Source organism: Dromiciops gliroides, chromosome 1 (genome assembly GCF_019393635.1).
Source record: "Dromiciops gliroides isolate mDroGli1 chromosome 1, mDroGli1.pri, whole genome shotgun sequence".
Taxonomy (NCBI): Eukaryota; Metazoa; Chordata; class Mammalia; order Microbiotheria; family Microbiotheriidae; genus Dromiciops; species Dromiciops gliroides.
Window position 1 is genome coordinate 597,502,546 of NC_057861.1, and position 130,136 is coordinate 597,632,681.

General features: G+C 39.6%; 4 protein-coding genes across 8 annotated transcripts; 3 read left to right on the forward strand and 1 right to left on the reverse strand.

The window, feature by feature from the left end:
- Positions 1 to 913: 913 nt before the first annotated feature.
- Positions 914 to 25,289, reverse strand: PALB2 (partner and localizer of BRCA2). 5 transcript variants are annotated; one of them, XM_043979824.1, is made up of 13 exons: positions 25,106 to 25,289; positions 24,167 to 24,226; positions 23,930 to 24,020; positions 21,629 to 23,176; positions 19,246 to 20,027; positions 16,777 to 16,860; positions 13,214 to 13,375; positions 12,418 to 12,503; positions 11,558 to 11,719; positions 10,480 to 10,596; positions 5,338 to 5,425; positions 3,689 to 3,837; positions 914 to 1,436 (listed from the first exon to the last, which is right to left on the reverse strand). In XM_043979824.1, exons 1-13 carry the CDS (start codon positions 25,151 to 25,153, stop codon positions 1,226 to 1,228), a joined length of 3,588 nt encoding a protein of 1,195 aa, XP_043835759.1. In that variant the 5' UTR covers positions 25,154 to 25,289; the 3' UTR covers positions 914 to 1,225. The 5 variants fall into 5 exon arrangements, with proteins under 5 accessions (XP_043835759.1, XP_043835757.1, XP_043835760.1 ...); XM_043979822.1 differs by having other exon boundaries at positions 5,338 to 5,458; XM_043979825.1 differs by lacking the exon at positions 25,106 to 25,289 and having other exon boundaries at positions 5,338 to 5,458; positions 21,707 to 23,176; positions 24,167 to 24,440.
- A 102-nt stretch (positions 25,290 to 25,391) lies between these two features.
- DCTN5 (dynactin subunit 5) lies at positions 25,392 to 57,974 on the forward strand. Its single transcript, XM_043975559.1, has 8 exons — positions 25,392 to 25,533; positions 28,702 to 28,770; positions 31,146 to 31,264; positions 43,334 to 43,445; positions 46,623 to 46,725; positions 50,000 to 50,091; positions 57,177 to 57,253; positions 57,593 to 57,974. The coding sequence occupies exons 1-7, from the start codon at positions 25,486 to 25,488 to the stop codon at positions 57,207 to 57,209; spliced, it is 576 nt and encodes a 191-aa protein (XP_043831494.1). The 5' UTR covers positions 25,392 to 25,485; the 3' UTR covers positions 57,210 to 57,253; positions 57,593 to 57,974.
- Positions 57,975 to 61,535: 3,561 nt separating this feature from the next.
- On the forward strand, positions 61,536 to 62,964 carry LOC122736988 (60S ribosomal protein L3-like). The gene has a single exon (XM_043979383.1). The coding sequence runs from the start codon at positions 61,551 to 61,553 to the stop codon at positions 62,892 to 62,894; it is 1,344 nt and encodes a 447-aa protein (XP_043835318.1). The 5' UTR covers positions 61,536 to 61,550; the 3' UTR covers positions 62,895 to 62,964.
- Positions 62,965 to 125,093: 62,129 nt separating this feature from the next.
- On the forward strand, positions 125,094 to 127,042 carry LOC122735746 (ras-related protein Rap-2c-like). The gene is made up of 2 exons (XM_043977494.1): positions 125,094 to 125,159; positions 125,463 to 127,042. Exon 2 carries the CDS (start codon positions 125,484 to 125,486, stop codon positions 126,141 to 126,143), a length of 660 nt encoding a protein of 219 aa, XP_043833429.1. The 5' UTR covers positions 125,094 to 125,159; positions 125,463 to 125,483; the 3' UTR covers positions 126,144 to 127,042.
- The last annotated feature ends 3,094 nt before the right edge of the window (positions 127,043 to 130,136 follow it).

Consider the following 130,136-nt stretch of genomic DNA (forward strand, 5'->3'; position numbering starts at 1 on the left):
AGGCCTCAGACACCTGACACTTACTAGCTGTATGACCTTGGGCAAGTCACTTAACCCTTATTGCCCCACCAAAAAAAAAAAAAAGAAAGAAATACAAATGAATCAGACTAGCAAAGAGGACAAAAAAAGAAAATAACAAATACATCTCCTAATTAAACTGTGCATATTCTTTGACTCAACTAGGCCCTTACCTCAAAGAGATCAAAGAAAGAGGAAAAGGACCTGATGTGTGAAAATATAGCAGCTCTTTTTGTTGTAGCCAAAGATTAGAAACAAAGAAACCATCCTACTATGGAATGGCTAAACAAAATTATGGTATATGAAAGTAATGGAATATTGCTTTGCCCTAAGAAACAACAACAAAGACAGTTTTAGAAGAAATTGGGAAAACTTCTATGAACTAATGTAGACTGAAGTGAATAGAACTAGGAGAAAAATTTATACAATGATAACATTATAGAGAAAAAGATCTGAAAGACTTTAGAACTCTGATTATTAATGCAATGATAAACCAAACTCACCTCCTGCCAAAGAAGTGATGAACTTAAAAACAGAGATATGTAATTTGGGGCATGATGAATGTGGCTATTTGTACTGCTGGACTATGCATGTTTAAGATAAGAGTTTTATTTTCAGAGGTTTGGGTTTCTATTGGGGTTTTGTTCAATTATGGGGAGGGAGGTGGATAGGAGGAGATAAAAAGTATTTAGCTGAAAATCACCATAATACAATGAGGTAACCAAAAATTACTATCAAGTATTAGAAATCACTGATTCCAGAGACTATATAAAAATTCCCTTTCCCTAGAATTCCTAAAATTGATTATGATAGGTAAATGGGGAAAAATTCTTTTCCAAGCAGAATCTTACAAAATTAAAATTTATTAGTATTTCAAGTTTAAGTTAGCAGCTAGATTGTCCTTTTTCAGTGCAAATATTGAAGCGAAAAAAATATCAACCAAATTATAAAATTAAAAAAAACACTCACCACAGTTTTAATGAAACATTCAAAGTCAGCATACTCTCCAGAACCAAAAATAAACATCTTAATGAACAAAATTCAAATAAAACCACCTCAGTTTTTTGAGTGGGAGAATTTATCAGGCAGAAAATACTTGATTTGCTTCAAAATGACGACAATCACTTTTCTTTTGAGTTACAATCTCAGAGATGTTGAAGAAACTCATGTATGTCCATGAATCCATTTGCTTTCTTCTTGGCCTAACTCACATGTAGCTGTACACAAACACGCTTCCATTTTTCTGTCCAGCTAGTAGACAAGAATCTGTACCCGACCATTTGACAAAAGACCAATTTCCATCAGAATTGGGCAGAAGCAAAGCTGTGCAATGTCCTAGAAACAAGTCCCAAACAGCTATTGTTCCAGAAGTTAGTACAGCTGCTGCTAAATTATCCTTCACCTCGCCATCCAGAAACCTAATAATACCAAGCACAGAAAACAAAATATAACTTCTGCATTTAAATTATATTAACACAACTCAAAAAGTACTTCCCTTTCAAGTGGGCAAAAACACAGTATGTCTCAATGCTGATCTAGTGTCCAAAGTATATATTTATCTCTAAATGAGTGTGATGAAAGATTTGTTGTGACAATTAGCCAATACACTTGGACGCATCCATATATTTATGTTACAACTCATTATCTTCTGCTAATTTGCAAAGTGGATTACAACCTCACTGACTTTTAGTTTCTTCATCTACAAAATTGCCTCAGTTGGACCAGATCCTACCTTCTTAAAATGTGGGTCACAACCTCATATGGGGTCATGTAACTGAACATGGGGGTTGTGAAAAATTTGGCAACAGTAAAAGATTATGTATACCTAGTTTATATACCTATATACCCAGAGTTGCATAAAAAATTCTCAGGCGAAAAGAGGTCTCGTGTAGAAAAAGTTTAATAAAGTAGTATGCCAAAGTAAGAAAACGGGTGAATATGGAGTCAGAGGATCTAGCTAGAATATCAACTCAGCTGCTTACTATCTGTGAGACCTTGCATAAGTCAATTCCATTAGATTGCAAGCTCCTTGAGGGCAAGGATTATCTATTGCCACTTTTTGTGTCTCTAGTGCTTAGCACAGGGCCTAGCACATATAGGCACTTAACAAATGCTTATTGATTGACTTTGGTTCTTCTGGCCTCAGTCTCCCTATCTGTAAAATAAGAAGATTAGACTTGATTTTCTCTAAGCTCCATTTCAGACAATCTATGATATTATAGTTTCTTCAATTTCCTGATTAGGATAGTGCAAGGACAAAGAAGAAATCTAGAACATACTTATATGTATTGAGCATTATAAAAAAAAAATTTGCCATCTCAACTGTAAGGATTTAATACCATATTAATGAATAAGGATAACATGATTGCATTTCACTGCTAAATTTTCAGCTGTGGTTGTTAGAGAAATTTCATTCTAAAAACAACAGCCTTCAGAGAGGATTTGATTACCATAAGAATAAAAACTGACGTATTACAAATAAGTACTATCCACCCCAAGAAATCCTGTGAAGTATCATCATTAATGGTATGGTGCCAGTACTTAAATATTTCCTAAAATAATATCAGAGAAACAATTCAGACTATGATCAAGAGACCATGAACTGAGGATGATCATAGGTCAATGATTTCAAAGCAAAGATGTCTACATAAATTATTACAAAATAAACTAAAACACTTTACCACATAAAACCTCTTTAAATGGAGAATTGTTGTTGTTGCTAGATAAAACACAAATATTTAGTTTTTAGTAGGAAAGTATGCAACTTTCAAGTATGTGATGGTAGTATTTTTTAAGTATTTTTTAAGTTTTCTTTAGGGAAATATAGAATAGGGAGTAGAAGAGATACATATGAGTTTAAAGGAAAATGATGAAATTGGCTCACACACAAAAAGCAAACTGTACTACTCTAAACCCAATGAAACCACATGGGAATAGCATCAAAACATAGGGATCTTAGAGTTTAATTCACAAATCTGCCATATTTCTACCTGTTGTTTCTATGACACTCTCATTGTGGACTATTATGCATAAGAAGAATTAACGGACAATACAGATATCATTTAGACTCCGGTTTCTTAAACATTCTCCACTCTCAACCCATTTTTGTCTGAGAAATTTTTACATGACCCTGGCTAACCAGGTATATAAAATAGGTATACATAACCTTTTATTATTGCCAAACTTTTTGTGACACCCACATTCAGTTACTTGACTCCATATGGGGTCATGACCCAGTTTAAGATGGTAGGAACTAGACTAGTAATGAAAGAAAATTACTTGCCTTCTGGCAGCTAGGTGATATGATAAATAATAAATAAATAATTATGTGGTTAAAAAATATACTGGATAATACAGATATCGGTTATACTAGTGATTTAAAAAAACATACAACCTTGTCTTTTGGCAGCTCCTCATCTGTCAAATGGTGATAATAATAGCACCTACCTTCCAGGGTTATTTTTGCAGATAAAATGAAATATTTTTAAAGTGTTCTGAAAGCTTTAAAGCACTCTACAAAGTCTGATATTATCATTATTGTGCTACTACTGCTTCTTCACATGTAGGAATTTAATGGTCACCTTGCTTCTTCCCCCACTACCTGACCTTTTGGAGATAGAATTATTTCTAAGAAATATAAGATTTTACATAGTACCCTCTGTACACTTGCCTTCCAGTATGGCCTTGGGGAAGTGAATAGGGCCTTACATCAACACTTAGGGCCGTTTTAGGATTAATTGCAATCAAACGAAATATAGGACTTCCCATTGATTCAATTTCTTTGCCATGTGGATGACTTAAAACAACAAACAGGAGCCCCTAATTTGGAAGGAAAAATAGATTGTTAATGAAACCATTAAGAAAGTTTTTATTTTTAAAAATAATTTAGTGAGAATGAAATAAAATTGATGCTGGGTTATTTCATAAAATGTTAATGATGAGAACTTGGATACCAGTATCTGAGATTTAACCACTGATTTAACTTTTTTTCCAAGTAGGAATAGATCAATCCACTGTCGATCTGGACTAGTTAATATTGAACTCCGGGTTTCCCTGACATTTTTCAGTGAAGGACACACCAGTTGTCTTGCCAGAACACAACATGGGGGAAGGGTACTATCTCTCCCATATTTGGCTATATACTAGAACAGTTAATTTTATTTACTCATACCAGCTTTATACCATAGCCAATATTTCTCCACCCTTTTGTCTAGCATGTTTACTGCTATTTTCACGTTCTATTTTTTTCATTAAAAATTGGCAAAGGAGGGGGCAGCTAGGTGGCACAGTGGATAAAGCACCAGCCCTGCATTCAGGAGGACCTGAGTTCAAATTGGGCCTCAGATATTTGACATTTACTAGTTGTGTGACCCTGGGCAAGTCACTTAAACCTCATTGCCCCCCTCCCCCCCAAAAAAAAAATTGACAAAGGGGAATGAATAAATTCAGGACACTGAGGCATGCTGAAATTGTTCATTCAATGCACATAGTTTCTACTTCATAGTGAATATTTCAAAAGTTTATTTTTAGATAAGGTGTTTGGAGCTTAGAATGCATTTTCTTATAAAAACAACTGTATTAATAGTGACTGGGTTCTAGATTACCAACAAAATTCATATTTTACCCATGAAATAGCTGTACTATGACCTGGAACTAATGGTACTACAAAACCTAACAACAATTCTAAAGAGTGTTGTTATGGGAAATGTGTTATATTTCAACTCTGAATCTCAGGAACACATCTCCTAGCAGTGGTAACATCCTGCAGCTACTGAACATGCCAGAACTGCCACTACTGATGATGGTAGCTTCAAAGAGCTTTTCATGTTGATTGGCCACTTGTAAATCAAGGGTGGCCTAATACACCAGGTATAAAACATTCTTTTTTTCTCTTTTCTATATTGGGGAAAAAATCCCAAAGAACTTAAAAAAAAAAGAGTGAAGACATGGAGGAGTTTGGGACTAGTTCATCAGTTTTAAGAAAAAATTCTCATCAGAAAAACTTTCACTACAATCTGGCATAAGTGGTAGCTTATTAAAAGCAAGTAAGATAATTTTATTAGCCAGGTAAGATGCTAGTGATAATGTTTGAGAGAATACTTTTCAGCATTATTTCTGGTTCATGCTAATGTTACTAGCCTTTAAATACTCATAGTCACTGAATTTATAGCTATAAATAGAATCCTATTACATCTATAACCTTCGTGACATCAGAATTTAATTACACTCCTTTGTAAAAATAAAGGAAATGGGAGAATGAATTTATTAAGTTCCTATTCCTATACAAATAAGGTGCTAAAATTTAACAAAGATACATACCATATCAGAATAGGCTTTGTGACAGATTGAAGCTTGGTAGGAATTACCAATTTGCATCTTTTTCAGAAGTTGACCAGTTTTTAAATTCCTAAATACCAATGAAACAAGAATTTTTATAACCCTTAAAAAGGCAAAGAAAGAATGCCATTACTTTCATTCTAAGGAACTGAATGATTTCACATTATGTATTCTCTCAAAAAATCCCCATGAAATAAGTTACTGAAAAACTAAGGGACAGAGTCCCTTAGCTCTCTAACTAGTTTAATTGTCACACTAAAGTGGGCTAGTATTTACTATGTCATGGGACAGCTAGGTAGATAGAGTGCTGGGCCTGAAGTCAGGAAGACCTGAGTTCAAATCCAGCCTCAGATACTTTGTAGCTGTGTGACCCCCTGAACAAATCAATTATCCTTGTTTGCCTTGGTTTTCTCATCTGTAAAATGATCTAGAAAAACCACTCCAGTATCTTTGCCAAGAAAACCCCAAATGGGGTCATGAAGAGTCAGACATAACTGAAAATGACTGAACAGAGAACAAAGATTTCCTATGTCATCAGGAAGTGAAAAGAAAAAGAAATCATCAATGGGGATCTTTTAGTGTTTCATTCTATTGAGTTCAGGAGATTAACACATAACCAAAGTTAAAGTTTTCCAAATCTTTTGAGTGTATAACACATCCTGTGATTTCTAAATTTTCCAAGACATAGGGGTCTGGGAAGTCCCCTTAGTAATAAATTTGAATGAGGAAGAATCAAAAGGATTGATCTGGTAGGAATGTGAAAGACTTGAGCAGGTCCCTGAAAGGTACATGTTAAGATATTAATGATAACATAAGCTAGCATTTAAATAGTACTTTAAGGTTTGCAAAGTGCTTTACAAATATGATTTCATTTGATCTTCACAAAAACCCTGGTAAGTAGGTGCTATTATTATCCCCATTTTACAGATGAGGAAATTGAAGCAGACATGTTAACTGACTTGCCCAGTGCCATACAGTTGGTAAGTATCTGAAGCTGAATTTGAACACAGGTCTTTCTGACTCAAAGTCCAGGATTCTATCTACAGCACCACCTAGCAGAACTTATAGAAAAATGAGAAGAATGATATGGGTGTAAAGGGAGAAAAGAGAAATGCAAAGGAAGAGATATGAAATAAGAAAGCAGAGGAAAAAAAGAGAAAGCAAAAGTGTAATAGATCCTCTACTTAGCTTTATGAGCGTTATGAAAACTAATATTGAATTTGATCACTCAGGGTGGAAACTGGTTTGCCTAGTACTCTTGGGGGAAGAATGTGACTGGCTACACAGGTTTTTTCAGAATGGTGCCACTGGGGTTCTCTCCTAAACTTCAGAGAGAAAAGTTAGCTCCATGAGGGCAGGGATTACTGTTTTATTTTTATATCCCCAGAGCCTAGAAAAGTACCTTGTACATAGTAGTTGCTTAACAAAATGTTTATTTCCCCACAAAAAAAAAGTTTATTGAATTAATTTTCTTGGGGGTTTCTCCTTAGAAATAAAGCATGAATAAGTACAACACTGACTTCCCTACGTTCTACTTTCAACTTCCTGACAACTAGGAACCTAGATTCTTTTTTTTTTTTTTTTAGGCAATTGGGGTTAAGTGACTTGCCCAGGGTCACACAGCTAGTAAGTGTCAAGTGTCTGAGGTCAGATTTGAACTCAGGTCCTCCTGAATCCAGGGCTGGTGCTCTATCCACTGCACCACCTAGCTGCCCTTAGGAACCAAGATTCTAAGTCAAGAAAAGAAATAGGGATATTACTTACTATGATAATCATCACCCAAATCACACCACCAGTTCTGGGATTTTTTTCTTTCATAGTTGCAATCACAATCTCTATACTAGTAACTCCCAAATCTATCTTTTGTGTGTGTGTGTGTGTGTGTGTGAGGCAATTGGGGTTAAGTGACTTGCCCAGGGTCACACAGCAAGTGTTAAGTGTCTGAGGCCAAATTTGAACTCATATCCTCCTGAATCCAAGGCCAGTGCTCTTTCCACTGCACCACCTAGCTGCCCCCAAAATCTATCTTTCTTGAACAATAGCTTCTCTCCAACTGCATAATGAGTATTTATACTAGATGTTTTGCCATCACCTCAAACTAAATATGGGAAATCCTCTCCCCTCCTCATTTACAAACTAGCTCTTTCTCCTAAATTCCCTACTTCTTTCATCCTTTCAGTTAGCCATAGCCTAAATCATGGTCATCTCTAATTCCCACCTAATATCTATTCAGTGGGACAACTCACGTAGATTCTTCCTTAATATTCATCCATGTCTCCCTTTCCATTTCCACCATGACCATCATGATGCAGGTTTTATCACCTTATTCTCAGTCTACTGCATTAGCTTCCTAATCGTTCCTAACAAAACAGCTTTTCCTGCTGCCAATGTCCTCTCCACCCAATACATCCCACACACTGTTGCCAGATTTAGTCTTCTAAAAGTCATGTTTTCCTTATGCCACTTTCCTATCTTCAAGGGTTCCTCATTACTTAAAAGATAGTGTCCAAATTCTTCAGTCTGGCATTAAACAACTTCTATAATATAGGTTTAAACTTAATGATTTAAACTTCATCTATATCCCCATAGCCTAACACAGTACCTTGTAAATATGAGACACTTAATAAATGCTTTTTGGATTAATGTGGATTCTTAAATTTAGCAATCCTTCTATTCCCCCCAAAACATCACCTTGACTGTATTATGCTTCTACTTTTCCTCACATTACTTTGCTAACTTTGAATGCCATGTGTCCCTCCCCACCTACCCTCTCTTTTACCTATCCAAATTCTATCCTTACTTTAAGGCCTAACTCAAGTCTAACATGAGGGCTTCCCTGACCACTACACATAACAGTGATGTCTCCCTCTGGGCACCAATAACACTTCTTATTTGTACCATACATACATACATTTATATTTACATACATACACACACATTTCCACATATATACATTGTTCAAATATAGGTGCGGGGAGGGAGAGTGTAATACAAGTAACAAAATAATAGGCACTAGATGTTAAAAGGGTAATACAGTGATACATGAACAGAGATAGAAATGGTAATTTTCCTGGTATATTCTCTAGAGTACAAAGGAGAGTTCAAATAAGTAAAACTCATGGAGTAAAGTATTCTGTGATAAGGTTTGCAACTCATGGCCAGATTGAGGGGGACCATGGATACCCAGCTGAGAGATGTCCATTTTATCTTCTTGGCAATCTAGACCTACTGAAAATGTTTGATGAGAAGGGTAATGTACGGCATTGAATTTGAAATTTTGAAAGAGAATCTGAAAGAGAAGATGGAGCTGTGTGATTAGGATATGGCCATATGGGAAAGGGATACACTAGGGATACAAAATCAAAAGGAAAGGTGAAAAAGGAACAAGCTTTGGACAAACATGGCTAGAAAAATAAGCCAAGCCATAGATAGTGATGTAATACATATAACCACCTGTGTTCATTTATAAAGTCTTATTAAAAGGCAAGGAGACCTTTCTCTTTTGCTTGTTCAAAAATAAATACCTAGAGGCCAGCTAGGTGGCGAAGTGGATAAAGCACAGGCCCTTGATTCAGGAGGCCCTGAGTTCAAATCCAGCCTCAGACACTTGACACTTACTAGCTGTGTGACCCTGAGCAAGTCATTTAAGCCTCATTGCCCCGCAAAAACCAAAACCAAAACCAAAAAAAAAAACCTAAATGAACTAACTGGAAGGACCTAAGTCAAGAAAAAAGAAAAAGCAGGCACATCAAAATAAACCAAAAAAACAAAACCAAAAACATTTTTTAAAAAGCAAGCACATCATTTTGTCTGAAGATTAAATCTGTCATCGTGCCCTGATATTCCAGATCAGATGTCATATAAGCAGAGAAAAAGGTTACTATGTGCTCCCTCCTTCATGAAGCTTTCTCCTCATTCTCCCCAAACAAGAAATGGTTTTCCTTCTTCTGACTTCACATAGCACTTTGTATCTCTCATTTTTCAATTAAATTCTCCTGTACACTTTACTGAAATATTTGAGAATGGGTCACATGAGCATCCCTCTCATTACCCTTTCCCCAATCCTCAATCCTAAACTCTATAAAGTCAGGTATACTATCTTATAGACATTGCCTCCCATAGAGTCAGCAATCCCTTGGTATTTTAATGCAAAGGGACTCCATTCAAAACACCCAAACTTTTAAGTTTATCCCAAGGTTTAAAATAAGATGGAAGTTGAAAGGTCAGAATCAAAGAGACCAAGAGTATGATTTATAAAGGGATCACATATGTACTCTGGTTCTACAGAAATTATATGCTGATTAATGGATAATGGTTTTCTGTGCAAAATTTACCCTATTACCTTATCAAAAACAAAACTCTCTGACCATAAAATAGCTCTTTCTTCTAACAACAACAAAAAATACTCCTTTATTTCAACAATGCTTTTTACCCTACTTTTCAAAAATATGATTTTTAATTATAAACTGTCCTATTATTAATAAACAATTTATAGTTAGTCTGAATTCTCTTTTATACCTCCAGATTTTAGAGAAAGTTTGTAAGACAATACTCCCTTGTTCTCTAGCTAGTCAGAAGACCCTACCTACATCAAAGTCCTTCATCTCACCTTCTAAAAAACTTTAAAAAACTAATTCTGGTTATTATATATACTTGAAAAGAATGAAATTGTATTTCTTCAAAAATATCTTATTATAATGACCAAGTCTGGCCCCAGAGAAAAGGATTTTAAAAAATCAATTCCCTTCCTTCATTCCAAAAGTAAGGGACCACAGATATAGAATATTGCACACAACATCAGGCATAATTAATATATTGATTGGATTTGCTGAACTGCTTTTTTTCCCCATTTTTTCTTTTTAAATCTTTGTTACAAGGGATAACTCAGTGTGGTGGAGAGATATATTAAAAAATCAGCACAATGTAGCATAAATAAAAAGCATGATTTAAAACAATGAAAAAAATAATGTGGATGCTAGATTATTTTTCTTCCTATTGGAAAAAAAGCAATATACATACACACATATATTCTATAATTCAGACTGGCCTTTTCCATAGTAGGTATGAATTAATGAAGTTTTATTGCATATTTACTTTAAAATTCATCACAAAAGGAAAACTTACCAGATAACAATATTACTCATCAGGGTTGTGCCAAGCAAAGCATCTTGCATTCCTTGAACCTCAGCAAAAGCCAGGATGGTTTCTTCTGGTGACATCAAAGTCCGTTTTTCTTTACTTCTAGATTTTAAGGAGTATTAAGAATTGGAACCTCAAAGCAGAGATTTTTATAGACAGGCCTCTATCGAACTCCACCCAATAACTAATCCAGCACCCAAAAAAAGGTCGAACCACAAAATTTTAATAACAGAAAACACTAAAACAAAAAAGTTCTTAAAGTCATCTTTTTAAGGGTATAAACAACATAAAGGAAGTCTTTGTATATACCAAATGTGGCATAGAAACTTAGGATTCATTCATTATTTCAAAGATTATTTGATAATAAAGCAGAAATTTAATTCTATTACTTCCTTTTTTAAAAAATTATTATTTTCTAAATAGAGTATATATATATATTTTTTTCTTGCCTATTTCCTTTTAGCTAAACCAGAAATAAGACAGAAAATGGAAAACTGAATGAAAGTAACTCTCCAATACTATTCAAGATAAAACAGGCCAAAGATAAAATTCCTAATTCCTGAACAATATTCCCCCCTTGTCTCCCTACCAGAAAAACCTGTGCTCTAACAGAGCCACTTGCTCCAATTATCTCTCTTCACCTTTCTGTTCTACTTTCACCTATTACCTTTCACCTTCCACCTATGTACTGGGTGGACCCAAAATCATGAAGGGGTCTGATGTTTTTATAACTTTCTGAAAATTATTTTTTCTTTATTTCATATACACAATATACACACATATTTTCTACATATGCTATGGTATTATAAATTAAGAATAAAAAATAAAGGAGTTATTCAATATTGAAATCCCTTCGTGACTTCTGGCCTACCCTGTATCTGAATTGTCTCTGGAAAAACCCCCCTAAATGCTCAGCTTGCCCTTGGCTCTTTCCAGTTACACCCATAAGATTAGGGAAAGCACCCCTTTTATCATTTGATTTATGCTTAAGCCCTGTGACCAAAAGAGCTTCTTATTTGATAAAATAAAAAAGTTCTATCTGTGTAACCAATGTTTCTTTTACCTTCCAGATCCTGAAAAGGTCATGAGGTCAACTTGGTGATCATGAAGGGTCCCATTGCTACAGACTAGCCTCTTGTGTCTAAGTCCAAGCACAGCTTTTATATTTCCAGATTTTACAAGGGACTGCTTTAAGCATTCATCATCATCAGAACAAAACAATAATCTAAACCAAATCAGAATGAAAGAAACATAAGGAAAATTATATATACATACATATATATATGTGGGGGTAGACTAAAATATGGAAAGGAATTTTTTGGACTTATAGAAATAGCATATCTTTGCAACTTCATGCTTTAAAGGGAAACCACTTCTGACTCAGGTTTACAAGGTATTTTAAAGCTTACAAAATACATTGTCCTCACAACAAGCATTATTAATCTCCCCTTTTTCGACAAGGAAACTAAGGTTCAGAAAGATCAGGGTCAAATAGCTAATATGAATCAGTGATGAAATCTGAACATAGACCTCTTCTGACTACACATTCATCACTCCACTAAAACATGCTGCATTTAAGAACGCCATTTTAAAGCCTATGAGTTTATAGGTCCAGCTCTTTTTTTTTCCCTGGGGCAATGAGGGTTAAGTGACTTGCCCAGGGTCACACAGCTAGTGTCAAGTGTTTGAGTACAGCTTTGAACTCAGGTCCTCCTGAATTCAGAGCCAGTGCTTTATCCACTGTACCACGTACCACCTAGCTGCCCCCAGGTCTTGCTCTTTTAATGAAAATGCAAAGTCCTTTCAAAGTTCACAGTACAAATTGGTATTTAAGGCTTAGTATAGAGTAGTAGGCACTCAGTAAAAACTTGCTGACTTACAGTTTCAATAATAAAGAAAGAACATGGCTTTACATTTACATACCGGATTTCTCTAATTTCTAGATGTCCCAAAGCAACACACACGAGATTACAAGTATCCCAGAGTGGAATAATTTGTAGGACTGGAATCTGAATCAAATAACAACAAAAAAGAACCATTTCTTGACTGTTTCATTATCCAATCATTTCATTAAATTTCCAGAATTCTCAATGATCACATTCTAGTTTGAGCAATCTCCGAAACTTTAAAAAGTGGGAAGTAAAGTGATATGCACCACCCCTAAAAAATATAACACATCTTTTCTTAGCATTATCAGAGATTATGAACAAAACTCTGGGAAAGAGATCGGTATTAATGAAGCCTTGGTAAAGAGTAAAGAGTTTTTGTGATCTAACAAAAAAATTAACTAATATGATAACTGGTATAGTGGAGAGTCATGTTTTAGAAAACAGAGGTAAAAGCAAATATAGGAAATCAAATTAGAAATGTGAGAAAATCCCAAATACTTCAAATGGGGCTTGGATAAAAATGAAGATGTAGACTCTTTCTTGTTTATTTGTTTGTTTGGTGAGGCAATTGGGGTTAAGTGACTTGCCCAGAGTCACATAGATAGTGAGTGTCAAGTGTCTGAGGCCGGATTTGAATTCAGGTCCGTCTGATTCCAGGGCCAGTGCTCTATCCACTGCACCACCTAGCTGCCCCATAGTCTTGTTTGTTTTTTTGTTTTTTTTTCTTTCTTACCAATGTTTGCTTTGTGGCTAAACTGTACCTCTTTATCCTTATGCAAATAAATTTCTTTTTACAGTCAATTCCACCTACAAACATCTCTGGTTCCTACCTCAGTGAAGTGCCATGTGTAAACTTTTCTCCACTGCCAGTTATCCAGAGATTTCCAGAGAGAAACTGTAAATTCACAGGCAGTTATGATACGTGACTCCTTAGAGCCAGTTCCTTCCCACCACACAGTACTCACATCCACAGAACAGGAATCTGAAGGATTCTGTCACAAAGGAGGAACAGCAATTAATGTGAAGTAATAATAACAAGAGCACATGCTGAAATCATTCTTGAAGGTTTATGACGTGTCTCCATCCTAACAACCCTTTGTTTGGGGCAGGAAATACAAGCATTATCAACTCCATTTTATATGTGGGAAAAATGAACTGAAGTGACTGCAAAAGATCACACAAAGTTGTGACTTAGACCCAAGTGTCTTGACTCCAATGCTAGTGCTCGTTCTGTGGCTCCCTGCTGCCACCTATAATATTAAGTTTGTTTTATGTAAATTTTACTAATTCCTCATAATGAGAGATGTCCAAGCTGAGGCTAGAAGACCAACTGTCTGGGATGCCTGTAAAAATGTGGGGCCTCATGCTTTGGGTAAGGGGTAGACCGATGACCTATGAGAATATGAGAGATAGACAACCCTACCAAAAACATTCAAAAGTAATACTTTGAGGGGGCAGCTAGGTGGAGCAGTGGATAGAGCACCGGCCCTGGAGTCAGGAGTACCTGAGTTCAAATCCAGCCTCAGACACTTGACATTTACTAGCTGTGTGACCCTGGGCAAGTCACTTAACCCTCATGGTGGTGGTGGGAGTAATACTTTGATAGGACCCTAAAAAAAATAATAGAGGGTTAAATTAAGTTAAAGTTCTATTCAGGCCAAAGGAAAATTATATTCATGGGTCTTGCCAATTGTACTTGTAAGCACCTTAAGCTTTGAATAAGACTTTGTTCTAATCATCTTATCCCCCAAGCACCCAATAGTGTCTGGTTTTTATTCTATACATGGACTTTAAAAAACCAAACAAGAAGCCCCTTTCAAATAGTCACTTTAGATTTGAAGTGTATGAAATATAAGAAGATGCTTACATTATATCTTTTTTTTCAGGCAATGAGGGTTAAGTGACTTGCCCAGGTTCACAGCTAGTAAAGTGTCAAGTGTCTGAGGCTGGTTCTGAACTCAGGTCTTCCTGAATCTGGGGCTAGTGCTTTATCCACTTTATCCACTAGCTGCCCCTTGCACTGTATCTTAAAGGATTTACCTTCTTTATTGGTTTTCCCTTGTTTTCATGACTACAAGAATAATAAACTTGAGGTTAAGTACCAGCAAGCAAAAATACATTGCTCTGTATACTAATCAAGAGTACAAATTATATCTTATGATAAATGCAATAGAGGAGCTAAGGTACAGTGTACAATGTCAATCATCGAATTTGGAGTCTTAGAACCTAGACTCCAATTCCAGCTCTGACACTTACTACTACACATATAACCTGGGATAAGTCACTTAACCCCTCTGGTACTCAGTTACGGACTGGCTGTAAAATGAAGCAGGTGGGCTTGTTGACTTCTGTCCTGCAGACGGAAATCAGAGTCTACATGATAGCAAATTCCTGGATTGTCCCTTTCTTCTAATCACCATTCTTGGTAGATAGCATTTTTGGTCTAGACCAGGACTTCTTAAACTTTTTCTTCTTTCAACCCCTTTTCACCTGAGAAATGTTCACACACCCCTGGGTATATATAGGTATATAAACTAGGTATACATAACCTTTTACTGTTGCCAAATCTTTCACGATCCCCACGTTCATTTATAAGACCCCACATAGGGTTGCAACCCACAGTTTAAGAAGCTTTGGTTTAGCCAACCCTGATAAAGATAATTATTATTTTAAAAGTCAACACCTATAAATTAGGGAGTATTATTCACAGTTAAAAGATCATCAGTTTGGTGACTGCTTCACTTGACCTACTATATCAGAGACCCTAGCCATGCTTCATTCTCCCTATTCCCTGGACAAAACAAACTCACCAGGAGCCTTGCTGCTCCTTCAGTCCCAGAACCAAGATCCAAATTAACTAGGCCATTATTCCTTGAAAGAAGCCCACCAATGTACAAGGCCTCAGGAGCCATCACAGTAATTTTTGAGTCTAAAGTGCCCCCTCCTGGCCACCAGTCTCCTACACAGTCTTCCCCAATTAGAATATGAGCTCCTAGGGGCAGCTAGGTGGCACAGTGGATGGAGCACCGGCCCTGGAGTCAGGAGTACCTGGGTTCAAATCCAGCCTCAGACACTTAACACTTTCTAGCTGTGTGACCCTGGGCAAGTCACTTAACCCCAATTGCCTCACTAAAAAAAAAAAACCAAAAACTAGAATATGAGCTCCTAGAAAGTAAGCCATATCTTTGTTCTTGCATTTGTATCAGCAGCATTTAGGAGATCTCCAGCCAGAGTTAAGTGCTTAATAAATGCTTTTTCATTCATTCAATTCATTCTTAGGTCTCCAGAAGGTGAAAGAGCCTTTCTAAAACTTCTTAAAAGGAAGTTAGTGGCAAATCCTTTTGTAAAATGAATAACACTCCCTAATTTATAGGTGTGGACTTTTAAAACAATAATCTTTATCAGAACATGTCCACACCAAAAATGTCATCTACACAGAATGGAGACGGCGCGGGGGGGGGGGGGGGGGGGGGGGGGGGGGGGGGGCTAATTCAGGAATTAGCTATATTGTAAATTCTAATTGCAGTTTGCTGGAATCAAAAGCTATAGCTATACTTTGTTCACATAGGCCCTGTAACTGAGTGGCCAATTAAACATTAAATTAAGCTGCATTGCTAAAAGAAATTATAGCAAAATGATTATAGGGACAAACATTACAAATCTAGAATATAAAGTACAAAGTACACTAGGCAAAGTACACTAGGGGCAGCTAGGTGGCGCAGTGGATGGAGCACCGGCCCTGGAGTCAGGAGTACCTGGGTTCAAATCCGGCCTCAGACACTTGACACTTGCTAGCTGTGTGACCCTGGGCAAGTCACTTAACCCCAATTGCCTCACTAAAAAAAAAAAAAAAAGTACACTATTTAAGATGAAATATCTTGTTTATTGTTTCTTCTCTTTATAAAAAGGTAGAAAGAGTAGAATAATTTCCTCCCTTCACCCACCCCACAAAATACAAGCTAAGTATCCTTGGAAATGACTTCATATAATTTCCTCTTTTACAATCTGCCTAAAAGATTTAAAATATCCATATTCCTTACAAGAAAACCTTTTTAGTGTACCTTTTTTTTGGGGGGGGGTGGGTGGAATAAGTGACTTGCCCAGGGTCACATAGCTAGTAAGTATCAAGTGTCTGAGGCCATATTTGAACTCAGGTGCTCCTGAATCCAGGGCCGGTGCTTTATCCAGTGCACCACCTAGCTGCCCACAAGAAAATCTTTTTAAAAGAAAAAGAGGGAAAGAATTGAACTGATTTTATTTCAATTTCAATTGTACTTATATACTTTCTTAAATGGAGAGAAGTCACATGATCAAATTTTTATTTGTTTTCAGAACTCATCTAATTTATCAGTAATTAAGGAGACAATGATGTCAAAGAAGATAGCCTTCTGACCTTTAACTTTGAAACTAGCTGTAGATTACCCAGTTTCAAACTATCACACCAGATTTCATCAGGATGTTCTTCTGCTACTTTAGTCTGTGGAGAGAAAAACCAGTATATTAACTTAAAATTTATGACAGATATCAACATTAATTAAAATGTTAATGTTCTATATTTTTATTTTCTTTCTAAAATGGGTAGCAAGAACCCAGTGATATCTTCATTAAAAAGGCAGCTTTTAAAATACAACTTTCTAATTTTTATGGATGAATTTTAAGTTAACCATACAACCATACTTAAGGATTAATATTAGCCGTATCAAAAGTACACATTAAAAACATTTTCTAACTGGACGTTTCCAATGTTTTAATCTAAAGTTCAGGGCCAATTCATCAATAACTCATTAATTATTATTCAATAGACATTTATCGCATTCCTTCAAGACATGTTTAAAGAGTAGGTAATTTGTAGAGCTAAATAAAATTCATTTGCTATGAACAAAAGGTTTAGAATCTCAAGGGGAATAATGGGGAAAAAAGTAGGAATGAAGGGAATAGCCATTTACAGACCTGAGATATTATAAAGCAGAAATCATCATTTGGTACTAGTTAAAAAATAGAAAAGTACATCAGTGGAACAGGATAAGACAGAATTAGAAACAAGTTCAATAATTCAGTGTTAGATAAACTCAAGAACATAGACTACTTTGGGAGGAACTTCCTATTTGACATGACTAGTTTTAGATCCATATCTTATACTAGGGAAAGGTTCTTTTTTTTTTTTTTTTTTTGGTGAGGCAATTGGAGTTAAGTGACTTGCCCAGGGTCACACAGCCAGTAAGTGTTAAGTGTCTGAGGCCGGATTTGAACTTAGGTACTCCTGACTCCAGGGCCGGTGCTCTATCCACTGCACCACCTAGCTGCCCCTAGGGAAAGGTTCTTAACCTGCGGTTTATGCCAACTTTAGAATTTTGATAATTATTTTAACATAATTATTGCCTTTGTAATCCTACATATTTTACTTTATGCACTAAAAATTATTATTCTGAAAGAAAGCCCATATGTTTAACCAGACTGTTATGTCATGGACCTGTTCCCCAAATCTGAGTGAGATTCATGACGTAAAAAAGGTTAAGAACGAATAAAGATATACATGTAACAACTAAAGCATCCGTAAATCCAACCAATCCCTAACCGAGACATAGAGATCATAAGAGATAGAACAGATAACTTCCTTAATATGAAATTTAAAATCTTTTCCTCAAACAAAAAATAATGAACTGAGTTGATTAGGAAAGAATGTTTATATCATTTATCTCTAATATCCAAGATATACAAGGAATTAATACAAACATATAAGATCAAGAGCCATTGTCCAATGAGTAAGTGATCAAAGGATATGAACAACTTTTTTTGTTTGTTTTTGGTTTTTTGTGAGGCAACTGGGGTTAAGTGACTTGCCCAGGGTCACGCAGCTAGAAGTGTTAAGTGTCTGAGGCTGAATTTAAACTCAGGTCCTCCTGAATTCAGGGCCAGTGCTCTATCCACTGTGCCACCTAGCTGCCCCCACAAATGGTTTTTGAAAGATAAGTTGCAAACTATTAACAACATGAATGACTGTTCCAAATCACTGATAATAGCAGATATTAAAATCAAAACAATTTTTGAGGTTTCAGCCTGCCTCTTAGCAAAATGAGATGATAAAAGATGGAACTAGTCAATATTGGGCTGCTTTAAGACAGGTTTGCTAATATATTGTTAGTAGAACTGTGAATCAGTATAAGCATTTTGGCAAAATAATTGGCAATTATGTTATTGAAAGTGACTAAAATGTCCATAGCTTTAACCCAGAGATCCCATTTCTAGGGATATATGGCAAAGTGATAAAGTTCACAAGAAAGGCCTCATCTATAGCAAAATAGTCATAGTAGTACCTTTTCTCTTGGAAAGGTTTGAAAACAAAGTGCTTATCAACTAGGGAATGGCTAAATAAACTGTGATACACAAATGTTGCAAAATATTATTGAACCATAAAAAAAAGACAGATAAGAATTAAAGCAAGAAAGCAATCAATAAGCATTTATTAAAGACCTACCATGTGACAGAGACGCATGAGAAAATATACAGGAACCAAAGCAGAGTAAAGCAAACAGAAGCAGGAAAACAACATATATAATGACAATGGAAATGGAAATAACAATAAAACTGAGCTCTGTGTAATTAGTATGACCAAGCTTGACCTTGAAGAAAGTTAAGAAAATGTGCTTACCTCTCTTCACTACAGAAGTAAGTTGTAGAATACTGAAATTATTATCAGATAGAGCCATTGGCTGGTTTTGTTAAAACACCTTTTTTCCCTTCTTTTTTGATGTTAGTTACAAGGTATGGCCTACTTGAGGTGAGGGGAAACATATTTGAAAAATACTAAATATAACAATGAAAGGCATCAACTCTTTTTAATTTAAAAAGTGAAAAATCATACCTGGCAAGTGCTTTCCAATAGTGGTCTTTCTTTGAAAGTGATTGAGTCAACAGGTGGAAGAGTTTCTTGAGAACCACAACAAGGTATTTGGTCAGGTTGTTTTTTGACTTCCCTACCTAATGCCTGCATGTTAATATCCAATTTCAATGCATTGGGTGAACTGTTACACTGATTATCTCCAGTAAGATTGTCTGGATCCTTTAAGTAAGTATGTTTAGGTGTACAGAAAGTAGGTCCAGTAATTTCTTTAGCCACATTTTCATTTTGTAGTTGGGAGCCAAAAACTGGAGTAGCACCTAGGATAGGGAAAACAGGAGAACATACATCTGTTGCAAGCTGGTTGTTTGTAGCAGGTAGGTTAGTACTAGAAGGTGTGAAAAGTAGCATATTTGAAGGAATACTCTTTGGGTTTTTTGGCTGTGAGTTTCTTGATATAGTAATAATATCCTCTGCTAAATTCTCCTTTTCTGTAACTATTTTTTTAGGCATCAGTTCCGCTGAAATAAGACAGTCTCCATCATAATACTTTTTCCCACCATCTCTTGATTCAAAGGGTTCAATTTGTTTTGCTGAGTAAGACTTTAATTTCTCAAGCTTAAGAAAACCAAAGTCCTCATCAGGCAAGTCAAAGTCAGTGATGTTGATGCATGATGACAGCTTCTCAAAACTGAGTATTCCATTCTTAAGATGAAATGAAAAATCAAAACTGGTATTATCCACAATCAAAGAGTCATTACTAATGGAAGAAGGAAGGTTCTTATTTTGAGTACAACCTTGTTTTCCTAACAACAAAAAAAAAGAAAAGAAAAAAGATATTAAAATCTTTGATGAAAAACAGACTTTTCGTTGGCTTTCATAGCTATTTATCCAATACTTTGGAATAGGACTCAAATAAGTCACTAGATCATTTTTTTGCTACAAAAAAGTCAAATTTCCCTTAAGCTTCAACAGGATGGCCTCTGCATCTATATTACTTTTTTTTTTGTTTGTTTGTTTTTGTTTTGTTTTGGGGGAGGCAGGGCAATGAGGGTTAAGTGACTTGCCCAAGGTCACACAGCTAATAAGGGTCAAGTGTCTAAGGCCGGATTTGAACTCAGGTCCTCCTGAATCCAGGGCTGGTGCTTGCTGCCCCCATCTATATTACTTTTAACATACACCAAACTACTCTTTAAAAAAAAAAATTTTTTTAGTGAGGCAATTGGGGTTAAGTGACCTGCCTAGGGTCACACAGCTAGTAAGTGTCAAGTGTCTGAGGCCGGATCTGAACTCAGGTACTCCTGAATCCAGAACCGGTGCTCTATCTACTGTGTCACCTAGCTGCCCCCACCATACTACTCTTAAAGCTGCATCGTGGAATTCATACCTTTAGGAGTGGTCGAGACACTGATATTCCTCAATCTAGGACTTGGTTAGAAATATTAATGGGCATCATGGAGAGGAGAAAGAGTAAGTAGAAATGTGAAGACTATTCTGTCCTTGTGTTTGGTTTCCAAGAGAATGCAGTAAGTTGCCCGAATCAGGGTTTTTTTGGACCAGTCCTAATAAATTTGATTTCCTACACTAAGAGAAATGAAAGCTTATTATTCTGTAATAGGAGACATAGAGTAGTAGAAGAAAGAGTATTAAATTTAGGAGTCAGAAGTTGCATGTCTTAATTTTAAAACTTAGTAGCTGTGTGACCTTGGACAACTCACAACCTCTCTGAGCCTGTTTCCTCATTCAATTAAAATCAGAACACCTGTGCTCCTTTCTTATGAGACTGTTGTGAAGAAAATGTACTTTGTAACAATAAAAATGCTTTAGAAATATAGTTACTAAACATCAACATTTTTCCTAATTTTTATGTACTGGAGAGGTTAGACAAATTACCTTTGGTAACAGCATTTTATTCAGAGGCAATTGCATAGGTTTGGAGCTTTTTACTGCATAACTACTCTTAATCATAGCTAGCATTTACATAGATAGGATTTTAAGTTTTGCAAAACTCTATTTGTTATTTCAATTGATATTCACAACAATGCTGGGAGGTAGAAGCTATTGTTACCCTCATTTTACAAATTAGGAAATTCAGGCTAAGAAAGATTAAGTGGCCCAGTTTGGCCTAACTAGTACATATCTGAGGCAGGATTTGAATTCAGGTCTTCCTGACTCCAAGCCCAACATTCTATTCAGTGAGCCAACAAGCTGGGCTGCACAGCTGAAATATTGCCAGGTGGTCCTCAAACTGACAGACAATTGGTTTGCTCTCCGAATTGTATCTATCATTAGCTACAGCTTCCTCCCAGTTAATCAGATAATGTTTGGATAGACGTTTAACATGTGCTGGTTTTTGTGGAAAAGAATGAATGCCTGATTTAGGCCTAAAAAACTGAACATGCAATACCTTGTATTTTTGATGTGGGTACTTTTTTGTCAATATTAGCAAGAGTACATCTTGATTTGTCTGTGACTGTTTTTTTACCTTGATCATGTTCTTTTTTTCTTGGAGCCTTTTTGCACAAGGCAACATCTTCCTTAGGTTTTTTACTATCTAGCTTATCAGAAACTTGCAGCACTGACTCTTGATCATCTTTTCCTTTTTTACAAAAGAATCTTCTCCCTCTGTATCTTCTACCTGATCGTTTTTTACAAGCATTCAAAGCAAAATCATTGTCTTTAGTGGGAAAAGCAGGAGAGCTACTTTCACTGGTTGATGAGAAAGACTTCTGACAAGGACTACTTGAACTTCCTTGGTCAGATAATGGAAATTCACTTTGCTCTTGGGAGGACAGATTTAAATTTTTAGTTGCCTGCTTATATTTATGCTTAAATCCTTTTCTTTTTACACCTAACTGGCTTTGAATTACAGCTTCCAGGTCTATGGTCCTCTGACAATTTGACATTCGTCTTGTTGTCCTAACATAATACTCCACAGGAAACAGAAGACCATCAAGCACTGTACAAGAATTTAATGGATTTTCTGGAGGACCAGGAGAGTTCATTTCTATGGTAGGGCTCATAGTCTCACTTAGGACCTCTTTCTTTTGAAGATTTTCATCTCTACTATCAAGCAGGTTACTAGAAGATCCTAAAGGCTTCAAGCTACAATTCTGTTCATTGAAATATGTATTTTTGCTTAATGAATGATTGAACTCATTTGCAGAAAATGCTCTGTCATCTGGTGGCAAGGTGAGAGTGCTAGACATCTTTTTATCCACATTCATATCATCATTTGCCATTTGGTCACCCAGAGAGATAACATATTCTTTCCCTCTTTCCTCTAATTTGTTAGGTGAAACATGAATAAGGTTCACTGAGCACTGGGTAGCCAGTTTATAGTTATCACAGATTTCTTCAAGAGGAACACACCCAACTTCCTGAGTAGTACTGTCATCCAAGGGACTGTGTAAAGAAAGTGCAGCCATCTTAGGAAGATTATTTTCTTTCAAAATTCTATTGGCATCATTTTCGCATTCAGTAGCTGGAACAAGACAGTCACTGATTTCTGTGATTGGTCTTGGAGAATTTTGAATTTCACTCTCAGCACATGAAAACTGATTTCTTATCTGAAACACTGGTAACTCAGGATTTTCTATAGAAAACACTTGTTTTTGCTGTCTTTGTCCAGAATTTAAAAGTGAATCAGAGTCAAAGAAAGATTCACTTCCTTTTGATACCGATGTTTTTTTCCGGTTCTTCAATCTATTCAGTGGCTGTTTATTTTGCGTTTTCTCATTGGCTGGTCCAGTGATGCTATAAAGGAAATTCTCCTGGCACTTATCACCTCTATATTCAGGACATACTCCTGATAAACCATCATCAGTGCTCAATAACTCAGGCTCAAAATCAAGTGTGACAGCTGTTTTCTCCTTAGTTTCTGCATTAAGACAGGCATCAATCTGTGGTGTACATGTTTCTAATTTATCACCAAGAGATACTTTGTCTTCTGAATCTGAGAAGATAAACATAATTTATGATTAGCATGTTAGGCACTAGACTACAATTCAATTGAAAAATGAAACAAACTTTATAAAGGAGATATTCCACTGATGTTGAAAAAATTAGTGGACCAAGATAATTTAAGCCCCGCTCCTCTACTTATCAACTGAATCGCCATGGACAAAAAAGGAATTTTTGGAGGCATAAGTTTCTCATCTATAAAATGAGGACAATAATACCTGCCCTATTCACCTCCAAAGGATGTTGTAGAGATTAAAAAAAACCCCAATAGTGTATATGAATGCAAAAGTGCTATATGAATACAAGTTGTTACTATGCGTCAAAAGTTGTTACTTTCCCAGTACTAAGTTCTGAATATGTTTAGTGCATTGTGGTAGGCTGTGGGAAGATACAAATATAAATAAGATATGGTCTCCAACCCTCAAAGAGTACATTCAAACTACATTCAAACTTTGAATAGCTTGCTAACTACCATAATCTTAAGCTAATTAACGTAGAGAATTTCATTGACAAAAAACGGTTTTCCCCCTATATTTCATCAAGAATTACCTATTTTTCCATTCAATTTTAAATTATTTTCCTTCATTTACCCCATCTTAACTAAAATTTATATCTGAAAGCAGAGAAATAGATTAAACATAAAAAAGTAAATATAAAAAAATTCTGTGTTGTTTGTAAGGTAACATCCTAACAAATTTAATGAGTTCAGCAAATACAAATGAATAAAATTGGTGATTTTTTTTACCTGAGTTTGTTTGTATTGAGGTTTCTTCCTTAAGTGTGCAATTCTGTTCAATCTTTCCAGAATTTTTTGCCTTCTCAGCTCTTTGAGCCCGCTGGACAAAACAAAAGCAGACCCAGGAGCAACTTCAATAAAATTGTTTCCTCAAAGATTATTCCATTAAGGTGATCATAAGCAGCATGATAATAACACTGTCATCTGTAAAGGCAGCATTTGTATTTCAGGAAAACAATGTCCTACCTGCAATCGAGCCAGTGTCTTGCTGTACTCCCTTTTTAAGAATGCCAGCTTTTCCTTTAACTGGAGAGAGAAAGGCACCGATATAGAATTACACATTTCCAAAAGAAACCCTAAAGGAAGAGGCCTGGCCATCTACATTGGAGATAAGAAGCTGGCTCAGGTGGGAGGTATCAAGAGCTCTTGCAGTGAGAACAGGGAAAGGATGCAGTCTGATTTCTTGTTTCTGAAGTTCTGAATAGAAAACATGCACTGGCTTTTTCTCCTACTAACTTCAGATTTGTCCCGCCCCCCCCCAAGGTTGGTGGAGGGGGAAATTAGGGGGGAAAGAATGAGCGTTCCAGAACCAGTACTTCAATCCAACAAGAAGGATGGTAATTGGGGCTTGGCATCACTAGCGCTTAGCATCATGTACACAGCAGGTGCTTAATAAGTGCTTGCTGAATTGAAGATTAAATACAAGGCGCTATGCTAGGTACTGGGAACACAAATTTTAAAAACAGTACAGTCGCTTGACCTCAAGGAGCTTACAGTCTACGGGGTAGGGGCGGAATTCGTGGACAGACTTGGAATCGGAAAACCTGAGTTCGAATGCTTCGTCCGACTGACGCCCCCCACCCCTCGCCGCCGGCGTCAGTTCTATCATCTGTAAAATAAGGGCAGCCTCTTCCAGGGTTGGGAGAGGAGCAAAGGAGACAGCAGGTGTAAAGCACTCCGCAAGCTTTAAAGCGCCACAGAAATATTATTGTTGTGGTTGTTGTCAGCAGTAAACACGAGGTCCGAGGTTACAGAGGGTGGTGGGGCAAGGAGAGATCCAGCCCAAAGGTTCACTTTCAGCGACGGGAAGAGGGAGAGGAAAACCCTCCCAGACCACCCCGCCTCCGACCCCCCCATTCCCCCAGACTTCACAAGGCCCCCTCCCAGCCATCCCTAGCCGGGCACCTTCTCCTTCTCCTCACAACTGAGCACTTTCCCCGCCGAGTCCTCCATGGCTACAGCCACCGGAGAAGGATGGGGGGCGGCTCCTTCCTACCACCTTCGGCTTGTCTGGACACCTGGCCCCTTAGAGGCCGCGAGGTACCCCCCAGCCCAGCTGCTAGCGCCCTCCCCTTCCAACTCCCGCCCGCTCAACCCAGGCATCAGGGGCTGCACGCCGAACTGCCGATCGAATCCAGCTAGAGGAGAGCAGACCGATCGATCAAAGGGGCAGGGCGAACGGAAGAATGGAGGAGGGAGCATGGGCGTTTCTCCTTCCAGACCGGAAGTGAAGGTGAAGACCGGAAGCGGGAGGAAGGGAGATTCGAGCTTGATGGTTTGCAGAAATGGAGCTGAGTGAGCTACTCTACAATAAGTCCGAGTACATCGAGACGGTGCGCTGGTCTACGACGGGCTGCGGGGAGCGGGGCGGGGCGGGAGCTAGACGGGGCAGGTCGTCCGGGCAAAATCCCCGCCGATGGCTGGGTCGTCATGCCCGTCCCCGGGCACCCCCAGCCCCTCCCCTGCGTCCTGCCTTTCCCGGACTTAACCTCGTCTAGGCTACCTGTCACCCCTGGGACGCAGGCCCCGCGTCTCCCCGCCACCCTTCCCCTTTGCTCTGTTCGCACCGCCCGTCCTCTGCCTTCTTCCCTTTGGAGGAGAATTCATTCAATGTACATATGAGGAAACTGAGGCCCAGAGAGGGGATGCGATTTCCCTCAGCCCACACAGAGGAAGGATAGCGTTTGGATGAGAAGCCGTATCTCATGATTCCGAGTCCAGCTATTCCATGACGATGAGATGCTGGCTCTCTATCTTTGTTTAGTTTGGATGCCGCCTGGGTCCAAATCTTGTCTGCCTGCTAACGTTTTACGTACGGAAATCCTTTTCCACGTCCGCTACCAAGGGTCGGCCACACGCCCAGTTCAGATTTGTCTTTTCATCTTGCTGTTCCAGGGCCTGCATTAGTGCTAGCGCTTATGGGGAGAGGAACCGTCTTCCTCGCAGCTGAGTTCTGTAGCCCCAATATTTTAGTCCCCGTTTTATCTTTCCTCCCTAAACGTATTCTGCTGTGATATAATGCCCTAAATGCAAATACCTAAAAGGGCCTGAACCTAGTTTTTCTCAGAAATGTAGCCAAATTTTCCCTGTCATTCACCTGCAGAAGCCATTATTAGCGCTTATGTGCTACAGGTTGTCAACGAGAGGGGGAAAAGGGGTGGAGAGAGGAAGGTGCTGGGAAGGGAACCCCTTTCTCCCAATCTCCTTTTTGTTACTTGATATAAAAAGTTTTAGAAAATCTCAGGAGCACTTTATTTAAGCTTATTCTTCAACTCAACCTTGGGGTAGAGAAAGAAATGGTAGTTGAAAGCAACTATTTTTGTGTCTCCAAAATAAAACTTAAAGGACTTTAAAACATCATTGCTGAGTAGACTACTTGATTTTTCTACATCCTTTTGAAAATGGTGGACATGTTGAAAAGCTGCTTTTTGATTTTTTTTTAAGTGAGGCAATTAGGGTTAAGTGACTTGCCCAGGGTCACACAGCTAGTGTCAAGTGTCTGAGGCTGGATTTGAACTCAGGTCCTCCTGAATCCAGGACCGGTGCTCTATCTACTTCACCTACTTTCAGTTAGAGGTTAGTTTTCCCATTCAAATTCATCGGTCCCCCCCAAATCTACCCATGATTAGTCTGTGGATCCTACATTAAGAACCCTTTGTGGGGGCATCTAGGTGGCACAGTGGATAGAACACTGGCCTTGAATTCAGGAGGACCTGAGTTCAAATCCAGCCTGAGACACTTGACACTTAACTAGCTGTGTGACCTTGGGCAAGTCACTTAACCCCAATTGCCTCACCAAAAAAAAAAAAAAGAACCCTTTGTGTAGTTGAAGGAACACTGAACCTGGAGTCAGAAGAACAGGGATCAGTTCAAATGGCAGCCTGCCATTTGTGTGAATTTTAGCAAATCTCTTCAGCTCCATAAGCTTGTTTTGACTTTGTTTTGGGTTTTTTTTGTGAGGCAATTGGGGTTAAGTGACTTGCCCAGGGTCACACAGCCAGTAAGTGTTAAGTGTCTGAGGCCGGATTTGAATTCAGGTCCTCCTGAATCCAGGGCCGGTGCTCTATCCACTGCGCCATCTAGCTGCCCCTTGTTTTGACTTTGGACTAAAGTTTCTTTAAGTTCTGTGATTCTGTGATTTATTGAAGCCAGATGACCTATGTGGGGTATCACAGAAGAAAAGAAGGAAGACCTGAAAGTTTCCTGAAAAAAAAATTTCCTTGAAATTTTACTTAGCTTGTAGACTCCAGTACCCCACTTACACTGTTCCTCATTCCTACCCTATTGGAGCTCATGCCCCAGGCTATGGGAGCCAGCACCTTCAGCTTTTAAGCAGAGAGAATCCCCTATCCTACTTAGAAAGGGTGGGGATGTTCCCAGGTAGAAGACCATTAAACTGCATGTTCCTCAGGAGCTGAGGCTGTTATTTATTTTTCTTTGTATCCCCTGTGCTTTGCACAGTGCCTGGCACATAGTAGGTACTTAATAAGGGCTAGTTGACTGAGTGTTTTGTTCCTGGAGTCCCAAGTTGGAATTCTGAATGCTTTCTTCACAGAAACATTGTTGCATGTGCTTGTTAGGTTTTGTAGTACTGTTAGCATAAAACTGGTTACAGTTAGGTTAAATGGGCTTTTCCAGATTGCCTGAGAACTGAATCACCATTTGTTTCTATGAAAAAAAAATTTCAGTTTCTCAGCTCTTGATTGCCCTTGCCTGTTTTTATGGTTTGAATCTTTAACTAGAGCGTCTGAGTGAGCACTGTTACTACATCTTAAAATATTTCTTGGTCCCTTTCATTAGGTAATACAGTACCTTGCGTAGAAATTCAGTATTTGTTAATTGATTTTTTAAAATTAATTTTTAATTTTTCTCAATTACATGTAAAGATATTTTTTGAGTTCCAAATTTTTCTTCTACCCTCCCCCCTCCTGAGGCCAGCAAGCAATTTGATAAAGGTTATACATTACTATCATGTTAAACATATTTACACATTAATCAGAACAAAAGGGGAAAAAACCACAAGAAAGAATAAGCAAGAACAATAACAAAAAACAACAGAAGTGAAAATAGTATGTTTTGGTCTGTATTCAGACTCCATGGTTCTTTTTCTGAATGTGGAAAGCATTTTCTGCTATAAGTCTTTTGGCATTGTCTTGGATCATTGTATTGCTGAGAAGAGTTAAGTCTATTACAATTGATTGTCCCACAAGGTTGTTGATATTGTGTACAATGTTCTCTTGGTTCTGCTTATTTCACTAAGCATCAATTCATTTAAGTCTTTCCAGGTTTTCCTGAAATCCATCTGCTTATGATTGATTGATTTTGATTCACACACCCCCTTACCAAGTTCTGTCACCATCATCCTGTCGGTATCCTGATCCTCAACCCTTTGTTTCCTGCACCTTGATCAAGTTCTTCCTCTAACACACCCCTTCTCTCAATAAGAGTTTAGTGCACAGAATCCATTGATCTCATATAGGCTCTCTGTTGCTTTTCCTCAGGCATCTGGAAATAAAGTCAGTCGCCAGTCAGTTCTGTGTGGAAGCCAAAATATTGTCCTAAATGGAAAGGTAAGGAATGAGATCCAACTGTAATCATTTACCCTTTGGTTAAGATGACTATCCATGTGTACTATTTCTCTCTCCACATTTTCCAATTCTCCTTGTCTCTTTGTTTCAGACCTTTGGTTTAATATTTCTGGTTTCCTGTACTTTTATGCTCCCTGACTGATACATAAGTAAAAGTCAGGTGGCCTGAATATTATTTTCTTCTCGAGTACCTGCATAGTTTTGGAAAAAATACAAGGAATTAGATTATTATTTTGCAATTGAAAATAAAGGAATTTCTTGCCCCTAGAGATCATACAAACCAAAAATATTTTAAATTTATTTTTTTTAAATAATAAACATTTTTATTTATAGTTTTGACTTCCCTATTTTATCCCTCCTTCCCCTCTCCCCTCCCTAAGGTGGTAAGCAATCAGATATGGGTTATACATGTGCAATTATGTAAAACATTACCATATTAATCATTTTTTACAAAAAAACTTGAGTAAAAGAAAAAAAGAAAAAGTAAAAAATAGAATGCTTCAGTCTGTTCAATTAATATCAGTTCTTTCTTTGCAGGTGAATCATTAGTCCTTTGAGATTGTTTTGGATCATTGTATTGCTGAGAATAGTTAAGTCATTCACAGTGCCTCTGTGAACAGCATTCTCTTGGTTCCACTCACTTCACTATACATCAGTTCCTATAAGTCTTTCCAGGCTTTTCTGAAATCATCCTGCTTGTCATTTCTTATAGCACAAGAATATTCTATCGCTATCATATACCACAGCTGGTTTAGCCATTCCCCAATTGACACACATCACTTTGATTCCAAAAATAATTTTTAAGAAAAGGTATATTTAACCAAACAAGAGAGAGAAATTTACAGGAAGTAAAATGAATAATTTGTATTAAAATTTAAACGTTTTTATACAAACAAAAGCAGTGCAGCTAAAATTAGAAGAAAAGCTAGAAATTGTGGGGATGTGGGAATCTTTGCCCCAAGTTTCTTTGGTAAAGGCCTCATTTCTCAAATATATAGGGAATTGAGCCAAATTTATAAGAATAAGAGTCAGTCCTCAGTTGATAAATACTCTAGGGATATGAACAGACAGTTTTTAGAAGAAATCAAAGCTATCGATAATCATACGAAAAAATGCTCTAAATCACTAATAATTAGAGAAAGGAACATTAAGACAACTCTGAGGTGCTACCTCACACTCATCAGATTGGCTAAGATGACAAAAAAGGAAAACAACATGTTAGAAAAAATGTGGAAAAATAGGAACAGTAATGCAGAATTGATGGAACTGTGAACTAGTACAACCATTCTGGAAAGCAATTTGGAACTGTGCTCCCAAAGCTATTAAACTGTGTATACCCTTTGACCCAGCCATACTACTACTAGGTCTATACCCCAAAGAGTTCAAAAGAAAAGGACTTTTATGTACAGAAATATTTATAGGAGCTCTTTTTGTATTAGCAAAAAATTGGAAACTCTGGTGATACCAATCAGTTGGGAAATGTCTGAACAAATTATAATATATGAATGTGATGGAATATTGTGCTCTAGGAAATAATGAAGAGGATGATTTGAGAAAAACCTGATAGAAAGTGAAGAGAGCAGAACCAGAAGAACAATTTATACATCAACAGAAATAGTATAAAGATAATCAATTGTGAAAGACTTCATAACAGCGATTAATTTAATGATTCACTACAACTCCAAAGGACTTACGATGAAAAGTACTATCCACTTCCAGATCTATGGACTCGGAGTACATATTGAGCTTTTTTTTTTCCTTTTAATTTTTCTAGTTCCCTTTCTCCCTCTGAACATGCCTAATGCAAAAATTTGTTTTACCTGATTTTGTATTTGTAATAGATGTTTGTATTTCTTGCCTTCTCTGGAGGAGAGAGGAATTTGGAACTAAAAATAAAACAAAATTTAATGGAAAAAACCTCCAGTATATTTTTTCAGGGCAAGAGCTGTTATTTATATCTACTTACAAAGCTTAGCATTTAAATTGTTCAATAAAGCTTTGTTAATGTTTTTTTAAATAAATTCATGCAAAATTGCTTTATGATGGGCTATTAAAAGGAAAGTTAGGGTTGTCCTGAACATCTTGAAGTTGATGTTATAGAGGCTTTTTACTTTGTTGTTTGGAAGCATTTACTATTGTTCTCTCAGTAATCTCTTGATGTTACTATGAGGGAGAGATGGTCGATAGATAGACCATTGCTCTCAATGAGTTTATCAGTTTATCATGTCTTATATTCTTTCATAGTAATTTTCTCATTGTATATTCTTTTCACCAGCATACCCCATGGAGGTAGCTCTGGAGGAAGCAGATATTCTGCTACCTGTACCTAAATGAAATCTTTTTTTCTTCTTTTATAGACGATCATAATGAATGATTGTATTATTCGAGGGGATCTGGCAAATGTAAGGATTGGGCGCCACTGTGTTGTGAAAAGCCGCAGTGTCATAAGGCCACCATTTAAGAAATTCAGCAAAGGGTACGTATTTCATGATCTCCTCTCCTTTTTCATGAAATTGGGATTAACCCAAAAGACTTAATTCTTGCCACCATTATTTTTTTCCATTAACTGTCACTCTTGCAATAGTTGGTGCTACTAATATTTAAACATTTAGATATGATTCAAGAGAACAAGGTATAATAATCAGGTCTTGCTGGGTTGTTTTAAGCTTTGGACAAACCTTCAACCATATCTGTAATGCCTGGTATGTTTTCTGTTTTTCTAAATTCCAAAGTCAACATTCCATCCTGGCTTGAGATGAGCCATACACCATCTGGCCACCACTCTTTTTTTCCTAGTGTTGCCTAAAAAGACCTAAAAGCATTTTTTCAAGTTTTTATTGTTTGGAAACATTTACCATCTTCTGCACACAATCAGTTGTTCTATCAACAAACTTTATTTTTTCTGTTTAGAATTTTATTTTCCAAATTACATGTAAAAACAAATTTTGACATCAATTTTTTAAAACTTCGTATTCCAACTTCTTTTCCTCCCTCCCTTCCCACCCCCCACCCACAAGAACTCAAAAAATTCAATGTAAGTTGTACATGAGTAGTCATGGAAAACATTTCCACATTAGCTAGGTTATAAGAGAAAACAAATAAAAATAAAACTTCAGATTAAGCAACTGTCAAAAAAAATTATGCTTCAATTTGTTTTCAGATACCATCAGTTCTTTCTCTGTAGATGGTTTGCAATTTTCATTAGTCCTTCAGAGTTATATTGGATCTTTGCATTGCTGAAAATAACCATGTCCTTCCCAGCAGATCATCTTACACTATTGCTGTTATTTTGTATATAGTACATTTTACTCTGCTTCAGTTCATGTAGATCTTTCCAGGTTTTTCTGATAGCATCCTGTTCATCATAAATTTTATATAGTACCTTAAACTTGATAAAGAATTTTCTTCACAATAACCCAGCAATGGTGCTAAAGCTTCTAATTTAAGGTGACCACACGTTTAGATTTTAAACATCACAACTGTTTTCCTCCATCCTATTCCCTTCCCATGATATTTATTCTTATTTTCTATTTTTTACCCTATTCCTCCTCAAAAGTGTTTTGCTTCTGACTGTCTCCCCCACCTTGAAATATTTTCTCCTTGACCTGGGAGCTCTGGAAATTGGCTATAATATTCCTGGAAGTTTTCCTTTTGGGATCTCTTTCTGGAGGTGATCAGTGTCTATTTTACCTTCTGCTTCTAGAATATCAGGGCAATTTTCCCAGACAATTTCTTTAAAGATGCTGTCTAAACTCTTATTTTGGTCATGGTTTTCAGGTAGTCCAGTGATTTTCAAATTATCTCTCCTGGATCTATTTTCTAGGTCGGCTGTTTTTCTAAGGAGGTATTTCATATTGCCCTCTATTTTTTTATTCATTTGTATTTGCTTTACTATGTCTTGGTTTCTCATAAAGTCACTAGCTTTTGTTTTTTCAATCCTAATTCTTAGGCAATTATTTTCTTCTGAGAGTTTTTGTATCTTCTTTTCCATTTGGCTTTTCAAACTGTTGACTTTTTCTCATGACTCTCCTGCATCACTCTCATTTTTTCCATTCTTTTATCCACCTTGCTAAATCTTCCTTCTATCTCTCATACTTTTTCTTCAAAGTCCCTTTTGAGTGCTTCCATGGTCTGAGACCAATTTGTATTTTTCTTGGAAGCTTTGGATGTAGGGGCCCAGAGGTTGTTATCCTCTTCTGAGGGTGTACCTCGATCTTCCTTGTCACTAAAGAAACTTTCTATAGTTCTCAATTTTCTTTGCTTGCTCATCTTGCCATCTTTTACTTGACTTTTAACTCCCACTTACAGTGGGGCCCTACTTCCAAGCTACCCTGTCCCAAGCTTCAGAGGGTCCCAGGTGTTTTGGTTTGAGGGAGGGCAGGTTTTTCTCTCACCTGGCCTATTCTCTGGTTCAAAGATAACCTCAAGCCAAATTGCTAATTAACCAGCTAGCAGAACTTTGTGTGCTGTGGTGGTTCTTAACTCTGCCCTTCCCCTACCTGGGCTTCCCACCACTCAAAATTTCTTCCTGGTTCCCTGCTGGGGTGGGATAGCCACCTTCCTCCTTAGGTCCCGCAGACACCCTTGTATTTCCACCTTCCCCCTCCCCCAGCCAGCCATTCAGCATTCTCACCAGATGGTGAGCTTAGTTCCAGAAGACACTGGTGCTGCAGCTGATTCAGAGGGTTGGGGGTAAATTCCTCTGGTGCAGTGTGTCTGCGGACTGTGTTGGCATGATTGTGGGGTTGGACTCTTCAGCATGGCTCCCTCTAAGCTGTCTTTGGTTGGAAAATAATCTCAGCCTGTCTTTTTGTGGGTTTTGCTGCTCCAGGGGTTGTTTTATTGCTGTTTTTTGGGGTAATTGTGTCAGGACCTCTGTGCATTTAATGTCTTTCCTCCACTATCTTGGCTGATCAACAGGATTTTTAAAGTGCCTAGCACTGTGCTAGGGACTGGGGATACACTCCTCACCTTTTTTCTCGCTTCCGTATAATACCTCCCCTATTCATTTCTTTGGAGTCAAGTGTAATTTCCAGTTAGGCAGGTAGAGCCTGGGGGGAGAAAGTGGCTGTATTTTAATTTATTTATTATTTATCAAGTATTCTGTTTGACAGGAAGTTTAGCATAATGAATACAGAGCTGGTCTTAACCCTGGCTTCAAGTCCTGCCCCTGACACGTATTGTCTATGTGATCCTCAAAACAGTGTACTTTCTCCCCTATGTCCCTACTTGACCATCTGTCAAATACACTGCCTCCAAAGAAATGAGGAGAGGTGTTGTACTGAAGTGAGTTGGCGCTCTAGGCAACTCTTTATTACTACTAGTTTCAGAGAAAGTACTGACATACATTGATAAAGGGAGTTTCCTTACCCGGGAGTCACCTATACCAATGAAAGTACAGGTCTGCCTTAAAGTAGGACCTGAAAATAGATATAGCTGGCCTAGTGCAAAATAAGATTATATCTGCTACCTCTCCCTGCCAGTAACAAGGAAGAAAGAGAAACATGTGTCTGTGGCCAGAACTTTATCCCCAGTGGTACCCTAGTGGTAGCTAATAAATGGCATGGACAGGGATAGAAAGAAAGGATGAGTAGCCTATATCTATGAGTGTTTCATGTATCAGGCAGGCCCCAGATGGAATCATGTCACTGAACCCCCGAGTTTTACCTTGTGAGAAGTAGAATTAAAGAGTTCTAATGTTTCATTTTTCCATTCACCTAGGAGCATTTCTTTAGTTGTCCTCTTATCCACCTCTGTGTTTGTATAGCTTTTTTTTTGGGGGGGGGGGCAGGGCAATGGGTGTTAAGTGACTTGCCCAGGGTCACACAGCTAGTAAGTGTTAAGTGTCTGAGGTCAGATTTGAACTCAGGTACTCCTGAATCCAGGGCCAATGCTTTATCCACTGCACCACCTAGCTGCCCCTGTATGGCTTTTTTTAGGGCAGTCTTACACAGTCACTGAAAATTGATCTACCCATTACTTCCAGCTTTTCAGCAATTCATTAGAAGAAAGTAATGAGAGAGACTCATGTTCTCCTTCATACATCTAGAGAAAGGGAAAACAAGAAGCCAAGGAACCAGATACATCTAATCTAACCTCCTCCATTCCCTTCCTCCCAAGAAAATGGAGTGTTAGGCTCCAAGTTCTGAGGTGTTTCTTCTCAGTATTGGAAAATACAAGAGAGGTGCTATGTAAAATGGGTAGGATATAAAGTTGCTACAGACTCATGTTTGTGAGATAGGTGCCTCTTCTTAGCTTACTGATCTAAGATTTCAAATAGGATATTGTCAGTAGCTCTTTTTTTGACTTTCCAGTTTGACCTTATGCTTTGGAAATCTGTGTTAAAACTCCCAAGGATATGTCATCTGTATCTCAGGACTGAGAATTTTGTTTAGTTATCTTCAGTTGTGTCCAATTCTTTGTCATCTCATTTGGAGTTTTCTTGGCAAAAATATTAGAGTGGTTTGCCATTTCCTTTGCCAGCTTATTTTACACATGAGGACACCAAAGCAAACAGGGTTAAGTGACTAGCCCAGAGTCACAAAACTAATAAGTTTTTGAGGCCAGGTTTGAACTCCGAAAGAGGAGTTTTCTTGACTCCTGGCCAGGCTCTTTATCTACTGTACCACCTAATTAGACTTAGAATAATGTCTTGGAAAACAGTAGACTTCTTCCAGAAAGATTTTTTGGGGTTCACTTTTTTATTGCTTTTTCTGAAGGGCAAGTGACATCAACAATTCCTGTTCTTCCTTTGAAACTAAAATCTAAGTAAAATAAGCCAGGTGACTAGAATAATTTAAAGAGGTCTGTCCCTATAATATTGATGAAAACAAAACTTTTTTAAAAATTATGTTGTGATTGTCAGAAAAATAATAAAACTTAAAATTTTTGTTGATCTGTGAAGAACAACTTTCTTTGCTATTCAAAATTGTTATTTTAGTGATTTCAAAATGTACTTTCCTGTTCCCTAACCATTTAGTCTTTCATGGAACACTTCATCTTTCCAAAAGCCAAAATTAATGTCAAAGAGTGATCAGCAGGACCAATGGAATCTGGAAAATGGTGTTCCACCCTCCTCCCCACCCTCTACTTTTATACCTGCTGAACTTGTTCTCCAAAGTTTAAGAAGGAAAACTGTATGTACTTAATAATTCCTAAGCCCAGGAAGAATATTTTTGGTAATAGTAGCCTGCCAGTTCTTTCTGGCAGTGCTCTTTGGAAAACAGTTATTGACCTTTACTTCCCACGGCCCTAACTAGGGCAAAAGCATGAAAAAATTCATAAAGTGCATTGAGTCCAAAAGGAATAATAATCTACCACCAGATGTCAGTGTAAGCATGAAAATGAGCTCTTTCTGAGGCGGTTGCAATGTCTTGTCTTTTTTTTTTTTTTTTTTTTTTTAGTGAGGCAATTGGGGTTAAGTGACTTGCCCAGGGTCACACAGCTAGTAAGTGTTAAGTGTCTGAGACCGGATTTGAACTCAGGTACTCCTGACTCCAGGGCCGGTGCTCTATCCACTTCGCCACCTAGCTGCCCCGCAATGTCTTTTCTAATAACTAATTAATTTTTCTACTTTTCCTCTCTGTTTCCAAATAAAAGTCATTTTTCAAGATGCTTTTGCAGACTTCACAGTTAACTGCAGTTTTGTTGCTTAATATCTATTGAGCATCCACCGTGATCTGAGTATTGGTTTCTGGATTACATTAGAGGCAACTCAACTATGGACAAGCATATTCAGCAATCCTTTGTAAAAGATTTAGCTTTCTTAATAGGCTAGTTTGGAAAAATATCATTGGGTCTAAAATTTCAGCCCTTACACCCAGGAAATGTTCAAATCAGAAATGATCTCTGCTAATTATTTCTTTTTGGAATAGCTGTTAATTAAGTTAATATTCTTGTAAAAAGTTTTCTGGTTAATTCTTTCTATAATTGCTGCCTATAATTACATAAAAGAAGCCTCAGATAAGCTTCAGGCATCTAAGTGGCACAATGGATAGAGCACTGGGCTTGGAGTCAGAAAGACACTTAGCTATGTGAACCATGGCAAGTTATTTAACCTATGTCTTCCTCAGTTTCCTCATCTATATAGTATGGTTAATAATAGAACCTACTTTCCAGAATTGTTGTGAGGATAACATGAGGTAATATTTGTCAAATGCTTTGGAAACCATAAAGCATTTTGTAAATAATGTTTTGTTATTGTTGTTAGACAAAAACCTGAATGTTGGAACATAAATTTAGGAACAACAATACAGCTTAATTGAGGCTGGGAAGGAGAGAGCAAAGCATCCCAGAACATGGATATTTTTATTGCTAGAGTTAGTGGCTGTTGAATTTTTAATAAGTTAAGCATTAGGTCATTTTATTGAGATTTTTATTGACTTTAGAGCAAATAGTAGGAGTAAGTGTTGCTCTCAGATGTAGATACTAGAAGTTGTTAAATTGCTAGTGGAATGGAAATCATTCTATTTTTAAGGTCCCTTTAGAAATTAAAAAGAGATATGAAAAATAAGAGAAATCAGCAATATGTTTTTTTCTTATGGGTACTGAGCTATTTTAGGAAGCATGATTAATTTTTATTCCATTCAGTTCAATAAGTACTAGAATTAGTCCTGGTGTTTGAGTGTTTGTGTTGGGTGTCTAATCAGTATTATCATCAAACAGTATTTATTAAATACCCACTTGTTTGTTAAAGCTATAGTGCCAAGCTGTTCTCATTTCCTCCCATCTTTTCTTTCTGCATCCCTTTCTCTTCCTTTTAGTGCCACCCATCCTTTGAGATACCCAGTGCTTTCATACTGTCCTGATGAGTCATAAAAAAGGAAGGAAAACAAAATGAAAAATTAATTCCCATTAGTGTTAAAGACTAAACCGTGTTACCTCTAGAGAATGTTGGAGCTGCCTGGAAAAGGGCTTAAATCAAAAGAATAAAACTAATGGTGGAATTTCAGTCACTGAAACTTGAATTGTGAGAAGAATAGGAGATTTTTTTTAACAAAATGCCTTTTTGTTCACAAGTTAAACCAACTAGGCAGATACTTACACTATCCTCAAATCTGCCCTTTCTTCCAACTTCCTTGTTTCTATTCAGCCTTGCCATCTTCACAGTCCCCAAAGTTCAAATTGTTCTCTTTGACATTTTGCTCACCCTGCACTTCATTCAGTCAGGTTCTGTCAATTCTGCCTCCACGAGCTCTAGAATCTTCTCCCTCTCAGTGTCTACTTCTTTCACTCTAGTATAAGCCCTCATTTCTCCTTCCTCTAGGCCATCTTTCATATTACTTTAGGCCATCTTTCATATTACTACTAGACAGATCTTAAACCATTCTAAGTACAACTCTGATTTTATCAACTCTTATTCAGAAATCTCTAATGACTCCTTATCAAATACAGTTTCAGTTCTTTAACCTGGCATTTAAGACCCTCAACCTTCCCAACCTCATTTACTGGTGCTTCTCGTCATACATTTTATGCTCCTGCCCAAATGAAGCCAATGGTGCTGACCTCCAGTATACAGAGTATAACATCCAGCTACTTGGAGCTTAGCCCCCATGAACTCCAAACTCAATCTTGCTCTGCTTCTGTGCTTATTCACTAACTACGTAGTTTCCTTCTTTCACCAACTTGAAAAGCCTCCATCTTGACTACTGCCCTTCTACTTCTGGCCATTATGATATGCTCCAACATGGTTCTCTGTGGTCAGCACTTGGAGAGCTTCCTTTCTCTCCATGCCATTTCCATTCATGGAATCTCACTCAACTTTGGTGCCCTGGAAGGGACCTTAGAGGTCAGCAACCATTACCTAAACTGGAATCCCCTTTACTGACAAGTGGGTGATTATCAGGATTTTCCCCCTCCTATCAAGCTGTAATTTCAGTCTATTGTTATCTCTCTCATGTTATATACGAGGAAGAACTGAAGGAGAAAAAGACTAGAGTATGATTTTCAGAGTATACATTCCTGACTTAGTCCGGTTTCTCCTCACTTCTAATCTGTCCACTACCACCACCATAACCACCCCCCTATACTTTACATATCAATTTTTCTTTTCTGCATCACTTGTCTTCATTAGATTTTTTTTTTTAGTGAGGCAATTGGGGTTAAGTGACTTGCCCAGGGTCACACAGCTAGTAAGTGTTAAGTGTCTGAGGCCGGATTTGAACTCAGGTACTCCTGACTCCAGGGCCGGTGCTCTATCCACTGCACCATCTAGCTGCCTCTGTCTTCATTAGATATTAGTGAGGGAAACAGTACCTGTGCCCTTCAGTCTTCAGTTTCTTGCCTCAGATATAATAATGTTTGGCAGGGCTTTCTAGGTTCTTTCTAGCATTATCATTTATATCCATGTTAATCATTGGAAGGATAAATTGACATATGTTTTAACAAGTCTTGGGAGGTTCTTTGTTATGTCTGGTTACATTCTTGAAGAAGACAGATTTCTTATGGTTATTGTATAAACAAATAGCTGCCCCATTTCTGCTGAACTGGGAGTCATTACTACTCTTTTAGTCTTCCTCTGATGCTTATGGGCTCCTCCCTCAACTGACAGCACCTGTGTATCTACTTGGTCATTCCTTGGAGCACACTCTTTTTCTGACCATTCTGCTCTTTCTTCTTCAGGACAAATTCCAAATTTGTTCTTTAGGTCTGAGTATACAGTGGTCTTTTTTTTCTCCTTTCTTCTTAGTGTCATCCTCTCTTTGAATCTTCTGAAATGAGCCAAGTTTCCCCTTTGCCGTTTAGACTTCTTTTCCCCCACTGAAGCCTTGATTCTGTTTTTTGGATATAATATCATTTCTTTTAACTTGGAATGTAAGAACATTCCTCAAGACCCTTTACCTTCCCTTACAGGAGGGATATCAACCTACACTTTGAACATAGATACCAGGCATTTGGCTGTGATAAAAATAGAAACCTTGCATATTTAATGCAAATCACAGCTAAATTTTTGGTGCCCTTCATCTTGGTAGAGATACTCAGCCTCGTATTTCAAATTCCTTGTGAAAACTTACTCCTTGCCTCCTAAGCATGTCTTTAAAACTTTTACAACTGGGGCAGCTAGGTGGCGCAGTGGATAGAGCACCGGCCCTGGAGTCAGGAGGACCTGAGTTCAAATCCAGCCTCAGACACTTGACATTTACTAGCTGTGTGACGCTGAGCAAGTCACTTAACCCCAATTGCCTCACCAAAAACAAAACAAGAAAACCAAAACTTTTACAACTTTTCATCATCTTTTTTTTTGGGGGGGGGTGAGGCAATTGGGGTTAAGTGACTTGCCCAGGGTCACACAGCTAGTAAGTGTTAAGTGTCTGAGGTCGGATTTGAACTCAGGTCCTCCTGACTCCAGGGCTGGTGCTCTATCCACTGCGCCACCTAGCTGCCCCTTTTCATCATCTTTTAACAGCTTGTTATTTGCATCCAACTTTTTTCCCTCAACCACTTACTGGCCCTCACACCCAAATTTCTTTCCCTTTTCTCCCTAATCTTTTATTTGTTTAACCAGCTTGTTTTACTTATCATTTTATTTTACTTACCTTATTGTACCAACTACCTTGTCCTACTCCTTCTCCTTGAGTCCTTCTTTTCTAGTCCTTTCTCGATTCTTTTTCTCCTTCAGGTTGAATATTCCTTTAGAGGAAATCATGATCAGTGTTTTCCAATCAATCACCTGTTTCCTAGTCCATTCTAGAATTTTGCTAAAAATGGATTTCAGGCTCATTGGTTGAGGGCTCACAGAATCTACTTTCTTTTTCTTTGCAAAAAGCGTGAAAATACTATCCTATCACAAGTCAGTCCTATGAAACTTCTCCTAAATCCTCAATGGCCATAAAAAATTCAGCTACTGCATCTTGTAATTTTTCATTGCCCTGGGATGTTTGAAGTGGCAGAGTGACATATAAGTAGAATATCAGACATTTATCAGGGAAATTTGCAATTCCTTCCCCCACACCCCAAGCCCCCAGTTACCTGTTTCTAGGAGGGAGTTTCCATGCCAGGTGTGAAATGACATGACCAGACCCCTAAAACCATTAACTGACTACCAGGTGGAAAATAAAAGTAAAGGAAAGGTCTACTTGTGCTTCCCCAAGGTAATTATTTTAAAAAGAAAAACTCTGAAGAGAAACTATTGAGTGGGGGGGAAATCTTGGCATCAAAATATTTCTGATAAAAGTGTGATGCCCATAATATATAATAACACAAATATATAAGACCAAGAGCCATTCTTCAATAAATAAGTAGCCAGAGAATATGGACAGTTTTCAAAACATGAGTTGCAAGCTATCAGAAATCATGAAAAATTACCTCATATGTATCAGATTGGCTAATATGACAAAAAAGAAAAATAATAAACGTTGGAGAAGCTGTGGAAAAATTGCAACACTTATGTATTGTTGGTGGAGCTGTGAACTGATCCATCCATTCTGGAGAACAATTTGGAACTATGTCCAAAGGGCTATAAAACTGTGCATATTATTGTGCTGTAAGAAACAATGAGCAGGCAGATTTCAGAGAAACCTGGAAGGACTTATGTGAACTGATGCTAAATGAGATGAGCAGAACCAGGAGGACGTTGTACACAGTATCAACAACATTGTGTGTGGATCAACTGTGATAGACTTGACTCTTCTCAGCAATGCAGTGGTCCAAGATAGTTCCAAAGGACTCATGATGGAAAATGTTCTCCAAATCCAGAAAAAAAGAACTATGGAATCTAGATGCAGATTGAACCATACTATTTCTACTTTTTTTTTTTTAGGTTTTTCCCTGTTGTTTTGATTCTTCTTTCACAGCATGACTAATGCAGAAATATGTTTAATGTGATTTTACATATATAGCCTATATCAGATTGCTTGCTGTCTTGGGGAGGGAGGGAGAAAAATTTGAAACTAGAAATATTATAAAAAACAAATGTTGAAAACTATCTCTACATGTAACTAGAAAATAATAGAATACTTTTATGATAAAAAAGAAAGTATATTAGGCAAAAAAAAAATCATGAAAAATTGCTCTAACAGTTTGACAAGAGAAATGCAAATTAAAGCAACTTACCAGTCCAGTTAGCAGAAAGCATACGTGTTGCAGGGACTGAGGGAAGACATGTACAATAATATATTGCTGGTCTGGTTTGAAAAATAATTTTTGATTATGTGAGAAAAGTCACTAAACTGTTCATACTTTTCATGTAATGGATACTTTTAATATGCTTGTTGAAATGTTTGTTGATCTCACTACCAAGCATATGTGACAAGGAAGTCAAAGGCAGAAAGGCCCCATATAGTACCCATATAGTTATAGCAATACTTTTTAGTGTAGCTCAGAGCTAGAAATAATGTGAGTGCCCTTTGATTTTAGGTGATTGAATAAATGGATGTATATTACATACCACATATACTATAAGAAACAACTAACGTGAAGAATTTAGAAAGCACAGGATATAGACTGATGCACAGTGAAGTTAGCCGAACCAGGAGAAGATTGCATAAATGATATACGTGAAAAGACATCTGAACTCTAAGTAACTATGTCGCCTATTGTTGCTCTCAGAGAACAAATGAGGAACTCTTTCCCTCTACTTAGAAGCAAGGTGTAGGACAAGTGTAAGGGGCTAACATTCTAGCCATACCATCTAAAATCTAATGAGTGGTCACCAATAAATTATAATCTTTAGCAAGAGTATTTAAGTGTTTAAGTATTTATTAAAGAGCATTAGGATCAGAGAGAAAGGTAAAAAACTAACTATTTCTAAGAGACCCTATCATCTGACCCACCGTGGAAAAGTCAGGAACCAAAAGAGAGAGAACCCCTCCACCAGCGTCCGCTTCCTACTTTGTGTCCTCCCCCCAGAAATGGGAGGCTCCTCAAGTTGATTGGCTGGTAGCCTTGATAGACAGTACCCACGAGCAAATGTCACTTTCTGACGCCAAAGAAAAGCCTCATGGCCTTGCCCTCAGAGGCCTTCTCCTCATGGTGGAGCTTTCCTACAGTAAGTCTCCAGGAGGTGACGTCATTCCAATGGTTACAGAAGGAAAGTAAAATGCTAGATACTCTGTCAGACACAACTGATAATGCATTTTGGTTTTACTTAACTTTTTTTTCATATTAAGGGGGAAGTGTATCATGAAATGATTAATAAAGAAAAAGAGGCATCAATAAAACTTTTTTAAGGTGAGATTTGCTGTCTCCCAAGACCTTATTACTTTTGTTATTTCTCCAGTGCTTATTTTTGTAGCTTGCAATCCACTTTTCTTCCTTCCAGTATCCCTAAAGAGTTTACCATTCCAGTGCCTGTCAGTTCCAAACACATCCCTTTTGTCTAAAACTGGTGACTTTTGTTGTTTTTGAGAAAACTGATGTTTTGTTAAGGAGTCTTACTCTGGGCTTAGCTGTCTTGACTTTAAGGCTCTGGTCACAGAATTCTTTCCTTGTCAAAAATAACCTTTAGCTAAGGTGGTGAAGTGGAGCAAATGATCTGTGGATATGTAAACTTAGATTCAGAGTACAATAAATTAAACTTTGTGTTTTCATCTTCCTTTTCCTTCTCCAGAGTTGCATTCTTTCCCCTACACATTGGTGACCATGTCTTTATTGAAGAGGATTGTGTGGTCAATGCAGCCCAAATTGGTTCCTACGTCCACATAGGCAAGAACTGCGTAATTGTAAGTGTTGTGGCATCAGGGTGCCTAAGCAGTTTTCCTTCTCTACCCTCAACCTCCAACATCCCGATCTCCCTTTTTCTTTTTCTTTTTTTCTTTAATCTTTGTGGTTCCAGTTACCTGATGTTGAAGCTAGCTTTGGTGCTAGGAATTTAGCTATAGGATCTACAGGAACATAAGTTCTTACTTGAATTAGATCAACTAAAGACTTCAAAGATAAAGAGCTTCATTCAGATTGGGATGTGTAAACTTCCTAGAGGCAGATTAGGTTAACATCTAGTAAGGAGATTCTCCAAATTCAAAACTTGTCCCTTACTCTAGAGCATTAGTAAGAACTAACCGGGGCAGCTAGATGGTGCAGTGGATAGAGCACTGGCCCTAGAGTCAGGAATACCTGAATTCAAATCCAGCCTCAGACACTTAACACTTACTAGCTGTGTGACCCTGGGCAAGTCACTTAACCCCAATGGCCTCACTAAAAAAAAAAATAATAAAATAAAATAATAATAATAAAAAAAGAACTAACCTAGGGTTCTTAACTTAGGCTGCTGAAGGGGTCTATGGATACATTTCAATGAGTCATTAACTTGGATGGGAAAAAAATTACATCTTTATTTTTACTGACCTCTAACTGAAATTTAGTATCTCCTTCAATTATTTAAAAATATTATTTTGAGAAAGAGTGTCTGGGTTTCACCATACTGCGAAAGAAGTTTGTGACAAAACGAAGTGAAAGAACCATGGTCTGAAGTGATGAAAACCCAAGATCCTGTAAGTGCTCCCTCCAGGGCCACCCATGTAAATTCAAAAGCACAGTTTGGCATATTGGCTTTATTTGTGTGGCTTTTTATACCATCAGTTGAATAAATAAATCCATGGACATCAATCGATAATCATTGCCAGTGATCACTTGCTAAGCATTTCAAAATTCTCAGGTGACATCAGCAGTAAGATTTTCCTGATTTCCTATATTTGCTTTAAATATTATATCTGTTCCAGTTTGTTCTTTATTCTTTTTTCTGTAGCATTCCTTGCATTAAGAAGGTGTTAGGCATAGGGAACTCTTTTGTATACTTACTAATTAATCTCCAAGATATGTTCAACTTGGTTATGTTGAGAGAAATAGGCTGTCATCATATCATAAGTCCATAGGGAGACCTCTCAAGTAGGAAAAAATCCAGTAATTTAAATAGTTCAATTCATTCAAATCAACAGTTATTAAATACCTACTGTCTACCATGTTCTCTGCTGAGAATACAAAGATGAAGTAAATCATAGTTTCTGCCCTTAACAACCTAAAGATTACTCGGTGTGGTCAAGGTCAGTGCTCATTAAATTCTAAGCAAGTGGAAATCTCTTGTTAATTATAGAATTAAAGCCTCGGAGGGGCAGCTGGGTGGCGTAGTGGATAGAGCACTGGCCCTGGAGTCAGGAGGACCTGAGTTCAAATCCGGCCTCAGACACTTGACACTTACTAGCTGTGTGACCCTGGGCAAATCACTTTACCCCAATTGCCTCACCAAGAAAAAAGAAAAAGAATTAAAGCCTTGCAAAAAGCCTTGAATGTTTTAGAAAATTCATATGACAACTTGTCTTTTTCATGCTACGTGTAGTATTCTTCCATGTAAAGGAAACAAAAACAGCAGATCCTACCTGGAACAGAGTATTTAGAATATCTTCTAGGTAGAATATGAGGTCTGGGTAATTCAGCATTATGCTGATATGAGTTAATATAACCATATTTTCAGCTAAGGACATTTTGTTTTACCAAGAAGTGTAACCGGGGCAGCTAGGTGGCGCAGTGGATAGAGCCCCGGCCCTGGAGTCAGGAGTACCTGGGTTCAAATCCGGCCTCAGACACTTAACACTTACTAGCTGTGTGACCCTGGGCAAGTCATGTAACCCCAGTTGCCTCACTTAAAAAAAAAAAGTGTAACCACAGCAGAAGTGAAATGATAGCAGTGTGGGAAAGTAACTAATGACATGTAAGACTTATGTTTCTTCTGTAAATACAATATGGTATAGCTTCACATAATAAAGAGGAACCTCTTTCTTCCTTAATCCATGAAACAAATAAATCTCATAAGCCTTCTGCCCCACCAAATTATACAAGTCAGGACATGACTAACAAAGTAATTACAGATAAAGCATTCTACATGAAAGATGCTGTGGTTTGTCAAGAAAGTAGTTTGTTTTTCAACCCTCAAACTAATGATGAAAAATGCTATCTACCTCCAGAGAAAGAACTGATGGTATCTGAATATAGACCAAAGCATATGACTTTTCACTTTCTGTCCTTCGTTCCTTTTGTGTGTGTATGTGTGTTTTGTTTTAATTTTCTTCCATAAAATGACTGATATGGAAATATGTTTTACCTACATTATTATACATGTATAATCTGTGTCAGATTGTTTGCTGTCTCAGGAAGGGGAATAAAGAAGGAGGGAAAGACAGAATTTGGAACTCAAAACTTAAAACCCAAATGTTAAAAATTCTTACATGTAATTGGAGAAAAAAAAATATTATTTTAAAAATAAGTACTACCCTCAAACCTGAAAGTCTTCAGATATTTGCACACCTATGGTAAACTCTTTTGTGAATAAATCATAAATCCATCGTTTGCTGCTGTGTAGTACACATAGAATTCAAACAATTCTCCAGGTGTAAGCCATTACTTAGTTGGAGATTTGAGCTTAGGCAGTCTATGACTTTTCTTTTTTGTTTTGTTTTGTTTTTTGGTGAGGCAATTGGGGTTATGTGACTTGCCCAGGGTCACACAGCTAGTAAGTGTCAAGTGTCTGAGGCCGGATTTGAACTCAGGTCCTTCTGACTCCAGGGCAGGTACTCTATCCACTGTGCCACCTAGTTGCCCCCAGCCTGTGACTTGTCTTGGCAATTGCTTGTTATAATTAATTAATGGGAAAGAAAGAGAGAATAATAACCACCTGAGAAATAGACAAGAAAACATTCCCTGTCTCCCTCATTCCTGATCTGTTTTTTTGTTTGTTTTTTGCGGGGCAATGGGGGTTAAGTGACTTGCCCAGGGTCACACAGCTAGTGTCAAGTGTCTGAGGCTGGATTTTAAGTCAGGTAATCCTGAGTCCAGGGCCAATGCTTTATCCACTGCGCCACCTAGCTGCCCCTGATCTATTTTTTTGTTAACAAGTTTTTTGTTTTTAGGGCCGGCGCTGTGTGTTGAAAGACTGTTGCAAAATTCTAGACAATACAGTATTACCTCCTGAAACTGTAGTCCCACCATTCACCGTCTTCTCAGGCTGTCCAGGTAACATCGGGTTTTGATTTTTGTGTATATGTGTGTGTGTGTGTGTGTGTGTGTGTGTGTGTGTGTGTGTGTGTGTGTGTGGTTTGTTTTGGTTTTGTTTTTTTTTGCAGGGCAATAAGGGTTAAGTGACTTGCCCAGGGTCACAGCTAGTAAATGTCAAGTGTCTGAGGTCGAATTTGAACTCAGGTCCTCCTGAATCCAGAGCTAGTGCTTTATGCACTGCACCAACTAGCTGCCCCCTAGGTTTTGATTATATTTAGCTTAATCTTTTTCATGTTACTTTGGACTCCTTGGCTTACTCAAAATAAGCTTTCATGTAGAGAGAAGAATTACACAATCATTGATTTCTTTGTTTAAAGATCTGGAAAAGACCTGACAGATCATCTTACGATCATAGAATTGGTAGATATGAAAGGGTTCTTAAATATCATCTAATCCATGCCCCGAATTTCTTTTTTTCTTTTCTTTTCTTTTCTTTTTTTTTTTTTTTTGTGGGGCAATGAGGATTAAATGACATGCCCAGGGTCACATAGCTAGTAAGTGTCAAGTGTCTGAGGCCAGGATTTGAAATCAGGTTTTCCTGAATCCAGGGCTGGTACTTTATCCACTGCTCCACCTAGCTGCCCTCATTCCCTGAATTTCTTGATCAGGAAACTGTGACTTACCCAATTTCATATAGCAATTTGGTGGCAACGTGGAACTAGAACTCACCTAGCTCAGTTCCCATCCCTTTATACAATGCTGCTCTACCTTGAAATTAGAACATATGGGAACATTAAATGAATTGAAGAAACAATGGTCTCTAAATGCAGTATATTATTACTCTTTAATAACACATCAACGGATATATGTACATATTTTTTGTGTCAATGTCAATCTATGTTGTACTTAGCAACAAATGAGTGTGAGTCTTAATGAGATTTTTCCAAAAATGCTTTGCAGCGCCTCACACATTGCTCATATACAATCTCAAAGTCAGTCGTTTCCATAATACAGATCTTCAATAAGAAGTTCTTTCCATGTAGAACCTATATCTGATTGCTCACTACCTCAAGGAGGGAGGAGGGATAGAATTTGGAACTCAAAACTTTAAATAAAAATGTTTATATTTATTGAAATATTTCTGTGTATTTATTAAAAATAAGTTGTTTCTGTGGATCATAGAAGTTGAATTTTAGCTTTGCAGTTTTTGATTTGATTTACTTTTCTATTCAGATCCTTCAGATTGCTTTCATCCATACATAGTATATAAATTCAAAGCTCAGGAAGTCTTTGGCATCTGCCTGGTGGTATGATTCATGGTAATGTCATGTTTCTTCATGCAAGTCAGCCTTCCATAATCAGGGGGGTTTTCTATTTCATATGTAGATGTTGCTGCACTGTCTTTCCTCCACTTAGTTGAAATATTTTGATCAGCTACAAGTCTCCCTGGTTCCCTTTGCGGCCATTTTTATTTCCTACTGTTGCCCTACCTTGAGCTTACTCCAGCCTATGTCATGAATAATACATCAGTATGGTGGTTTTAGTAGGGCGGACACATTCTGTACCTGCCAGTACCCAAAATGAGAATTTCTGGCACATTGCATGGACTAAAATGAAACAGAAATGACTCAGAAATAATCTGGTCCTTCTTACCGGTTTTCATTAGGCCTGTTTTGTTAAGAAATCATATATTCTCTCTTAGCTGCAATGGGCTGGCTCTTCAGTCAGATGTTTTAGGGAAATGTATTCTTGTTTTACCAGAGTGGGTGTGCATAACTCAGATTCTTCCAAGTGATTTCCGAAAGAGGAAGTGTAAGGGAGTGGTTATAAGTTTAAAATGATGAGGTGCTATTTGAATCTATTTCTGTATACCTGTACTTATTCTTTGGATGTGTGTGACATATTCAGGCATAAAACACATCTCTTTTTTTTTAAAAGGTCTTGACTATATATACAATATATAAAACTTAAGAGTCTCCCACATCTACAAAGAATGAAATGGGAGTATTTTCTCATATCTCTTACTGCAAGATGTGCTTGTTCTTATATTTTTTCAATGTGCACATTTGATTTTTTTTATAGTTCTTTCCATTTACATTGTGTATATTGTTTCCTTAAATCTCCTTACTTCACTCTGCATGTAAATTTTCCCATGCTTTTCTGTACTCATTACATTTATCATTTCTCAGTGATTATTCCATTAGGGCCAGCTAGATGTCACAGTGGATAGACTACTGGCCCTGAAGTTGGGAGGCCTTGAGTTCAAATTTGATCTCAGACACTTACAAGCTGTGTGACCCTCGGCAAGTCACCTAACTCCAATTGCCTTAAACATCTGGAGCTGTCTCCAGTCATCCTGGTAATGTATCTTGCCACTGGACCCAGATGCCTCTGGTGGAGAAAGTGAGGCTGGTGATTTTGCACAGCCCTTTCTCACTTAAATCCAATTCATTGCAAGTCATGACATCTGTCATGGTCCTCTTCAAGAACAAAGGACAGTGGCAGCTAGGTGGTGCAGTGGATAGAGCACCAGCCTTGGATTCAGGAGGACCTGAGTTCAGATCCGACCTCAGACACTTTACACACTTACTAGCTGTGACCCTGTGCAAGTCACTTAACCCCAATTGCCTCACCAAAAAAAAAAAAGGACAAAGGACAAACAACAATAATTATTCCATTAAATCAATGTACCACATTTGTTTAGCTATTCCCAATTGATGGACATTTACTTTGTTTCTAATTCTTTGCTATCACAAAAAATACTGCTATAAATATACTGGCATATGTAAGGATTTTCTTTTAAATCAATGGTCTTTTTGGGGAATGAGCCTAGTAATAGAATCCTTGGATAAAAGGATATGGATGTAGGGGGCAGCTAGGTACTGCAGTGGATAAAGCACTGGCCCTGGATTCAGGAGGATCTGAGTTCAAATCCAGCCTCAGACACTTGACACTTACTAGCTGTGTGACCCTGGGCAATTCACTTAACCCTCATTGCCCTAAAAAACAAACAAAAAAACCACCAAACAACATGACTGATGTGGAATTATGTTTAATGTTATTGTACATATATAATCTATGTCAGATTGCTTTCTGTCTTGGGGAGAAGGGAGGGAACAGAGGAAGGAAGAAAAATTTGAACTCAAAATCTTATAAAATTAATGTTGAAAGCTATCTTTACATGTAACTGAAAAAAATAATATTATTAAGATTTTTATTAAGATATTATCAAGATTATTAAGATTATTAAGCTCTAAGCCCTTCTTCTCGCTTCTCTGGTCTCTTTCCTTAGGCCTCTTTTCTGGGGAGCTTCCAGAGTGCACCCAGGAGCTGATGATTGATGTCACCAAGAGCTACTACCAGAAGTTCTTGCCACTGACGCAGGTCTAGTACCCACGTCCCATGCCTCCAATGACTAGAGCTCTAGAAAGGACTTGGAACCAGGGAGCTTTAGGGGCCCCAAGACCAGGGCCCTGTGCACTCCTCTCCTCCTGTTTCTTGGCTTGATGGTGTTTTGTTTTGTTTTATTTCTGTCTTTCCAACTCTCACTTTGTCCAGGTTGTTACAGCAAAACCACCAGAGGAATTGTCTAGAGTGTTATATTTAAATTAGATCTATTTATAGTCACTTTATTCCAGGTTGGTTTTGAACTAAAAAATTATTTTTGTTTGATTCCATAACGCCCCTTTCCCGGGCATGAATGGGTCCTGCTGAACCTCACCAGGAAAAAATTCTCTTTGAATGACTTTTCAAGGAAAAAAGTTACTTTGCTGTTACATTGTATGCAACCACAAAAGGCAGCCTACCGCCTACATGAAGAGATGCACAACACAGGGCTTTCTTACTAAATAAATGTAGTTGGCTGCTGCATTTGTTTATAAGTCCTGAAAAATCGATAGGTGTTTTTGAATTTTCAGAGTTCAAACATTTAATTATTTGTGATCATTGTGAAACTGAAATTGGGAAATGATGATTCCTTTTCTCCCAAACTACGTGGAACTATATTCAGAATTTGTGGCAAATACATGGATGGTTAGATGGTGATTAGAGGCTCCCTAACTGTGCTTGATTTGAGGCCCTTTCGCTTGACCTGACGTAGGGTAAAAGCTTAGGCCTTAACTGGTCTCTTGTCATGGTGTGGGCAGCCTCAACATCCTGGCTTCTGAATCCTTAACACACCTGACCCTGAATCCTGTGCCCTACCCAAAGCTCTGTCAAGTGGAGATGAACTAGGCCAATGGTAATTCTTTGTTCCGCAAAATAGCCCTATTGTATTTGAGCGGGAACCCATGTCCTGTTTCATTAATGTTTAACATTTATAAATTACGTTATTTGATGTGGGAAGGGTAACATGTAATCGATACTACTCCCCACCCTTAGTCGTCTAGAGAGCTGAGCTAGCACCTTTATTTCATCCAAAGTATACAGTGCAGAAGAATATTGCTACATTTGGGCTTTCTCTCTGACATTTTCACCAAATTGGATGAAACCACTTGCAAAAAGACTAAATGCCATTATTGATGGAGTTTGTTCATAGCACCTAATATCTTTCACACCCCCTCAGTTCTGCCCTGACCTCTGAGTCTAGAAGGACATAACTAGAACTGAGGCTAGGAAAAATGGTTTGGTCTCTTGCTCTAAAAAATGATGCTAAAGTGGTATGTCACCTGGGAGTTAGCAACTTTGAAATTAGTAGCAAAAAGAGCCTGTGTAATATATCATGTAGGGCCCAGATACTTATTAACTAGTAGTGAATTATACAAACACTGCATTGTGTACTAACAACCATTCTTGTAAAGCTTCTAGCTGGTTTGTTTGTACTTTTATGTACTTAAATTAAAAGTCTTTTAAATGGGACAGACATTTTGAAGGTGTTGACTCCAGATACAGCTTGGTGGGTGCTTTAAAAAATCTCTTGCTCCTAATTAGACACTCCTAATTAGTAAGTAGGCCAGTAATTCAGGATTCTCCATCTTTTTGGTCTTTTCTGAAGAACAGTAGAAGATTTCCACTTAGAAAGTTTGAAACCTGCAACTGCTACCACTTTCTCCAGCTGCCACTCAGAGAAACAAAATCATAGAAACATAAATTTTTTTTAAAATAATAGTATTTTATTTTTTCTCAGTTACATGTAAAGATAGTTTTCAACATTCATTTTTGTAAGGTTTTGAATTCCAAATTTTCTCCCTCCCTCCCCCCTCCCCAAAACAGATTATATATGTACAATCACATTGAACATATTTCCACATTAGTCATGTTGTAAAAGAAGAATCAGAACAAAAGGGAAAAACCATGAGAAAGATAAAACAAAGTGAAAATAGTATGCCTACTTCTCCATTCAGATTCCATAGTTCTTTTTTTGTTTGTTTGTTTTGTTTTGTTTTGTTTTGCAGGGCAATGAGGGTTAAGTGACTTGCCTAGGGTCACACAGCTAGTAATTGTCAAGTGTCTGAGGCCAGATTTGAACTCAGGTCTTTCTGAATCCAGGGCCATTGCTTTATCCACTGCGCCACCTAGCTGCCCCCCATAGTTCTTTCTCTGGATGTGGAGAGCATTTTCAATCATAAAAATCTTTTGGCATTGTCTTGGATTGTTGTATTGCTGAGAAGAGCTAAGTCTATCATAGTTGATCATCTAACAATGTTACTGAGAAACATGAAATCTTAAGAGTTTGGAGGGGACTTTAAAAGTCCTTTAGTCGGGCCTCCCAATGTGGTATATATACTGTTGCTTCCTGCAACAAATTAGCTACTCAGCCTTTGTTTGAACACTTCCAGTGATAGGAAACTCACTATTTTATTTGGTAGCTTGTTCCATTTTTTAGCTCTGATTTGTAGACAGATCAGGGTAGGTCTATTTCCTCTTCAGATGACACCCTAAGTAATGTCCTCCCTTGTCCTCTCTTTAGTTCCTGCTCTCTTTGAAGGTAATCATCGGGGCAGCTAGGTGGCGCAGTGGATAAAGCACGAGCTCCGGATTCAGGAGGACCTGAGTTCAAAGCCAGCCTCAGACACTTGACACTTACTAGCTGTGTGACCCTGGACAAGTCATTTAACACCAATTGCCTGACAAAAAAAAAGAAGTAGTGATCAAGTCTAAGGGGCAGCTAGGTGGTGCAGTGGATAGAGCACTGGCCCTGGAGTCAGGAGTACCTGAGTTCAAATCCGGCCTCAGACACTTGGCACTTACTAGCTGTGTGACCCTGGGCAAGTCACTTAACCCCAATTGCCTCACTTAAAAAAAAAAAATGAAGGTAATCATCTTCCTCTCTAAGATTTCTCAAGGCTGAACATCTCTGGTTTTCTTAAATGAAGTGTTTTCCTGTTCCCTCATTAACCTGCTTATCCTCTGGAAGAGTTCCAGTTTGTCAACAGAACTGAACACAAAGCTCCAAATGTACTTTGGTTGTGAGAGGGGACAATGAAACTATTACTTCTCTGGATATAATATAGCCAAGATACTTTAAAAAACCCAGCTATTTGACACTATTGACTTTCCTAGAGCTTGTAGTCAGCTGAAACCAACTGGCATGTGAACTCTTTATCAACCAGATTTTCCCCAGCCTATCCTTCCTTGCATAATTGATTTTTTAAAACCCCAAATGAAGAGCTTTACATTTATCTCCATTAAATTTCACCTCATTTTCAGGTCATAGTTTATTTTTCCAAACTAATTCAGAATTTGATCTATTTTGATAGAATTCAGAAATGCTGGCCTGGGGTGAGGTGGGAGGTATAAAATACCACCAGAATGAGAGGATCATGGATTACAAACTAGGAACAGACATTAGAGGCTCTTTAAAACAGGCTTCTCATTGTACAGATGGAGAAACAGGTCAGAGATCTCAAGTGACTTGTCCAAAGTCACACCACCAGTAATAGAAGTAGGATTTGAGGGGGGCAGCTAGGTGGCACAGTGAATAAAGCACCGGCTTTGGATTCAGGAGGACCTAAGTTCAAATTTGTCCTCAGACACTTTACACTTACTAGCTGTGTGGCCTTGAGCAAATCACTTAACCTAACCCCCCCCCCCAAAAAAAAGAAGTAGGATTTGAACCCAGATCCTCTGGCTCCATGGCCATTATTTTTTCTACTCTATCACCTTTTGGCCTCCTCTTAGCCTGTGAAATCACAGTACCCTTGCTCTAAAAGGATCAGGGAGCTTGGAGAGAAGAAATGAAACCTTTTTCATATAGAAAAGTCCATTATCAGAGTATTTTTAATGCATACATAATTTTATTTTTACACTTTTAAAGGGACATGTGTCACTAACATTTGTATTTTCACATGAAACAGTCATCCATGAAACAGTAGGGTTCTGTAGAACAGAGTTTGGGAAACACTAGGCCAGAAATTTTTCAATTTTGATTTCATTTTTGTATTAATTATTCCTCAGGTACCTTGGAACCTCTTTTTTTGTCCTGAAGGGAATGAGCAAAATGTACTAGCTAAAATTAAAGCCAAAAATGGTAGCATAGCAAACTAATTGAATTCAAGGCTCTGTTCTCTAATATTAATAATGGGTGCTCAGAGCCCAAAGAGCTGGAAGAGAAAGTTGATCTAACCCCATTGTGGTTCTCATTTTCTGTGATAGGTTGATCCAGAGTGCTCTCGGTATAGAAACAAATTAGCAAAACACAAATGAAAGATGCTCATGGTATTAAATACCAAGATGATAGAGTTCTCTGAAAGTGAAAATTTTTATTCTTACCTTAAGGGAAAGGGCTTAGATCCTTTGAATTTTCCACACTTCACTGAGCTATTACAGTGGTAGAAAAGGGCAACAAAGTCCACTTGAAACTGTTTCTTGTCTTCTTAGAGAAGATAGAAATAAAGAGGAAAAAAGCAAACTGTGCAATGATGGAGCTTAGACAGTCACCTGTTTCCCAAGACATTTAAATTCTAACATGTAAAATATATAATGATACATTTGTAATGTTTATTCAACAAGCGTTTGTTGAGCTGAAACTATCCCCAGTACTCTGCCAGATTGCTCTGGTGGATACAAAAGAAATAAAAGATAACGCTCTTCCTAGAGGGAAGTTATAATATAATTGGGGAGAGAAGACCCACTGTTATAAACATAGATAATAATACAAGATGTTGAATGATAAATGCTAAAATGAGTATGTATAGTCAGTAAGTCTTAGACATATTCAGATGAAGGGAGAGATCAGTGGCTGGGGTAGTACTCGAGGTGGGCATTGAGGGACTGAAGGATTTAAATAGGTAGAGGGAAAGGATAAGCAAAGAAACAGGTGAGAATAACTGACCTGTTCATCATCAAAGGGAGGAGACTAGTCTAACTAGAGTAGATAGTTCAACACGGAAAGTAATAGGAGTTAAGGTTGGGACCAGATTATAGAGGGGTTTGACTATTGGACTAGAGTCAAGGCTTTGTCCTTTGGGCATTATGGTCACCAAAGGCTTTTTTTTTTGGCAGAGCAATAGGGGTTAAGTGACTTGCCCAGGGTCACACAGCTAGTAAGTGTCAAGTGTCTGAGGCTGGATTTGAACTCAAGTACTCCTGAATCCAGGGCCAGTGCTTTATCCATTGCGCCACCTAGCCACCCCAACCAAAGGCTTTTTGATACGACTTTTTAAAAAAACAGAACATTCAATTGGAAATGTCCAATAAGAAATGTTCCCTCCTTTTTGAGCCCTGTTTTCCTAACAAGGAAATGCAATATGAAATTTCAGGAGAGTTCAATAACTATCTTCAAGTCACCTGGTAAAAATAAGATCAAAGCTAAAAGCCCTAGAGCTCAGGTAGAAGCTAAGTTTCCAGCATTCTAGCCTTTAGTGGGTTTTCCACATTGATACCACTGAAATTTCCTTTTGCCTTCAAATCGAAAAGTAGTTTCACTCAACAAGTGACTCCAGGCCAGGGTCTCACTAGTTTTCAGAGCAGAGTGATCTTGAAGAGGGGCTAAGTGCCCTTTTTAGGTCCCAGGCAGCTGGGCTCTGGGTTGTTACCTACATATGGAACAAGCCATCTCTGGCTCTTGGCTGTGCCTCCATGAGATCCAACCTGTTCATTTTATAGGTGAGGAAATGAAGCCCAGAGAAATGACAAGACTTGCGTAAAGTCGCACAAATAATACATGGTAGGGCTGGGATTCAAACCCAAGCCCCCTTGACTCCAAACCTAATGCTCTTTCTCTCTCTCTTTTTTTCTTTTTCTTTTTTTTGGGGGGCGGGCCAGTGAGGGTGAAGTGACTTGCCCAGGGTCACACAGCTAGTAAATGTCAAGTGTCTGAGGATGGATTTGAACTCAGGTCCTCCTGAATCCACAGCTGGTACTTTATCCACTGTGCTACCTAGTTGCCCCCTCTAATGCTCTTTCCATTGTACCATTGCTCCCTCCAGTTTTCTTAGGAACCTGTTTATTTCTATAATGGTTTCTGCTCTGAAGACTGACCAATGGATTAGAAACTAGCCTTCCCAGGAAGAAACTAGCCTTCCCAGGAAATCCACTTATCCTCTATTTGAAATGCACTTGTTTCTCACTGTATGAATTCCTGTTATGGGGCAAATTAGTTGTGTTGGTGATGAAGCATTCAATCTGTTAAATCACACCTCAGGTGCTATTGTCTAAGCAAGACATTTTCTAATTGTTACCCCCATCCACCCACTCCAGTTAGCACCTCTTCCTTTTGAAATTACGTTGTATTTGCTTACTTGTTGTAGCAACCCATTACAGTGTGTAAGTTCCTTGAGAAAAAGAACTTTTATTTTTTTAGCCCCAGTACCTAACGCAGACCCTTGTGCAAAGTAAGCAATTAATAAATATTTGTTGGATTAAATTGAAATGAAAGTACACACAGCAGCCTGAAGTGAAGCCCAGGCTTCCACCCATTGTTCTAAAACCCAGGTAATAATAGTCTCTGACTTTGATCATAGTAGAAAGCAGGAAAGTTCCCCCAAAGTATTGCTAAGCATTAACTCCTATAAATTCATTCCTAAAGTATGAAATCTCAGGCTTTCCCTACTGTTAAGGATTAAATAAATCTAGATGTTGGTTTAGAAACACTAAATTTCCAAATTATTACCTTTCATTTAGATAGATTTCATGTTGAAAAGGTTTACCACACTCACTTTGTAAGTATTAAGTCTCTGGGCTTATATTTTCCTTTTCTTTTCCATATTTCTATTTGACCATAATTGGATTTCTCTTAGGCCTCAGGCTTCTGGGCCCATATAATTGACAAGACTGCATTTTGCTAGGTGGATTTCTCAGATAAAACCTAGAGTAATTCCTTATAGAAATAATTTTATCTGATCGCTGGTGCCTCAGGGAAATTTAGTTTTGTCCAAAAGGTCCTCAGACCTGATTAGTGACTGGAAGATCCTAGAGGGACTCTAATGAAGAGAGAATGAAGTTAGATTGATCTGTGTAGGAAACCCAGCTCTCACTTTAGAAATAATGGCTCCCTCCTGCATTGTGTTCCTGTGTGTATTGCTCTGCAGAATGTGAAATGGTGGAAAAGCTTCAGTAGATGACCAGTTTAAGAAATTACTTTCAAGCTGTCGGTTACTTCACATATGTAAGTGCCCTGTTCAAATGCTCCATTTCAAGCAGCCAATCACAACCAATTATAATCTTGGATCATGAGGCAGGAATGATGGGGGATTTTGATTACATCAAGTATCAAGGGAGATGGCTTGGATGGGAGAGAATGATTGAAATTTTGGGGTAACTAATTCGGGAACCTAAAAAAAAGGCCAGATTGGTGCACACCTACATGTTCTGGGATGTCAGGAACATTCCCAAGGCTTGATGAAGGGCCTGATATTCTCTCTCTCCCCCCTTCATATTTCAGTCTTTGGATAATTCAACTCTCCAAGGCTTAGATTAAACTCTTTTTTTTTTGTCTTTTATCAAGGTGGCCCCAACCAGGGTATAAAAACAAATCACCAGTGAAGACATCAAAAAAGCAACCTGCTTAAAACCCTTTAAATTAGCCATTCTAACCTCCAACTACCAGCCTACCTGATTCTCTTGGAGGCTTCTGACTCCATAGTTCTCATCACTCACCCAGGTTGAGAGGATGAGGAATTGTCAGTTTTCCCTATTGGAAGTTGTAGGGGGTGGGGGTGGGGATGGGGGACAGTTGTCTGATTTTGCTGACTCAGGAATATTGGGCTTTACAGACCTTAATCCCTAAAGCCATCTTGGAGCTGATCAGGTCCTTGGGGAAACACTAGTGGCTCTGTGTAAGAGACTTATTTTCCACTTTGAAAATAATAAATCAACCCTCTATTGTACCTTCTCTGTGTGTTATTGATTCCTAAATTGCCCACCAGAGGCATTATGGAAATTGGTCCCGTAAACCAAGACAAATGCTCTCTTGAAAGAATTTAGATCTCTCTTTCCTTTAAAGGGGAAGACAACCAACCAGAGAATGCAAAGGCCAATTCTCAAGATTTAAATTCTCCTTTTCCCTAAAAGAGGAGAAAACCATAGGAAAACAATGCCTATGATATTAAAGAAAGTTTTTATTAAACAAGGAAGTAAAACATGCACATGGAGACTGACAGCCCACCAGATATCAGATGGGGAGAGTTTATTTATCTTTTGAACAAAGGAAGGTAAGGAATCTGGGAGAAAAGGTGGGATTAGAAAGGAATGAGCCAGTGATCCCTATCCTCAAGGGGAGGGGGAGTGAGGAATTCCAGGTGTCAGGGGTGTGGCTTTTGATACACAAATCAGAAGGCATCCTAGGGTGATAAGCAGTTCATAGTTCAAGGCTTGATAGGAGATGTCACCAAAAATAGGATAAGTCAGAGCCCCATAAACAAAGTTAGGGGAATCGATGGAGATAAGGTGGTTTCCAAAAAGACCACAAACAGATATATCCATAATCTCATAATCTGTAGTCAAGTTAGTCTTTGAAGATGTCTCTTGAAGGTTCATAAACCACCAAATGGCTCAGGGTCAGCTTCAAAGCCGGTATGAGTTTAATTGGCTTTAGAGTTCCTGATTTTCTACACATTCAGGTAGGCTTACTCTTGGTCACCACAAAGGATTGTTGGTATGTCAGCCAATGCAGTCAGTCCTCATACAGGTCTTCTGGTTGCCTGGATAATTGGGGGGCTCAAGCAAATCAAGGTATTTATTTTCACAAATTTGTATTTATTTATTGAACACCTGTGATATACTGTATACTTCCTGGGAAGCAAAAAAATGAACAAGATACCTTCCCTGCCTGACCTCATGGAACTTGAAGATCTAGTTCAGTGAATAAGATTTCCATTTTGGTTCAGACATGATTTCATTGGAGAACTCCCAGTAAGGAGACACCCTCTACTTATGCACATCAACAATTGTTCTGGTTGGAGGCAGAGCCAAGATGGTGGAGAGAAGCTAGCAAGTTGCCTGAACTCTCCTGTAGTTCCCTCAAAAAGAACATTAAATCAAGCCTCTAAACAGATTCTGAAACTACAGAACCTACAAAAAGACAGAGACACAATCTTCCAACCTGAGATAATTTAGAAGACTTCAGGAAAGGTAAGTCTCACTCAGGCAAAAGGGGAGCCCAGCTCAGTGCAGTTCAGCCCAGCGCAGTGCAGCGCAGCATGGAGGGGTTCTGGGCAAGTCAGCAGGAGGCTCTTGGCCACAGCACAGAAACTGAGGCACCCTTGATCCTAGCTCAGCAAGCTGGTGGCTCAGCAGGCCAATTGTGAGATTCGCTAGCACCAGCTAAGAGGGTAGGCTGCCATCTGGAGAGCCACTCACAGGACAGGCATGACTGTGCCAGGCCATCCCAGCGCCTGGAGCAAGTGCAGGGAGCAAGCCCAGGGCAGTGAGGAATCCGCAAGCCACAGAGGCCTCAGAGTAGAAAGCCTGTGACACAGCCCCAATCCCCCTGCATAAGAAGCTTGAAACAGTGACCCTTGTGCCCCAGGAGCAGACCTCAACTTTAAAAAATAAGCTACAATATGAGTAAGAAACAATTGTTCTGAAATTTCTTTTCTTCACTACCAGTAAAATCAAAGATGGAAATTGAAGTCATGTCTTCCTAACCCTAAACCCTCTCTCTACAATACCAGACCCTCTGTTGGATTATATCTATGTATATATTTATATCTATATATCATATCTATATCTATATACACAAGTGAAAATGTAACTTCTTTATGATACAGTGTTGATTATACTAAGGAATTCAAAGCAAGGAGATATCATTTTGGTCTCAGGAAAGAAGAGCTTTACGGAATTAAGATGAGCTGGGTCTTGAAGAAAAAGAGTGAGAAAATTGTGTACATACCCTTTGACGCAGTAATACCACTCCTAGACCTGTACATCCAAAAAAAGGAAAAGGACCCCAAAGTACAAAATATTTATAGCAGCTCTTTTCGTAATGGCAATGGCCAAACAAATTATGGTATTTGAATGTAATGAAATATTATTGCACTATAAGAAATAATCAAACACATGGTTTCATAGGAACCTGGGAAGACTAATGTGAACTGCTGTTTAGGGAAGTCAGAAGAACCAGAACAATTTATACAACAACAATACTTTAAAGGCAAACAACTTTGAAGACTAAAGATCTCTGATTAAGGCAATGACCAACTACCATTCAGAGGACTGATGATGAAGCATGCTCTCCAGCTCCTGACAGAGAGGTGATCTAAGATGAATGAAACACATTTTTGGACATAGCTAATGTGGAATTTTGTTTTTACTGTATATTTGTTACAAGGCTTTTTTTTTTCTTTTTCTTAATCAATTTAGAAGAGGTATAAGAGAGGGAGATTTAGATTAGGATATCCTTGGCCCCTCAAAAAGTATAAGAAGAGGGGGCAGCTAGGTGGTGCAATGCATAAAGCACCGGCCCTGGATTAAGGAGGACCTGAGTTCAAATACAGTCTCAGACACCTGACACTTACTAGCTGTGTGACCTTTTATTGCCCCACCAAAAAAAAAAAGCATAAGAAGAAAAGAGAAGGAATCTGACAAGTAGAACTGCTTTAAAAATTACTTGTTGACTTTATTACATACTTTAAAAGAAAAACAAGTTCTTTATAGTAGTAATTTCTTGTACAATCCACTCCAGTCCTTCATTGTATGTGAGAATGTTCATTTTATTTGGTATTAATTTCAAACTAAAATAAATAAATAAAATGGAAAAAAAAAGAATAGGAGGGATAACATTCCAGGTAAAGGTAACATTTTCAGAAGTATCAAATGAGGTACAGAGAGTGCTGATCCAACTACCCATGGTCCTTAGTGCTGAGGCTTTTCTAGAATGAATTGAAATCCCCAAAGTCCTAATCAATAAAAAAAAAAAAAAAACCCTGCTTAGACAAATCCAAAACAAGTCAAGCTCCCAAAAGTATTGATGCTGACAACATTTTGGTTCAAAGTTGGTGTCTACTGTTGACCTTAAACTGAAGTAGCCATAAACAGGATACCCTATCCCTAACACTTTGTTCCTGTTAACAGACTACAGTCAAATCACTTTCTAGTCAGTGGAAGACTTAGTTTTCTTGTCATTTGGCCTGGCCACAATCAAATTGACACATCCTCTGATAACAGTGGGTTTGCTGAATATGACCAACATTTGTTAAGTATCTCCTGAGTGCAGAACATAGTGCTAGATGTCAAGGAAGACAAAGTTTAAGTAAGCCATGTTTCCTGCCTTTTCATAACTCCAGTCCCATAACTCCAGTGACATTGGTATTGATGGAGATCAATGTACTCCATCTGTGTGAAGAGCAGGGAGTAGTTGAAAGCCAGAGAGATAAAAGCTCTTCAGTTCTCTTCATGCTTCCTTGCTTTTGAGTTTTCTTTGAGTTGCTTCATGGCCTATAGTTGCTTCAAGCACCACGATTTTCATGCTGGTTGGTCTGGCTACATCACCCCACCTAGAATCCTGGCCCCAAAGTTACCATGACTCAAACTCCCAGTCTTGTCAAGATGGAACCTCTCGTTTTCCAGCTTGCCTCGGCGGCAGCCGCAATAGCATCATGTCCCACAGGAAATTTTCTGCTCCCAGGCATGGGTCTCTGGGCTTCCTGCCCCGAAAGCGAAGCAGCAGGCACTGGGGAAAGGTGAAGAGCTTCCCCAAAGATGACCCCAGCAAGCCCATCCACCTGACAGCTTTTCTGGGCTATAAGGCAGGCATGACCCACATCGTGCGAGAGGTGGACAGGCCCAGCTCAAAGGTCAACAAGAAGGAAGTGGTCGAGGCCGTCACCATTGTGGAGATGCCCCCCATGGTCATTGTAGGCATCGTGGGTTATGTTCAGACCCCTCAAGGTCTCCAGAGCTTCAAAACCATCTTTGTTGAGCACATCAGTGATGAGTGTAAGAGGCGATTCTACAAGAACTGGCATAAGTCCAAGAAGAAGGCCTTCACCAAGTACTGCAAGAAGTGGCAAGATGATGATGGCAAGAAGCAGTTGGAGAAAGACTTTAACAGCATGAAGAAGTACTGTCAGGTTATCCGAGTCATTGCCCACACCCAGATGCGCCTGCTCCCTCTGAGGCAGAAGAAGTCTCACCTGATGGAGATCCAGGTGAATGGTGGCAGTGTGGCTGAGAAACTGGACTGGGCCCGGGAGAAGCTGGAGCAGCAGGTACCAGTGTCCACTGTGTTTGGACAAGATGAAATGATTGACGTCATTGGAGTGACCAAGGGCAAAGGTTACAAAGGTGTCACCAGCCGCTGGCACACAAAGAAACTGCCCCGGAAAACTCACCGAGGCCTGCGTAAGGTGGTGTGTATTGGTGCTTGGCATCCTGCCCGTGTGGCCTTCTCTGTGGCTCGTGCTGGTCAGAAGGCCTACCACCATCGCACGGAGATCAACAAAAAGATTTACAAGATTGGCCAGGGTTACCAGATCAAGGATGGCAAGCTGATCAAAAACAATGCGTCCACTGATTACGATCTGTCTGACAAGAGTATCAACCCTCTGGGAGGCTTTGTCCATTATGGTGAGGTGACCAATGACTTTATCATGCTGAAAGGTTGTGTTGTTGGGACCAAGAAGCGGGTCCTCACCCTGCGTAAGTCTCTGCTGGTACAGACCAAACGCCAGGCCCTGGAGAAGATAGACTTGAAGTTTATTGACACCACCTCCAAGTTTGGCCACGGCCGCTTCCAGACTGTGGAGGAGAAGAAAGCTTTTATGGGACCACTCAAAAAGGACCGAGTTGCAAAAGAGGAAGCTGCCTAATGTTTCCAGGCCAACTTGGAGCTGGTGGGTTCTCAATAAATGGAGGTTATTTTCAAAAAAAAAAAAAAAAGATGGAACCTCTCCACCAGAAACTGAGGAAACACAACTCAAAGCAGAAACAAATACCCCCATGCCCATTTCTGAGAACTGGAATAAAAGAAGTAATCTAGGAAAGGCAAGTTTCTCCCCTTTCACTGATTCAGTTCATGGCGTCCAAGCTGGGCACAGCAGAGGGAGTCCCAAAGAGTGCAGCCAAAAAGATGGTGAAAAGAGAGAACCATCTGGTTTTTCCACTGTTAAAGATGCAGACAACCAATCAAAGGAGTCTACCCCACTCATGTGGTTGGGGACTCACTCTACATGTTATACAAACTAGGAATGAGCAATAATCAATCCAATTATACAGACTAGTGATGGAATTAAGTGTCAGACAGAGCCTTATGGTGTGTACGTATACCAAGGGAGCTCAATATGCCATGAGAGTTAGCAGCAGTGGCAAGCAAAGGATGAATCAAGTTAAAAAGTGTATGTACATTTAGCATATATACTCTGGAAGGATTTGTTTTGTTTTGTTTTTCAACATTCTCATTGGGTTCTGACTCTCACCCCAGTCTAAACTGAGAACAACTCAAAAATCTCATTTCTTTGAATTTTGGTTCCTCTTCAACCCCATTCCAAGCATTTATATGCAAATAAACTCATGGGAAATAACCTAGTCTGTTTTTATTTTTGTTTTCAATAAGTCCAAAGAGGACAGGAATGAAAGTAAGGAGTTAAAGAAATAAAACTTCCAGAATGCTAGCTACTTTGGCTGCAGGTCAAGAAGGGGGCAAAAGGCTTTTTCTTCTGTTACATCCCTCCTGACACCAGGGTGGAGGAGAAAATGGGAAATGAAGAGTAGTCTGGTAAATAAAAGTGGAGCACTGCTCTGGAATGGAGAAAGCAAGGAAGGGGCGATAGATTGTACCTAAGCTGTGTCAACTACTATCATCTCCTGCCTAAATCAATGTGCTCTCTGCTCCCCTGACTAATGCCAGTTCATTTCCCTTGGCCAACAGTTTTCCATTCTCAATCTAATATGTTCCAAGCCAAGTCATCAGGAAAGCAATGGTCAGAGTTATCACTCTGTTCCATGCTCAGACAGTGCAGAATGGAGTCCTAGATGGTGCTCAGTCCTGGCCCTCTCTTCCCTCTTTCCCCCTTTCCCAGTCTCTGCCAGCTACTGTTAGTTTCTAGCTCATGGCCATTATTTGTCTTCTAAAAGTCTTTCAAGGTCAAAAGCCATAGGAACTTGGAGGAAACTCTGGGTAATGCCTGCACCAACCAAGTTTCTGTGGAAACGTTTCTAGGAGAGAAGTAATCTGTACCACATGGGAGAGCAACACAAATAATATGATAAGTGCATTAAAGATGTGCATATCAAAAATGATTTGTAAGTTAATGAATAAAGAAGTTTCTTAGAAACCTAAAAAAAAATAGAGACAAATAGATACTTCTCTGGAGGGAAAAGTAAAGCTCACTTTTCAGCTAAAATTGGCCTCATTTAATTTTTTTAACATCTCACCTAGAGAGGGCAGTGAGGATCATCAGATTGATAAATGGCTTCCTCTGGCTAACTAATTGAGTAGTGGTGTCTTTCTTACAAAAAAACAAATTTTGGATCAATTAAAGAAAAAACTCCCTAACTAGAGCTGGCCAAAAGTGGAGTAGGGTGCTTTGATGTAGTGAGTTTCCCATTTCCGAAGGTCTTCAAGTGGAAATTAGACTGTTAGAGATTGTTGAGGGTATGTGTTGGACTAGTAGATGACCTCTGAGAGGCCCTTTAAATTCTTGGGTTCTTTGAAAAATTGGAAGGAAAATTTTTGTTTGGCTCTACAAATTAGCAGCTGGGCAACTAGGTAGCACAGTGGAGAGAGTAACAGTCCTGGAGTCAGGAAGACTCATCATTCTGAATTAAAAATCTGACCTCATAAACTTTCTAACTGTGTGTGACCCTGGGCAAGTCACTTCACCCTGTTTGCCTCAGTTTCCTCATCTGTCAAATGAGCTAGAGAAGGAAATGGCAAACCACTCCAGTATCTTTGCCAAGAATATCCTAAATGGGGTTATGAAGAGTCAGACTGAACTGAAAAATGACTGAAGAACAACCGTAAACAAGCAGAAAAGTTGTAGCTTAATGACACTGGACAAATGCAAAACAATGCATTGTGGGAATAATTCCAAATTATATTTATAGCATTATAGGTGCTGACCTAATCAATACTGGCTCAAGAAATTGCTCTCAGAGCCATTATAGACTGTTTTCTGGGGATAATAGGATTTAGAGCTGGAAGTCAACCAGTGTTTATTAAGGTATTTATCAGCCACTGTGCCTTTAAGCACTGGGGATACAAAGGCAGGCAAAAAGCAAACAATCCCTGCTCTCAAAGAGTTTATAGTCTAATGGGAAGATTATGTACAAATAAGATATATACAGGCTAAACTGGAGATAATCTCAGAGGGAAGACACTAAGATTAAGGAGGACTGGAAAAGGCTTCTTATAGAAAGTACTTTAAATGAGACAACGAAGGAAGCCAGGAAGCCAGCAGGCTGGTTGAGGAGGAAGAGTTCCAAGCATAACAGACGACCAGTGAAGCCCAGAGTAGCAAGATGGAATATTTTGTGCCAGGAACAGCAAGGAGGCCAATGTCACTGGATAGAGGGGAATCAATTATAAAAAGACTGTTAAGAGACCTTGTAAATCAGAGGTGTGTCAAACACACATGTCCTTTTTTGGTTTTTTTTGTGGGACAATGAGAGTTAAGTGACTTGCGCAGGGTCACACAATTAGCAAGTATCAAGTGTCTGAGGCTGAGTTTTAACTCAGGTCTTCCTGAATCCAGGGTTGGTGTTTGATCCACTTTGCCACCCAGCTACCCTCCCCCCTCACATGTCCTTGAGCACAAGGACCCACAACACTCCCAAGTGGGACCCAAACCAGACTGAAATATAATTGGGAAAGATTTAACAAAATAAATATACAATAAAACATAAATAATGTTAATATGTGGTTTTCTAAGTCACTAAGCATCTTGCCAGGATCCTTATCTAGGCCTTTATCAGAAATACTGGCTGTAAAAAATTGTTTCCCATCTTTCTGCTTCCCTTCTAATTTTGGCTGCATTGCTTCTGTTTGTACAAAAACTTTTTAATTTAATGTAATCAAAATTATCCATTTTGCATTTCATAATATCCTCTATCTCTAGTTATAAATTGTTCTGCTCTCCATAGGTCTGAGAGGTAAACTATTTCTTCCTCTCCTGATTTACCTTTATGTCTAAATCCTGTACCCATTTTGACCTTATTTTGGTATATGGTGTAAGATGTTGGTCTATGCCTAGTTTCTGCCATACTATCTTCCAGTTTTCCCAGCAGTTGTTGTCAAATACTGAGTTCCTATCCCAGAAGCTGTAGTCTTTGGGTTTACCAAACAGTAGATTACTATAGTTATTTCCTACTGTGTCTCCTGTGCCTAACCTATTCCATTGATCCACCACTCTATTTCTTAGCCAGTACCAAATAGTTTGTGGGTTTTGTTTTTTTGTTTGTTTTTTTTTTTTAGTGAGGCAATTGGGGTTAAGTGACTTGCCCGGGGTCACACAGCTAGCAAGTGTGTGTTAAGTGTCTGAGGCCGGATTTGAACTCAGGGACTCCTGACTACAGGGCCGGTGGTCTATCCACTGCGCCACCTAGCTGCCCCCCCAAATAGTTTTGATAACTGCCACTTTATAGTATAGCTTCATTTTTGATATGGCTGGCCTACCTTCCTGTGTATTGCTTGCCTTCTCAAGGAGTGGGGGAGTGCCAAGAGAGAATTCGGAACTTGAAATTTTAAAAAACGAATGTTAAAAAATGTTAATGTAATTGGGAAATATTTTACAAAATAAATAAAAATATTTTTAAAAAGAAATGGGTTGAAAACAAAATAGGAAATATTCTTCTCCGCTTAAGCAAATACTAAGAAAATCATATGTGATTCTGATCATCAGGGCCATCATGGGGCGGGGGAGGTTGGATTGCCCTGTGCTGCTTTTCTCTATACTTACTTCTCAAGATTTTGATGTTTATAAAATTATGTTCAAAAGAATGACCTTCAAGGGAAAAAGAATAAATATGTGTGAAAGGGGAGAGAAGGAAGTTGCACTCTTTATTTTGCCACCAACAACAAAGTCATCTCAGTCTCCCAGAATCACTGACTACTTAGCTTGGGGGAAGCAATGACCTGTGGGTAGCCACCACCACTCACCCCAGGGTGGACTCTAGCTGTATATTAATCTGATCATATGTTACATTAATAAAAGTATAGTATCTGATAGGAGAGAGGTAATAGTCCTACTATACTCCACCCTGGTTAGACCTCAGTCTTGTGATTAATTCTAGGCTCTTCATTTTAGGAGGCACATTGCTAAACTTCTGTATCTCTAAGGATGTTTAGCTGGGAGAACAGAACATTAATGGGTCCATGATAACTGTCTTCAAATATCTGAAGAACCATCAGATGGAAGAGAGATTAAATATTCTGTGAGGCTCTAGAGGGGAGAATAGCTACCAGTGGTTGGGAGTTAAAGGGAAGCAGATTTTGGTTTAATATAAAAAGGAAGCCTCATACCTATCAATAAAAAGGATGGGCTTTCTTCTTTGTTCAGTCTTGTCCAACTCTTCATTATCCCATTTGGAGTTTTCTTGGCAAAGATACTGTAGCCATTTCTTCTCCAGCTCATTTGACAGATGAGGAAACTGAAGCAAACAGGGTGAAATGACTTATCCAAGGTCACACAACAAGTAAGTGTCTAAAGTCAGATGTGAACTCAGGAAGAGGAGATTCCTTATATCACCATTGTTTTTATTGGTGTTGTTTTGTCATTTTTCAGTTATGTCTAACATTGTGACCCCTTTTTTGGAGTTTTCTCGGCAGAGATACTGGAGTGGTTTGCCACTTCCTTCTCCAACTCATTTGACAAAAAAGGAAACTGAGGCAAACAGGGGTAAGTGACTTGCCCAGGGTCACTCAGCTAGTAAGTGTACAAGGCTAGCTGCTCCAATAATAGTGGCTTCACCTAGGTGACACAATGGATAAAAGTGCCAGGTGATGTAAGGAATCTCTTGCCATAGAGTTATGGGGCAAATGTCCAACCCCATAGGACATGCCTTAGTTCAACAGATATGGGGCTTTCCCTAATCACTCTGGATGTAGAGACACCTAAAATGGGTCTGAAATGTTCCTCTTTTAGGCATGCTATAAAAAGGGTTTCTGTACCAAATGAGATATTGGGTTAGACTTGCAAGGTCCCTTTTAACTGCTAAAATCCTATATCAGTGCAATATAGTGTTGGACTCAGAATCAAGAAGACCTAGGTTCAATTCCTGACTCAGGCACTCACTAGCTGCGTGACCCTGGGTAATCCACTTGACATCTATGTGCCTCAGTTCCCTTACCTGTAAAATAGGAATAATAATGGCACTTACTTCAAAGAGCTGTTGTGAGGATCAAATGAGATAAGGTGTAAAAGCACTTTGAAAACTTGAAAGCACTATGTAAATGTCAGTTACTATTATTATTATCATCATCATTATTATCTTGTGATACTATAATAAGTCTCTATCTTTTGTCCAAAGTTCAAAGAGAAAAATTTGCTGGGTTTTTTGTGCCAGATAATGCCACTAGTTTCAGAACTCAGGAATCCTAAAGTTCAGCCTGTCTTCTGAGTCAGTCATGGGGCCATGTTACTGTGGAACACCCTCAGGGCTGAGAGGGAGCTTGGTGCAGTGCATAGAGAGCTGGCTCCCTAGCCGGGAAGACCTGCTTACAAGTCCCCCACCTTTGACATACTGGTTGGGACCCTGGGCAAGTCTCTTAACTTTTCATTGCCCCAAGCCACTCTGAGTTTCAAAACAGGTACCTATCCACGTTGGTAGAGTGGGTTTCTTTCCCTCCCAGAACAACCTGCACTGTTGAAATCACAAGTATGACTAAATGGAAGTGCGTGGATGGATGGATGGATGGATGGATGGATGGATGGATGGATGGATGGATGGATGGATGGATGGATGGATAAATGAATGAATGAATGAATGAATATATTTGCCACCAAAGAAAAGGCTCTCTCACGATTCTATTAAATAGTTTTATCCAAGGTATCAAGATTGGAGGGATTTTATCTTCTAAAGACCATGACCTTGGGATGAATAACTTTTCTCTGCTTTCTCTTTTCCAGCAGTATTCTTCCCCAATTGTGCCCACTCCAACATATATCCACTCAGGTGCATAGCTATTTTTACTACAGTGTAAGAGAATCTAGTGTACGAAATATATGCAGTTCAAATATGTGATAAGTACACAGTCTGACATTACTCAGCTAACTTGGCACATGTTTAAAGCCCTCAACAATCTTCCTTATCTCCTCCTTACCTATTAAGTCCTTTCTGACTAACTCTACTTAGTTTCTTTGGATGCAGGCCACCCTCCTCTCTATATTGAAATTAATCTAGTCATCAGAGAAGGATGTAGGTCACTACATTCCCTGGGATGGAAATTCAAGTCAGAGGGCCCCATGAGGAGGACTTTTTAGACCTTTAGCTGCCTTGCGGCTATACCCATATATGGGAAAGGCTTCAGGAGTTAACCCTGAGGAAAAATCAGGAGTCGGAGTCCCTTAGGCAGTTGGATGTTGGACATCACATCCCTCTGGCAACTCCTGCGGCGGCACTGGTGCCAAACTGTATTGGCTCTGCCTCTCCTTTGGGTCCACCCATGTCGCGGAGAGGGAGAACATGCTTCATGGGCAACAGCTTGTTTTCCATATTGGTCCACCCAGACCAGCGCCCCGGAGAGGACACTCCAGCGACTCCTCATGGGGTAGATACAACATGGGATGTGGCAGTTACCGGTTATAAGTCACTCAGGAGCTGCGGCTCCCGTATCAGACTGCACAGCCACACTGTGGCCTGTGGCTCTTCAAGGCACTGATCCATGGTCGTCCGCGACTAGTGGAGGCCTACTAGGTGACTAAGAAGCTGTGTCAGAAAAGCTGGGGCCAACCCGGTCTAGAGGACAGCTTTGTCTCTTTAGGGAAAACTAATCCCTATTAGGAGGATGGAAGGAGAAGGAGCCTGGCTACCCCATGTCAGGAATAGGAGGAAAGAAGTTTAGTCAGGGAAACACTGGTAAAATAGTCCTATCATAAATACAAAGAATTCAACAACCCCTACTTGCAAGGAGTTTTCATTCTAATGGAAGAGACAAGTACAAATATAAAGGGAGTAAATGCAAATATATACAGAGTGGTTAAATAGAAGTTAATTTGGGAAGGACACTAGTCTTTGGAAGAATCAGAAATAGCTTCATGCAGAAGATGGTGCATGAATTGTATCTGAAAGGAAGAAAGGGAATGCATTCCAGCACATGGGGTGGCCAATAAAAGGTAGAAAGATGAGAGATGGAGTATTGTGGGTGAAGAATGGAGAAAAAGCCAGTGTGGAAATTTTAACCCAAGGACCCTGATCTGTCATGTGCCAGCATTATTTCTTTTTGCTTTAAATAAGTTTGTATTGATAACTTTTTCTAAACATCATCAGTTTCTTCCAGCATTCCTCTTTTCCCCTCTCAGAGAGCCATCCCATATAACAAATAGCATTTTTTTTTTTTTTGGTGAGGCAATTGGGGTTGTGACTTGCCCAGGATCACACAGCTAGTAAGTGTTAAGTATCTGAGGCCAGATTTGAACTCAGGTACTCCTGACTCCAGGGTCGATGCTCTATCCACTGCGCCATCTAGCTGCCCCAACAAATAGCATTTTAAGACAAAAAAGAAAAAAGGGGGAAAATCATAATAGTGATCAGTATGTCAACAACAAAGTAAAAAAAAAAATCTATATGTACATTGTACAATGCTTGTGGCCCTCCTCCCTCTGCAAAAGGATAGGGTGGTGGTTTCTTTGTATATCTCTTCAAGACATTCTTGTTCTTTATAATTTTTCAACATTCACTTTTTTGTTTTGTTTTGTTTTGGGGGTTTTTTTGGCTGGGCACTTGGGGTTGTGACTTGCCCAGGGTCACACAGCTAGTAAGTATCTGAGGCCAGATTTGAACTCAGGTACTCCTGAATCCAGGGCCGGTGCTTTATCCGCTGCGCCACCTAGCTGTCCCCTAACATTCACTTTTGATTTTGTTTTTTGCAGTTCTTTCCATTTACATTGTTGTAGTCATTGTATACAATGTTTTCTTGGCTCTGCTTACTTCACTCTGTGTAAATTCATGGAGATATTTCTAAGCTTCTCTATAGTTATCACATTTGTCATTCTTACAGCACAGTAATATCTTGCCACTGCACCCAGATGGCTCCAGAGAGTAAAGCTGGTGACTTTGCACAGCCCTCCCTCACTTAAATCCAATTCATTGCAAGTTGTTCTGGTCCTCTTGGAGAACGAAAGACAAACAACGACAATATTGCTTTACATTCATATACCACAACTGGTTTAGCCATTCCCCAACAATGGACATCTACTTTGTTTTCCATTTTTTGCTATTTCAGAAAGTGCTACAATAAATATTTTGGTGTATGTGGCGGCTTTCTTCCTGTCGATGCCCTTTTTGGGGTACAAGATAATATCTGAGTAAAAAGGTAAGCTCCTTAGTCACCTTATTTGGATAATTCCAAATTGTTTTCCATAATGGTTCTACTGAGTCACAGCAACATCAACAATACACTAGTCCTGCCATGGAGTGTTTACTAAATGTAATTTAATGCATTTCTTTTTTTTTTTTTTCTTTTCTTCTTCTTTTTTTTTCAGGGCAATGAGGTTTAAGTGACTTGCCCAGGGTCACACAGCTAGTAAGTGTCAAGTGTCTGAGGCCGGATTTGAACTCAGGTCCTCCTGAATCCAGGGCTGGTTCTTTATCCACTGCGCCACCTAGCTGCCCCCAACAATGCATTAGTATATCTGTATCTCCCTCACCCCTCCAACATTAACAATTCTCATCTTTTTTCTTCTTTACCAGTTTGAAGAGTGTGAGGTGAAACCTCAGAGTTATTTTAATTTCTGCTTCTCTTATCAGTTATTTGGAGCTTTCTTTATCTAGTTGTTAATAATTAGCAATTCTTCTTTTAAGAACTGCTTGTTCATGTCCTTTGACCCCTTATCTATTGAGAAATGACATTTAATCTTATATACATCTCTTCATTGTTTATATGTTTTGATTAACAAACCCTTATCAGAGAAATTTGACACAAAGATTTTTTTCCCCTCTTCTGACCACTTCTTATCACTGGTTCATTAATTTTGTCTGGGTAGCAACTTTTCAGTTTTGTGTAATCAAAGTTGTCATTTTTAAACTAATATTAAACCAGTATTGTCTATTATAACATTTGAATAGGACAGTAACACATCTACAGTTAACCTGATTACAATTCATCTCCTGGCTTCAAGCAAGCAGAACAAATCCTGAAATCTCCCCACCATTACTTTTGGAGAACCTGGGATTTCTGTACCTCTGAATCCGAGTGAGGGAATGAATAGCATGATCAAAGGCACAGAAATAGTAGAAAGCATAAAATATTCAAAAACTGTGGATCGGGGCAGCTAGGTGGCGCTGCAGTGAATAAAGCACAGGCTATGGATTCAGGAGGACCTGAGTTAAAATCCAGCCTCAGACTCTTGACACTAGCTGTGTGACCCTGGGCAAGTCACTTAACCCCCACTGCCCCGCAAAACAAAACAAAACAAAACCAAAAACTGGATCTACTGAACTTGATAGAGTATAGTAATAAATAGGATCGTAGATTTCATGTTGTAAAGGACCATAAAAGGCATTTCAACCTCCTCATTTTACAGATGAGGAAACTAAGGCACAGAGAAATTAAATGACTTATCTGGGGTCACACAACTACTAGCAAGTGTCTGAGGTAAAATTTGCTGGGATAGGTGGGATCAAGCCATACAGAGAACTGTCATTATTTATTTATTTATTTTGCAAGGCAACCAGGGCTAGGTGACTTACCCAGAGTCACACAGCTAGTGTCAAGTATCTGAGGCCAGGTTTGAACTCAGGTTCTCCTGACTCCAGGACCTGTGCTCTATCCATTGTGCCACCTAGCTGCCTCTAGAGAACTTTTAAAACCCAGTATGGGGGCGGGGGGTGGGGGGGGTGGGGAACGACGACAACTAGGTGTCGCAGTGGATAAAGCACTGGCCCTGGATTCAGGAGTACCTGAGTTCAAATCCAACCTCAGACACTTGACACTTACTAGCTGTGTGACCGTGGGCAAGTCACTTAACCCCCATTGCCCCCCCAAAAAACAGTATGGGGAAGTTAGGCTTTGTTGGGGCAGCTAGGTAGCATGATGGATAGAATGCTGGGCCTGGAGACAGGAAGACTTATCTTCCTGAGTTCAAATGTGGCCTCACTTAACTAGCTGTGTAACTTTGGGCAAATCACTTAATCTACTTCATGACCCAGGTGCCTCACCAGAGCAGAAGGTCCCCAAGGGCCTGATTTAATTCTGGTTAGCTCCTTCCATCCCATCATCCTCTGAGAAAAAGTTTGGGGTATTTTCTGGGAGAGAAGGGTAAAATCTGAACCTGATTCACATAGTATGTGCTTAATAAATACTTGTTGATTGACTGAGTGATTGGTTCTCCCTGATGACCTGGAAAATAACGTGTTATTTGCTGCTGTTCAGTTATGTCTGACTCTTTGTGACCCCATTTGGGGTTTTCTTAGCAATGGTTTGCCATTTCCTTCTCCAGCTCATTTGACAGAAGAGTAAACCAAGGCAAACAGGGTTAAGTGACTCGGTTGGGGGTCATACAGCTAGTAAGTGTCTGAGGCCAGATTTGTACTCAGGAAAAGTGAGTCTTCTTGACTGTAGGCCTGGGCACCCTATCCATTGAACTACCCTGTTATCCATCTCTTCCAAGTGGGAAATGAAACTGTAGTTTAACCAGTCTCTTGGTCATTACAAAATACAAAAACTATGCAAATAGATCCTATAATCCTATAGATCCTATAATAGACCTTGAAATTAAACCATTAGAGTGTCATACCTTTGAGGGGAAATCTTTCCTCTCCCAGTTTCTACTTTTAGAATGCAAATTCCCATGGGAGTAAGAAGGCCTGGAATGAGCTAGTCTGCCCCCACAGCCTTCTATCTCCAGGCTCAGTGAACCCAAAACAATAGCATATACCCTGGGCTGTTGATGACACACGTGGCTGGGAGAGGAGCTAAGAGTCTATGTGGGGAGGGAGGGGAGGGAGGGAGAAAAATCTGAAATTGTAAAGCTTGTATAAACAAAAGTTGAGAACTATCTTTACATGTAACGGAAAAAATAAAATACCTTATACATTAAAAATTTTTTAAAAATTTTAAAAAAAAGTCTATGTGGCTGGAATTATCCTACCCTAACCATGTTCTCTTTGCATACAGTAGAGGTCCCATCCAATTCCCATCAGACCTAATGACTGGCCTAAACCCTCTGGGGATGGGGTGGTTCTTTTTACTTCTTATTGACTTAGAGAATGACGGTGGCTGGCTGATCAGACTGAGTATTTTTAGAATCCTTATCCATAGATCTTTCAGAGAAAGCCAGAAATAAATGTTTGTCTTTTCCTAAGAACAGTTAACGTGACTTTCTACTTCATCAACAAAACCCCTCCAAGTGCAGATACTTACATGTACATGCACACAAACCCTGACTACACACAAAATGGGCATCTCACCTCTCCATCCACATGGTATACACATTACCCACACAAAATCACACACAACTGTTGGATCACACAAACATCTACACACTGCCTTTTCTTGGGGCACAGCCTTAACCCACTGGCACAAAGCTAGTCAGTCTATTGGTTGCAGAGAGTAGAACTCTGGGATAAGGCTAAATCTTCAATTCAAAGAACATTTAGAGAGACACTCTGGAAGCCAGGAAAACTTGGGTTCAAGTCTTGTCTTTGCTGCTAGTCTGTGTGACCCTGGGCAAGTCACTTAACCTCTCAGTCATCCCCCCCCCCCCAACCCCCAGCCAACTTTCTAAGACTAAATTGAAGAGATGGTACTGTCCTGCATCAATTTCACATCAGTGAAATTGCAGGTCCAGTGACCCTGAGCAAGTCACTTAACCCCCATTGCCCAGCAAAAAAAAAAAACACCAAAAGAAATTGCAGGTCCATTCTCTATCTCACTAAGTAGGGCATAGTGATGGGCACTAAGATGAAAAGCAAAACAGCCTCCTCCCACAGGGGCAATCAGTAAGGGATGCATCCGGATGGGCAGAAATACAATGGCATATGATATGATATGAGGTAGGATGTGATAAAGGCAGAGGAGATACACAAAGTTCTAGAAAACTTTGAGGACTGAGAGCTCACTCTTAGCTACAAAGCATCATGGAAGACGTGGAATGGAGCTGGGCCTTCCTTGAAAAAAGAGAAAGATTTCAACAGGTAATGATGAAAAGGGAGTGCTTTTAGGTTTCAGAGAAAGGGGTAACCAATATGAAGTCATGGAGGTGGGGAAAGGACAGGACACAATGAGGAACAAATAATGCTCCAGATTGACTGGAACCAAAAGGATAGAAATTTGAAGTAAAGATGGAAACGAGACTTGAAACCAAATTGTGGAGAGCTTTAAATGGAAGGTTAAGGATTTCGTATTTTATCCAGTAGGCAATCAGGTGTTACTGGAAGCTTTTTTTTTTTTTTTTTGCAGGGCATTGAGGTTTCAGTGACTAGCCCAGGGTCACACAACTGGTTAAGTGTCAAGTGTCTGAGGCTGGATTTGAACTCAGGTCCTCCTGAATGCAGGGCCAGTACTCTATCCAACTAGCTGCCCCTGTTACTGAAAGTTTTAAAGGGGAAAGGAAGTTCTAGGTGAATGCATGTTGGGAAGAGAGGAGGCAAAGGTTGAAAAAATAGAGTAGGGGACCCTAGGATGCAGCAATTGTTATTATTATTATTATTATTTTTGCAGGGTAATAGGAGTTAAGTGACTTGCCCAGGGTCACACAGCTAGTAAGTGTCAAGTGTCTGAGGTCAGATTTGAACTCAGGTCCTCCTTATTCCAGGGATGGTACTTTATCCATTGTGCCACCTAGCTGCCTGCCTGCTGCAATTAGAATGAGTGAAGTCTAAGGTTGCAGAGTATCTGGGATTGAAGAGAAATAATTGGGCTTTAGGGTGAAAGGAGGACAGTAAAGATATACTCCATATATATCCTATATCAAATTGCTTACGATCTTAGGGAGGGAGAAAATTTGAAACTCAAAATTTGTATGAAATGAATGTTAAAAATTGTCTTTACCGGGCAGCTAGGTGACTCAGTGGATAGAGCACCGGCCCTGGATTCAGGAGGACCTGAATTCAAATCCAGCCTCAGACCCTTGACACTTACTAGCTGTGTGACCCTGGACAAGTCACTTAACCCTCATTGCCTCATTAAAAAAAAATTGTCTTTACATGTAATTGGTAAAAAATACTATTTAAAGAAAAGATATACCCCATCCAACCTCCCTCTCTACATGTCTTACCTAAATAAATGCTCTTCCCCCCAAATCCAGTGATACCACCAAGATGATTTCATCCCTTTCCCCTCTTGTGGAACTCCTGGGAAACAAGCTTTTGGGGTTGTGTGTTACTGAGGAGCCAAAAGGAATTAACCTTATTGGTAATAATTCACCCAGAGTCTAAACACCAGTATAAAGAGATATATTGGCACCTTTGGGGAATGGGAGACCAGAAAAGATGGGAGCTTCACATTTTGCATTCTGATACTCGTCAGGACAAATCATCATCAGCCAATAGACACCTGAAATAGAGTACTCTGGGAATGGAGGAAACAGCTTCAGAAGAGGAAGGAATGCTTTCCCTCTGCACCATTGGTATCAAGCTAGGGTGTCTATGGCACCTGAAGATAACTCCCAGTCAGCTTGCTTTCTTACTAAAATACTGTGTTCCTGTAGCTATGTTCAGTTTGTTACAGGGTGCTTTAGGCCAGATGTACTTCTAACTTTTTTACTGGCCCTAGATGTCAAATCAAATTAAAAAACCCAAGCAGGTATTTAATTATTGCCTACAATATACGTCACTGTGCTGTTGTTTGTCCTTCGTTCTTTTTTTTTTTTAAAGTGAGGCAATTGGGGTTAAGTGACTTGCCCAGGGTCACACAGCTAGTAAGTGTAAAGTATCTGAGGCCGGATTTGAACTCAGGTACTCCTGACTCCAGGGCCAGTGCTCTATCCACTGCGCCACCTAGCTGCCCCTGTCCTTCGTTCTTGAAGAGGACCATGACATAGGAAAGTGATGTCATGATGACTTGCACTAAATTGGATTTAAGTGAAGGAGGACAGTACAAGGTCACCAACCTCACTCATCCAAAGCCATCTGGGTCCAGTGGCTCTCTGTCTCTCTCTAATCAGGACAATGGGAGATGGCCCTGGATGTTAAAGGCAATTGGGATTAAGTGACTTGCCCAGGGTCACACAACTAGTAAGTGTTTGAGGTGAGATTTGAACTCAGGTCTTCTTGACTCCAGGGCCACTGTGCCACCTAGCTGTGCTATCACCTAGGGGGTATACAAAGCAATTAAAACAAGATATTTTATATTTATAACACACTTTAGAGGTAAGTAGTACAAAGATTATTATCTCTATTTTACAGATGGAGAAACTAAGGTGTAGTAAGGTCAGTTAATTTGCCCATGGTCACACAGATTGTAAAGTGGCAAAACTGAAACTGGGTTATTGGTCTTTAACTCTAAGCTCAAGTCTATCCCTGACCTCATGAAACTTATAGCCTAGTTGGGGAGATGAAACATAAAACAAGTTAAAAGTGAAATGATAACAAAATTTGAAAGGTAGCTCAAGACAACCAAGAAAGAGATATCATGGGACAGTTAGGTGGCACAGTGTATAGAGCACCGGCCCTGGATTCAGGAAGACCTGAGTTCAAAATCGGCCTCAGACACTTGACACTAGTGACACTTAACCTTCATTGTCCCCCTCCCCCCACAAAGCTAAACAGAAAAGGACTCATGATGGAAAATGCTCTCCAAATCCAGAAAAAAAGAACTATGGAATCTAGATGCAGATTGAACCATACTATTTCTTTTTTTTTTTTTTGGTTTTTCTTTTTTGAGGTTTTTCCTTTTTGCTCTGATTCTTCTTTCACAGCATGACTAATGCAGAAATATGTTTAATGTGATTGTACATATATAACCTATATCAAATTGCTTGCTGTCTTGGGGAGGAGGGAGGAGAGAGAGAGGAGAGAGAGGGAGAAAAATTTGAAATTAGAAATCTTATAAAAACAAATGTTGAGGGGGCAGCTAGGTGGTGTAGTGGATAGAGCACTGGCCCTCCAGTCAGGAGGACCTGAGTTCAAATCCAGCCTCAGACACTTGGCACTTACTACCTGTGTGACCCTGGGCAAGTCACTTAACCCCAATTACCTCACTAAAAAAAAATGTTGAAAACTGTCTCTACATGTAACTGGAAAATTTTGTTGTTTTATGAAAAAAACAACACTCAAGGTTGATATCAAATCAAGCAGTCACACCCCTCTAGTGAACCCTACCTCCCAGGAACCTACATAGTCTTCCTCTCATGGAGAAAAAGCACTAGGGGCGGGGTTAGAAAGTTGATGCTTTCTCTTCCCTGGACCTGCACAGTTCATACACCTCAAAAGTATCAGTGAAAGGCAAGGGCCAGCATCACTGCTCAGCATCATGGCTCTGCCCCTTGCTGTTGCTTGATTCTGGTTCTTCTTTAGTTGGTGAATTCTTTTGCTACATCCAGGAACTCTTCATCTGAATCTCATCTGCTTCCAGTGCCAGGATGCATTCCCTGGTACACACGGTTTCTTGGTGAGCCATATGGTTTCATAGAACACATGGATCCCTGTGGGGGTTTTGTGAAGATGCAGACCAACAATTGAGATCAGCTGCCTCTCTCCAACCTCTCAACTCTTGTTTGCTCTGTTTGTCTTAACTACTCAAGAGTAGTGGTATAACTCTGGAGAACTAAATAGACCCCATAGAGAAGGTACTCACTGGGTGGGGGTGGGGGGAGTTGGGGGGTCTGGGAGATTATAAAAGTCTCTGAAAAAACAGAGGCCCAGCAGAGAGGAAACACTAAGTGTATTGATTGTTTATGGACACGGGCCTTTCCACTTTTTTGGTCCGGTTAAATAAAGCTAGGCCTGGATTTGATGTTTTGTTAGTCTTAAGGGCCTACATGGAAGCAGAGGAGCTTTTGTTATAGAAACCCAGACATAAGCCTAACATTCTGATGTTTCAGGGGAGACTTTGGGTGAGGGAATGAACAAAAGAAAAGACTAGGGAGGGCAGCTAGGTGGCATAGTAGATAAAGCACCAGCCCTGTATTCAGCAGGACCTGAGTTCAAGTCTGGCCTCAGACATTTGACATTTACTAGCTGTGTGACCCTGGGCAAGTCACTTAACCTTGGTTGTCCTAAAAAAAATGCTGGGTTTGGAGCCAAAGGACTCAGGTTCCCACCCTTGCTCTGTTACTTGCTATCTTTGTGACCTTGGGTTAATCCCTGTACTTTTCTTGACATCAATTTCATCCTCTGTAAGAGAGGGAGTTGAACTAGATGGCCTCCAAGATACCTAATAGCATGAAATCCCTGATCCTGAATCCAAAAGTTTTGGTTCTGGGCCGTAGGTCAGACTAAGTGCCTCTCCTCTGATCTGATTCCCCGACCTTCCCTCCTCATCTGGGCTTCCCCCTCGCCCAGCCTTCTGAATCATTCTCTCACCTGACTTTCACTGAAGCATTACTCCTTTGCATTCTCTAACCAGAAGGATTTACTGCCAGTTTTCTTGATTGCTGAAATGTTTTTGTTTGTCACTTATGTTTGTCTTGCTGCCCATTGAGAAAGATAAACAGAGAATTGCCTTCATAGGGACTGTGGAAAATGTTTGAATTCAACTTCTTGACACCAGGACTTTTGGGGAAAACTGATTGCCTTTCCAATTCCCTGTACCTGTCTCTCTCTGTCTCTCCGCCTCTCTCTCTGTCTTCCCCCGCCCCCTTCTTCTGAAGGCTGGATTTCTGTTGTGGTAGTTAGAAGAGCAGGGGAAGCTAGATGCATAGTGGATGGAGTGCTAGGTTTGAAGTCTGGAAGACCTGAGTTCAAATCTGACCTCAGATACTTACTAGCTGTATGACCTTGGACAAGTTACTTCACACTATTTGCCTCAGTTTCCTCATCTGTAAAATGATCTGGAGAAGGAAATGACAAACCATTCCAGTATCTCTGCCAAGAAAACCCCAAATGGACTCATGGAGAGTCTGAAATGACTGAACAACAACAAGCTAGAAAAAGCCAGGGTGTCTCTCCTCCTTTTCTGGTCCCTTTATTTGCTTTAAAGAATGGTATGACTGCAAGGACCTTAATCACTTAGTACAAATTCCTCATTTTACAGGGAAGGACGCTGCAGCACAGAAAGTAAAAATAAATTGCCTACAGTCATACAGTTAATATATGATTATATGGTAATGTTCCCTTGATAATGTGCACCTCACCAATAAAGACTTTATTCTAGGTATTTGTTCATCCTTCTAGCTCCTGGAAAAGAAAGCTGATATCTGCACTGCCATCCCCAGTAGACAGTCCATAGGGGAAAGTGTAAGCCTGGGTTCTAGAAACCCACTGGCAAAGAAAGAAGCAAAGGGAGGAGCTTAGGAGGTTTTAGAGGAATCCTAACAGAGACTGGGATGCTGTTCTGTGATTGCTCCCAATGAACATGAAGACTGGTCTCCCAGGCACTTTTGGTCCTGCACTGTCCCACCTCCATGCAATCCCCTGCAGGTGACCTTTCATGACCCTTCACTTGTCCTGACTTTTGTTCTCTCTTCAAGACAGAGTTCAGCTGCCACCTTCTCCATGGATAACTGTACAAACTCCCCTCCTGTCCCCCGCCAGCTGAAAGGGGTTTCTCTCTGAATGTTCTTAAAATACTTTGTCTAAAACACTTTGCTCGTATCACATTCAATCTTGTATCTTTTGGGGTTTTGTTTGTTTGTTTGTGGGGCAATGAGGGTTAAGTGACTTGCTCAGGGTCACACAGCTAGTGTCAAGTGTCTGAGGCTGGATTTGAACTCAGGTCCTCCTGAATCCAGAGCTGGTGCTTTATCCACTTTGCCACCTAGCTGCCTCCTCAATGTTGTATCATACTTACGTATGTCTTAGCCTTACTTACTTACAGGACAGCTGTCTTTACATCACAGTCATTTCTCCGAGGGAAAAAACCTCACATACCCTCCAAACTGAACTCTCCCTTTTGACAAAGAAAAAAAACCCAAACCCACAAACATCCCATACAATGATGTCACTGATAATGTATACAGCATTCAGCCTGAGTAGTCCCTCACCTCCACACAGAACAAAAAGTGTTTTTTTCATTATGTGTAATTCCTGGATCTACATTATTTTTTTTAATCACTAAGAGATGAGGAATGGATATGATTTTTTAAATGTGTAATTATGTCTAAATCAAGCTAATTTTAAGTTATAACAATGTCTAACCATTTATCTCTGTAGTAAGAACTGGAGTTGACAATAGCTACTTCTTGTGGTCTATTGTAGGAAATTCTTGGGACTCAGAGTTGGGCATTATGAAATGTATCTTTGTATTTCCAGGACTTTCAGAAAGTAGTAGGACTTAATAAATGTTTGTGGAATTGAATTGAATTTTGGAAATGGACTCTAGCTCTAACCCTCTCAAGGGCTCAAGAATAATTTAGAATTGAATGCTGATGTGGACAAACTGGAACACTAATGGTGGTGGAGCTGTGAACTGATCCAACCATTCTGGAGAGCAATTTGGAACTACGTTCAAAGGGCTATAAAACTGTGCATACCTTTTGACCCAGCAATACCACTAGTAGGTCTTTATTCCAAAAAGATCATAAAAAAGAGAAAAGGACCCACATGTACAAAAATATTTATAGCTGCTCATTTTGTGGTGGCAAAGAATTGGAAATTGAAGGGATGCCCATCAATTGGGGAATGGCTAAACAAGTTGTGGTATATGAATGTAATGGAATACTATTGTGCTGTAAGAAATGATAAGCAGGTGAATTTCAGAAAAACCTGAAGAGACTTACATGAAGTGATGTTGAATGAAATGAGCAGAACCAGGAAAACATTGTACACAGTATCGACAACATTGTGTGATGATCAACTGTGACAGACTTAACTCTTCTCAGCAATACAATGATCCAAGATAATTCCAAAGGACTCATGATGGAAAATGCTCTCCACATCCAGAAAAAAGAACTGTGGAATCTAGATGCAGATCGAACCATACTGTTTCTACTTTTTCTTTTTCGAGGTTTTTCCCCTTTTGTTCTAATTCTTCTTTCACAACATGACTAATGCAGAAATAAATATATTTAATGTGATTGTACAAAATAACCTATATCAGATTTCAGGAGGGGGGAAGGAGGGAGAAAAATTTGAAATTAGAAATCTTATAAAAACAAATGTTGAAAACTATCTCTACATGTAACTAGAAAATAATACAATACTTTTATGAAAAAAACAACAAATTGAATGCTGAAATTCAGAAGGCTGAAGGGTTGTTAGCATATTATCTCCCCATTAGAATGAGCTCCTTGAGAGAAGGGACAACTTTTTGCTCTTCTTTGTTTCCTCATCACTTAGCAAAGTGCCTGGCATAATTAATAAATTAATAATATTAATAAATATTTATTGACTAGATGAGAAAATCTTCAAGGTTAATAATAACAACAACAATAATAATTAGATGAATCTAGGAAATGATTCCTCGATTGTGAGATGGGGTCCAGTCCTCCCTTAAAAGTCCTTGATGAGCTTCAACCTCAACAGAGAGCAATCTGAGCCCACTCCAGATTTCCTCCCCACCCAACTCACTTCCCTATTCCTACCTCACCTCCCAGGGGTAGAGAAATTCAGTAACAAACAACTCATCAGGAAGGTCCCCTGGTATAATACCTACAACCCAACTGATATGGATCAGCTAACAAATAAGTCAGGTAGGAAATTAGTAAGTAAACAAGGCAATTGAACATCTTGCTAAGACCTTGGAAACACAATGGCTCCAAGGCAGGCAATTCTCGATATAGGCTAAGTAATTGTGGAGACAGAGAAAAGGATGAATCATACTGATAGTCCCCCAGGCCTCTTCAACCAAGAGACTCCTTGGTATCCACTCCCTAATAAATTCTTCTCTAAAACCACAAAAAGGTTTATCCTCCAAATATATGGCACTTTCAGAATGTGGCCCCTACCCTTCTCTCTGACTCCATAGCCTTTGGTTATCATCCAGTTATTGTTGTTCACTCATTTTCCAGTTGTGTCCCCATTTCCTTCTCCATCTCATTTGACAGAAGAGAAAACTGAGGCAAAGAGGGTTAAGTAACTTGCCCAAGGTCACACAGCTAATAAATGTCTGAGGCCTGATTTGAACTCAAGAATATGAGTGTTCCTGACTCCAGGACCAGTACTCTATTCACTGTACCACCTGGCTGCCATTTCAGTTCATACCTCACTACTTGGTAGCTGCTAGAGAAGCAATCCCCTTTCCCATAGGACCTACACTATCTGAATAAATAACAGGGGAAGGGGAGGAGGAGGAATGAAGGAGACAGCTCAAAGCAAGTGCTCTATCTCTGAATTTCCCCCCAGCTCCAGTCAAGGAAATGAAAAAGAGAAAAGAGAAGGCAGAGGAGGGAAAAGAAAAAGAGGATTCTTTATATGGGCTGAGGGTTCTGAAGATGCTCCATGGAACTGGAATCCGTCTCCTGCTTTAGGCCAACATGCCATACTGACCCATATCTTACTATCTCTGGTTTCACTTTTTTCTGAGCTTTGGCCTTCAAACAGGAGTGGTAGGGCTGGTCCTGGTGCTGGCCCTGCCCCAGGTGTCCAAGAGCCAGGCCCTTAAAGAAGCTGCTCAAAAGGCCATACCCCAGGTAGCATGCCCTAAGGAGGGCCTGTAACTATACCCGTGTACTGGAAAGAGGGAAAAAGGAAATACAGAAGAAGGAAAGGGGAGAAGAGTTGGGCAAAGGGCCATGAGAGAGTCTGTATTTGTGCATCTGGACCCACAGGTACCTTGTCCATGCAGATTGTATGTATGAATTCACATGTATATTTGAGCATTCATGTGTGTACATGTCTACTTATGCATGAAAGTCTTATATGTGTATCAATGACATGTGAGGACAAAGTAATACAACAGAAATCACAAACCACAGGTATCATATTCACGCTGCATGTGGCCATAGGAAGAAATGTTTACTGTGATCAGTAAAATAGAATAGGTCCCTATATGTCCAAAAGGGATTCCTATTTCCATATTTGTCCTTGTCCCTTCTCTCCCCAGGTGACCTACCTGGAAAGTTATGCAGTCATTTACATGTTTATTCATTCATTCTCTTTTTTTTTTTTAAATGTTTATTTATTTATTTTTTTTGGGTGGGGTGAGGCAATTGGGGTTAAGTGACTTGCCCAGGGTCACACAGCTAGTAAGTGTTAAGTGTCTGAGGTCAGATTTGAACTCAGGTCTTCCTGACTCCAGGGCCGGTGCTCTATCCACTGTGCCACCTAGCTGCCCCCATTCATACTCTTAGGACAAACAGTGAGTCTGTGCTGGACTACTCTGTATATGGTTCATTTCAAGTCGGATGCTTTTCTGTGAGGTAGGAGACTTTCCAGGATTCCATCTTTCCTCAGTATTCTTCCTTCAGCCTCTCTCACCAATCCTCCCTGGAGCCTGTGGATAAGCAAAGGGGGAGTGTAGAGAATGTTCAGGATGGAGGGCGGAGTTTTAGGAGAGGTGTTCCGGTAAGGGGATGTAGTTGGGAGGGGTATTTGTATAAGGGGAAGTCAGGTGTGTCACTGGAGGGAAACTGGAGCTATTGATCCTGATACTTTTTCTGTGTGTAAATTAAATCCTGCAGCTCCACTCTTCCCTTCCCCCACCTTCACTAAAAGTAAACAAGGATCTAGGAAAAGGTAAGAGAGGACAGCGCCCAGTGGAAAAACCAACCAAGCCTTTGCCTGAGCAGGTGCAGCAGTGTCTGAGGGTGAGGAGTTAGAGAAAGTAACACTGCCTAATAGACTGCCTAATGAACACTTGAATGCAAATGAACGGCCTCCAAGCAGAAGAGGACTGAGAATTAGTTTGGAACACTGAAGAGAACTTCTAACAGCCATCAGACTTACTGTCTATGATGTCTCCCAGGCATCATCCTCTCCCCCAAGGCCTAATAAACCCCTCCCTTTGACCAAAAACCTGACTTGGGCCTGGGGAAATAAAACTTACTTGGCTATTATTTTTTTGGTGGGGCAATGAGAGTTAAGTGACTTGCCCAGGGTCACACAGCTAGTAAATGTCAAGTGTCTGAGGCCGAATTTGAACTCAGGTACTCCTGAATCCAGAGCCAGTGCTTTATCCACTATGCCACCTAGCTGCCCCTTACTTGGCTATTTCATCTAGAAAAACTTTTTGCTTAGCAACTATAGACATCATGGATTTTACTACAGAGCTTCCCACATCTCAACAATAAAAAATTATCTTTGTGGGATGAGAATTGGAAATCAAAGGGATACCCATCAATTGAGGAATGGCTTAATAAGAAGCTGTGGTATATGATTGTGATGGAATATTATTGTGCTATAAGAAATGACAAACAGGATGATTTCAGAAAAACCTGGAAAGACTAACATGAACTGGTGCATAGTGAAATAAGCAGAACCAGGAGAACATTCTTTTTCTTTTATTCAATTACTGCTGGTCATGTCCCATATATTGCCAAAATAATTAAACATCAGTCATTTCTGGTATATGACAAGTGTCATCTATTTCCAAGCAGGTATGTGACAGTGCCATCTATTTCCTCACAAGGCACATGCTCCCCTCTTATGGGGCAAAGTCTCCCACAATCTGGCCCGAACCTTTCTACCTTGTCTCTCACCCCACCCTGAACCATTCTGGTCTAATCGTCTCATATGTATGTATGTATGTACGTATTTAGTGGGGCAATGAGGGTTAAGTGACTTGCCCAGGGTCACACAGCTAGTAAGTGTCAAGTGTCTGAAGCTGGGTTTGAACTCAGGTCCTCCTGAATCCAGGGCCAGTGCTTTATCCACTAGCTGCCCCGCCTCATATGTATTTATGATGCTGTATTAACAACAATATCTGCTAAGATCTGTGCCATATAGGCAAGGCTAGCTTTTCCATAAAAAAAGCAATGAAACCATCCTTGAGACTTGATTGGTGGAGAAGGTTAAGGCTTTAGCAATGGATGGAGCTTCCTGGTCATTTATGTACAAAAGTCTAGTATGTAAAGAGTTTCAGCATCCTTAAACTCGATAGAGGCTTCTGATCAGACCTACTGCTGTGGAAACAAGGTAAGGGAACTGTGCCCAATGGGCCAATACTATATCCTTGCTGAGTATTCTTGCCAGCATTAACTTATTTATGTTACTATTAGGTGGTCTTTTGTTCTAATCCTGAGCCTAAATCACCAGACCTGCCTGAATCAGGACTGATCCAGAATTCATACTTATTCCATTGCTGCACCTTTACTCCCTCCCAGTTTTCTTTTTTTGTTTGTTTGTTTTTTTGTTTTGTTTTGGTTTGGTTTTTTGCAGGGCAATGGGGGTTAAGTGGCTTGACCAGGGTCACACAGCTAGTAAGTGTCAAGTGTCTGAGGCCAGATTTGAACTCAGGTACTCCTGAATCCAGGGCCAGTGCTTTATCCACTGCGCCACCTAGCCGCCCCCCCTCCCAGTTTTCTTACTTTGTTCTCATCCAACTGCTAACTGTTCTTCACTCCCTGTCTCCACCTCATCCATGAAAAAAACCCAGAAGGTTAGGAGTCAGATGACCTGGATTCAAATCCTGGCTCTGTCACTTACCACCTGTGAGATCTTAATCAACTCACTTCACCTTAGGCTTTATTTTCTTTATCTATAAAATGATGGAGATGGATTATATGACCTTTAATTCAGGCTATTCATTAGAAGGTCATATGCTGAAGCTTAAATACTTTGGCCACATGATGTGAAGATAGGGCAAATTGGAAAAGACCGTGATGTTGGGAAAGATTGAAAGCAAAAGGAAAAGAGGTGGGGTAGGGGCTCAGGCATGTGAAGCTTGCAACCACAGTGAAACAGAATTATGTTCCCAGGTTAAAGAGCAAGCAGGCCTGTGGTTACTTACAGACCAGAGCACAGGCCAGGGAAGTGCAGAACATGCCTCTCCTTAAATCAAATTACCTGAAGTTTGTGTTAATGTGCCCTGGAAGCAGTAACCCATTTTAAGAAGGAGTTAAAAATCAAGAAATAGGCTGGCAAAATGAGCAGACAGAAAAAAATGTGGACACTAGGAAGTCTCTTTGGTGATAAGGAAGATCAAAATACACCCTCAGAAGAAGATAACAAAATCAAAGCTCCTACATCCAAAGCTTCCAAGAAAAATATGAATTGGTCTCAGGCCATGGAAGCACTCAAAAAGGACTTTGAAGATAAGGTAAGAGAGGTAGAGGAAAAAATGGAAAGAGAAATAAAAGTGATGCAGGAGAAGATGGTGGAAGAAAGACTGTGACTCCCCCAGCTCCCAACTAACCTGTCCACACATTCCAAAAATAATACCATAAGACAACTCCTGGAGCAGCCCGACCCACATAAGAACAGAGTGAGACTATGTTCCAGTCAAAGACAGCTTAATTAGGTGACTGGGATCACCTGCTGTTTGGGCTGAAAGAGGAGCTCAGCACCTGGTGCAGACCCAGCCTGGGACATACAGTACCTGCAGGGCCTTGGAGTCTTCAGGACCAGCAGCTTCTTCTGAGGCTCAACTTGTGGACTGGTGAGGGGATTTGGCAGTTGGCCAGGGTGAAGTGACTGCAGTCTCTACAGGAGTTGGGACGAAGCACCCAGGTTCTGAACCAGTGGGCTGACTTGAGTGGTGGTGGCCCAGGGGGGAGGGAAACAGGCAAACCAAGCTTCTGACCACAGAGAATCAGATTTCAGTCAGACATCTGCTTCCGGGTCAAGATGAATAGGCAAAGAAAGCAGCGGACTATAGAAAGCTTTTTGGGGGGCAAAGTAGACCAGAATACACCTTCAGAAGAAGATAATAGCAAAGTCAAAGTTCCAACATCCAAAACTTCCAAGAAAAATATGAATTGGTCTCAGGCCATGGAAGTGCTCACAAGGGACTTTGAAGAGAAAGTATGAGAGATAGAAGGAAGATTTAGCAAGGTGGATAAAAGAATGGAAAGAGAAATGAGAGCAATGCAAGAAAGTCATAAGAAAAAAGTCAACAGCTTGAAAAGCCAAACAGAAAAGGAGATACAAAAGCTCTCTGAAGAAAATAGTTGTCTAAGACTTAGGATTGAACAAATGGAAGCCAGTGACTTTATGAGAAATCAAGACACAGTAAAGCAAATCCAAATGAATAAAAAGATAGAGGGCAATATGAAATATCTCCTCGGAAAACAGCTGACCTGGAAAATAGATCCAGGAGAGCTACTTTGAAAATCATTGGACTACCTGAAAACCATGATCAAAATAAGAGTTTAGACATCATCTTTCAAGAAATTGTCAGGGAAAATTGCCCTGATATTTTAGAAGCAGAAGGTAAAATAGAAATTGAAAGAATTCACCCATCACCTACAGAAAGAGATCCCAAAAGGAAAACTTCCAGGAATATTATAGCCAAATTCCAGAAATCCCAGGTCAAGGAGAAAATATTGTAAGCAGCTAGAAAAAAGAGATTTAAATGCTGTGGAGCTACAGTAAGGATAACACAAGATCTAGCAGCATCTATATTAAAGGACCAGAGGGCATAGAATATGATATTCTGGAGGGCAAAGGAACTGGAACTACAACCAAGAATTGCCTACCCAGCAAAACTGAGTATAATCTTTCAGGGGAAAAATGGGATTTCAATGAAAAAGAGGACTTTCACACGTTCATGATGAAAAGACCTGAACTGAATAGAAAATTTGACTCTCAAATACAAGACCCTAGGGAATCATAAAAAGGCAAACAGGAAAAAGAAATCATGAGGGATATTAAAAAATTAAACTTTTTACATTCCTACATGGGAAGATAATACTTCTAACTCATTAGAACTTTCTCAGTATTAGGACAGCTGAAAGGAATATACTTAGACAGAGGGCACAGGTGTGAATTGAATATGAAGGGATGATATCTGTAAAGCATTTATTTTTTGTTTATCCTTGTTTTTTGTGAGGCAGGCAGGGTGGGGTGGCTTATGTCTGGGGCTGGATTTGGGCTCGGGGCCTCCTGGGTCTAGGGCTGGTGCTTTGTTCACTGTGTCACCTAGCTGACCCATGATGACATCTTTAAAATAAAGTTAAGGAGTAAGAGCAATGCACTGGAAGAAAGGAAAAGGGAGAGGTGGACTGGGTAAAAGTAGCTCACATAAAAGAAACAAGAAAAAGCTTATGGAGTGGAGGGGAAGATGGGGAAGGAGTGGGGGAGTGAGTGAACCTTACTCTCATCAGAGAGGGAATAGCATACCCACTCAAGTGGGTGTAGTAATATATTTTGCCCTGAGGGAAAGTGGGAAGGGAAGGAGATAAGAGGGGAAGAGAGGCAAAGGAAGGGAGGGCAGATTGAGGGAGGGGACAGTAAAAAGCAAAACACTTTCGAGAAGGAATAGGGTGAAGGAAGATAGAAAATAGAGTACATATCAAGGGGAGGGAATAATATGGAGAGTAATACAGTTAGCAATAGTAACTTTGAAAGAAATGATGAGGAGGATGATATCAGAAGGATATATGAAAAATTCAAACCATCAACAGAGGAAGAGCTGATGATATCTGAATACAGATTGAAATATAGTTTTATTTGTTAGTTCATCTTTCTAAAGTTATTTTGTCTATTTTCTTTTACAACCTGACTAACGTGAAGATGTTTTGCATTACTGCAAATGTATGACTTAAATTGAATTGCTTGATTTCATAGGGAGATTGAGGACAAAGGGAGGAAGAAAATGTAGAACACAAAATTTTAAAAAATCAATGTGAAAAAAATTTGGTTTTTAAATTTTTTTTACTTGTAACTTGGGAAAAATTCTAAATAAAATTAAAACTAAAAAAAAAGAGTGATGCAGGAGGGTCATGAAAAAAAAAGTCAACAGTTGGAAAAGCCAAATGGGAAAGGAGATACAGAAGCTTTCTGAAGAAAATAATTGCTTAATAATTAGGATTGAGGGGCAGCTAGGTGGTGCAGTGGATAGAGCACCAGCCTGGGACTCAGGAGGACCTGAGTTCAAATCCAGCCTCAGACACTTGACACTTAATAGCTGTGTGACCCTGGGCAAGTAACTTAACCTCAATTGCCTCACACACACACACACACACACACAAAGAATTAGGATTGAGCAAATGGAAGCTAATGACTTTATGAGAAATTTAAAAAACAGAGGGCAATGTAAAATATCTCCTTGAAAAAATAGCTGACCTGGAAAAAAAAATTTGAACATTATTGGACTACCTGACAGCCATAATCATCTTTCAAGAAGCTGTCAGGGAAAATTGCCCTGATATTCTAGAAGCAGAAGGTAAAATAGAAATTAAAAGAATCCACTGATCACCTCCTGAAAGAGATCTCAAAATGAAAACCTCCAGGAATATTATAGCCAAATTCCAGAACTCCCAGGTCAAGGAGAAAATATTGCAAGCAGCCAGAAAGAAAGCAAAAGGAAAAGACAACAGCAGAGGATGAAATGGATAGATAGTATCATGGAAACAACAAAGATGAAACTGGACTGACTTTGAGAAATAATGGAGGATGGCCTGGTGTACTATGGTCCATGGGGTCACAAGCAACTGAACAACAACAACAAGGTCTCTTCCAATTCTACATCCATGATGCTATGATCTTATGCTTCCATTATCTTTGACATCCAAGCCCTCCCTCCTCTGAATTATTTCAGCCCATGTTGTCAGTGTTAACTAATTTGCTAGCCATTATGAATTTGTCACCTTTTCATTTGTATATTCCTGTGTCCTTTACTAGACTCATAAGTCCCTGGGAAGGAACCATGATTTTTGCATAATCATATTCTATCCTGACTCCTATCTCCAGACAAATAGCCCAAAACTATGTACACAAGGAAATTGAGTAAGCTTCTACTTACTGGTTGAGAGTATTATTCTCATAGGGGAAGGGAGTGAGAACAAAGGGATCATAAATTCTGAAATAGGGGTCAAGTGGGATGAGGAATACTTAGGCACCAAGCTGAGGTGTTGTTCCCCATGGGAAATCAACAAAATGTTCCCAGTCTATCCTCTCTTCCTGACTTCGTGTACTCCCTAAGCAAATATTCACCCCACCTCCTCTGCAAACATCTTCTGGTCTAGGCCCCTTGAGGACTTGGAAGCCAGCCCAATAGGTTATATATGCTGAACATCAGTGGCCCAACATTTGATTAGATCTTGCTGGGTTGCCTGGTATGGAGGTGGGACTTCTAAGGTCTTCTCTGAAACCCTCAGCATGAATGACCATCTTTTTAGGCAGATACCATGCTAGCCATTTGGAAGAAGCTTACAGCTTGTCCAATTTCACCCCTGAGTACTTGCAAGTCTTTTGAGTGAGTGTCATCCTGCTTTGGTGATTTATCTATATCTGGTGGCAGAATAGCTATAAAGTTCTCTGTCCAGAGCTCCTTCTCTTCTACTTGAATGACTGACAACCAGAGGCCTATATCCTAGGGAAGTCAAGAGAACAAACTGTGGTTCACCTTGGACTGGAGGAGAAAGATAAATGATAGTATAGTACCCCTTGCCCTTCTTCCAATCTTGGAAAATACTCAGCTAGCATTCCAGTCCAGAGCATGGAAGTTTGGGGTAGACCTGCTTCTGACACCAGTGATGAATGAGCCCTTCTCTCCCCACCCCCCACCCCAGCCACACTTTCAGAGCATGCTCAGATATCTTCTATTTCCTTTCAGCCATGTGACTCAAGTTCTCATTGAATAGTGACCCCAAAGTCTTTTAATTGTCTGCTGAGCCAGAATTCTGATATATTAAAGAGGAGATCCCTTCCCTTCAGGCATCTCTTTTCCATGGTGGCTTTTGAGTGATGAGGAATGCTGTGAGCTGCCAGGTGAGGGAAAGGCAGCTGACCCATCACTATGTGTCCAAGAACAGTATTTCTTTTGTGTTTATTCTTTCCTTATTTTATATGAATGAGTGTGCTGAGATGGGGGTGCTCAGGCTAACCGAGGTCCATTAATGCCATCAGAGAATATACCATTAGTGAAAGCTGAATGATGGTTGAGGGGTCTACTGGAATGGCAGTGACCATGATGATAGTTTCAGCAGAAGAAGTAGTATCTAAGGACAAATGGACCCAGAACCAGAACCCCAGGAAGGAAGAGACACCTCCAGTGGAGATACCTTGTTCTGAGAGGAGCATGCTCAGTCACAAGGGATGGACCTGGCCATCATCTGTGCCACACCCATAAGCAAACTTGGTAGCAACTTTGCAAAAAAGAGAAAAGAAATTCCAGAGCCAGGATCAGGAGGGACTCATTGGCCCCACTTTCATTTTACTTTGAGTCTAACTCAACCCATCAGGATTATAGCTAGGACCCTGAGGGGAGATCTAGTATATTCTTCCCTCTAGAAACCCAACCTGCTAGTCCAGTGCAAATCAAGAGAGTGAGTTTAGAGGGTGTATTACAATAGTTCATCATTTGTTTTTTAGTCATGTCCAACTCTTCATGATCCCATTTGGGGTTTTCTTGGTAAAGATACTGGAGTGATTTACCATTTCCTTCTCATTTGACAGATGAGGAAACTGAGGCAAATAAAGTTAAGTGACCTGCCCAGGGATCACACAGCTAGTAAGTGTCTGAGGCCTGATTTGAAGTCAGAAAGATGAATCTTCTTGACTCCAAGCCTAGCACTCTATCCAATGGGCCACCTAACTGTCCCTTATTACAATAGTATAATAAAATGTATGTTTATGATTATTTTCAAAATACTTTCATGTACATTTTCTAATTTGATTCTCAAAATAATCCTGTGGGATATTATTATCTTAATTTTGCAATTGAGTCAAATGAGAAAGAGAGTTGGTTTTTTGGTTGTTTTTTTTGTGAGGCAATTGGGGTTAAGTGACTTGCTCAGGGTCACACAGCTAGTCTGAGGCTGGATTTGAACTCAGGTCCTCCTGACTCCAGGGTCGGTGCTCTATCCACTGCACCACCTAGCTACCCCGAGAGAGATTAAAAAAAAAAAAGAGTGTTAGCTCTAGGAGGCAGTTCGATGGATAAAACACCAACCCTGGATTCAGGAGGACCTGAGTTCAAATCTGGACCCAGACACTTGACACTTTCTAGCTGTGTGACCCTGGGCAAGTCACTTAACTCTCATTGCCCAGCCCCCCCAAAAAAAGAAAAAGAAAAAGAATGCAAAAGAGATTAAATAACTTGTCCAGGGTCACAGGATAATGAGCTGGGATTAGACCCTCCATATTCTGACTCCGAATTCAGTCCTCTTTCCAATACAATACCTGTCCTTCTTCTAAGAAAAAAATCCAACCTTCACAGAGTCAGGGAGAGTAAAATCTGAGCTGGGAAACAGCTAGACTCAAGGGCCTATACAGACCAAGGACTTTGGAGACCAAGGGGTCTTTGAGTAAGCTAGACACAGATGGACTCTCTGACTCCCTTTTCTTCTCTCACACTACACTGTATAGAGTCTTTGCACTTACCAAAGGACTATTTTTTTGTGCTCTAGAAGTCTGGACTGAGAGACTATTGGATGTGTCAGTGTTAAGGAAACAGAACCACCTATAGGATCCCAAGTCTTCTAGTAGCAGCCAGTGGTTTTGCTAAAGACCCAATTGGTGCAGAACTTGAGGCGAGGTGGGGAAGAGGAAAGAACAGGTGTGTCTGTCTTCCACTCAAATCTCTGGTTTGAGTAGCCATGAGCAAAGACGATTTACTGTCCAGATAGAAACACTTGAAATGATGGAAGGAGGCAGTTTATCTCATTTTTGGGACAATGACCAAAAAATCTGGTAGTTTGGCCTGGGTCTCTTGCAGAGACTGGAAAAAGTATTAACTCTAATACTTTGAATAGGAAGAAAGGAACCACACCTTATTATGATGAAACCAGGAATTTGGGATTCCAGAAACTCAGACTTATAAGAGAAACAAACAGCAAATCATTCCAGGTTAAAAATTGCCTCCAGGTCTTTACAGAGTAAACAATACCAGGAAGGAGGTAAAGTTGCCTGGCATGTCTGACTCCCTCTTTCCAAGTTTCTCCCATTACCCTATCAAAACAAGCTCTCAGAAAAAGTGCTGTCATCATTCACTTACACCTTAATATGGATTTTAGTCAGTTCATTCCCCCTTAGGAGATCTTCACATTTTAAGGCTTTGTCTCTCTTTGTCTCCCTCAACATCTTCCATTCAACTGAAGTCTTCCTTTGGCCTTTAGTATTTCTCTCTCTCTCTCTCTCTCTCTCTCTCTCTCTCTCTCTCTCTCTCTCTCTCTCTCTGCAGGGCAATGAGGGTTAAGTCACTTGCCCAGGGTCACACAGCTAGTAAGTGTCAAGTGTCTGAGGCCCAATTTGAACTCAGGTCCTCCTGAATCCAGGGCTGGTGCTTTATCCACTGCACCACCTAGCTGCCTCCCCTAGTATTTCTTTTAATGGTACCTTCCAGTCACTGAGGTTCAAAACAATTGTGATAGTTGCATGTGCTATGTATAACACCTTGTACATTGTACCCTGTGATACTAGGGGTCTGTGTGTGTCAGAACTGATTTCTATGACACTTTCTTTAAGCTGACAGAAATGCAGTGTATCACTATTAGTGGCTCTTACTGTTCATGTGGCCCTTCAAATGTTCTTCTCCATGGCAAAGGAAAAAGAGAACCCCAAGACTTGTATGCCCATGCACAGTCACTTCCCTATTCTGTTCAGTAGCTTCCTGCCCTCTGCAAGCAAGTACTCTTCTAGGAGAAGATAAAAGCATGATTCCCCATTTTAGAGGGTAAAGGGAGAGGAAGGGTGATAAACTGCATTATCATTCACTATTTTAAGTTCATTGTCCTCACTGAAAGACAATGGGGGAAAAATAATGTAGCCCCTGTTGCAAAGACCCTTGGTATGGGACTCTCACCTAGAAGGGCAGGACATTCATTTTCACCAATGAGAAGAGAGCCACATACCAATGGGCTTTGGGACAGGGGCTACAAAAATTTAAATTAAAAATATATGAGGGGGGGCAGCTAGGTGGCGCAGTGGATAGAGCACCGGCCCTGGATTCAGGAGGACCTGAGTTCAAATCTGGCCTTAGACACTTAACACTTACTAGCTGTGTGACTCTGGGCAAGTCACTTAACCCCAACTGCCTCACCCAAAAAAAAAAAAGAAAAAAAATATATGAGGGAATAAAGAACAAGTGTGGCCCTTAAGAAGAGATATAAGAAGACACTTCATTTGTAGAGGTCAGGGACCACAGCTATGGAAAATTGCACATGATGCCAGATTTTTTCTTCATGTCTTTATCAGTTTTGTTGGATTTTTTCTCTTCTTCCTCCTTTTTCCTTTTTCCTTTTCTTTTTTGTTGTTGTTAAAAAAGAATGCCACTATGGAAGGGGGAAGGGATACAGGGGAAAATTTAGATGATGGTAAAACAAAAGATATCAAAAAATAGATGAAAAAAGATTCTTGAATGGTGAGCAAGTGGATTTCAGGAAAACCTGGAAAAGATTTACATGAACTGATGCTAAATGAAATGAGCAGAACCAGGAGAACATTGTACACAGTAACAGCAACATTGTGTGGTGATCAACTATGAAAGACTTAGCTCTTCCAAGAAATACAATGATCTAAGACATTTCCAAAAGACACATGATGGAAAACACTATCCACATCCAGAGAAAGAACTGTGGAGTCTGAATACAGATCGAAGCATTCTATTTTCACTTTTTTTTCCTTTGTGGTTTTCCCCTTTTGTTCTGTTTCTTCTTTCACAACATGACTAATGTGGAAAGCATGTTTAACATGACTGCATATATATAACCTATATCAGATTGTTTGCTGTCTTGGGGATCGGGGAGAGAAGGGAGAGAGGGAGAAAAATTTGGAACTCAAAATCTTATAAAAACAAATGTTGAAAACTATCTTTACATGTTACTTAAATAAATAAAATACTACTAAGATTTTTAAAAAGGAAAAAATTGAATGTTGAAAACTGTCTTTACATGTAATTGGAAAAAATAGAATTCTACAATAAAACACAAAAAAGAAAAGATTCTTGGTTACAGGTTAGAGAATTTTATGAATTATATCTGACTCATACATTTCTCATATCCAATCTGTCTAAATTCTGGCAATTCTTTCTCTGAAATGACTAATGCAAATCAAATAGAACCACATTGAAAATGCCAAGGTCAGTCACTGCATCCCAGGTCATTGCCAGTTGTCTTGACTTTTGTCCTGCCATTAGACTTTGATAACTTTGGAAGAGAGAGTGAGGCTGATGACTTTGCACAACTCTGCTTCACTTAAATCCAATTCACTCAAAAGTCAAGACACCATGGGGGCACCTAGGTGGTGAAATGGATAAAACACCAGACCTAGATTCAGGAGGACCTGAGTTCAAATTCGGCCTCATGACACTTAATAGCTGTGTGACCTTGGGCAAATCACTTAACCCTCACCCCTCAAAAAAAAAAAGTTACGGCACCACCTGTGATGTCATGGGCCCTCTTCAAAAACGAAAGACTAACAACAAAGGCGAGTAGGTACCACAGTTATAGAATGTGTGTCAGACAAGGTCACTGTATTTTGTTGGTTCTACTTAAATGTTCTTATGTGTTACAAAGGAGTCATCAGCTTGGGGGTGAAAGAGTATAAGAGGAAGTGACTGGAATAGAAAAAAAAATTTTAAATGAAATGACTTTTATGATTTAGAGGGTGCCTTTTATTTGTTTTTTTGTTTTTTTTTTTTTAGTGAGGCAATTGGGGTTAAGCAACTTACCCAGGGTCACACAGCTAGTAAGTGTTAAGTGTCTGAGGCTGGATTTGAACTCAGGTACTCCTGATTCCAGGGCCGGTGCTCTATCCACTGCACCACCTAGCTGCCCCTAGAGGGTGCCTTTTAACAATTTGACTACTTCAAAAGCATAGAAACATCCAAGCATAGCACCTAGTTAAGGAAAGCTAATGAGTTAAAACAGGAAACTATCAGACAGTGACTTCATCCTTCCCATGGCCACATCCCAGGTGAATCAGCCCATCTTCCACCCCACTATCTCAGGTATCAAGCTCTTCAGCAGTTTCATCATACTGTCCCAGTCTTTGTTGCCCTGCCCAACCTAAGTAAGAGTGTCTTACATTCCGTTTGATAAGGACATTTTGTGCCACCTGCCTAAGGGCAAAAAATTGCTAGTTATAGCTTTGTTGGGAACCCTACAAATCAAGCATTTTTAAGCTGTGTGCCTAGCTCTGTAACAGTTAGGAGGCAGATATGAGAAGAGGTTTATTACCTGCACTAGAAGAGATTAGTGTTTGTTTTACATAGACAAGACACATATATGGAAATACTGAAAAGGAATACAAGATCAATAACAGAGAGGGAAAGTGAAAGTGCTATAGAAGTGCCTAGAAGACAAGATCAGTGAGGGCTGGTAAGGTAGGAAGAAGGGAACAAGCATCTACTAAGCACTAACTATACTGTGCTAAGTGCTTTCCAAATATTATCTTATTTGATCCTCACAACAAATCTGTGAGATAGGTACTATTGGTTTTTTTTTTTAATTTATTTTTAATTTTTTTTGTGTGGGGCAATGGGGGTTAAGTGACTTGCCCAGGGTCACACAGCTAGTAAGTGTTAAGTGTCTGAGGCCAGATTTGAACTCAGGTACTCCTGACTCCAGGGCCGGTGATCTATTCACTGCGCCACCTAGCTGCCCGAGATAGGTACTATTGTTATCCCCATTCTACAGTTAGGAAAACTGAGGCAGATGGAGGATAAGTGATTTGTGCAAGGCTTCACAGTCTAGTAAGTATCTGAAGGTAAACAAACTCAAGGTCTTCCTGATTCCAGATCCAGTGATTTATCCACTACACCACCAGCTGCCTAGAATAGAAGTACCTGATACAAATGGAGAAAGAAGAGAGTTATGGGTAATGGAGATGAACTAGCACTAGCACTAGCCAATTCGGAAATTCTGTTTATGGGTAAATCACTTATCCTCAGTGCATCTCCCTCCCCACCCCACCCCCAACTCTCTAAAACTCTATGTTGGGGAAACTAGGTGGCGCAGTGGATAATGCACCAGCCTTGGATTCAGGAGTACCTGAGTTCAAATCCAGCCTCAGACATTTGACACTTACTAGCTGTGTGACCTTGGGCAAGTCACTTAACCCCCATTGCCCTGCAAAAACAAAAATCAAAACAATAAAACTCTATGTTGCAGAACAGTGGCTTATGATAAGACCAACTGGTTTTGAGTGCAAGTTTTCTGTAGGGGAGAGGTGGGAGATAAATCATGAAAAGGAGATGGGGTCCAAGTTGTGTGGGACCTTGTATACCAGCCTGTGGACTTTATACTTTGTCCTATAAGTTATATACAGCAAAGTTCCCCAGTGAGTTAAACAGACCTGGTCCCCTATAGACCTCACCCTATGAAAAGTCATCAGCTGAAAGAGAATAACAATTGTCATGACTATGATGGAGGAAGTCAGAGGTTGGGTTGAAAAAGAAACAAAATTACTAGGTACTTAAATGGTTAATGGCACCATAAAAGGGGAAATGGGAAAGAAGCATCCTTTCAAAAATAGGAAAGCCTACCTAAAGGAGGAAAACAAGGAGGTCTGTAAAGGACATGTTAATCAGCAGAGAATGAATTGCGGGGAGACCTGGCTCAGGCGGCTGCTGCCACTTCTGGAAGAGGCGTTCCCAACTGGCTGGCCTAGCGTGGGTGAAGCCCAGCATCATTGAGGAACTGATCCTACCCTGGAGGATGTGAAAATTCTTCCCTTTCTTAATCCAACCTCCTTTAAAATCTAGCAGAACTAATTTCTCTCTCATGTGACTGCATACAGCACCTAGTCTGTGCCAGTTTTTTATTGATGAAAGGTGGTGTGTTAAAGTGGATAGACAGTGGAAGACTCGGGTTCAATCCTGCCTCAGACACATACTGAGTGATGCCAACCTCTCAAGAGCTCCAGGTAACTCTTAGATTATAAATTGCAGAGAAAGGGCTGTGCTGCTTTGGTTGAGGGAGTTTCCTTATCTGGGAGCTTTTTATGATAATGAAATCACAGGTTCAGTTCTCTATCCATGGACACATCTTCAAACAAACATTAAGCTTCTGAAGGGGAAAGCATCTGAGAGGCTTTGTGGGGCAATGGGGGAAAGGGCTGGATTCAGAGTCACAGGACCATGGTTCCAATCCCACCCTATGCTACTTACTGCCTGTACCACCTTAAGCAAGGGTAGGAATAGGCATTTGTTATTAAGCAATTACTATATGTGACAGGCATTGTGCTAAGTGCTTTACAAATATTATTTGATCCTCACAACTCTGGGAGATACATACTATTGTTATCCCTATTTTATAGTTGGGGAAACTGAGGCAGAGGTGAAGTGATTTGCCTGGTAAGTCCCTGAGAGTGGGCCCAGAATTTTATCTACTGCATCACCTAGAGGTACTTGAAGGTTGGGTTAAGATCTGGATGGGTAGAAATAAGAAGAGTTATGGGTAATGGAGAACAGGAGAACAAATCACTTAGGTTCTCTTCAAAGAAAAGTCTCTGAGATCCCTCCTACCTCAAATTCTGTGACTATTCCCTTTATGTATCATCCCCCCCACCCCCCATAGCAACTAGTACAGAGGAGGGCACATACTGATCCTGTCTTCTATGAAATCCAGTTCAGAGCAACCTTGGAGAGCCCCCTGGTGGCTATGGGAACCTCCAAGGTGCCTAGGCCAGTTTATCTATCTTGTTCCCAGAACATTTTGTTTTAGAGCCAAGTAAGAAAGGGGACACCATCGATGCCTGTGATTGCCGAGATCTGCTTGGTGCTTGATGGCAGCTTAGAGCTGTTCAGAACATTCTAACCCCTTGGGTATATAGAACAGGAGCTTCTAGCTTTTATGATACTCTAAACCCAGGGGCAGACCAGTGTTAGGTTACAGTGAGATTACAAAAAGAATGGATGGTAAGGTGATATAAGAATTCATGGAGACAAGTCATATTTGAAGGCAGAGGGGGAAAAGAGGCACATGAATGAGCCATTCAATCAACAAACATTTATTAAGTGCCCACTGTGTACCAGGAACTCTACTTAAGTGTTGGTAATACAGACAAAAACGAAATAGCTTTTGCCCTCAGAGAGTTTAGATCATAATTATAGAATGAGAGCACATAGTACATAGTTCTTTGCCTATTGTCTTCTCCATTAGATTCTGAGCTCTCTGAGGGCAGGTTGCATTTTTTGTTTTTATTTTCTTTGTATCCCAACTTAGTACAGTGCCTGGTATACAGTTGGGATTTAATAAATGTTTATTGACTTGACTGAATATTTAGAATTCTGAAGGAGCAGCAAGACTGACCAGGTCATAAGATTGAAACACCATGAATTCAATTTGACCAAGAAATCCAGGGGGAAGAAGAGAGGGGAAAGACCTGTAGTCTTTTTTTGTTTGTTTGTTTTTGTTTTTTGTTTTGTTTTTAATTTTTTGCAGGGCAATGGGGGTTAAGTGACTTGCCCAGGGTCACACAGCTAGTAAGTGTTTGAGGCCGGATTTGAACTCAGGTACTCCTGAATCCAGGGCCGGTGCTTTATCCACTTCACCACCTAGCTGCCCCCCTAGACTTGTAGTCTTAGGGCATCATTGTATACTACCAGTTCAAACAAGTCTTGATGGGGCAGCTAGGTGGCACAGTGGATAGAGCACCGGCCCTGGAGTCAGGAGTACCTGAGTTCAAATCCAGCCTCAGACACTTAACACTTACTAGCTGTGTGACCCTGGGCGAGTCACTTAACCCCAATTGCCTCACTTAGAAACAAAAACAAAAGAAAACAAGTCTTGATGTGGGAGGCTTAGGACAGTTTTTAGACTACCTTCAGCTGTGGGTTTTTGGAGTGTGGAAGAACCTTGTGGGACTTCCTCTATCCTACAACTTCTCTGGAAAAGGAATCTTTTTGAGTTGGGCCTAGTCCTGAAAATCCAGAGAAACCTGGATCTGAGCACTTCAATACTCTTAAATACCATCCAGTTCAATAAAGGCTGGCTGTATATCAAAAGCAGGTTTGGGGGATGAAGAAAGAGAAAGGGAGATTTGGTATTGTTTGGGTCATGTCAACCTGAAAATTAATAAAACAATCAATATAATAAAATTAAGGTCTTTAATGGGGCAGAGGAATTGCAGCTCTAGGCATTTCAAAGCATATGCTAAGAATACCCAAAGATGGGAACAGGATTTATATGGGGTAACAGAACAAAGAGGGGAAGAGATTGCTTCTGGGAAGACTAAGTTTCTCAGAAAAAAGGTTCTTTTGCATAATAAGCTAAAGTCCAGGAATAAAGCTTGGGAACCTCTGGTTAGAGATAATTTGGGAGATCCACAAAACAATCAGAGTCCAGAACTGACAAAGTCTGGTCAGACCCAGGCAATCCATTGGCCTAGGAATGGAGACCAGGTCAGTTCTTAGTAAATTGTGTTTATCAGTCATCACAGTGAACTCTTTGGAGTGATTTTCTATTCTAGCCATAAATTCCAGCATTGATTTCTGAAAAGGACACACATGTATTTTTTGCAGCTGCTTTTCCCATCTTCCAAAATACATTCCTTAATTTGATCTAATAATAGAAAGAAAAGAGGAATGGAAGAAAGGAAACAAGCAATTATTAAATGGCAACTAGGTGCTGGGCATTGTACAAATTTTATCTCATTTGATTCTTTGAATGGGTAGATTCTGCATTGGACATCCAATTAATTGCATAATTCTCAAGGAACAAACTTTCTCAAATGAAATAAAATTATTTTTCTTTTTTTTTTATAAAAAGAAAGCTAAGTAATAATACAATACAACATAGTCTAAGTCCCAAGTAAATATGAGGCAGTTTATGCTTGTGACAAACTGACTCATTGCTATTTCCAGTGCAAAACATTTCATCTCCTGTCTCCATGACTTTTCATAACTACTTCCCTCTGTTCGGAATGCATTCCCTCCTCACCTCCATCTCATAAAATCTCTAGCTTCTTCTGAAGTACAACTCAAGTGCCACCTCCTACTGGGGTGGGGGGAGGACTGTCCACCTGGTTTGGGAGGGCTAAGTCACCCAAAGAATTGGAGGCTCACAGAGAATATTATAAAATAAGACAGATTTATTAGGAGCGAAGAATATATAACCAGGAGACAAAGTCACCATGGAGACTGTCTCCCTGAGTTAGAAAGGAGATGATCTTTTTATATGTTTACAAACAAAGAAAGCTGTGTGCTGAATAAGATTACAAAACAAATGAGGAGGTGTATTTTCTAAACTTTTTGTTGCTAAATTATTTTTTTCTAAAATTATTTGATAACATATATGGCTATTTGTATACTAATGTCTATTATACCCCTTTTGGCTGTAAGTATTTATTATTAATTAATATTGAAAATCAGGAAAGAATTGACTGAGTGACAGTTCAGCACAAGCAGGAGAAAGGCCCCAGAGGACTGGTGCTGTCTCTCAGAGAGGCAGCACATGGTCTCAAGCAGAGTTCAGAAGCCCTACATTACCTACTCTGCCCTAAGAGGAGAGTGAGAACCAAGAGACAACATTCTGAGCAAAGAGCATAAGCCAAGATGGAGTCAACCTCTGGACTCTCATGTGGTCAAGGCTTTTATTCTCTTTTCATAGAGGTGGGTCATTATACACTAATCAAAGCCAATTGGTTATCATCATTAAATTCCAGTTGACATAACTTGATGGTGGTCCAAACTAAAATAAGCCCTATGATGACATCGTGAAGTAATGACCTAATGGGAGGGACCTTCTGGCAAAGGGTGAAGTCCAATCTCTAGGTGTAGTTTAATTCCATCAGTTCACTGAGCTAGACAAAAGAATCAATCTCCATCTCCATTGTACCGTTGGACTTGCCCCAAAAGAGATTAGAACTTTCTCAAGAATTGAACTTTCTGGGGTGAAGGGAAAAGAAAGAGACTGAAACTGATCTGGATCTCCCCAAGAAACTTATTATTAATAATTATTTTCTCATGGAGGGGATTATAAAACAACTGGGAGGGAGTTGCAAAACAATTTGGAGCGGGTGCCTGGAGTTTGAATAATGGGCTATAAGTAAGATATGCAGCATTCATCCATATCTTTCCAATCATCCAGGTAATGAGAACAACTTATGAGGACTGGCTACATTGGCTAACACAACAATCCTTTTCACTAACCAAAGTAAAACTAGCTGGAAAATTTGTAATTCTGAAGCCAATTAAATTCATACCAGCATTGAAGCGATCCTGAACTATTTGGTGATGGTGGTTTATAGACCTTCAAGAAACATTCCTATCTTCAAAGTTATGAGACTATGAACATGGTCTTATAGTTTCCAGCTCTCCTCTAACTCTGTTTATGGGACTCTAAGAATTATCCTGTTTTTTGAGAGATCTCATTAAGCCTTGAACTGGGAACTGCTTATCACCAACGATGCTTTCTAATTTGTGTATCAAAGGCCATCTCCTTGACCTCCAGAACTCTGCACTCTCCCTCCCACTGAGAATGGAAGCCCACCTTTCCTTCCAAAATTCCTTAACTGTCTTTGTTTAAAATATATATAAACCCACACAATCTACTACCTGATGTCCTATCCAGCATAGGCTGGATAGTACCCGTGCAGCATGTTAAAATTTTCTTTTCTTCCCTGCTTAATAAAAACCTTTCTTTAATTTTAGAAGAATTGTCTTTCTCTGGTTTCCTTCCCATTTAGGAGGAAGAGGATTTAAATCTCAAGAACTGGCCTTAATGTTCTCCAATCTTCCCCTTTGGGGAAGATCTAGATTCCATTAAGAGAGGTTTGCCTCAGTTTACAACGGTCAGAGGAAAGCTTTATGAGGGAAATAGGTTTTCAATGGGGTTTTAAAGGGAAATTAGAAACCTGATATGCAAAGCAGTGGAGGGGAGAGGGGGGAGGACATTCTAGCTAAATCAATAAATATTTATTATTAAGTGCTTATTATATGTCAGGCACTATGCTAAGTGCTGGGGATACAAAGGGAGGTAAAAGTTAGTCCTTGCCCTCAAGGAGCTAATGGGGGAAACAACAGATAAACAAATACATACAAAGCTTATACGGGATAAATAGAAAATAATTTACAGAGGGAAGAGACTAGAATTAAGAGGTATTGGGGAAAGCTTCCAGTAAAGGATGGAATTTTAGTTGGGCCTTAAAGGAAGCCAGTGAGGCCAGTAGTTGGAGAAGAAGAGGGAAAGCATGCCATGCATAGAGTACAGCCAGAGAAAATACATAGAGTGTCTTGTTCAGGAACAGTCAGTGCTACTGGATCAAAGAGTATGTGTTGGGATTAAGGTGTAAAAAGACCAGAATGGTAGGAGGGGATTGGGTATGAAGGACTTTGAATTCCAGAGTGTATTTGATCCTGTAGGTGATAGGGAACCACTGGAGTTTACTGAGTAGCAGGTGGTTGTTGTAGTTGGTGGTGTTTGTCCTTCATTTTTTAAGAGGAACAGTGACGTCGAGTTGTTGATGTCTTCACTTGTATGTGGATCGGATTTAAGTGAGGCAGAGTAAAACAAAGTCTCAGGCTCACTCTTTCTTCCAGAATCATTGAAGTCCAGTGGCAAAACAGAAATCAAGAAGACTGGTGATGGCCAGGGATGCAAGGGATGACATTGGTGTCTTCAAGGTCTGACTAAGCTCTAAGAGCTCCAGTGCCTAATTGGGCAGCCTTCAGTCATTAGAACGAATTGTTCTCATCTGCTCATTCCTCTGAGGAAAGTCTTCACATGCTTAGGGTAAACATCCATCTAATTCACCAACAGGGTTTGAGACCTGTCTATTACCCTCAACCTGGTTTAGCCCATCTGCCAAGGCAGTTTTACCAGGGTGTGGTCACTGCACATGCTATAGCTTCTTGGTGCCATGAATGAGGTAGAAGAGAATTGAACAGAAGAAAAAGCATGTAAAAGATTGCAGTTAAGAAATCATACAGTTCTTTTTTTTGGGGGGGGAGATGCAATTGGGGTTAAGTAACTTACCCAAGGTCACACAGCTAGTAAGTGTTAAGTGTCTGAGGCCGAATTTGAACTCAGGTCCTCCTGAATCCAGGGCCGGTGCTCTATCCACTATGCCACTAGCTGCCCTATACAGTTCTTTTAATGACCAAGATTCTCTTAGAAACAAGGTCCATTTTTAAACACTAATACTTTACTAGTTTTGTTGTATGTCATATTTTTTAAATGTATTATGAACTTAAATACAAAATAAGAAAAACTTTTTAAGTTGCCATGTACACAGCAGAACATAAGAGAGGTTCAATATAAAACAATACATGTCCGTTTCAAGAAAACCTATATAATAAATACTATACATTGTTTCAAATCTACCCAGCTTTTCTTTGCTTCCTTATTGGTTTGCTTTTCTTTCTGCTATGAAATTTTTATTTTGTTTTTCTCTTTTTCCCTTTCCCCTTAGCCTAAAGAAGGCAATTAAGTGTGTGTATTTATGTGTGTGCATGTTATGTATATTGTATGTTATATGTATATGTATGTATATACACATGCACTATTATAATCTTCAAAATAATTACAGGTTGAGTGTTACACAGAAAGGCAATGGAGAGGCAAATAATAGGTGTGAACTGGCTACATCACATCAAAAATAAGAAATTATACAAAAGAAGTGTTGTAAAAGGCAGCATCCAAGAAATGGACAGCCCCCCTCCCCCAAATGTGTCCTTTTCATGGCAAGAAGAAAGGAGAACCGCAGTGCTCCATTGGCATCTTTCTAATGTCAATGGAGGCCTCCAGAATCATGGCTGGAGCCCCATGATGACTTAGAGAGCAACACAGGCAAGAGTTACCCAGGACAGGCAGGCATGGAAGATCTGTGATCTACATCGTGAGGAAAGAATACCCACATCAGTGAGCTTACTTTTGTACTGCTCTCTATTCCATTCTGAATATACCAATAAAAAGAAAAAAATTACAAAGTATTTTCTCTGAATAGTTCCTTAATGAGCACTTATACAAAAATTGGGTTTAGTGTAAAATGTGCTAAATGATAAATAGAATTCCAGATTAAGTTATTGGTCTAATTATATTAGGTAGGAAAGAAATAACAGTCATTTAAAATAACACTTAAATCTTATGGACAGAAAGCTTCCTTGAGGTAAGTATGGCAAAGTTTAAGAACAATGTAATCCGGGGGCAGCTAGGTGGCGCAGTGGATAGAGCACCGGCCCTGGAGTCAGGAGTACCTGGGTTCAAATCCGGCCTCAGACACTTAACACTTACTAGCTGTGTGACCCTGGGCAAGTCACTTAACCCCAATTGCCTCACTAAAAAAAAAAAAAGAAAGAAAAAGAACAATGTAATCCCTCTGCAGTTGATATAGTAATACATTAACGCACCAAATACATTAAAGAAGAAAAAAATTCTGAATTCAAAATATGATCTAAAGATAACAGAAAACACCAAAGCAAAATCATTCACTTTGGAGTTTTGACTTAAAGTTTCTAGAGAAGAACGACAAAATCAGTGCCCTTAAAGAGAACAGAAATATTTATTGAATCACTAGTATTTACTCAATGAGCATTAGCCAGACTTCTTATTTTTGAGTCCTATTATGATACTTAAATAGATTTGACTTTACATTTACATACAGTAGTTACAGTGGAATTATATTTTAAACCAAGGGTAGACTCAAAAGGCAGTACAGAATATCAGGCAAAAGTCACATGTAGCCAAAATTACCCTTGGGGAAAAAATCCTTAAATTGGCTAGACCGCAGGATGTATGGAAGGGAGTAATGTAAAATAAGACTAGAAAGATAGGAAGAGACCAGACTAAGAAGAGTCTTACATGACAATAGTTTATATTTGATCCTAGAGGTAATAGGGAGCCATTAGAGTAGTTGTGTTATGTGATTCAACCTACTACTCTAGTAAGAAAATCAAAAGTGGGGCAGCTAGATGGCGCAGTGGTTAAAACTCTGGCCCTGGATTCAGGAGTACCTGAGTTCAAATCCGGCTTCAGACACTTGACACTTACTAGCTGTGTGACCCTGGGCAAGTCGCTTCACCCCCATAGCCCTGCTCCCACCAAATCTTATAAAAAAAAAAGAAAGAAAATAAAAACTATGGAAGGGGCAGCTAGGTGGCACAGTGGATAGAGCACCGGCCCTGGATTCAGGAGTACCTGAGTTCAAATCCAGCCTCAGACACTTAACACTTACTAGCTGTGTGACCCTGCGCAAGTCACTTAACCCCAATTGCCTCACTAAAAAAATTTTAAAAAGTATGGAAGATGAAGGACAGCTAGGTGGCTCAGTGGATAGAACATTGGCCTTGGATTCAGGAGGACCTGAGTTCAAATCCAGCCTCAGACACTTGACACTTTTACTAGCTGTGTGACCCTGGGCAAGTCACTTAACCGCAATTGCCTCACACACAAAAAAAAAGTATGGAAGATAGATTAGAGTAGGGACAGACCTGAGTCAGTGAGTCCAAATACAAGGCTGCTCTAGACTTCTGGGTCATATAACCAACAAAATGGAGGACTAGACATTTTCTCCAATCTTCACAATCTCTCTAACTTCTACTGCTCCAGGAATTGTCTAGAGCATTATTTGGAGGTATTAGGAGGAATCTTGTGGGGAGCTCTGTGAATCTGTGAATCCTCTGCCATCTTCTCTAACTTCTAAACCTAGAGATTCATAAGTGATAAAGCAATGTTACCTGTATCTACCATCTAGGACACTAAGAACCCTAACAAGTTAATGATTCAATGAACTCACAAAAGAGAAGACAAATCTCTAACCCCTCCATTATCAATACCTGCCACCCAACATGTTACAGCAGGGCTTCCTGAAGCTCACCCACAGGCTTGCAATAGAACTCAACTCTACCCTTCCACTTCTCCCTGTGCCATGGAAAACCAAAAGGCAGAAGCTTGCTCTGGTATAGCAGTACAGTGAAATTCTGTGCTGTAACAGAATTCAGTCAGAGAACTGAGGAACAGAAAGTACTGGAATAGAACATGTTCACTAAACCTAAGGGAAAGAAACTAGCATTCAAGTGGGACCAGTATTGTCTCTTCAGAAGTCAGTTGGGAAAGAGACTAAGAACTGGGAAGAATTTGAGACAGCTTTGAGGTCTAGCTCCTTGGGAAAGTACCATTAAAGAGTCAGAAAGTGAACAATAAGGAAATATGAGAAAGGGAAAAAAAGTGAAATTATCAAAGATCTCAGGAGGAAGGAAATACAATTAAAGACCTTGAAAATAGCCAGCTATATAAACGGGAAAGATGTTAACAACAGAAAGGAACGTGCTTTTTCCTAAAGAGATCATGGAAAGGGGAGAGGGACCCACATGTACAAAAATATTTATAGCTGCTCTTTACATGGTGGCAAGGAATTGGAAGTTGAGGGGATGCCCATCAATTGGGGAATCGCTGGACAAGTTGTGGTATATGAATGTAATGGAATACTATTGCGTTGTAAGAAACGATGAACAGGAGGAGTTCAGAGAAACCTGGAGGGTCTTGCGTGGGCTGATGATAAGTGAGATGAGCAGAACCAGAAGAACACTGTACACAATATCATCAACATTGTATGTTGATCTACTGTGATGGACTATATTCTTCTCACCAATGCAATGGTACAGAAGAGTTCCAGGGAACTCATGATAGAAGAGGATCTCCAAATCCAAGAGAAAAAAAAAAAGAACTGTGGAGTTTAGATGCTGAAGGAACCATACTATTTCTTTTGTTTTTGGTGCTGATGTTTTTCTATTTTGAGGTTTTTTGTCATTGCTCTGATTTTTCTCTTATAACATGACTAATGCAGAAATATGTTTAATGTTATTATGTATATATATATAACCTATATCAGATTACCTGCTGTCTAGGGAAGGGGGGAGGGAGGGCAGGAAGGGAGAAAAATCTGAAACTGGAAAGCTTGTATAAACAAAAGTGGAGAACTATCTTAACATGTAACGGGAAAAAAATAAAATACTTTATTTAAAAAAAAAAAGAAAGAAAGAAAGGAACATGGCCTCCAGATTAGCTAAACAGGTCTAGATATCAGCAGAACAAACAAAAATTGATCAATACCTGATGAGACAGAATCCTATGGGTGCCAACAAGACCAAAGAACCACAACAGGAGGTTCCTGAATGTTTTAAAAGAAAAATAAGAAGTGTGAAAGCAGAATTTACAGCCTGAAGAGAAAAACTAGAATCCACCATAGTAAGTCTCACCCAAGAAACAAAAGAGAATAACTGGCTGGAAGTAGAAATACAGAGAAGTAAAGATCAAGAAAATGAGAACTATGACCAAACAAGAGTTAGAGCATTACAAAATTTTAAATAGATAATTCTGATTATATTAAATTTAAAAGTTTTTACATGAACAAAACCAATGCAACCAAGATTAGAAGAAAAGCAGAAAGCTGGGAAACAATTTTACAGCAAGTATCTCTGATAAAGGCCTCATTTCTCATATATATAGAGAACTGAGTTAAATTTATAAGAATACAAGGCTTTCCCCAATTGATAAATGGTCAAAGAATATGAACAGGCAGGGTTTTTTTGTTTTTTGGTGTTTTTTTTTGGTGAGGCAATTGGGGCTAAGTGACTTGCCCAAGGTCACACAGCTAGTATGTGTCAAGTGTCTGAGGCTGGATTTGAACTCAGATCCTCCTGAATCCAGGGCCGGTGCTCTATCCACTGTGCCACCTGGCTGCCCCAACAGGCAGTTTTAAGATGAAGAAATCAAAGCTATCTGTAATCAAGTAAAGAAATGCTCTAAATCACTATTGATTAGAGAAATGCAAATTAAAACAACTCTGAGGTACTATCTCATTCCTATCAGATTAGCTAATGTGGCAAAAAAGGAAAATGATAAATGTTGGAGGAAAAAATTGGTTGGAAAAATTGAAAAACTAATGCATTGTTGGAGTTATGAACTGATCCAACCATTCTGGAGAGTAATTTGGATCTATGCCGAAAGTGCAAACAAACTGTGCATACCCTTTGATCTAGCAATACCACTACTATTTCTGTATTCCAAAAAGATCATAAAAATGGGAAAAGGACATACATGTACAAAAATATTTATAGCAGCTCTTTTTGTGGTGGCAAAGAATTGGAAATTCAGGAGATGTCTATCAGTTGGGGAATGGCTAAACAAATTGTGGTATATGAATGTAATGGAATACTATTGTGCAATAAGAAATGACAAACAGTCAGATTTTTTAAAAACCTGGAAAGACTTGTACAAATTGATGCATGGTGAAATGAGCAGAACCAAGAAAAAATTGTACATAGTAACAGCAACATTGTGTAATGATCAGCTACAAATGACTTCCTTCTTCTCAGCAACACAATGACCCAAGACAATTCTATCCACATCCAGATAAAGAACTAATGGACTCAATGCAGACTGAAGCATATTTTCTTCACTTAACTTTATTTTTTGTGTGGGGTTTTTTCCCCTTTGGTCTGTTCCTTCTTTCATGGTTGTGACTAATATGAAAATATGTTTCACATGAGTGCACATATATAACCTATATCAAATTGCTTACCATTTTAGGAATAGGGGAGGAAAAGGGACAAAGAAAATTGAGAACTTGAAATCTTGTAAAAATGAATGCTAAAAATTGTTTTTACATATAATTAGGAAATAATAAAATCCTATTAAAAATAAAGGTGATATCTGTGGTAGATAAAAAAAGAAAATTAGAAGCAAAAAACAATAATGTTAAAAGAAAACATGATATCTATACAATCTAAACATATCAATCTTTGAAGACAGGATGCACAGAGAGAATATAAGGATTATAAATAGGTCTTAGAAAAACACAACTCAAAAAACCCAGATGATATTATGTAAGAAATAAACAAGTAAAGGGGAATCAGAGCTCCCAGAGGTAAATGACAGTCAGAAGAGAGGGAAGGCATAGACCCAAACAAGTAATTTCATGGCATGTAGGGGGGGAAATGACTATGGGGAAAGCAAAAGTTAATAATACATTACACAGAAACACAGAAAAATTCACTCCCTGGAGCAATATCCTTTCTCACTTGTAGGAATTGGTATTTCTAAGAGTGAGAAACAACAGGGGGAAGTGGCCTGCAGGCAAGATCTAGGAAGCAATAACACAGAAACTGTTAAGAAGATGGAACCCAAAATATTAAGCTTCTACCTTTAATTCCAAGACGAATACCAAGACTCAAGAATGACTTGTTCAGTTATGTCTAACTCTCTGTGACCCCATTTGGGGTTTTCTTGGCAAAGATACTAGAGTGATTTGCCATTTCCTTCTCCAGCTCATTTTATAAAATGCAAACATATATAAAGGCAAACATTGTTAAGGATTTTCCCTGGGTCACACAGCTGTAAGTATCTGAGGCTGAATTTGAACTTAGGTAGATGAGTCTTCCTGACTCCAGGCCTAGCACTCTATCTACTACACCACCTCAGTGCTCTACCAAGAGGGTAGACTGGATCCTAGCTTCTTAAACCGTGTAACTGAATGTGGAGGTTAGAAAGAATTTGGCAACAGTAAAAGGTTATGTATACCTTTTTTATATATCTATATACCCAAGGTCATGTAAAAAATTCTCTGGTGAGAAGGGGTCTCAAGTGGAAAAAGTTTAAGAAGCCTTGATCTAGTAAAAAAAAAAAAAAGAAAAATGTAATAAGTGTGGTTTTCTAAGTCAATACATAGCCACAGGGATCCTTATGTACAGCTCCCTTTCTGGTGACTGCAGTCCCTAAAGGACCCTCAGAGTGCAGCCCAGACCAGATTAAAGATAATTGAGAAATATTTAACAAAATAAATAAATATATAATGAAACGTTGTTGTTATTGTCGTTCAGTTGTTTCAGTCTCAGACTCTTCAGTAGTCCCATTTGGAATTTCTTGGCAAATATACTGGAGTGGTTACAAAGAAACATAGATAATGTTAATTTGTTGTTTTCAAAGTCAATATGCAGCTTCAGGAATCCATTTCACATCGCTGGTCTAGACCAGGGCTTCTTAAACTTTTTCCACTTGTGACCCCCTTTTGCCTGAGAAAATTTTACTTGATCCTAGGTATACAGGTATATAAAATAGATAAACATAACCTTTTACTGTTGCCAAATTTTTCCTGACCGGCACATTCAGTTACAACCCACAGTTTAAGCTAGGAACTAGATAAAAAAGAACCTCAGGATAATCTTCAAATTAACATAGTTAGCCTTTGAATAACCAAGAGTTTCCTTTACTTCCAATATCTAATCCTTAATGCCCATTGCATATCCTAGAATTTAACTAAATGTATATACTCCCTACTAAAATAAATCATTACTGTGTAGAAAAAGATTTACTTTCTCTCTTTCCTTCCTTTTTTCTTTCTTCCTCTCCTCCTCTTTCTCTTTTCAACATTGACTTTACTCACTCCCCAAAGTTCAAACAATTTATTTATTTAGTGATTTATTAATACAATCTGTTTTGACTCAATGAATACTTCTCAAACACTACTCCCACACATACATACATACATACATACACACACACATTCCTGGAAAATGAGTTTATCAACTGTTAATAGAAAGGAAGGCTATGTCCTTTAACTTTGACAATGTGATACTTATGTAACACTAACCTTGGTAATGATACAAGTTTCTGTTGCCTCCCAGTGCTGATTTTATTTACACTGTGCATATTGTTCTTTTGTATCTGCTTTTAGAAGAGAATTTAAAAAATAATCTTTATATAGTTCATCCTTTTACCCAAATTCTCAGCTGAATTTTTCAAATAATTAAAGCTTTTTTCCTGTGTCCAAACTTAAAAAAAATACTAAGCATCTAGGATGTAAATCCTAGATAGTAGTATACTACATATACATACTATACTGCAGTATACTACAGAAATCAGAATTGTAAGCCTTAGATCCTGAGAAGAATTGAGAAAATGCACCTCTCTTTTCTTTGAAGAGGTAGGAGATCAAAAGAAGTCAGTGTATTGACTGGTTTTTTAGAATTGTTCTTTTTCTCTTTCTAAATCTTTATTTCTAGGGAGATGAGTGGAGAGATAGATTCAGAAATGAATATTCAGAAAGGAAAAAAGGAATAAATTAAAACAAAGTAGAATATCTTACAAATTCCACTAACTTTTTAAAAAACTCAGACCTGTCTTCATTGGTGTAGGAGGAGATCCAGGATGAAATAAAGAACTAAGGAAAAAGGAGACAGGTGCTCAATAATATTAAATGCAATGGAAAGGTCAGAGAGGATGAGGACTGAGAAGAAGCCATTGGATTTGTCATTTAGGAGATTTGTTGGATTATTCTTCATCAATGACTTTAAAGGGAGAAGTTCTAGTAGAAAATGGTCAGGAAGTAAAGGTGGTAAGTTATTACCTACTGAAAGTTTCTCAATGAAAGTGAGGAGAGAGAATGATAGCCTGAGATCACAAGTGTAGATAGGTCTTCCCACATTTTTGGTAATGAAAGAGACAGGATAGCTTTGTTATGGGAAGGGCTGTTGTTGTTGGTGTGGTTTAGTGTGTTGTATTATGGTATGGTGTACTCTGTGTGTGTGTGTGTGTGTGTGTGTATGTGTGTGTGTTTAAAGACCAGATTATATACTAAGCATGTTTGTAGGTAAAGGAAATGGTGCAAGTACAGTTATCCCTTCTACATCACATGGGTTAGGGGCACTGCACTCCTGTGATGTGAAAAAGACATGTAAAGTTTTTTGGCCCTCTTCATACTAGAAAAGTCTAAATTTTTTCTTTTTCTTAATGAGGTGTTTATATTGCCTTATTGTAAAATTTGTATTAAGTATCTGGTCATAACCTATGTGTCATCTGCTAGCTTTTACATGTTGTCTGTGGCTTCCACAACCCCTCCCCCCCTCCAAAACAATTCCCATTTAATTTCTTATGTCAAATCTCAATATATTTGTTATGGGTCAGGGCAAATCTTTTTTTTTTTTTACCTTTTTTTTTTTTAAGTGAGGCAATTGGGGTTAAGCGACTTGCCCAGGGTCACACAGCTCGTAATTGTTAAGTGTCTGAGGCCGAATTTGAACTCAGGTACTCCTGACTCTAGGGCCGGTGTTCTATCCACTGTGCCATCTAGCTGCCCCAGGGCAAATCCTTTTATAGAGGACCGATGGTGGAGGGACCAGTGGGGAGATCATCTGACTGTGGAAAGTTCCCTTTGGGGGTAGGGGAAGCTGGAATGAGGGGAGGTGGTCCTGACTTCTGGAGTTATCTGTCCCCTAGGTGCACTCAGGCAGCAGACATCCCTAATGGGATTATCTCCCTGAGGGGTTGGGGAGACTGGAATGAACGGTAGTGGTATTTTTCTAGGAGACCTATATATAATCCTTCTATTCCCACCATATATCCTGTCTTCAAAGATCAATATATTTAGATTATATTGTGATCATGTTTTCTTTTAACATTATTGTACTAAAAGGGATGAAAGAGGAGAGGATCAAGGATTCTTAGAGCCTTTACAAGATGAAGTGCTTCATCCTTTGAGGCACAAAGAAAGAAGAATAAGATGTATGAGGAGAGAGAGAGAGAGAGAGAGAGAGAGAAGGCAAGCAGTTTCTGCCTTAGCTGATCCTATGAATAGTACATTTTTAAAAGGACTTATAATAGTGGTTCCTAAGTGTTTTTTATGTATTAGGACAACCCTCTTTTAACCTCAAAAATTTTCACATAACACTCTCATAATAGGCATCTTACTGCTATCTCATTGCTTGAGCTTTGGTGATTTGAGAAAGTACGTGTTGTTTAGATTTTAGTGGATGTTCTGTCCCTTTCATGGTAACATAATGACTCACTTAATCCGGTTAAAATATATATCACTTTAGGAAGGACGCTGTGAAATCTGAAAGTAAATAATTCAGACAGATTGCTTCAGGAGGGACATCTTGGCAGAAAGAAATGTTATATTTTATTTCAGAATGCCAGGGGGAAAATAATTCCCCTTAGGTGCAAATGAAGTATTGGTAATACAAAACCCAGGGACACAAAACCTATTATTTACTTAGCAAATCTTGCAGGGCCTGAATAAAGATCCATCTGACAATGCTTGATGGGATTTATAGACACCTTGCAATAACTTCTGAGTCTCCCACTCCCTCCCATCAGGAGCTCATGACTGGGGGTGGCTAGGTGGTGCAGTGGATAAAGCACTGGCCCTGGATTCAGGAGTTTCTGAGTTCAAATCTGGCCTCAGACACTTGACACTTACTAGCTGTGTGACCTTGAGCAAGTCACTTAACCCTCATTGCCCCACCAAAAAAAAAAAAAGGAGCTCATGACTGAGAGGTTGGAAACTTCTATCCTGTAAACTGCTTTTAAGCCTTTGAACTTTATTCACCCAGGTGCCAGAAGTAAGGAATGGAGGAAACATAGCTCAGTCCCGGACCAGAAGTTTTAACTGGCTTCTTAGTACCACTAGGGTAAAATATACAAACTCCTTTGTTTAGTATTTCAAATCTTTCACAAAAAGTTTACTTTTCTGGGCTTAATTGCACATTAATGCCCTGCAGGTATTTTAGGTTCAAATCCATCTGGCTTCCTTGTTATTCCTTGCCTAAGTATAGACACAGTGCTTGAAATGCATTCCCTCCACACCTCTGCTTATTATTATTATAATAGCAGCTAGAATTTATATATTACTTTGAGGTTTACAAAGTGCTTTATAAATATTATCTCATTTGATCCTCACAAAACCCTGGGAAGTGGGGGCCATTATCATTTTCATTTTACAGACAAGGAAACTGAGAGGCAGAAGTTAAGTGAATTGCCCAGGGTCCCTGTGAGGAAATGGGTAGTGGTCTCCTCCCAGAAGAATATAACTGCCACCATTCAAATTACATTCCTCCAGACCTGTTTGAGGACAAAAGTCTCTGTTCCCCTTCCCTCCAGCAGACAGGTCACATGGTCCTCAGTTGGTCTCAACTAGGTCCTCTCCTGAGAGGATTGAAGGAATGTCCCTGTGTCCCCTCCCCATTACCTAAGAACTCAAAGAATAATCATGGAAATTAGGGTGAAGAATACTGTGTTCAGGTTAGCTACTTTTCGCTTGCTAGTAGATTGTTTTTGTTGTTGTTTTTTTTTTTAGTGAGGCAATTGGGGTTAAGTGACTTGCCCAGGGTCACACAGCTAGTAAGTGTTAAGTGTCTGAAGCCAGATTTTAACTCAGGCCCTCCTGACTCCAGGGCCGGTGCTCTATCCACTGCGCCACCTAGCTTCCCCATTTGCTAGTAGATTGTAACCCTTAAGTAATCACCCAATGATGAACAAGGGGAGGGTCCATTTCACTGTTAGTGACTAGGGATTAAAACAAGGCCTGTTAGCCCCTATCCTTTGCACCTGTCTGCTGCACACTGATCACAGTGCCCATTCTCTTGAGAATGAAAATAAATGAGTCTTTTATACATTGCCATTGAGTTTGAGAATTATTGAGCAGGGATCATTTTCCTCTCAGTCACACAACCAGTTAGTTTCTGAGGCAAGAATCAAACTCAAGTCTTCCTCACTCTAGGATTAGTGTTCTAGCCATTTTTCCACTTAGCCTACCTTTCCTCAAGTGCTACCTGGGCAGGTCACTTAATCTCTTTTACCTTCAGTCTCTAAATCTGTAAAATGAGGATAATAATACCACATACCTCCTAGGTTGTAATGGGGATTAAAAGAGATAATATTTATAAAGTGCTTTGCAAACCTTAAAGCAATATATAAATGCTAGCTATTGCTATCATTAAGGCATGGAGGATAAAGGTTGAATTATCTGGAATAAAATCAACCATGGGGTGCAGCTAGGTGGTGCAGTCACTTAACCCTCATTGCCCTGCAAAACAAACAAACAAACAAACAAACAAATAAAATCAACTACGAGGAGTCTGTATGAAAACCTGCTTACTAGCAGAAAGGGCTTCCTGGGGAAAGAGGCATATTACCTTGATTACACAGAATGAGACTAATGTGTCCTATGCCTAGGACTTTCGTTACTCAGGAAACCAGAAAAAGCAAGAATCCTTCCCTCTCTACCTCCAACATCCAACATCATTAACAGGATCTTAGGCCTGGGAATTTTTTTGGTCCCCATTAATGATTTTTATCATTGTGGGGAATTCCCATTGTAAAAAGTGTCTTCACTGGTGCAGATAAGCAGTTTAATCTATAATTTATAGTCTTGGAAACTTCTAGGTCACATGAACAACAATATGATGAACTGGACATTTTCTCTGATCTCTCCAAACTTTTAAACTTCTCCAAAACAGAAATTAGGTGCTAAAAATAAAACAACTTCAGCTAGCTCCATAGTAGGACATCTTTTTTGGGGGGGAGGGGTAGGGTAATGAGGGTTAAGTGACTTGCCTAGGGTCACACAGTCAATAAGTGTCAAGTGTCTGAGGCTGGATTTGAACTCAGGTCCTCCTGAATCCAGGGCCAGTGCTTTATCCACTGCACCACCTGGCTGCCCCCTAGTATAGGACATCTAGAATCCAAAAGAAGGTTAAAAAAATAATTCAGGAAATGATTCTTACTGATTCTGAGCTCATTTAGCACTCTTCCCCCACCTCCCATACTACCAGCATCTAGGCCACACTAGCAGATACAAGGACATGACATGGGCTTACTTACAAATCCACCCCCACATACCAGTTTTTAGTACTATGGAGACCCTGGCTCCAGGTTGTGGAAGTTTGCTTGGGCCTTGACAGCCTACTTGGCCACAACCCTTTAGGACTAAAAGCCTTCCAGGAGGGCAGCTAGATGGCGCAGTGGTTAAAGCACTGGCCCTGGATTCAGGAGTACCTGAGTTCAAATCCAGCCTCAGACACTTAACACTTACTAGCTGTGTGACCCTGGGCAAGTCACTTAACCCCCATTGCCCCTCAAAAAAAAAAAAAGCCTTCCAGGAGCTGCAACCCAGCAGTACCAACACTGAAAAGCTTTGAATTGCCAGTGCTAGCCAGAGAATTGAGAAGCAGAGGAAGTGAGATGGGTCATAAGACAGGATACCATTCCTGTTGGAGTCTATGCAGCACTCCACCAAGCCTGAGGAAAAGACACAGCACCCTGCTGGAGTCAGTTCTAACCAACCAAAAGTCGGTTGGGGCAAAATCCTAGGCTGGTGAACTTGTGAATTCAGTATGTGAAGAGGCTGAGAGGCTTTAAGATCCAGTCAAGGAAACCACAATCAAAAAGGTGGGAGTCAAGAAATGAGTAACAAGGAAAATAAGGGGAGGGGGAAAAGACTGAAAGCACCAAAGATTTCATGAAGAACCAAACTCAAAGACCCTGAACATAATGAGATAAATCAACAGGAAAAACAGAAGGAAATAAGGCTTTCAGATCTAGTAAACAACTGCAGGCATCTATAAATACTGTAAAATAAAGGAAAATGATCCAACATTTGATGAGACAGAGGGCCCTATGGAATTTGATAAGAACATGGAACCACAACACACTGTTCTTGACTTGTTTAAAAGAGAAATGAGAATTTTGAGAGCAGAAGTTATGTCCTACACTACAAAAATAATAAGCGGGACAGAAAAACTTGAATCTGCAAGAGAGAACAATATATTGGGAATACCCAGAAGTGAACGACAACCTAGAAGAAAAGCAAAACCCAAGAACATTAAAAGAAAATATGGGGGCAGCTAGATGGTGCAGTGGATCAAGCACTGACCCTGGATTCAGGAGGACCTGAGTTCAAATTGGACCTCAGACACTTGACACTTAGTAACTGTGTGACCCTGGGCAAGTCACTTAACTCTCATTTCCCCTCAAAAAAAAAAAAAAAGAAAATATGCTCACTATGCAAGCAAAACACATGGATCTCAAAGATAGGATGTACAAAGACAACCTAAAAATTATAGGTTTCCCAGAAGAACATGATAGGACAAAAAAATCTTAATGTCATAATGAAGGAAATAATAGAAGAGAATTGCCCAGAACCTTTGAACATAGAAAATTAAGTTCTAATTGAAAGAAATCACTTATTGGGGGCAGCTAGGTGGCGCAGTGGATAAAGCACCGGCCCTGGATTCAGAAGGACCTGAGTTCAAATCCGACCTCAGAACTTGACACTTACTACCTGTTTGACCCTGGGCAAGTCACTTAACCCCCATTGCCCTGCAAAAAAAAAAAAAAAGAATAAAATAAAATAAAGAAATCACTTATTGCCTCTAGGAAAAAACCCAAGGCTGCAAACTCCAAGACATATAATGATTAGATTTAACAATTCATTTTAGAAACAAGTTCTACAAGTCATTAGGAGAAAGACCTTCAAATACAAAGGAAAGGTCATTTGAGTAAGACGGACCATTCTGTACCCACTAGAAAAAGGAGGAGGGAATGGAATAATGTATTACAAAAAGCCCAAAGGGCCTATCCTGCAAATCTGCTTAACCGTATTGAACAAATATAGATGTTCAATAATAAAGAGTTTGAAACATTTTTAGAAAGAAAACCTCAACTAAAGAGATTTTTTTGTTTCTTGAACACCTTAAACAACAGAAATATCAGAAGAATGAATAAATGCAGACAGCAACAGAGTGACAACAGAAAGACTATTAAGAGACTTCTTCTCTAAATGTACAAGGAGACAGAGGTGAAGGTGGAAATTTGATAGAGGTAACAGTGAAGGGGGGCAGCTAGGTGGCACAGTGGATAAAGTATCAGCCCTGGATTCTAGAGACAAATGGAGGAAAATATAAACCTCACTCATAACTTTAAATGTGAATGGATTAAACAATCCAATAGAACAAAAAAGATAAGAACACAAAACTCTACAACCTCTTGATTATAAGAAGCACATTTAAGGGGCAACTAGGTGGTACAGTGGATAGAGCACTGGCTCTAGAGTCAGGAGTACCTGAGTTCAAATCCGACCTCAGACACATAACACTAGCTGTGTGACCCTGGGCAAGTCACTTAACCCCAATTGCCTCACTTAAAAAAAAAAAGAAACACATTTAAAAAACAAACAAAATAAAACTGAGGGGATGGGAAAAAAAATTTACTATGCATCAAGCAAATCTAAAAAAGCAGGAGCTGCCTTCCTGTTTTCAGACAAAGCAAAAACAAGCATTCAAAAAATAAAAGGAGATAAACAAAGAAATTATATTATGCTGAAAGGAACGAAAGACAACAAACCAATGTCAGTAATAAATTTGTATCCTCCAAATACCTTAGCATCCAAATTCATAAAGGAAATATTATCTGAGAGTCAAGAATATATAGATAGTAACACAATAGTGACAGGAGACTTTAATATCCCTCTATCAATTTTGAATGAGTCTAACAGAAAGATAAACACAGGGAAAATATGAAACAAATATCTGGAGGAACTAGGGTTAAAAGACCTATGGCATCTCCTAAATGGGACATCAAAAGAATATACATATTTCTTTGAACCATAAGGAACTTTTACAAAAACCGATCATGTATTAGGAGATAGAAATATAGTAAACAAATGTAAAAAGGCAAAAAATAGTCAATACATCTTTCACAGAGCATAATGCAATAAAAATAGGAATTGGTTCAGGGATTCCAAACAAAAGATATAGACCTAAATGGAGACTTAAAAATGAAATCTTAAATAATGAATTGGTCAAAGGAAAAATTATAGAAATAATAACTATGTAAAAAACTACGTAAAATTACCTATGTAATCTGAACAAAGATTTGCAATATTTGGCTCAACACTAAATAGTCAAATACCGTTCTGCACTGTAGTTTTCCTGTATTTTGATTTAAAACAATAATAAAGTGAAAAATTTCACAAATATGTTGTGGAAAATGGTAGAAAAATTTGACATGCTTTTTTGTTGAGAGATAGAAATTCTTTTTTATTTTTAGCCATCTAACCAATTTGCAAAAATGAATAACTAGTTACAATAGGAAATATTTACTTTTCTACTTCACAAAATGATAATTTTGCTTACAGTTCAACTGTATATGTTGCTTCATTTTAAAAAATGTTTATACATAAATTAACCTTTGTAAGGAAAAAGAATTTTTCAGACATGACATGTCTTTTCTACCACTTGCACAACAGTTATACTCTCACCAGAAACTCTTCTGATTGACTGACCAGTGTTGCTGACCAGTTCATTTGAAAATCTGCCAGATAGAGGAATATGGAAGATAAGTTTAAATCAGAAAACACTTCTTTTTTTTTGGTGAGGCAGTTGGGATTAAGTGACTTGCCCAAGGTCACATAGATAGTAAGTGTCAAGTGTCTGAGGCCAGATTTGAACTCAGGTACTCCTGACTCCAGGGCTGGTGCTCTATCCACTGCAACACCTAGCTGCCCCCAGAAAACACTTTTAATACTGTAATAAGAAGTAATGTAAAATTTGTTTCTGTAGAACATTTGTGGTGGTACATGCTAATTTCAAGATGGTCTTTAGTATACATTTGCAGCAATCATAGTTTTCCAAACAGTCTGACATTTAAGCTGCAAACATTTGTAACATCTTGGTCATTTGATTACATAGTTGATAGGGTGCAATTTACAGGGTAAAAGAAGGGAATGAAAGAGCTACTCTGCTGCAATGTATAGAACACAAATCAGAATATGCACATGCATCTATCTGACCATACCCTGGGAATTGGTTTCTATTCTAAAGTCAAACTCTTGTGGTGGTTTGCAAATAATTTGATAATAGGTTAAGAAACATCAGTCAGGTTTAGGTGGAAGCAGAGTTTGATATAATCATTGAACAAACACCAAAATCATGTGCATGATCATGACAGTTTGAAAAAGCTGCAGAAAAAAACCTATAGTGCTTCAAACATGCACATATTTGTTGTCACAGAGAAAAAAACATTTGTTACATAATTGGATGATTATTTATTGCTTTAGGAACCATGAAAGAATTTTTAGCACAAACCTCTTGAGCTAAATGATAACCTCTGTTTGATGGCATCACTGAGTGCAGCAATGATACCTGATGGCTGATTCTATTGTTGACAATTCTGCTCAAGGGGAACAAAAAATGGAAATTAGAGATATATTCCATAAAGAGACAGAGAAATTAGAATTGCAACTAAGAGTTGATTAGGTTGACTAGGTGACTGGGGCTTCGACCTAGGGATCCTAGCTCAGGTAATGCTCAGGATTAACTGGGATTTGGTATAAAGATGAATAGGATTGCCAGGACAAAGGCCTTTCACAGGGACACTCAGACATCCTCAAGCAGCAGTCACAGGATCATAAATCATAGAACTATAGGTGGAAAGGACCTCAGTGGCCATCTAGTCCAGCCTCCACATTTTACAGATGAAGAAAGTAAGGTCTAGAGAAGTTAAGTGACTTATCCAAGGTCACTAAGGTAGTTACCACCATTTTCCTCTGTACCTTGTTGTCCTTATCACTTATTGCCAGAGTTTAGAGCAAAACTATCAATTAAAAGCAACTCTGATTTGGTAAGGAAACTTTAGTAATTCCTATGCCAGCTAAATAAATGCAATCTGTGATGGATGAGCTTAGAACCTCACCCCTGGAGGGGAATGTTTACACTTAGGATAGCTAGGGAGAAATGACCAGGAAAAGGATGAGGAAAACAAAGTAACTATCATGAGAAAGTGGTTGGTCCTTTATTCTCAAAGAGGACCATGACATCAGGGTGATGTCATGACTTGCAGTGGATTGGATTTAAGGGAGGGAGGGTTTTGCAAGGTCACCAACCTCACTCTCTCCTCCAGAGGCATCTGGGTTCAGAGGCAAGATATATATCAGGACAACTGGAGATGGCCTCAGATTTGGGAACTTCAGGTCCAGTGCTGGCCAGGGCCTATCCACTCCCACCACATAGCTGCCCCATGTAATCTTATATATAGCAAACTGATACAACATAATAAATAAGTTCTTTAAGGTCCTGACTACTGATATTCTTGAACAACTTAAAAAGTACAGGGGCAGCTGGGTGGAAGAGTTGATAGAGCACTGGTCCTGGAGTCAGGAGGACCTGAGTTCAAATCTGGCCTCAGACACTTAACACTTACTAGCTGTGTGACCCTGGGCAAGTCACTTAACCCCAATTGCCTCACTTAAAAAAAAAAGTACAAGGCCATCTGGCAAAGTCATTAAAAATAATTCCCCAAATAACAAGAATTTCAGAAGGTGATTTGGTTTTGGATTCTTGGTTTCTTATTATAACATACTGGCTAGAGGGACTGTTCAATGTTTACTGTTTATGGGGAAGGTGGGGCAAAGAAAATAACCTGACTCTACACAAAGGTGACCAGTACAGCTTAGTAAAACTCCTTTTCAGCCAGCTGAAAATCAGAATGGCAGTGGGAACCACCAGTGAGTGGAGAGAAAAGTTAGAAGAAGGGGCCTGTGCCTTTGATGAATGGCTAAGGAGCCTGGCAACATCTATAGATAATCAGAATAATGATCAGCTCCTCTGAAGCTACAGACAACTCACACAATGAAGACAGAGACCAGTGATTATTAACCAGGCTTTAGGGAAGGGGGGGCTGCTTTTGCTTTTGTGTTTTGCACACAGAGGCAGCTAGGTGGCACAGTGGATAGAGCACAGGCCCTGAAGTTGGGAGGACCTGAGTTCAAATCTCACCCAAGACACTTACTACCTCTGTGACCCTGGGCAAGTCACTTAACCCCAATTGCCTCACTCAAAAAAAAAGAGAGAGAATGAAGGACAAACCACATTTTGCACTTAACAGGTGCTTTTTCATTCTTCAAAAAAATGGAGTTTGGATTAGGTGGTCTCTGTGGTTCCTTTTATCTCCAGATTCATGGTCCAATGATAGATGTGGCAAATTGGTTACCTGTGAAGGAGCACTAAATAATGAAGACTTCATATGTGTGTGGACGTGTGGGAGGGTGATCTATAAAGTGTGCATTATAAATAAATTGGAAATGGGAGGTTCTGAATTTTAGGGTCTATGTTCATAATTGAAGGAAATGGTGAATTTCAATTAGAAGTCAGCTAATAGAAAGACGTATAGATAGATGGACAGATAGATAATTTTGTTTTCATAATGGTTCAAGACTATATTCTAATTCACTGAAAATAAAATGTTCTTCCTTCGGAGGTTTCTCACTGAAAACAAAATCGAAAAGGAATAACTTGTTAGGCGAACAGGAAGGGCATATTCGAAAATGAAGGTCATGTAAAAAAGCTATCAACAACAATAAAACTAATTGGAAACAGAATGGCAGTTCACTTCAACAAATATTGTTTCAAACTATAAACTCTGGGCCCGGGTGCTTTATACATTCCGGGAGAAAGCACTTTCCAGTTAATAAAACTTTCCTAATAACATTTAAGTTTAAATTTACAACTGTGGAGAAGGAGAAGGAAGCCAGAGAACAAGTTAGGCTTACAACCGGTAGCCTTACAACCGGTAAGAAATAAAGTTATTTGGGTTTATTTTTCCAGCTAGGTTGTTCCGAGGACTAAATGAGACATCTGTACAGGTGTTCTGTAAAGCTTGTTACTGCTCTTGTATCGCCGTTAGTGCCAAGCACAGCTCAGAACACAGTTTTTATTGTTCACTTGTGCTGCTATAAACATTCACCTCCATGAACAAACAATAACCTCAAGTGCCGCTGTCCCCAAGCAGTTTATAGGCGAGGAAATTAGAGGGCTTTTCCTACAGCAGGGGCAGTCTTTGAATTTCATGATTTGATTAGTAGGACTACGATGGAAGGCTACCTCTCTGGGTTTCTAAATGTTGGATTTTTTATTAGTTAAAAAATAAAACAAAACCCATCTTCCTCTGCGTTCCCAGACAGCTCCAAAAACTGGCGAACTCGGTGTGACCTGAGCCTCTCCACCCTCATCCCAGCCATCCAAGTGAGCTAAGAGCGCAGAACACTAAGAGTGAGGAGTGTGCGTGGGACAGAACCCTTCTGACCTCAGGATCCTGGGATCTGTGAAGCTCGAAACAGTAGGTGACCAGGTGAGAAGAAAGGAAGGAAAGGAGTAAAGAGGAAGGCGGTATATGGGAGGGGTGAAGAGGAGGTAAATGGGAGGGGCGAAGCTTTTTCAGTTATGCATTTTCTTCTTAACCAATAGTAGCCCTCGGTGTGGGTCCCCTCCCCGGACCATTATTGGCCAATATATACTATAAAAGCAGGCTAGCGGGGGTCGGACACTCTAATCAAAGGAAGTGGGTCAAAAAAGGAGGATTGTATATGTGTTGCCACTAGCTTGGAGCTTCAGTCAGGTGTCGCCACAATCTGGGAAGGTCTCTCTTTCGTAGGTCCCTTTATCTTCCGACACCATGGCCCTGAACCCAGCCAAGCCCAAGTCCAGCGTGCGCCTGGTTTTCTTTGGCGCGGCTGGCGTGGGCAAGACTGCGCTGATCCAGCGCTTCCTGGCGGACACTTTTGAGTCTCAGCACAAGCGCACGGTGGAGGAACTGCACTGCCTGGAGTATGAGCTGGACGCGCAGCAGGTGCGCGTGGAGATCATGGACACGAGCGGCAGCTATTCCTTCCCGGCTATGAGGCAGCTTGGCATCCGCCGCGGGGACGCCTTCGCCCTCGTCTACTCGCTTCAGGAACCCGAGTCCTTCCAGGAGGTGCGGCGGCTGCGCGCCGAGATCCTGGAGACCAAGGGGGAGGCGCTCAGCCCGCCGCCCATCGTGGTGGTGGGCAACAAAAGCGACTTGGCGCCCCGTGGGAGCTTCCCCGACGCCGTGATCGCCGCCGTGCAGCTCGAGTGGGGCGGCATCTACCTGGAGGCGTCGGCCAAGCGCGGAGAGAACGTGCTGAGCCTCTTCCAGGAGCTCCTGCAGCTTGTGCACCTGCCTAGCCGCCTCAGCCCGGCACTGCGCCGGCGCCGCCAGACCTTCCCAGTGGGAGCGCCAGATGGGGCGATGGGGACGATCCCCAAGTCCGGAGCCGTGATGCGCAAGCGCCACAGCTGTGCTGTGTCTTAGCGCTCGCCATTCCCCTGTCTCTGAGCGACCCAAACCTGGAGAAAGAAAATGCAGCCTCGGCTTAGTGCCCTTCCCTTTCTTTCTCAGTTTTCCCCGCCGCTTTGGTTCAGACTCTCGAACCCCTCCCCCCCCCCAACCTGGCTGAAGCTGCTGTAGGTATCCTGGCGCTACTGACACACTTCTCCCTTTAAGGGGCGCAGCGGAGTAGTTTCTTAGGGGGCTCTATGGGACTGGGTCCCAGGGTTGACTAGGGCCTGCGTGGTTTGGACGGTGCCGACGATCCTGTTCTAGGATGGGCGGGGTAGAAACGAGGTGCCAAGTGTGAATAACCCGAAAGTCCTAGCTTTCGGTCCTGAAGTTTAGGCTGAACTCCGGGAGGGGGTGCCGCTGGACCTTTGTGGTGGACGCTGGTCCCGCAGAAGGCTTTGGGGCTGTACTCTGGGTAGGGTAGCAGTAAAAACGCTTCTATGCAGTTAAACTTTGGGACACTTTGAGGGAGTTTGGACCAGCTGATTCCTTCCAGCTCCAGATCCTATCACACTGAATATGAGAAGCTATTTTCTTGTCTGTACAGTGGAAAGTGCCTGATGTGCCAAGTCTCTGAAAAACAACATCCATGCTAAGCTGTCATGGCCAAACTCAATTGCTTTGCTTGCAGTCTGCCACCGCTTTTAATCAGTTCTGCAGGAAGGGGCATGTTAGCTTCTAGGGACCCCATTAACAGTTGTTTTCTTCTACCCCGCATGTGCTCAGTGTCACGGTTTACCCTTGCAGCTGTGTTGCTTCCTAAAGCATTCCTCATTGTTTTAGCTTCCTGAGTAGGTTGTAAACCCTTCAGGTGTAAGGACTGCCTATTGCATAATATATACGAACATATGCATATATATTTGGTATACAAATTTGGTTCGTCCAATTCTGGACTGTGTTCCGGAGGTTGGGTGTAAATATTTGTAAATAAATTTCTATTAACTACAGTAAAGGAATTTCCTCCTCCTTTCAGTTTGATCACATGGCTCAAGTTTACTATGTGCTTTCCACATTACCTTATTCGGATCATCACAATAATCCTGAGGTAAGTGCTATCACCCCCCATTTTACAACTGAGGAAATAGGCTTATGCCCAGAGTCACACAGCTTGTTACTTTCTGAGATGGTTGAACTGTGTTCTTGACTCCAGGGGCAATGATTTATTACTGATGACAAATCGTTGAAATACCTTAGCTGGAATAACTTAACTTCATTTGATCCTCACAACTGCTCCATAAAGGAACCAGTGCAAGTGTCATTATCCCCATTTCACAGATGCAGAAACTGAGACTCAAATGTTAAATAACTTCTGCTAATAATAAGTCTTAGAACCAGGACTTAAGTTCAAGACTCCTGACTCTAAATCTTCAGCGGCTCACCAATTTTGCCTAGTTCAGTTCAGTTCAGTTCAGTCCGGTTTGTTTTTGTTGTTTTAATCATTTCGGCCTCTTTGGTGACCCCATTTGAGCTTTTCTTGCCAAAGATGCTAGAGTAATTTGCCATTTCCTTCTCCAAATTGTGCTTAAGGTTAAGTCTAAAACTATGCAAATGCATGAAATAATAGTTCTTCACCTTTAGAGAGAGGGAGGAGAATGGGGTAAAGTGGAACATGGGGAAACAACCCACATTTTTATAGTCCTTTAAGAAAAAAGAAGAAGAAATTCCTTCCTAGTAAGGCACACAGTGGTATGGTAGATAGAGTGAGTTAGGAAGATGTGAGTTAACATCCTGCCTCAGATACATACTAGCTGTGGGATCTAGAGTTTAGCCTTTCTGACCTTCCCTCTATGTAAAAAGGGAATAATAGCACCAGAGTTGTAAGGGTGGAAGGAGAGGATAGATATAAAGTCCATTGTAAAGCTTTAGCTAACGACTATTGCAAGTTTTCCAGTAAAGGAACGTAGGTGCTCTAGAGAACCCTGTCAAAAGACCTGTGCAGGCCAGCCACTGTTAGCACTGCTTTTGTCTTCCTCCTTTATCTTCAAAGATTCGAAAAGTTTGGAGATTTAAATTGTTTAAAGAGTGTTTTTTTCAGGCCTAGGAAGAGGAGAACAGTTTTTGTGGTTAGATTACTAGCTGCTAAATATAAGCAATCCTCCAAATAAATTCATTAGCTTTACAGGAAATCACCAGGACTCTGTTACATCTGGCCATACGACCCGCTCTAATTGCCGAAGCCCATTTGTTCCTATTGACAAAGCCAAAGGGAAGGGAAGTCCCACCCACCCACATTTCCTCTTCTTTCTTCCCCAGTCTGGTCTTTTCTTTGTTGATCCGAAATATGGCCATTTTAGGGTTAATCATTCTTAAAGCACACACTACACAGGGGTATCACAATTATAATTATCACAAAGGGTATACAAAGGGTATCACAAGTTACAATTGGTTAATTTTTAAACATTTGTTAAACCAAGTGCTGTTCACAAGGATCTGTGTTGTCCTGGTAAAGCAACAAAGCCCATTTCACTTACAGAAATGTCCACTTTTTAAGTCAGACACAAATATCCATGGACTAAACACATTCTACAAGGACCCTTTATTTGAGTCTGCTCTCAAAAGCTAATCCCATCCCCCCCCCCCCCCGCCCCCTCCGGGCAATGAGGATTAAGTGACTTGCCCAGGGTCACACAGCTAATTAGTATCAAGTGTCTGAGGCCAGTTTTGAACTCAGGTCCTCCTCAATCCAGGGCCAGTGCTTTATCTACTGCACCACCTAGTTTCCCCCTAATTCTACTCTTTTAACCACCTTTGGGTCCTTCTGAGGCCAAAAAAAAGGAATAAGTTGGGGGGGGGGAATGCTTCACAGAATTGAAAACACTGGCCTTTATCTAACTGTTTCTGTTAGGGTGGGGTGATAGTGTACCTAATCTTTATAATTCTTCCCCAGTTTTAACTTGTTCTGAAAACTTTGCTTATCTGTTCCATCCTTTCCCAGTCCTGACCATGCATTTTACCTCTGATTATTCTGTTGCTACTCTTTTTAAAAAATACATTTTTATTGATCTTTTGGGTTTTTATATCACCAAAATTTCTCCCAGGATCCTTTCTCCCCCTTTCTGACCCTTTAAGCCAACCCTTATAACAAGTGATTTAATTTTTTTTTTTTTGGTGAGGCAATGGGGGTTAAGTGACTTGCCCAGGGTTACATAGCTAGTAAGTGTCAAGTGTCTGAGTTCAGCAAGGGAGTTGGGTGGGTGTATAAAAAAGTTATTGTTCTTAAACATCACCTTTATTTCTGCATATATTTCTCCCTATTTGATAACAAAAAATTGTTAATACCAAATGTAATATTAACTGCCACTATCTCTCTCTCTTTTTTTTTTTTTAGTAAGGCAATTGGGGTTAAGTGACTTGCCCAGGGTCACACAGCTAGTAAGTGTCAAGTGTCTGAGGCTGGATTTGAACTTGGGTCCTCCTGAATGTAGGGCCACTGCTCTATCCACTGTACCATCTAGCTGCTCCAACAAGTGATATTTTTAAAGAGAAAAGGAAGAAAGGGGAAAAAAATTAGCAAAACTGATTAATACATTGGGAAAGTCTGAAAATATGTAGTATACCACACTCATGAACCCCCTACCTCAGCAAGGGAGTTGGGTGGGTGTATAAAAAAGTTATTGTTCTTAAATATCACCTTTATTTCTGCATATATTTATCCCTATTCCATAACAAAAAATTAATACCAAATGTAATATTAACTGCCACTCTCTCTCTCTCTTTTTTTTTTAGTAAGACAGTTGGGGTTAAGTGACTTGCCCAGGGTCACACAGCTAGTAAGTGTTAAGTATCTGAGGCCGGATTTGAACTCAGGTACTCCTGACTCCAGAGCCAGTGCTTTATCCACTGCGCCACCTAGCTGCACCCTGCCACTGTCTCTTAATCAATGTCAGAATTCCAGTAATGTTCTTGCATTCCCTACCTTGAGTCACTGCTTAAGTCCCCGACCTAGAACCGTTCCTTGTAATTAAA

Bases quoted from the DNA above. Each gene is read 5' to 3' on its own strand.
- LOC122735746 (XM_043977494.1), top strand. From the start codon at position 125,484: ATGGCCCTGAACCCAGCCAAGCCCAAGTCCAGCGTGCGCCTGGTTTTC.
- DCTN5 (XM_043975559.1), top strand. From the start codon at position 25,486: ATGGAGCTGAGTGAGCTACTCTACAATAAGTCCGAGTACATCGAGACG. The intron at 28,771-31,145 runs GTAAGGAATGAG...CTTCTTTTATAG, and splicing joins ATATTGTCCTAAATGGAAAG to ACGATCATAATGAATGATTG. The intron at 46,726-49,999 runs GTAACATCGGGT...CTCTTTCCTTAG, and splicing joins CGTCTTCTCAGGCTGTCCAG to GCCTCTTTTCTGGGGAGCTT.
- LOC122736988 (XM_043979383.1), top strand. From the start codon at position 61,551: ATGCTGGTTGGTCTGGCTACATCACCCCACCTAGAATCCTGGCCCCAA.
- PALB2 (XM_043979821.1), bottom strand. From the start codon at position 24,298: ATGGCCAGGCCTCTTCCTTTAGGGTTTCTTTTGGAAATGTGTAATTCT. The intron at 20,028-21,628 runs GTATTGCATGTT...TTTTGTTGTTAG, and splicing joins ACCCACATCAAAAATACAAG to GAAAACAAGGTTGTACTCAA. The intron at 3,838-5,337 runs GTATGTATCTTT...CTTCCAAATTAG, and splicing joins ACAAAGCCTATTCTGATATG to GGGCTCCTGTTTGTTGTTTT.